This window comes from Thunnus thynnus, chromosome 19 (assembly GCF_963924715.1).
Source record: "Thunnus thynnus chromosome 19, fThuThy2.1, whole genome shotgun sequence".
In the NCBI taxonomy this organism is placed as follows: Eukaryota; Metazoa; Chordata; class Actinopteri; order Scombriformes; family Scombridae; genus Thunnus; species Thunnus thynnus.
Genome location: NC_089535.1, coordinates 8589175 through 8721747, shown reverse-complemented (window position 1 = coordinate 8721747; position 132573 = coordinate 8589175). Strand labels below are relative to the sequence as shown.

Below are 132573 nucleotides of genomic sequence, written 5' to 3'. Positions count from 1 at the left end.
TTAGCAGTATCCTTTGCCAGCCTAGAGCTATGTAGAATACTGCTTTGATACTTAGTAAGCACTCTGTTTCTGTGTGGGCAGTACAGTACTTATTCCATTGTGAATGTCAACAATAGGCTCCTAATTGGATGGCCATGTGGTTCTGAAACTGAGCCACACTATACACTAATAGCTCAGCGGCCTGTAGATAGACTCTCAGCTGAAATGAATTCTGTTCTGGTGGCAGTAGGATGCATAAATCACCTTGGTAATGGCATTGGGACAAGTTCATATCTGTATTCTCTAATGTGCGCTCCCATTTGTCTGTTTTCGACCGGTCTTTGCACCTGAAAGAAGTAACAGAAGGTCAGCCTGAGAAAAGGTTTAAGTCAGAAGCCAGATCAGATTCACATTGTAACAGCAGGATAATGTAAGGTAATGAGTTAAAGTGCACAACACTTGCCTCTTGTGCCTCTGATTGCATTTGTGAGTCTCCATGATGCTTTCAATTAGTTTCCTAAAGTTGAGTGTGCGCGGGCACGTGCGTGCAGGCATGAATGCATGTCTTTTTATGTGCTGCTAGCAGTACCAGTAACTGAGTTTCGGCTCACTCAATGAGGATTTGATTACGGGGCAGGGGAATGAGATCTGTGACTAATGAAAGTGGAATGCTCCAGACATAAAGAGGAACATTTGTTTGTCGGCAGGAGCCCTTCCCTGCGCGGTGGTACACAGCCCACACACTGGACAGCAGGAGAGACATCTCAGTGGCACTTAGACCAATATTAAACTTTGTCTTGAAAGTATGAAGACACAGTGGATGCCACTAAGCACAGAAGTCCCTTTAATCATATCTGATGAAATGTTCTGTTATTAAGAAGCACAGTTTCAAAGGGGAACAGGAGACACACTGTGCATGTGTGTTTGTTTGTCTTTGGATGTTTAGGGCTTGTGTATGAGAGAAGACACGCAGCTCCAATTAGTTTAATTAACACACAGCAGTTCCTGACATATTTTTACCTTGCAGTTTTTACAGCAATAAGAATCAAATTACGGTGACGGGTTTGATAATTCCGTGCACACCAGGTGTGAAGTGAGGACAGCAGAACGTGTCTCCTCACTTCCTCGTATGCTCATCCAAGTAGAAATAGTACTGTGGTGAACAAGCGATGAATAGAAAAACAATCAAAGATACTGAATGTCAACACCAGAAACAGGAGATGATGGAGCAACCTTGTGATTGGGAAGAATCCGATGAAAAAACTGTTCAAACAGAGCCGAGCCTAACAGGGACGTTGATTTAATGTGGCTGCTCATATGGATGTTCCTCCTCTAGATTTATTTCCTGGCCATTGAGCTCGAAATGCAAATTGCCGGATTGTCTTGTTTGCATGCAGATGTATGTAAAACGTCTTCATAGCAGGTGCATCAGCGGGGAGTGAAATGCATGTGCTGCGTTAACGCTCTGCGAAGTTGCATTGAATTTGTGAGGTGACTAAGACTGATTGTGCACCCACCCAACACTCTATTCCTCTCACTCTCTTTACTTCTTTTTGTGCTCGCAGAATTAATGAAAAAGCAGAGATTTGGCGTACTTATCCGAGTTTCACAGAAAAATGTACTAACCTTCCAAAATTTGTCCTCATTTGAGAAAGGCCTAGTTCTTTCATCAGTTGAGTTCTTTTCTTCTTTGCAGTTAGGTTTCGCAAGTGTGTATGTGTGTGTGAAAGAGAGAACGAGGGAGGGGGGGAGGGGGGGGAGAGGGCACAGGACAGAGAGAAACGGAGTAAAAGAGCTCCAGTTTAAATTTAGGTCCTAATAGAATTTGTGTCTTTCCTCTCAGGCACGCTGCCATTACTTCCCCCTTTCATCACTTTCTCTCCCTGTGCTCTCTCCAGGGTTGATGCTACAGATAGCTATTAAAGATATGGCTCACACTTCTATTATGTCTCAGTAATGCTCTGTTCATTTAGTGTGCTGCAGACCCAGTCTGGATGGGTCCAGGCCTTGATCAGTTCTGCATTAACAGGGAGATTACCATAAATGTATGACTTAGCAGCACCCTGTGTGTTGATCTTGAGTCCGTATTAATACATTGGATAATCAGTCTATCAGCGTTAGGCTTCTGACCTTGGGAGGATAAAAGAGGAGAAGTGCCCGAGTGCTGTACAGAGAATAAGAAATAAATGAGGAGAAGGAGAGGAAGGAGAAGTGAGAAAGGAAATAAAAGAAAGACAAGACAGTGTGAGAGAATAGAGGTAAAGCGGACTGAGATGACAAGATGTAAAAGTGGATAATAACTCATCTATCTATAAAATTGAAATGACAAGTGTTTGTCAGTTTTAGAAGAGATCTGACAATCATCACCTTGAAAAAATACCTTTGAAAAGAAACAACACTTCTGTGAAACAATAAATTGCACTTTTAAATTGCAGATTTATATACAGTTGGCATTTATTGCGCAGTGGCCATTCAGAAACTGCTGGTATCTAAGGCATTTGCACAAAGATGAATAATCTGGAGAAAGGAGAGAAAAAAAATTGGATTTCTGCAGTGGAAAAAAAGTGTGGTCTGCTGAGTTATTTTCACTTATTTATCTCTATCTGGACAGATTTATATTTCGAGGAATAAACAAATAAGGGCCTTTGTACTCTGAGTTAGTCGCCAGATGTTAAACATGGTTAAGCATGGAGCGACACAGACAGCCATCTACTGCGAGCCATTAGGTGTGATCATTGCTCTACCTTCTGAGGGATATTAGATCGTGTTTACAGCATCAGGTGCACCCAGTGAGGCAAATACCTCTCCCACATACTGCAGGATGGTAATGTCGCCAGATACTGTGCTGGAGCAATTCAGGAGCAGTTTTATTGATGTCATGATGAAGTCAAACACATTATACAGCCTCTCCAATCACCACATCCAAAAATCATTAAAGGTTTATGGGAAGTTCAGAATCACAAAGTATGAATTACATTAGATTAACATCTAACCTCCCTGACCTAACCTCATTCATCAAAGAATTGGAGGCTTTTCTTCTCAAATGATGGAATAATATCTCAGCAAACACTGAGGAACACTGAAACATTTTAGACATTTTTTGAAACCCCTCCCCTGAACAGTATTTGTCCAATTATAGCTTACATTTCTTCACATATCAAAGCAGTGTGCATGGCGCTCTATAAAACTGATACTCTTTATCCAAAGAGTTTAGAGGATGGTGTTTTTTTTTTGGCCTTTCCGAAACCAAAAACATGTCAGAATGGATTAAACAGTGTGTTATGTCTGCTCTAACTTAAGCTGCAAATGGTAGCATGCCCAGCTAACTAGCTTCAGTGTTGCCAACTATTTTCAGTTCAAAGTAGCTAAAGCCTGCTCAAAAAGTCACCAGATGTTGCCAGATGATGTCCGACGCCAATTTGCATATCTGTTACGTATGATATCACATACAGTATATACAACATTTTAAAATATGAAAGTAAAGAAAATGAAATCAAACTGGAAAAAACACTGGAATAAACTTACTATTGTGAAATCTGTAAACAAAAAAAAAAGACCTTAAAAATCAAGTTAAATTATTTAGAATAAAAACAAAGGAGAAGGTCTTCCCTGGACAAGCAATGCAGATTTGTGATTAGTCATAGGTATACACATTAACAGCTCATTCACCTCTCTGTCCTGCTGATGATTGAACACAGTCCAGAAAGCCACAGCCAGAATAGTGCACATTCACTGAGAAATATTGGCCACTCCCTCCAAAGAGAGAAAGTCACAATGTGTCGGTGGGCAGCTTTTTCTTAAAAGTCACCAAATCTAGTGATGGAATTGCTAAGTTGGCAACATTGACCAGTTACGACCTACAGCAGTAATGCTAACATAGGGTTGCATCCAAAACCGATAAGCTTATCATCAGCTAACTGCAATATTTTGTGGAGTTACAGATTACCCCTTCAGGACTGGGACATCCACTGTGTTCTATTTAGCCACTGCATGAAGCTATTTCTACCATATCACATTAGGCTATACACTGTATGTGTATCAGAGTTCAGTGTAAAATTAGAGACTCTGTCCTGATTTGGGGAGTTGTCACTGCTGCAATCTCACATCGGTTAATCCTCATCTCCAAAGCCTTTTGTCTTATAACGTCCAGTGAAATATACAACCAATAAAGCAAAAATAAATAAACAGCATTATGTCAGTATGAAATAACTGTCTCATCTTATTTTTTTCTATATCATACTAGGAATAACTAGCTTTAACTTGCAGTACAAAAACAATGCTGTTCCTTTATTTCCATGTCTAGCATGGATCCTTAGCTGGTGAGGATGCTGTCTCTCAGGGAATGTTACACTTTAACAACAGTCTCCTTTATGTCTCTAGCTATCAAGAGCATATTCAAGACCTCTTCACAGGTTTCCTATTTCAAAACCAATCAACTGCACACAGATAGGCTAAAACTGGACACTATAATTAGCTAGCGAGCTATATGATCATCTCAGCCAGCAAAATCAGCGGTTGCTAGCTAGAATTGAGAAGCTGGCTTTTGTTTATCTCTGTGTGAAATCAAGAATCCTTTGTTTCATAAATTACTAAGAATATGGAGTGGTAAATCTGCCACCTTTATATTTATAAACTGCATATATATGTCATGTGTGTGGGCAGAATGCTTGACACACATAGCAACAGTAACTAAGGGTGGCGAGACTTAGCAAACCGTCAGTTTCCTCCACCGCCTGTCCCAGAATCCATCTTTTTTACAGATGCAGGTTTTGAGGCAGGTGACGGAGGTGTTTAAATGCACTCTGATTGTTCTGTAAGTGGTGTAGCCTGCTGTGAATGTGCCTGAATCTCACACAGTTTGTTACGGTAAATACAGGAAGCTCCGGGCCTTGGGGTGGAGAAGCCTACAGGCCAGCCCCCGGGCCCTGCTTTTGATTCACTGACTAAGCACTGTGATTTGACTAATGCAGAAATTTACAGCAACAGCACAAAATCCTAAATTGACAATATTTCAATATTATGCATTCCACATGTACACCTTCTGCCGTAAACGCACCCATTCCAAAAAGATCCAGACACAGTCGCCGAGGGACACACTTACCATAGATGCTCTTTTATTTAGTGCTTCCAGTCTGATACACTGATGGTATGCACAGCTCACAACCACACTGTCAAACATCTTTACAGTTGAGTGACTGTATGGGTTTAGAAGGGTTGAATGTGTCTATATTAACCTATTTGTTTCTCAGCGTTTCCATTCAGTTTGCTGTCTAACCTACCCTTCTCCCTTCATGTCTTAATTATCTGTTCCATTTATTTCTTTATTCACCACATCCAGTATCTGTGCAGAGATATTATTGTCCCCGCTCAGACTGTGCAGCCTTTCTCCATGTTTCTGTGCCCCTGAATAGGCTGCAGTGCTGTTTGTGTGTGTTGTTGTTGCTGGGGGGGCTTATGTCAGCAAACGACTGTTATGGCCCTGATTTATGCGCGTGTGTGTGAATGTGTGTGTGTGTGTGTGTGTGCGTGCATGTGTGTGAGTGACATGGCACTGTACACAGGCCCTGGAGGGACCTCTCTGCCATACACGTCCATGCAATATACAAAATTGATGACCAGAGGTTATGTAGGTCAAGCCAGAATGATGCAGCAGACATACACAGAGGGACGTTAACAGACAATGGGAAACAGAGAAAGGCCGAAGGACATCGTGGATAAACAGAAAACCAAAAGAAATATCTAGGAGAAATGCAGCAGGAGACAGACTGACGGACAAGCAAAACAAGACAGCGGAGAGAATAGAGCAATAGGGAGAACGAAGGGGAGAGAGTAGATCTTGATGTTAGTATTTCTGTCATACGGTACCATCCTTTGTTTGCTCATCACACACAACGTCTCCGTGTGGTTCTTGTATTCATGTCAAAGCTAATTACAGGACGATGCCGCCAGTTGCCAGATCAGTAGTTAGAGGATGGAGCTACATCTCAGCAATGAGCTTTCCACCCTACTGGGTTGCCAGATTTGTGAATGTCTTAATTACGCTGTATTAGCTCGCAGCAATGCCTCACCTTCTGCATGTCCTCAAATAATGGCATCGCTAGGCTACACATCTCTTCACTAGTTTGCTTGAAGGTCAGTACAGTGTATTTTCGCATTCATATAAATCTTTTTTTCTTACTGTAGCTGTGTTGGATGTAGCCGTTGAAATGTGTGCGGTGTTGTTGCACTATTTGCCAAATGAAAATTGTGGATTTAAAGTGAAGAGAAATATCAAACTTCTTTTCTGTCATTGATTTTTCTTTACATTTTGATGAGGGGTAATAGATTGCTAACTATCAATCATTCATGGCTACCAGCATGTGTGTCTCTTTGCTGGAATCTCTATCGCAGGGATACTCAAATATAAAAGTCTTAGAGGTTAACTTAATACAGTTCCACAGCATCAAAGGTCCTTTAAGGGTGCAAAACGAGATGGTATTTCAGTACAAAAGCTCCAGAACTCAGAACATGAAGAACATTTCTTTATTAATGGGAAATGTGACACTTTCATTGTGTGACCAAGTCCTTAAACTTTAGTATAAAAAGATGCGATGGCCGGGCGGAGACACTGGTGGAAGTTTTCATTACTGCTTATTGTTGAAAATGTTTGATTCCTACAATTTTTCTGCTGGAGTCTTGATATCACGACTTCAACTGCTTCAGTTTTGTAGTTTGTGGGATAGTTTTGTTCAAAACAGATTGGTCTCGTACTTCGCTTGGGCATAATGAATGAATGCATGTATATTTCTCAGCTCAGCCATCCATTAATGCACGTTTTTCACTGTTTTTTCTATTGGCTAGTTTTGAACAAGCCATTTTACTTTATCAGCAAAAGCTCTTATATTCCACAACCTGGCCAACTGTAGCAATTAACAGGTGGCTGAATGACAACAGCTGAAGTGATGTGATAGCAGTGTGTCACACAAAAGCCGTCCGAGTTAGGTTTTGCTTAAATTTTGTTCCTGGTCCGCATCAAATTGTTATTCTGTCTGGATATGGACCAGAGTCCACCTATCAAGTATGCATGCTCTATCTTATACGCACATACACATGATTTAGTTGATCTCTCTCTGTGAATTATATCTCGCTAGTTATTATTGTCTGAAAATTGGATTTGCAAGTCTGACACTTTGTAACTTTTCATACATAAATTCTTCAATTATACATTACAAGTGAAATTGGTTGAACAGCACCCGCACACAAGAAAATGAACGTCAGGATGAGTAAACAAGAAAAAAAGTGACTTAGTATTCAAAGTTGGTCCAGGGAAACTTTGCCAAGCTGCTTGCGGTGATTTATGAGGGTGAATATGTGTGATTTGTTCTTGAGAGCAAAAACTGCCCTCTCAGTTTAACAGTGATTTGAATGCTGCTCAGGATTCCTACACGAACATTATGCGCTAGCACTGTAGAGTTCGGTTAAACACTATTTCAAAGCCCATCAAAGGGAGCATTCGGATTACAGTGATGTATTTGCTACTCTGAGACATCACAGTATGACTGTCACAACTTCAAAGTGGTGACTGCAACTTCCATCGGCTTGAACACTGGGGTGCCACAGAAACCAGATGAAGAAGAAATCCCTCTGTGTTGAAATAAAGACAGCCCATCTCCAGACAGCATTGAACATCCTCAGTGTGTTGTGTGAGGATAATCTTTCTTACATCCAAAAGAGGCCTGGTTTTTATCTGCATACTCAGGTTCCTATTTACTGGCTGTTCTTGACAGATGATGTCAGTGTACCTGCAGGCGATGGTTACAAACACATGAACACCTGTACAATCTTAATGCAACAGTGCCTTTGAGAAGCTTATAATGTCACATTTTTTTGAGGCATTTGATGAATGAATTTAATGAACTGAGCATTGTATTATTAGGTGCACTAAATATTTTTCCCATCTTTCATCAAGCTCAGACACTGCACAAACCCTGGAATTTCCTTTTTGTATCAATGTCTCCCTCTCTCTCTCTCTCTCTCTCTTTCTCTTTCTGTGACATAGTTTTCATCTTTTTGTGCTGTATCTGGAGGGTGCCCAGGCAGGGGAATTCATCATCCTAATACACCGTGTATAAGCACTTGTTAAAAACCTCACACTGCATTTTTTCGATATTCATTATGGTTGTAATATTTCTCCTTTGTGCGCCTAAGGCAACTTCTGCAGCCGGTCAAAGAGCATCATTGAAAAGCATGAAATCAAGGAGTGTCTGGTGGAACTCACAGATATGAAAGAGATGTCTGTTCAGGAATACTGTTTTGGCTGAAGGAGAGGTCCAGCACACACACGGTGTGCCTAACAGGAACTACTGACTGTATGAGGATTTTTTTTTTAAAGCATTTTGCAGCATTTAAAAAATTAATGCATGCATATTACAACAAAAATCAATCTGCAGTAAAATGGCAAATGCATTAGTATAGGCATGTATCCACTCACTCTCAGAAAACACATAATCTCAGTGTAAACAAATAATTTCTTCAGGGCAATATATCTTGTGAATTGTGCACATGCATTCAAATGTTCATGTTTCATGTCCGCATGCCAGTTAATTACTTCACCATTAATTTTGTACTACACCACATACATGTTCATTCACAGTCAGGGCACATATTCACACAAATTCAAAAGCATGTTACATTACACAGAAAGTTACACGGAAAGAGCGCAGTTTGCCTGTCTAAAAGCAATTTACTTTGACTTATTTATCGCCTTCATGCCACACACAGAAACGCACATACATGCATTAAAAATGAAATGAGTTTGCCTGCTCTGTGGATGATAATGATGCTGTTTAACTGTTTGCTTTGTCGATGCCCCAGGCAATGCAGTAATCTGGGTTTGCGCAAGTGCCATTAAAGCCAAGTAAATGTCATCCAGGGGGACAAAACACCCTTGGTTCCAAATAGCTACCTAACATTATATTTGATGTTTTATAAATGCAATAAAAATATAATCATGAAACTGATGTCAAGACATGCAAGGCTTCATATTTTCAATTCTTAGGCGTGACCTCATTTTCCTATATATTGTCTGCAGTGTGTATTATTTTGTTGCAACATTAGATTAATAAAAATACTACAGTATTTTCTGGACATGTATAGTGTGCCTGTCAAGTAATGCTTAGCTGAGTGCCTTTTCCCAGCATGCTGTTATTTTGAATGTGAGATGGTACAAGTGCGGAGCCACCACACAGTCAGCAGTCAGATAGCAGAAAGTGACATTTTAAATTAGTGGCACTGTAATGAATTCTGCATCTAATGTAATCCCTGCCAAGACCTTCTTTCGATAAGTCACCCCAGACAAAATTCTCTTCTTTCATTATAATTCAGACTAAAATTAGATTTCTGACACAAAAACACTTAATGATCCCAAGCCCTATTCTGTCCCCATTTAGTGTCGCATCTTAGTTCTTCAGCTCTGACTTGTAAATACATTGCTGCACTAGTGTAGCAAAATGTCAACGTGCAATTTAATCGATTTCATATGAGCAGCGGAGCAGCTTAACTGCAGTTAACGTCTCACTTAGGGTTGTACCTGCATTGAGTGAAGAGCTGTTGAAAGGAATAGCTGAACGCCTGCTAGCCAGTCCATCATGCAGAACCACAGATAAATGTTAATCGCATGTGTCCGAAGACTCATGATCAGTTTGAGGGTAAAATCAATAGGAGCCAACCTCTCCTTCCTTAAATATTGGGCCCTGCAGGGGAAGAGATCAATGGCCACACCAGAATCAGGTGCATGATCCAATTATACCTGTGTAGCAGCAAGCATCCATCTTGCTAGTTGGCATGCACATAGGAGCATTAACCCCCCTCACAAAATCAAACACCGTGATGGAGACCCAAGTGTTACAGTACACCTGAGACACCATCGGTCTCATCCACCCCAAACCAACCATAGGGGCTACTACAGTTAGGCAACTGTCTTCTCATTTACAAAGAGTTACTAAACAGGCAGCATTGTTGTATATTAACCTATTTATTTATTAGCACCAGTGTGCTTGTAACTAATTTATTTTTCACCAACAAATGTCATTGGTATTATTTCTGTATTGTGCAGGCAATTATGTGCAATTTTCAGTTATTGATTAAACGTTAACAAAGGAGGAAAAGAAAGTTAGATATTTGCTGAGCATTCATTGATTTGCTGGCACATTTTTATGCTTTTTGTGCAGGTCCTTCTAATATCATACGTATGGTTTTCACCAGGCACACTGTAATTATCTGAATCAGTTTATTGCACTACTTTTTCTCAACCCTCCATAGACTAGCATGGATTGTTAAACCTTTGTATAAAAAAAAAAATACAGGGATCTTAATTCAGCATTAATACAACATGCCAGAAGATATACTATCATCTAGCTTGAGGTGTCAGTTACGATTACTCTATAAAGTCACTGCCTCTCATTATTATTTCAGGAGGCTGCACAGTGAATAGAGTAAATCAACGTAACCCTGCAGAGCTGCTTTCTGACAAAACATATTTTTTCATTTTACAGGCGGAAGTGGTGGGTCTCTTTCTGACATCTTAATATAACAGCGCTGTCTGCGAACAGAGTGCCTGCCTGAGTCAGATTTGTGTTGACAGATCCACATCATGTAAGAGCGCGCTGATGTGCAGCTGGCAGGGAACAGATAGATGTTTTTAATATCTATTGCTTCAAGTGGACATCGAGTAAATGCTTTTTCATGTGGTCGTAAATTTGATGTTTACGAGAACAAGACGATTCAAAATTGATTTTGATTGTGCGTTTTTGATGTGCGTGTACAATCTAACTTGTTGCCCAAAGCATGTAATATTAAACCCGACCAACAGTTCTCTGAATGAATCTGACACCGTACACTCAGCTTCTACAGCTCCTTCAAACTGGCAGGGGGAGGTAAATTGTCAGTGTGATGATGAGCAGGCCCCGCACTGTAGGCTGCTCATTTGGAAATAGAATTTCAAATGTTATTTGAACAACCATCTGCAGGCTTCAATTGGATTCCTTTCTGTGTTTGATTTAGTTACAATTGTATAAGAAAAGATATTGTGTTTGCAAATGAATTTGAGCCCTAATGCAGAACAGAGATTCCATCCAAACATCATTAGGTCTTAGTTTTCCCCCATCTATTCTACAGAAAGCCAGCCAGGCTATGAATGAGTAATTTGCATCACATTGAGCATCATTAGCAGCCCTTACGAATCTTTAGACAGTGAAAATGTTGTTCCTTTTTTTTTGAGACAAAAAGTGTCTTTCCTTCAAACTCTGCGAGCAAGAGAAGATGCAATAACTTCTACGACGATTAAGATGGCTTTTCTTCTCTACTAAGGTCTAATTTCAGTCTGTGAATAATTCATTATAGTAAATACAATGCATATCAATGTAAAAGTGACAGTCATGTAATTGACCCTTCGCTAAGCCTTCTTGGTGACTTTTGCTAAGCCTGACAAGATTTACACAGTTTACAATAATGGGGGCAGATTTACCACCAGAATTCAGAGTAATTTTTGAAACATTGGGTCCCTAATTTCATACTGAGGTTGATAAAAAACAGGCCTCTCATTACTTACTCTGGTAACCTTCCATTTTGATGGCTAACATTACAACTATCAGGAGCAGATTTAGCCAGAAAGCTTATGTTCCATGAGTCAGATGAAAACTGAGCGTCTGGCTGACTTGTCTAAAAACAAATTCCTTCTAAAATGGTAATAAATATGCATGTAATGGCTACATGAATGATATAATTCTAAAAAATGTTCCAGGCAAAATGTCAACAACCTCAAAAACTATAGCTGTAGCCAGTTAGCCCTCATAATACAATTGTGAATCATAAGGAAAAATGTTATTTTGTTATTTTGCACCAACATAACCTCGTTTGGATTCTAAAAACTTTGATGAGCATCACAGAGGTTGAATTTATACTTTATTGTTCCTATTTTATAAAGGTATGTTTTACATTTACGATTAACCGCTGTGTTGGCTAACAAGTGTAGCTGCTATGACTCTGATAGCATCAATGAGCAATCCAGTTGGGGATACCATATTACACACAGTGGATATGCCAGTGCTGAACGGGGCTTAGTTGTCCTAACATAACATGTAACCACCCAAGTTAGCTCATGAAATGCTTCTTGGCGTTGGAAGTAATACTGCTGTGCGTAGCAAGTTAGCCAGGCATGCTGATGTTTGCAGGTTATGTTAGAGCAGACAGACATCCTGTTTAATTCATTCCTTACAAATGCGTAAGTGTATCTTTGGTTTTGGAAAATGTAAAACGAATGACGCCAGCTTCCAAACTCTTTAGATGCTGATACTTACAAGTGCCTCATCAATGCTTTTCCTAAGACAGACAATGGGGCGTGCGGTGAGGAGAGGCGAGACAGGACGAAGATTTGTCTGGAGTGAAAGTGGACAGGCTCCTCACTGCCTCGGGGTAACTTCTTATTTCCTATTTACTGTGCTGTAAATGATGTAGCTTTGACCCAAGTAGTCTGGGAAGCTGTTTCCCCATAAGGAGGATACATACGCTGCCTTCATTAAGCTCCTTGATGACTTAAAAGCTCCATCAACAGCAAAAATTATAAATAAATATATAAATAAATGATGATTTGTCTAGCTTAGTTTTGGGGGTTGGATGGGGTGATAGCCAGGATGGGAAAAGAGCTAAACAGTGATAATGCAAAAATACCGATTCAGGTTTATTGGATACAGGCCTCCACCTCTTTGCCAATCGCATTGCTACCTTTTGAAATATCTGATCTTTGTTTCCTGTTACTGTCCATAAGTTGTAAAAGTCTCTGGGAATGCTTTAACTGCAAAGCATGCTGAGCCAATTAGAGATCACTCACTTCATAGCTCTCTAAAACTTTTATAACTCTTGACGCTGGGCATCAGCTAGGGTTTTTAGAGGGATTTGTCATTTGTTCACAAGTGAATATGCTTCAGTTTGTCTTGTACAGAGAGAGGACACATGCTCAAAATGAGAGCAAGAGATGCTGAAGTAACACCCCAAAAAGCCTTCACTAGGCCATCTACTATCCCCAGTTTATTCTCTGGGCTCAGCAAAGTAGCTTCACAACATCAGCAGCTTGGGCAAGTTAACTCACAAGAAACTCACAGAAAAGCTCCTTTTTGAAATGTGGCTGCCATGCTTTTCCAGGTCACAAAAATGTAGTTTATTGTAACTCAGCTTGTTTTTCTTCTTATTTAGAACATTCACAATCTGTCCACTGTTTTTCATGTGGCACTTTGCATCCTAATTAGTTAAAGGTCCAGTGTGTAAGATTTAGTTGCATCTAATGGAACAGACTTGGCAGAAATGGAATATAATATTCATAAGTATGTTTTCATTAGTGCATAATCACTGGAAAATAAGGATCATCGTGTTTTCGCTACCTTAGAGTGAGCCCTTTATATCTATCTAAGAAGCGGGTCCCCTTCCTAGGAGGCCGCCATGTTGCACCACCATGTTTCTACAGTAGCCCAGAATGGACAAACCAAACACTGGCTCTAGAGAAGGCCTTTCGCATTTTTTGCGAGTTCTCCTACACGTTTCGAAGGTGAGGGTGAGGGGGAGGTGTATTTATTTGGTTGCAATCTGCAACCTCACCGCTAGATGCCACTAAATCCTACACTCTGGTCCTTTATATATCTCAAAAGTTCACATAAGGTGAAAACCAGATAATATAATGTATTTCTTTCTCCTCCATCTCCTTTACTATATCCTTATAAGGTAAGGACTTATTAAACCATCGTTAACATCTCAGCCTCCTGAGACATAAAAATAACTGCTTTGGCTCACTTTCCAATATAAAAGGAGAGGAAAGAACAACAATGACGTCCAAACAGAGAAGGAATGGGAGGCAGTGCAAAATCACAGCATATAAAAGAGGAACGAGAGAAAATTAGTGGTTGGTGTAAAAAACTACAGATAAGTAAAGTAAACAAGGAGTCAGAGGGGAGAGCAGAGTATGCAGTGCAAGAGAAGAGAGGTAGGATTTAAATTCAGCAGAGCAATAAATGTTCACTGAAAGACAAAATAGGGGATCCAGACAAAGTGGAGGAGAGGTGGGGTGGAGGGGGATAGAGTGCCTGCAGAAAGATAATGGGGAGGAGAGGTGTGTGACAGGAGTAGATGGTGTCACCGGGAGCATCTTTCTACCTTTACCCCGCTCTCTCAAAAAGTGACAGACATGCACACACATACACAAATGAAGCCACCTTCATGCCAAAGTCTATACAGACACAGTGGTGAAATCAAGAGGGAAATGGTGATGGTAAGAATAAAAACAGCCCTCTCCTCATTACCAGGTTTATACAATAGTAATAAAGTTGACAGATAAAGGTTTTCTGCCTGCATTTCTCACTGTCTCAACAAATTAGTTTTTCTTTCTCTGTCTCATTTTCATCTTTCCCCACAATGCCAGCAACTAAAAGGACCAGTGGTTTTGCTTTTTATAGCATATTGACTAAATCAACATCATATTCCAGGCAACAATTGTTTTCTGTTTAGTCAACTAAGAAAATCAGCTTGCAGAGAAGTCAAACTGAGATATTCCATCACTATGGACATCATGCTTATTTTTGTGTTTATTTTCATGGGGTAATACAGGAATACATGGTTATTTCTTTAAGGAAGTTCAGAGATCCAAACTTTTAGATTCAGGTACTATACTGCCAAATGTTCAAAAGAATGTCGATGTTGGAAGATTCTGCAAAAAACCCTGATTATGATCAAGTTTGTTTTTTGGTTGTTGTTGGGTTTTTTTTTTTTATACCTTTTGCTCTCTGCAGTATCATTGCATGGAAACTATGGTTTGGTTAAAGTTAGGGAAAGATCAAGTTTATGGCAACAAAATGGGATAATGAACGGTACAGGTTAGGCAACTAGAATCCTTTGGTTAAGAGCCAAACCATAATTGCATGGTTATGACAGGAGGTCTGCACACAGAATCATCTGATAGGATACAGTATGATAACTGGGCTGAATATTCAAACTAAGAAAACAAACTATGAAGGATGAATTATTGAATTATTCTGTATGTATATTTTGCTTATTTCCTGTATTAAAGCTGCATTCACTGATTCTTTTGTCACTGTGGAACATTGGGACAAGCTGAAAACAAATACAGTGTTTTCAGATTATATAGTATTATCACCCTATGAAGGTGTTATGGTAATGATGTAGCAGTAGCAAATATTTGCTTATTTACACATTCAGCAGATATAGAGCAGCATTAATTTGGAGTTGTGTTTTATGGCTGTCTGATGAAAGTATTAATTTTCTTTATAGCTCTGTTTTAATCTCAACCAACTCCTGCTATGTCCACCACCTAGTCACTAACTCTGTCTGTGTCTTTTTTTGTTTGTTTTTCTGGTGCTTTGTTGCTGGGTTTACCAGCTTTTTGGTCCTGCTACAATAAGAGTGGGGTTTGCATGCCAGAAAACCAAAAGAATGTGCAATAGAAGCTAAGAATTTGTAAAGCTTCAGAGTTTGGTGATAAATCTCTGTGGGTTCGTCACTAAGCAACACCTTGACCCTGGTCAAATGATTTACTGATATTGAAAAGTATAATTGTATGCAGCTTTAAAAGAACGTTTTTTGGTAAATGTTTGCAAATCTTGATTGTCAGAGTGACCATGAATGCTTTTCCAAACAGTCCTGACTGATAACATACAGCACATTTTTAACAAAAGAGATTAACATCACTGTGATGGATTACCTATTACGAGCAATTTCTAATTTTCTCTCTAAGTTAATGAAGTTTCTTGGAGTACTGAAATGAAACCAATAGCTGGAAACAAATGGCTGCCTGGAAGGAATGAAATCAACCTAAAAACTTCTTGTACGCTTTGGAAAATGGTCAGTAGTAATGTAAAGTGTGTGATGTGTAATTAATAGACTTAGACACACAAATCTGCCAGTATGGTCCTTTAATTGACTAGTTCATACAATAAACAAATCTAGTGGGTGTCTGGCACTCTCTTTTCATATTTCCTTGTTTTGTTGTTTTTCCTTGGTCTAAGTCAGCATCTCTAATTAGGAAAGGGATTAGATGGCGAGGATAATGTGTTATCACCAGCTTCTGTCTGCCCATGCTTTTATTAGCTCTGCTCATCATCTTGGATCATGGAAGAGTGGGGAGACAGATGTAAGTATTGATGGATTAAGGCTGCCCCTGAGAAACTAGGGAGCTTAAGCGGGGTACAGCTAATACCAGAGCACAAATTTGGGCATGATATGAAAGCCATGATGATCCTAAACATACAGTAACCAGTTCTGGGACATCAGCCACATGGATGCCATCATCACAGGAAGTGTACAACTCAGAGGTCTACTGTGATGCTTAGGTGGAGGAGGATTTGGAACTTGGTGGGCAAAGCGTGATGGTCGCTGAATTGAAAATCTCTTTCACATCCACATCATGATGAAATAAACAGCCTGTGGACAGGAACTGTGACTCACTGCCGGTACCGTGACTAGCCCCCGACAGCTGTTTTGGCAGTGTCTCATGATCCAATGTCTCATGTTCAGTCACAGGTTTCATATAGAGACTTTAATCCTTATGAAACATTGAGTTACTTGGCCACACGCCTAAGGGAACATTGAGACATGGCTGTGTGTGTGTGTGGTGTTCTGCCTCTCCCTCTTCCTTTCCGTCTTTGTGCATGTTTGTGCCACCGTGCTGCAATTCTGCCATCTGTCCTAGCTGAGAATCAGGTGCTGAATGCTTTGTGACTTGGCTTCCAGCTAATTCTGTGTTCCCCAGCCTCATTCTCTCTCTGAGGCCAGTTTATGCCTAAATGAGCCCAATTGAAATGACAAGGATACTGGCACTGAGCTGTACAGGTCTAATTTGTATGCTGGAACTAAGGACTGTGTCAGAATGATGATCCTGCAAACATGTACTGTTACTACTAAACCAAAACCACAGTCTTTTCCACTCTATTTGCTTCCAGTTTCTATTGTAAGGTATTTTTTTTCCTCCTAGAAACTAACTTGAAGCACTAGAAATTAATGCAAGGTGGTGCTCAGTAGGGACTCAAAACAGCTGTTCAGCTAATAAATAATTAACACAACAATATCAGTATCAAGCAGTGATCATAAAGCCTGGTTACAATATTAAAAAGATTATGAGCCCCTTGGTGCCAAAAACAGTGTTTTTTCTTTTTGTATCATAACCCATCCCGTACTGGACACTTGCAGTGTTATCACAGCACAACATCATTAATAATGCATCAACTGAGAGAGACCATGTGGGCCACAGTACAAAAGCTATTTGTGTGTTAAAGCAAATACACTGCCATGTCTTTTATTTACAGCAAAAATTGCAACAGCACAGCCGTTATCAGCCTTCAATGTTTTGTTTGCCTACTGCTGCTGCTCTCGCAGGGATACATGAGACGATAAATAACCTAAACTAAGAGGGCGAGGTCATACAGACAGATGCAAGGAGAATACAGATACTGACAACAATATGAAGACTGTTTTGCCTTTTTACAAGCTTATCTTCAACGCAGATTCATAGTTCTGTCAGTGAATCACGCCCACACTTTTCACTGCTCAGTTAGTTACTGCCACCTACATATAAGACCCTGTTAGAGTTTATGGCTCCTGCAGCCAGTTGTCGTGTTGCACAGCAGCTCAGCTGTGTTCACTGCTCTCTGTAATGAGTGATACTCCACCTCTCTGCATGATCTATCATAATAAATGACATCACATGGCCTACTCTCATTCCTTCTAGATCCAATTTCCTTCCTATGTAACCCCAGGGTATCTGACTGCTATGCAACTAATTCCCACAGTCCTGTGCAAATCATTTCACCCCCTTCGTATTCCCATTGACTTCGGTGTTAATGTGTGGATTCCAGCACATTGCATCAGGCACTGTGGACATCATCGAGAAGAAATAGCGAATTAGAGAAAGAGGAGGAAAGACAGAAGTGGATGTATGGGAGAAATGTAATGGGTCAACAAAGACAGATGGCTGATATACATGCCTATTTCCAGAGTCATGCATGAATTGCCCAACAGACTTTTTTTTCTGCTATTATTATTGCTATATACTCTAAGTGCAGTAGTGAATGAATCACCTCTGACCCTCCGCCTCTTTTTTCGCATTTGTTTTCTCATTGAGACAGATTGAGCACAAGCCATTTAAAACAGAGCCATGCACATGCACATTTTAATACTTCACAGTTTTATACATTGTAAAACAAAGATGTGACATAATGTGATCACAGATGTATGTTCTGTAGGCAATATTTAACCCAATCAGGGCACAAAAGGATATTCTACTCTATTTTATGCTCACACACATTGATTTTTTTTTCAGCACTTGTGAGCACATTGTTTTCAGATAGTTTGAAAGATTTATATCACTCATTTCTGCATGTGGAATTTAAAACTACAGCAAGGAGATGGTGAGGTTAGCTTACCATAAAGCCTGGAAGCAGGGGGACACAGCTAGCCTGGCTCTGTCCACCTACTTGAACTTCTAAAGCTCACTAATTAACAGGTAATGTCTAGTGTGTTTAATCTGTACAAAAACCAAAGTGTAAAAACAAAAAGTTGCAGTTTTATGGAAGGTTATGTGCAGGACTATTTTTTAGCTGGGTACAGTGGTCAGAGTCTTGTCATCAGTGTAAGCATGCCAGACAACCAACTGAGACTCAAAACACAAAATAAATGTATTTATAACTTAAATATATTACACTGAGACCAGTAAAAATACCCTTACAACCCATATGTCCTCACAAGACAGGCTGTCATATTAGTCCTCACATGTACTGCTAAACCTGTCCACACACAGGCAAAAAGGCTATACATATTCTTAATTACTGAGCACATTTTTTACACTAGATGTTCGTGAATTCTCCCCGCTTCTTGCAACCCTCATACTCCTTTGATACTTGATGCTATGTAGGACGCTTTGCTGAGGTCGGACCTCATGATAGACTGCTGTGATGTCTGAGAGCCTGCTGTAAAAATGTATCATGGTCACGGCCTTCACTCTCAGAGCTCAAACTGGGTTTAATTCCATCCTGTCAGCAGTTGCACCACAGCAAGGGCTGTAGCTACTAGCTACTGCAGGAGATGCGGCTCCCATAATGATCTCCCTGACTGCTGCAGGGTTTTGCTTTCATCAAAGCTAATACAGATTCCCGCCACTGAGCAGGGGCACAGGGGGTGTAGAGGAGGCCTGACAACTGTGACTGAACATGATGCTGAGTGACGTATCTAGATTGTTTGTTAACCTCAACCAGCAACTCTTAGACAGGTTGAATCCTGCAAACTGGGATTAGGAGTTTGTATAGTGAAGACTGAGAGTGTCATTCTCTTCCAGGTATTCTGTCCCCAAGTTTTCCTCCAAACTGGGCCACAATGTAATTAGTATTCACAGCGGACAACCTGTCTTGTTTTTTTTTGGTCCTCAGAGGCCATGCATCCCATTGCACTTGTTCTGGAAACGTCCAGAACACACCACATCCTCAATGAATCTGTCCGCCTCTATGTGGTTCACGTAATGGCCCTAACACTAAATACACGTTCTCCACTTCACCTTGCATTGCTATTAAAAATACAGTAGGATCATGTTTGTGTTTTGAAATTGGTTAGTGAGATATCACATTGAGTTTTCAGCTGTCAGAGTTGTTTCTGTGTGAGACTCTAGTTGCCAACTGCACACCTGTGCTGGCAGTCAGCAATATCTGGATGTCAGACAGGCATGGCTGCACCCTTTTCTGAAGTTTTCCTGAATTGAACAGTTAGTGACAAACACAAATGGTAAGGAGGGGTTTAGAGACACGGAGAAGCATCTGCATTTTGGTGACAGTCTGCCACTTCATGACAAATGAGTGGCCGACTTGTTTGCTAATTTAATGTTTAGCACTTTAATTAGGAAAAGCATATACTCATGAGACCCATTTCCCTTTATCTCATAAAGAAGTTACACTCTGAAAAGTGGAGGAAGTGGAGATTTTTGTGTGTGTATGTGACAGTGTGTGTTTGTGACAAAATCACACCCCCCCAAAAAAAATGAAAAGGGAAAGGAAGGGGGGGAAATCTATCTTCTTGATTTATCATTTATGAAATAAATTTATTCACTAAGACTGGAATTTGTGCCTGTGTGAGTGAGAGAGAGCCAGAGAGCGAAAAAGAAACGGAGAGAGGCAGTTATTTGTAAAAAATGACATACTTTAATTAATAAAGCAGGATTACGAGGGCGGACGACTCAGGTAGATTTACTGTATAAGCAGGAGATTGAACTGAAAGAGAAATAAAAATGGAACAACATCAGTTTAGTGCAAAGAAGTACATTAAAGAACCTGAATCTGACTGTGCTGTGGCGCTTTTATCTTATTTCCCTCTAAAGTCAGAAGATTGATATCTAAATTATCTGGGATCCGACACCTATATCAAGAGTTAACCAACCCCAGATTACTTCCAAGTATATCACAGATACAGTATACAGTATTTCCTTATTTACTATATAATACCTGTAAAATATCTAAATACATGATTTATTCACCACAGTCAAATGCACACAGTCGCTTCTGCAGGTGGGCCTTAGTATACCTGCTGGAAATCATAGACTCACATTGTTTTCAAAAATACATTAAACAGCTTGTCACATCATACTGTTGCCTTGATTAATGTCAAACATCATGTTGAACAGCATGTGTTCTTCTGCTTCCAACATATTGTCTTGGTTTTTTTTTTAAAAAAAGGTGCTGTTGACAGTGTGTTATGCATTTCTGGGCCCATGTTGATGTTTGACACCAGTATTGTCTTATTCCTGTGGATAACTGAGTATATTTAAACAACATGACATCACATCATGATACTGTACAAGCAGAATGGCCGGACAAACTTGCGTGAAGGCAGGAGGTAAAACTTAGTTGCTGATGGGCCCCTATTAACCCCTGTTCCTCCTCTCTGTGCAGTGTGTGTTTTTCTATGCTGGAATACTACTTGGCCCCAGATTTTCTGAATGCTAATTTGATTAAACACATCAATTCAGAAATATGCAACATATAAGGACAAAACTGAAACGAAGAGGGTCTTAAAACTAGATTTTGACACCTCAAGAAAGGGCCTCAATGCTCATGATTTTGCCCCATCAATAATCAGCAGTTGTGTCTGTATTCTCAGCAGGAAGTCAAGCAGGTTCTCAGTGGGTGTTAGGCTCTGCAAGGGTTGAGCTTTGTTACCGATTCTGATTGTGATTTTTATGGACAGAATCTCCCGGCACAGAGAGTGTGGAGAATGTCCAGTATTGGGACCAGAGGATTGCATGTCTGGCTTCATTGAGCTATGACCTCCAGCACACTGGTATGGTTCCTAAAGCATTGGGGATCAGACTCAGCACTTCCAGGTTCGCCATGGTACTGCTGGATCTGCTCAAAAGGAGTTCAAGTATCTCAGGGTCAGAAAGGGTAAGGTGAGGCGGATTGATGCCATGTCAGCACTAATTCAGGCATTGAACTGGACTGTGGTGTAAAGTGTGGGATGTAGTCTGTAGTCATCTATCTACTTTGCAACCCTCTCTTATGTTTATGAGCTTTGGTGACAGAAAGAATGAGATTGTGGATACAAGTGGCCAAAATGAGTTTTCTCTGCAGAATGGCTTGGCTCATGTTAGACATAGTGTAAGGAGCTCAGACATCCAAGGAGAATTCACACATTCAGACATCCGATAGGTATAACTCCTGGCATACTCCCACTGCTGGCAACTCCCTTTAGAGGTCTTTAAGGCATGTCCAACTGGGCCAATGCCACAGGGAAATCTGGCTTGGAAAAGTCTTGGCATCGCCCAGGAGTTGAAGGACATAGCTTGGGAGAAGGACATCTGGACCAGCCCTGCTTATCTTGCTCCCACCTGGATAAGTAGTTGGAATGGATGGACGAATGGAATAATCCACTACCATACAAGATGAATCAGGAAATACACAATTTCTTCACTTGCAGTAGCCACAATAAACAAGAATGCAATTGGTACCTGTGCAAGACACACTGTATTTTGAATGAGGCATGCACCAATGTGCATATACTAATTGGCAAGCTTGCTATATTTATATGCTTTTATTCCCACCTGTGAAAGAAAGCCTCTTCTTCTCTGGGGTTTGTTGAAAGTCTTTCAGAGGCACAGGAAATCAGGAACTGAAATAGAAGTCGAACGTGGGTGAGGTGAAGTGGGTGCACCATTGAAGCACCTTACAAACACTCATCACAGGAGTGTCACAGATTGATGATAACTAACAGTGTAAGAATACCTGAGGGTGGATTATTCCTTAAAAAGTTAATGCTTCCTGATGCCTGCCTGGGTGCCATTAAAGATGTATCACCCAAGTTTATTTGATCCAGCTGGTTTTTGATGATGAAACATCTTTGTAGTACTTCTAACGCCGTGTGCTTGGCATTTCCTAATCCAGCTGTCATTTTAGGTAACAGTTAATGACACCTTGTGCAGACAAAAATAATGTGAAGTCAGCCCTTAAACAGAATCAGTTTGACTGTAACAAGGGTGATCAGAGTTGTGCTGCCGAGACACAACAGGAAGAGACGTTTTCAGGACTTCAACACCCAGCTATGAGAGAGAAAAGTCACCTTTGCGTTGAGCGCCGTTCACTGCCAGTTCTTTATTTGCCACATAGTACGAACCAAATTAACAGCACAGACAAATGCGGTCGTGCAATGTCATTGTTTGAATAGTCTTTTATATATTCTTTTACAGACAGAAGGGTGGATACTGTGAGTCAGAGTGAAGATGAATGAGAGAGAGAAGGAAACCAACAGGGAGATGGAGGGTAGTTAAGGGGAGAGAGGTTGGTACAGTTTTCCTCCTGGACTTAAAAAAAAATATGTTCTTGTTCATGTGGATGTTGGAGTGTGTGTCAGTGTGGCACTGGAGAGCCAGTCTGGGCTGCTGCTGGTACCAAGGGAGAAGAGTGATGACAAGCAGAGAGAAGTGTCAACTCAATACCATTAAATGAATTACTCTTCCCATCAGTCAGTCTCACACTGGACAGCGAGTATCACAAGTTTGACAAGGAACAGTCAGCCTGCCCAGCCTCACCAAGCCTCTAAGTGATCCACTGATGATATTCCAGTGCATGGAGCACAAGAGCTTTCATATTGAAGATGTTTTGCACTTTAGAATAATATGGAGTTAAAATATTTAGTATGCGCATTATGATTTTTATAGTCAGTTTTAGGCCTTTTTTTACAGCAGACATTTTGACTTGTAGCTTTAGAAACACAAGTGTAACTTGTCACATAAATGATCTGAATAAATCTGAGTCGAAATGGGTGACAAAAGAGGAAACTATCGTAGCTTATTATCTGCCTTGCACAATCTGCTTTTTTTAACCTCCCGTCAGAGTATAATGCTCCACAAACAAGGATGACAGTTATGAGATGGGAAACGATGATACATCTTTTGAATAAACTGTGTGAAAGTTATTGTCCCGTTAATGACCGACTGAACAAGTTTCCTACCTGACGGTTCTCAAACTTGCAAGCAGAGCTTCTGTAACTCTTAATTGAATTAAATAATGTACAAAACAAAATGCCAAAGAGAAGTTAACGGCAAAGTGCAGAGAAAATAAGAAACTAATAAATAAACTCAACTAAGCTATTGTGAACTGGTTAGCATGTTAGCCTGCTGCAGTAGTTTACCAACTAGCCCTGTGAGTAATTCCCTACGTCACCAAGCTTCTAGGACCAAGTATTTTGCAAAGATGCACAATTGAATTTCACAGTGCTATTGTGACCATGCCAGTGAGCCAGAATGCACAATACCAGGGTCTTGGATCTGGTAAACCTGAATGTAGTGCAGCCATTATTAAGGTTTCTAACTACACCTGTGCTAATACAGTACAAGTAAGCTGGTCGGTATGTTGGTCAATTCTGTACAAACAACATCTATTGCATGTCTGTCAGTCCTGGATGAGGGATCCCTCCTCTGTTCCTTAAGTTTCCTCCATTTTTTCCCCATTAAAGATTTTTTGGGGGAGTTGTTTTTCTTACTCAAACTTGCTCAAACTCAAAATTGCTGTACAGACTGAAAGTTCACTTGACTTGACTATGACATGCCAAAATGTGTAACCACATACTTGGATGCTAATGGAAAATACATTTTGTGAGGACTGATAATTCTGAAAAATGACTTCTTATTATCAATGCACTAAAGTCAATTTGAATGTTATGGGAATAGGCATGTACTTGGGGTTGAATCATATTATAACAGTGGTTCTCAAAGTGGGCTGTGGGGACCCGCTGGGGTCCTTGAAAGGGTTCCAGGGGGTCTCAATGACAGAATGTGTGACTATTTTGGTCATGGGTTTCAAATACTTTTTGTAATAAAACATCTAAAAGCAAAAGTCTTATCAGATGGGGGACCCTGGAACAAAATCTTATCAAATAGCATTTGCTTTTATCATAAAGCAAAAACAAATAATTCACAACAATTGCAGACTTGTAAAAACTCCAGAAACACTCAGAAAAAATGGTGTTAAATGCTGTGAGCAATATAACCTCATTCTAATTAAATAATTCTCATAGGATTGGTTGGAGATGCATCTGTCTTGCCAAGCAGACTGCAAAAGGAGTCTCTTGCAGGCCAAAGATGCTTCACTACTTGGATTCTCCTTGGCATCACTGTCTCTCCACTTGATGTTTAATTCAGAGGGAGCTTTTTGACCTGCTGGAAAGGTGTTGATGTTGAGATGACAGTGATGAATTACCTCCATGTGCTGTGACCTCAGGTGGTACATTCGCACCTTCATAATTTAATCCTCCCCCTTTTTTAACTTATATCTTTTTTGACAGGATGCAGTGGATGATTCCAGGTGACTCTCATCAATACAAAATCAGTTTTGGACAAGACATTTTTCAAAATATAAACACTCCTGAAAAAATTGAAGTTGTCACACTCAATTCCCAGGAATAAAATACAAGAATTGGAGCAAAAATAACACCTTAGAGTAACTTCGAACACAGAAGAAGTCAGACTTCCATCCACTGCCAGATACACATGCACACACACATGCATTGTCAGACCCTGCACTGTAGAAACAGGATAAATCATTTAAATGACTGGTTGTATGACCCAGACTGAAGTATTATAGGCACTGAATGTGGTCAAGGCTAGTTCAAGGAGCCAACCAGTTGCTATTTTAGTGGCTAATAGGCTCAGAGTCTCTGTCTGCAGACAGCTACAGAAAAGGCCGTTGGGCTTATGTTTGTATTTTGATATATAGAACATATCAAAAAAATATCTGTCCATTGTGATATACTTTATAAAGCCAGTATTTGTAATCAATGTATACATGCATGCATGTATGCATGTGCAGGTCTTTTTATGCTAATGCATGCATATGTTTTAGTGGCTGAATTTCTATTATGTCATTTTGCAAATGATTTAACAACAAATAAAAGCACAGGAGAGGAATGTGCGATTGTGCTGCCGATAGATTTTGCCAGCATCATGAAATATTCAGTTGAGTGCACCGACACTGAAATGATTTTATCACCTGATTCATTCGAATCTGTTAGACATATACTGACGGAGAGCTGAGAGATGTGGTCTCCCACCCGAGAAAATAGGGATGAATTGATGACTGAAGCAGATATATCACAATGTGTTTCCTAACATTGTTGAAAACGTCTAATAAATTGCTTAAGAAACTAAGAAGAACACTTGCATATAAAATCTTGTAATAATAGCCACTGACTGATGCACAACCAAAAATCTTTCCTATAAAATCCAGATTAAGAAATATAATATATCACACAGCATTCTGGACAAACAGGAGAAAAAATAATGGACCCATAAAAGAAATGATGGCTCTCTCCATTACAGTGTCTAAAACCTATGGCTGAATCCTTGAGCTACTAATGCAACCACAGAGCAGAGTGCGCACTTGCATGTTAAACAACTCCACAATGTTAACACTGTCTACGTCTGCTTTTCACTGCTCCCAAATCCATTAACTACTCCCCATTTCTGTCCCACCTGTGCTTAACCAACATATTCATCAGCAAACATGTACACCATCTGTGAGGCGATGAGAGGTGAGGAGAGGGGAGGTGAAGTGAGGGGAGAGGAGGGGAGGGGGAGAGGAGGGGTCGGGAGGGAGGGAGGGAGAGAAAAGAACACAACAGTCGAAGAAATTTTATGAGAAATTGTTTGTTGACAGCTAACACAGCCATATATAAAAATCTCCTGATTGAATCTGAGAGCAAACAGTATTGGTTTCTGTGTTCATCGACCTAGTAAGCCCTCCTCTGTATTTGAAGGTTTTTTTGTCTGCAAAATGTCAAGCCATAAAAGATCTGCCACTCCAACACCAAACCTTTCTCTCTGCATGCTATAGAGTGAATCTAAGGAAAGAATAACATAATAAATCTGTAATAAATTCTTTAAATTCATTTCCTTTGGAGTTTTTCAGCATGTACATATTGTTTAACATAATATCTGCTGATTTAAAAGGTTAGTTTTTACTGGAAGGAGGCAACTTACAGTATATTTAAAGGTGGTGTATCATGCACATTTCCAGGTCTATATTTATATTATGGGGCTTTACTAGAATATCTTTGTATGATTTACAGTCAAAGAAAAACTCCTTATTTATCTTATACTGGCCTTTTATGGAGCCTCTCAGTTCAGCTTCTGTCCGAAACAGGCCGTTTTAGCTCCTGTCTCTTTAAGACCCCCCTCCAAATTTTCCAGTGGTTCTGGAGACTATGTAAACTAAGAGTAGAAGTTGGATTTCACTACTTTGTACACACTCAAGCCTGAATCCAATCCAAAATATGCGCACAGACAACGTGAGCAACCTTAGCAACAAAGACTACTGAACAGACATGTGGGCATGCACGAACAATCTGATGTCATCACAAGTGTTTCAGAGCAGGTTGACGCCCTGAATTTTGTCTTACAGGGAGCATTTTTACATACATTCACCTCATGTTTTCGAACTTTGACCATGTTTAATATAGACATCTGACATTATAACAGTATAAAAATAAGGGAAAATCGCAAAACGCATGATATGCCCCCTTTAAGCAAGAATCTGCTAATTATTAGCGTCATATTATTGGCAGTCAGAAATGCAGGCTTTTAGTTTTTGGCCACAATTTTATGGTACAAAGTTTTTATCCCATGAATTTTAATACATGGCTCACACAAATGAAACAAACTAACTAACTAAAACAGGGCAGGATTAAAAGAAGTGCATAACGCTGCAAACATATTTAAAGACACGAACCAACGGCAGAGCTGACAAGCGCATCCTATAAGTGATAATTAAGTGTAATTCACCCTGTCCTTGTTTGTCTCTTTTGAATGACATCAAGTAGGGGAAAAAGCCACACTCACACTGTGTCTAAGAGTAGTAATTAATGCTTTTAATTCAGACCCGTCCTTGGCTGCTGTTTGGGTCCTGTACCACACAGGTCTCTTTGACCCTGTCTCTCTACAGGGGACCACCAAAGTGTGGAGGAGAGGCCTGAAGCTTCAAAGCTGATACTCTGGGATCCTGAAAATAGAACAGAAGCTACTGTATGTGAGTGAAGGGGGGGAAAAAAGTGCAGGACCATATGCTCTTCCTTCTGGCCATAAAACAAGATGATCTAATTAAATCAAGTGCTAAGTTTTACATGAGTTTGACAAAGCTTCTCCTGCTGAGAGAAGGTTCAAAGTCGGTGGTTAGCCAGTCATTTCTGGCACCAAATTCTTCACATCAATTGAGCGCCAAGGATCATTGTTTTGAGCAATCTCATATTTTAAGATTTTATCTACCTACACAGTATAGAAAATGTACTATTTGTGTTAATGTGCCAAACTTTAATCCTTTTAATTTCTCAATTTAAACATTTTTAATTCTGAGCTTTTTTTTACCCATGAGAATCTCACATCTTCTGAAAAACTGAATTTAACGACATCCCAGATGTTTGAATCCCTCACCACAATAGCTGAGAGGAACAAAGGAGATCCACAGGACGACGGGGCTAATTTATTCTTCGTATGCTAATTGTATCTGCTGACACTTATTTGAATATTATTCTAAATATGAACCGAACTCATGTGTTATTTACCTGCATTTCTGCAGGGAAAACATCACCGGCTGTGCGTGGTGTATTTACACATCAAACATCTCCCTCGCTTCCCCATCACTGCTCTCCATTTTTGTCTTTTAGTTTTCCTCCGATCCGTTCCCATCTGCTCTTATCTCCTCTCTAATCCTTTTAGGCTGCATCTGTTCTTTTCTTAAATACTTGCCAAATTATAATAATAATCAGCTTAAAATCAAACCATTGTAATTCATTACATTTGTTAGTGCTCTGCTACTTAAAATTGAATGAATGCAAGGTTGCAGAGAGTCACAGTATAATACAGCTGCAGTTGATAAACCTGAAGATGTTTGAGTACTTTAGGTGAGCTAATGAGCTATAGCTGGTTACACCTGAATGGCTACAACAGTAAAAAAAAATGCATCACTGTTAACAATCTAATCTAGCGATCTAATATCTAATGATATAGCAGTCACGGGGCATTTTTCTGCAGAACAATTACTTTTACTATGTACATTTTGCTGATAATAATTCTGCATTTTTACTTTTGAATGCAGGATTTTGCATTGTAATATGAAATGGAGAACGATGGATGGAGAAGGAAGGCAGTCATGAAGTATCAAAACACCCAAAAACACATGTCAGTATCAATTTAATGGTCTACATGGTCATTTAATGAACTCCAGGCGTGAAACTACAAATATGGACGCTGAGGTCATGTCTTCAGTATTCTTTGGAGAGGTTTAACAAAAGGAGCAAAACAAATTCATACTCTACAAATAAATAGATTTCACTTGATTGATACTTTTTAGGCTGATTCCAGTATTTTTGTCATGCTAGCAGTGCAGCTCTAGCAGTTTTGGTTGGTCTGTCTCTGGTTGTTTGGTTTTATTTGTGTTGTTTTTTCTCTGTGCTGGTTGTTCTCAAGTCTCTTAAAAAAGAGAAGCTGATTAAATAACATTTAAATAAAATAAACTAAGATGATGAACCTGGTACCATGTTATTATCATCATTGCGAGTGTGTTAGCATGCTGACATTAGCATTTAGCTCTAAGCGCCATTGTGCCAGTATCGCCTCACAGAGCCATTAGCATGGCTGTAGACTCTTAGTCTTGTTCAGACTCAATTTATTCCAACAATAAATAGACAAATAAAAGATTCGGTATTCAGAGAAGACACTGAGACAGCATTTAGGTTTTCATCTTGGGAAATAGAAATTGATAGATGATACAATAACATAATTAAGCAATGACCTGAATAAATAAAACACCGTCCTCTCTTTGAGGCATTTGATCTTTCAATTTTCAATTTTCCTTTGTCTCTAGTGCAATACACATGCTTAACTTGCACAAAAGGTAATTGTTACCTTGCATCTACTGTATGCACTTTTCGCTCACACTTAGCACCATAGCACTTTATTTTAGCTAATCCTATACAAAATCCATCTTTTTACAGATTTTATTGTTGCACTGCTATGTGTGTGCTATCCTATACAAAACCCATCTTTTATTGACTTTATTGTCGTACTGTTTGTGTGTGTTGTCATTATTTATCTGTACTCTGCTGCAAGCCAAATTCCCCCCAGTGGGACAATAAAGTAGTGAACTGATCTGAACATGCTACATATTTAAAATATTCCTTGTAAAGTGTTGTCTGATGCCACAGGCACTTGTCCGTTTTAAGGTTGTTCTCTAGTTTAATGGTTTGTTTCACAGAATGAATTGTAAAGCAGACTGTCTCAAGTGCAACATTCACAATGACTTGCAATAAATTCTTTAAGAGTTTTACTGATCTTTATTCCTTATGTATCGTCTAATTGGATCTTCTAATGATTAAGAGCCTGCAGATGTGAGATGGGTGGTGGTGGTCAACCAAACAGACCTTCATTTAGACTTCTAAGATATTACCACACTTAATATGGCTTGAGGCTGAAATGTTCGTGCTGTTTTTTCCCCTTCACTAATGAAAATGTCAAAGGAACAAGTTTTATTAGTGATGGTTAATTTTATTAATCTCATATATTAAACTAGGATCTGTTTCAAAAGGTGCATCATCATTTCAAGTGCAGAAACCAGAGAAGATAGCTGCTTACCATACACTGCCATGTTTGTTTTGGTCAAAGAATGGAGACAAAGGCACACTGTGTTTTGTTGAATGTCTTTTTTTTAACATAATCGTATGTAAAAATGATGATTATGAGCACTAAACTAGCCTTAATACCACAACATGCAAACACAGCAGTGATATTGGAGAAATGTATGTGACGCTTGGGTGGCTGGCTCTAATCACATTAGAAAAGCAACATCTTGAACTATAGCCACTCCTCAATCTCAAAGTCTATTAGAGCGGAAAAGCCTGTTATTAATATCCAAATATGACAGTCTCCGTGTTGTAACATTATCTCATTCTCTCTCAGCTATCTGATTCGTATGTAAGTGGGTCAGTGGTGCAGGGGCCTGGCTATGAATGGGCTCTGTTAGCTGAAGATCCACAGGCTCAAAGCAATTACACATTAACACAGGGGCTCCGTCCCAAATTTCCCTTTTAACGTCTGGCACTTAACCCTTCAGCTCTTTCCTAACCAGCCCAGACCACACATTAAACACACACTTTAACATTAATTTGATTTTCACTTGGAAACACTGCATATCTAATGTAATTTTACATGAAGCAGTTTCTTACCAGCATGTACTGTGTTTTTTTTTTTACCATGGATGTTTGAAGACAGGATGAGGATATGTGTGCAAAAAATTGAAAATGTTTTAAAATCTTATTTTAAATGTCTTTTTTCAAGGTTCAATTTTCAGTTTTACAATACAGAATTGCACAATGGAAAGAAGTTGTAGCCCTGCCATGCTACACACACAGAAAATGTATTAACAGATATTAAAATGTTTCAAATGAAAATAGAATAAAACATTAAAATCAGCAATAAAATACAACAAAGTATATAAAAGCACCACTAAAAGAAGACACAATAAGGAAAAATCATATTTACAAGATCTATACAGTTACATATATACATAAAAATAATATATATACCCATACACACAGTTTTCATAGGATAACTTGACATTGTTCATCATCACTGCAGAAGACGCCACTCAACACTAATCAGAGCTACACTCATCCTCATTATACCTACTGCTGTGTGATACTTTGGTTTATAGAAAAACTCTAAAGGCAATCATAGAATGGAAAACAACCACTGAATGAAGTTGTCAAATAACAGCAGCTGGAAACAGTTGTTGCTGCCACAACAATGACATCCAGAAAGACATTAACAATGTTTTTAGACCTCAGACTGGCGTCAGACAAGTGTTTTTAGCTTCATCAGATATGGCCTCCAGTAATTCCAGACAGTCCCCGAATGAACCAGTAACATATGTCAATAAATCCATGACACCCTGGTTCCAGCAGTCTTAGATATTACTTTAGTTTATCCTAACTCCTTGTAATATTCTTTATTCATTTTTTTTTAAAGAGTCAAAGTTTACTGCTGACTGTTTGCACTCAAGAAATTGCAGTATATGCTGAAAATATCTCCGTTTGCTGCTCTGTCTGCATTTTCTAATGTTTAAGGCTCCCATATTCTGAGCCGGTCAAAGCTGCTGTTTGTGAAAGACGAAACTGCAAATTTATACAGCCACCTTTCAAGCCCACAGATGGTGAGTATTTGATACTCAAAGGACACATTTTGGGTTTTTAATTTAAACCAAAATGTCTGAATAACAATTATTTGGTCAGATGATTTGACATTTGTTTTTAGTGTCTAAAATACATATTGTAGCACTTCTAGACAGCGATGGAAAGCAATTAAGTGCAGCACTGAGGTACTTGAGTGTTACCATTTTATAAAACTTTATAAACTACATTTCAGCTGTAAATGCTGTGATATTTTTACTCCACTCCATTTATCTTACAGCTACGGTCTTGACCAAGGCCTCATTTACACTGCATGTCTTGATGCCCGGTCCCGATTTTCTGCCTATATCCGATTTTTCTGACCGCCTGTTTTACATCCACTTTTACAACTGCCCAATATCCGATAACTTTGAAACAACACCACATGCTTAAACAAGGGTTTGGTTACCAAAACGGAAGTAGACAATTTGTTTTTGTTCTTTTCAGCGGACAGTAGTTGTGCCAGCTGTGCACATGAAAATAACGTTATACGTCATTAAAATGCGAAAAAGAATAAGATCGTCGCATTTCCGATGACGTATGAATCGCAATGACGGAATATCTGATCTGTCCGTTTAGATGACAGTCGCATTGGTAGATATCTGATTACTATTAGATTTATTTCCACATATGATTGAGGCCCAAAACAGATCTGAGAATATCTGATTCCATGTGCTTTTTTCCTGTTTACACACATTCATAATACATATCCGATCTGTGACACATGTGAGCAAAAAAACGCAATTGGGTCACTTTTACCAGGCAGTGTGAATGTGGCCCAATTGAGATTTTATATTTAAAAAAATATGCTAAGCTTATAAAATACAATAAATTGTTAAAGATTAAACCAAAGGTTCCCAACATTTTTTGGTTTGTGACTCCTTACAAAGAAACACTGTCTACTTGGGACCATGTTTCGGATGTCATGCGTCCTCAATGTGTCTTGGGTGCGTTCACACCTCTACTTAGAGCTGACCACATTCAGAGGTGGTCTGGACCACATGTAGCCACATTCATTTAGCAGTGTAAACGCAATGAGTCCTGGGGGCCACATTGAAGGACCGCCTACTGGACTGAGTTCAACCTAAAAGAGATTTTCCTCTAAACTTCTCAGATTAGATAATTGTTTGAGGTCTGAAGAGGAAAAATGAATCAATATTTCACACAAAAAGCAAAGATCCAAAAAAATGAATAACAAATTTCTGTAGCAGAACCTTCGACACATAAAGCACATTTTGCTGATAATACTTCTTTTGAATGCAGGTCTTTAAACTGTGATATTTCTACTTTTACTCAAATACATACAGGTGATGTGTGAGGTCTTCAAACACAAACTCCAATAATACATTTCATCTCCTTCTTTCAAAGGTTTTTGTGTGCTTTCTCCTTGTTTAACCTTGAACGGTTTGACTTGAGCTCCTCAGTCTTACCTGGAACATTTTATTGTTTCCTGAAGCTTTGTATTATGCAGGTTTGTCTGTGTCCCCCCCCCCCCCCCCCCCCCCCCCCTCATACACCCTAAAGCTCACCACATCCTATTTTAACTCCTGAATCTGCTCCTCTGAAACATTTAACAAGCGTGTTGCACCTGGGTGTTGTTGCACTCTTTTTGACACATCACCTGTTGTCATAATTGGAGGGAGCTACTGTATCTGTATATCCCTATTCCCTACCTGCTGTTTCTTTTTTTCCCCCTCCCTCATCTTCAACCCACTTTGATGTCCCACTTATCACCACTGACACTGTAAATAGTTCTGCGCTTAGATGAGAAATTAACTTTTCCCTCCAGCTCATGCTTTACTCACCCAGGATGCTGCCTCAGTACAATCCATGGATACTGATCACCCCAAATCCATCCTGTAAACACTGCATTAAATATTGATCACGGTATCATGCACAACAACTTTTTATTTTTTATGTATTTTTTTTTATTTTTTTTTGCTGCGCTCGGCTTAATGCGCACTGTGCAAAGTTTTCTCTTAATGAGACTCCTGTAGTGCTGCGAGTCGTCATCTTCACCACCACCAATTTGATCAAAGCATGAAGATTACACATTATTGAAATTAGTGGTGCATGGGAGGGCTTAAAAGAACAATTTCATTTTAATGATCACTGAGGAAAGCTTGCATCCAATACATTCTGTGGAAGAGTTACCATACACATAATATTTTCTGGCTTATCTTAATGCTCTGCAGGAAAAAAAAAAAAAAAAAAGTGTTAGAGGCACATACATTAGCTGTCCTAAAACGCCCATAGCCAGGAAGATTCATTAAGCAGTCTTTTTTTTTTGGAGGCATCAGCAGGGAACAATCCATGGTTGACTGCATGTCTGATCACAAGATGCAGCCTGGGATCTTCTTTCTTGTCGAGTATCTGTGGAGCGAGACTTGTTTTTGATGTTATTAAAACATACATTGTAGTGCAATTAATGGTATCTTTACCTGTTAAAACATCATTCAGTCATTCATGAAGCATTAAAATGGTCTAAAAATCAGCTCCCAACACACATTCACTCAGACACACAGACACAGCTCAGAGGTATAAACATGAAGACAGGTCTATCTAGTTAACTGGATGTGGCCAAACACATTCTACAATGCTCCATCAAAAGGAGAAAATAGCATGAATATATTGTGTAAAAATAAATAGCATGTGGTGAATTAATAACCTCTTGACAATAAATTTTGTCTTCCCGTGTGCATGTAAAGAGGGGGCCTCTTACACTTACACTATGGTATCATTTAACATTTATTTTTTTATTTTAAATAATACAATAAATATACTACAAACGAACATTGGCTTTGGTAGAGTTACAAGTTCATCATTTTCTCTCCACTTCACAATTGTGGACATGACCTTTTTTTTTTTTTTTTTTCTTTTATTCATCTTTAGCATTGAAAAAAGGGATGTTTAACGATGAATAAAACGTGGACTGGAGATCATGTCACTCTACAAAATTATAACAACAAGAGAAAAAAACTTTACAATTTCATGCATACAGATAGGTTTTAATGCTTCAAAAGACATACAAGAGTGGATGGCCACAGTAAACTTGAATTTATTGACATAAAAACCAATATATCTTCTATCCTCTTATCCTTACACAGGTTTTTGACAAGACTGTGAAAACAAACAAACAGACAGACAAACGGAAAATCTACAAAAAAAATAAAATAAAATAAAACAAAACCAAAAAAAAAAAAAAACCAAAAAAAAAAAAAAACAATGGCAGCATCACTGCTGGTTCTGGAAATTTACAAAAATTTGTTCGTCCTTTTTTATTATTATTATTGAGAGCAAAGTATTAAATTTGGGTGTACTGCATCACAATGAAAAATAAAGCCAAAGATCTACAAGCATATTGAGTTATCTTAACAGAAAATGGTTCAAGTCACATATTTGAAGAAAGAAAACAAAAAAAACGGAAACAAAACGTATGAAGGGCTGTAAAAATTCTGTGGTAGATACTAGTGGTCATAAGCATAGAGAGTGCATAGTTTGAACAAAGAGCATAATTACAAATAAGGGCAAAAATAGTAGACTGACAAGCAATTTTTTTGATGCTGCATGTGCAGACTCTTTCATCTGTCTACCTTGGTGACCTTCCTCTACTCTGATTAAATCAAGAAAAAAGTACTTTTCAAGTTGTTTCCCATACAAAAAAAAATAGATTTTAAGCCACCATGGCACTTAAAGCTAAATATATACGTGAACACCTTTGGTGGAAGGGTTTAGGGTTTCATACACCAAACAATTTTTTGCCCTTTTTGGACCAATATCCCTTTGGACGTTTTGGCCCAATCACAACATGTCCGCTTCTCAACTTCCATCAGTTTGATGTGATGATCCAACAGCAAGAGCCAAAATGCAGCATCTTAGAGCAATGATATGCAAAGCCAACAGCACCACCTTAACTTTCCTCTTGTTATTCCAACTTTTGGTACAAGTGTGGGACTCTTATCTGCGTGGTCCGCTGAAGCAGAAGATAACATACGCTGACATGCTGCACCGATCGGTAAATGGATATGTAGAGAAATGGCATGCAAACACCACTGCTGAACATAAAAAAAAACAACAAAAAAAAACAAAACAAAAAATGGATGCAGCAAAGATCCACCTGCGTCAGACGTGGTGGACAAGAGAGTCAAGGGGCAGATGTTGATGGAATATTCTCACCACAAATTTCCTTTCATTCAAACAACACAAACTAGAAAAATACATAGCACCACAGAAGAGAGAAAATAGCACCTAGGTTTTGATTTCTTTGTGTTTTCATTAAAATGTGACATCATCTCCCAATGCATAGTCGGACAGATGAGTATTTGAGCAACAAAAAATATAAGCTGTTTATTAAGTTAATGAAATTTGCCACCAAAAAAGGCGATCTGTTCAGAGAGCACAAGAGGAGGAATGTATTTCTTTTTTTCTTTTTTTTCCTTGTTCGTTATGCAAATCAACTGTCACATAATATCACAGAGCTTGTTTTCGTCTTTTATTTCCATTCTGTTCTTAAATTACAACAAGGTGTGCTCCACAACTGCAACAAGACAGGACTTCCTGATTTTTTGTTTTGTTTTTCAATTTACAAGTCGAATTTCCTCACGTCCAAAATATTTCTACAATTTAGATGTTATCCCTGTATCCATCGTCTCCTACCTCACAATTAGTAAAGTCACATGCATGTTTTGAAGCCAGAAGCAATAAACATTACCAGGAAAAATATACAGAATGTACTTACAAACATAAAAATTATTTATATATATTTATATATAAGATCCATTCCAAGAGAATGGGGAGACAATTATGCACAAACAAAGCTCCCATAGTGAATGAGCAAACAAACCAAACAAAAAGACAAGTGGAAAAAGCCAGAGAGATGAGGGAAAACATGAGATCAGAACTAAAGAAAGAAAAGAGCCAAATCAGATGGAGTCCATGGCAAGCGCAGCGACCGTCTGGAACGGCTGCAGCTCTCAGGGTCGCCTTCATTGTTTGGGACATAAACCATCTAAATCATGTGTGATGACATGGGGCTAGAATCGTGTACGTGTGTGCGCGAGTGTGTTGTGTAAGAGGCAGGATCTGACATCCAGTTTCAAAACTTGCATGTGATGGAGAAGGCACACTGAGGTTTCAAGGTTGCTCTTATTTCATTTTCCTCTATTCCTATAGAATTTCACTGTATTCTCAACTTGATTTCATTTTGCTCATACTTGTTGCTTTATGGAAAATGTTACTTTTTTACAAATAGAATTGTCCTATTCTTTTTCAATTGTTTTTTTCTTTCTGAGAAAACAAAAAATATGCTTTTTTCTCCATTTGCTCAGTAAACAGTCTTAGCCGATGAAACAGACAGGGCCCACTTCGAATCCGAACTTCTGCGTGGAGCCACCAAAGTCGTTGAACATGATGTCCACAAATGGCACCTGCTCCACCTTTGGTGTGTTGATCTCAAGTACTGTCTTTTCATAGCCCTTTTTCAACTGTTGAAGAGAAAATAGCACAGTAGGAGGGAGAGTCATTGTGTGAAAAAAACACTCTTTACAAAATAAAAAACATCACACATATTTGCAGGGCTCTTATTGACACGACAGAAACACAATTTCCTGACAATGTTAATCAAAAGAAACCCCCGCCAACCACCCGCAGACACTCACACAAACACACTCACACATCTCCATGACTCACCGCACATCCATCCACGACGGCACGGATGTAGGGGTTGTTATCGTAAGACATCTCCTCATCGTTGGAGCCCAGGAAGCGGATGGCCTTGTCGTAGTTGTCCCGATCCAGGTCGTGCCAGGCCACCGACTGGTAGCAGTTGTATGTCATGTTCTGTCTGGCTGCAGCGCTCAGCAAACGCAAGAAGGTCATCTGGACCACGCCGATGGGGTTACCCTCTGCATCCACGTAGGAGAGCTAATAAAAGGAACACAGGCGGAGTTGAACATCAAAAGCTTCACGATGGGAGAAGGGACCAGTGTTGAGAGGAAGAATATTCTGAAGATCCTTAAAAACATTTACTGAAAACACTGTCATGTCTATACTACGCAGTGTTTTTTTGTCTCTTGGGAGTCATTTATGATTTAATTTATGACTAGTATTCCTGTATGTGTTCCTGTTTTACTGCTGTGTTGGGATTTCTCGGACGTGTTTTTTATTGTAAACAAATCCCATCAATACCTTCTGACATCCATATCCTGTCTGTTTCTCACAGTTCCAAAGCCATTAATTCCTATATAATTAAAAATTCTTTAAAAACATGTCAAACATATATAGTTTTCATAACTTTAAACAGCTGGTCACTGTAGTTTTTAGCAAATATTACTCAAGCTGGAGTAAAAAGCACATTAGCTGGGGACTATTTTCAGCTGTGGATTAATACACATTTTGTATTTAAAATAGACTCAAAATAAACTGTGGTTTAACTGCAACTTCACAGCATGTTCACCGTAATGAGGGAGCATGATGTGTTTTTATTAGTTTTTGGACAACAATGGAGCGCTCTATTAAGCTTTGGCTACAAACATAATACTTATTAGCAGTAGGATCTATTCATCGTTGGTTTTGGTCTATTCATCGGGTCCGTAGACAATAAAAATAGTGAATATTATCAGCCCTTAAGTAATGTGCTAATAAGTGTGAATGTCTCAAGGGAAAAGATGAGTGAGGAACAGTCAACATTTCTTAAGCACTGGATCAAGTGATGATACTATCCAGAAGGGGAGAAAGGGTGCAAAATATTTTCTAGGCTTGATGCCTGGAAGCTGCACTGATGTGCAAGGCTTAATGTGGGAAAATCTGCCTTCAAAGTACAAAAAATAAGCATAACTAAACACCTAATTTAAATCTTGATTATGCAATTATGTAAAATATATATCCAATATGAACAAATTATGGTAAAATCCTGAAAATGTAATTTATTTAATAAGAAATGTGTTGCAGTAATGATATGTTAATTGCCTGTTAATTTTCCAATGATTAACTTAGAATTTGGCTTTTCGAGCTCATGTTACAGAAAACAGAGCAATATCCCATTAAGATGATTAGAGCGCTTTTTAATCCTGACTGATAAGATAGCAGGTTTGGAACCAGTCACGGTTTAGTCTAATGTCCGTAAGTGACAATCTGCATACCAACCATCAGGAATCCATTAGATCCACATGGTCGCTTCGTCTTTCAGACAAACAGGACTTACTGAGAGTAGAGCGCATGCAGCATCCATGCTGTGCAGCCAGAGCAGCAAACCATCTGTGAATCTGGATGTGTTCTCTCTCTCTCGACTTGTTCTTGCAAATAAGCACGCTTTCACACGCACACCTCAGCACACATGCAAACCCACAATACCAACACTCACAGTTGACATTAACAGAGAGAGCTAATCATCTCCTCCATCTATTTTTGCAATGACTGATTTACTTAGCTAATTAATCACACCATATAAACAATGAAGACTCTGTTCTCTGCAAGTTACGTCTATGAGTGTTGGCACTGTGGCTGCCACCATTGTTTCATCCTCAGAGTGGCTGGGTAGCCCCATGCTTTTCTCATTTACCCCACCACTCTTCATCTCCCCAACCCCACCCCGAGCAGTGTGTGGATCCAGCCCGACATCACCAGAGAAACATTACCTCTTCATCATCACAGCCGCAAGTCAGCAGTGACTGAGTACCCGGAAGCCCCTGGGTGGTGACTGAGTGCCTGACCTGTTTGACTCAGAGCTACTCCGCCAGATCTAAGTAGTGTTTAAGGGAGACACTGGGAATGTGAGTGCAGCTGAACAGCTGCAGCAAAGAGGAAATTACATGTATTTTTTGCCCCTTGTGGAGGATAGATGACCCGCTGAGACAGGAACTTGTTGAGATCTATAACTAAAAAAAAAAATCTAATGTGTTAGGAGGAAAAATGTGAAGTGATTTATTCAGTCTCAGGGGTTTTTTGTCCATACTATTAAATCAGCTATCTATGGATATACCGATGCTTCTTGAGTCTGGAGTGAGTCAAGGCGCACAGTCACCCTTAGGCGATGCTCTCATAATGTAGCAGAGGTATGGCAGAGTGGATATACAGTCAGGAATTTCCACAGTGAAGCAGCAATATATTGTTTTCCTCCATTAGATGTCATATATGCTGCTTCATCACGGTTAAATCTCGTCTGTATGGTCCACAAACCTCTGCGCCATTTCCTCATAAGAGCATCTCCTATGTTGTTGGACTGAAGGTGAGTGCAGCTCATGCTAAATCATGCACCACAAAAGTGTAACACCCAACAAGCAAAGTGCCAAAGTACAGTATATACATACTTTGTGCAGTACCAGAACCATGCAGAGCCTGAGGCACACAGAGTCCCGGCCTCAGCCAGGACTCCGGCACCGCAGGCAGGGCCACTTACCAGGGAACCTCTCTTGTAGTGACTATACCATGTGCCTGGCGAGTCTTTGGGCCATTTTGCCATTTTGCTCTGTAAAATATAAGAGGCATTCAGGGAAGGGAAAGGGACTTGAGAAAGTCGGGAGTCTGGCTTACCAGTTTACCACGTTTGAATTCACTGAACCAGGAGCCGGGATTCTCCTTTACCCAGGATGTGAGCCTAGCCTGGGGGCATGGATCGACAGAGAGGCAGAGCAGGAGGAGGAGGAGGAAAAAACATCAGTGTTAAAGAAAAGAAACAGATCTGACAGAAACACATCCCCTCTCAGCTTTTTTTTTTTCTTTTTCTCCCCTCTTTATCCTTCTGTTTGTCCTCTGACGAGTCTTCCAGACCTGAAACAGTACTGAATGAGATCAACCAAACCAACTGGACCAAGGCAGAAGATTATAGTAAGCCATTATGCCATTTTGTACAGTACAAACTATAGCTGGCAGCTAATTGCTGCTGAAAAATTCATGAGTACACAGTGATTAATTAAGAAATGATCGCCTGCAATGAGCTCTTATACCTCGGTCGCTATCCCTGCTGTTCAGTGTTAGTGCTGTGTAGCCATGGCGCACTAACTTTGTTATGCCATTAAAAGCTGTGAATTGGCCAACAGGGCACAGCTCTAATAGGCTCAGCCATGACAATGATGAATGTCCCCATAATTAGATAGCAGGGTTTGATATGGAACTGTCATCAATAGCTTAATGCGTTAATGAATGATGGGCCGGAGATCACTTATCGCTGGGAGATGGCATACATTAGACCCATGCTGCCTTGAAGGTGACCTGCAGTTGTTTTCACCGCAGAGGGCTGAGCAGAGGAGGAAATATATCCTTGCTGTGACTTTCTCTTTTTCTAGAATCCATGACAGCAAAGCAGGGTTGGTGTCTGTGATTCTGTATAGTCTTTGGACAGTATGTCTACTGGATGTGCTCTTATAAAAAAAAAAACTGTGCCAATCTAACAGATGTGGGAGTGTTTCCATTCTCTGTGCAAAGACTGACAGCACAGGCTTTTCTTTTCACCCCCCGACACAAATGAGAGCAGCCCATCACCAGCACGCTATAAAAAGTCTGCTTCATTATTCTGAGCTTAAGCAAACTCCTTCTCCTCTGAGGCTTGGTGAGTGGGATCATTAAAGTGGCTGTAGCACTGTGCTATTACACAACCCTCCACTTGTCAAAAACAGTGTTCCCAATGTTTCACCACTCTCCTACTCTCCTCTCCACTACACGCTCACGCATAATGAACCAAAAACCTCCTCAGTGTGCCAGTCACCTGCCAAAGGCCTGTAAAAATGTGATAAAATCCTTAACGGCGTTCTATCTAAAAATGGCACTAAAACAATAAGTGTGTGGTGTAAATTTGTGTGTTTGAATGAAGGAGTCATTTCCCTGCTGTCGCCGGCTGTCAATACTAAACCATGAGATTTAGCATGTTTGTAAAATAACTTTTCCTCAGGCCTCATGGGAAATGCAGGCAGTGCTTGTGAGTCATCTCCTACATCTTCTTACAACAACACAACAACACAACAGGTAATCTCATGGAGGCTAATTATATGGATACATGAGTAGGAGCAATGGAGTTACTGTTGCAAACAGCACTGTCTTGAGATGTTTTGGTTATTTTTACAGTATACAAAGCGCTTAGTCTCAGACTTGAGGAAAAAAGACAATTGTTCACTTTTCTGGAGTATTCAGCTTATGTTACTTAACTGTAAATCATTAAATGGAAGCTAAAAAATAGTAATAATACAATTTCTTCCCCCTTTTCAAAAGTCCTTGCCTTTTTCTGCTCACTGTATCCCCAACCTGACTGTCCTTGTGCCTGTGTGTGTGTGTGTGTTTGTATGTGTATGTGTGTGTGTGCATACAATCAGCCAGACTTACCCCTTCAGACTTCTTATCTGGGAAGATGCAGCTCTCTCCACCTGCTGTGAAGTTGCAGTAAACCTTGAAGGAGTCCCGAGAGCAGCCCTGGTTTGGATCAATCCAGTACTCACCTGGAGATGTGAAGAGAGTGGAAAAAAAAACAGACAGAAGTATGTATGATTTGAAGCCTGCACTGCGCTCCTTCAGGTCAAGGCAATGTCTCACATTGTATAGCCTAGTGCTAGAGCGTCTCTGTGTTCACTCTAAATCTATTATGCCTCTATTGTATTTGGGGACTTTGTGCAGGGAGAAAAACACCAAACTCCCTTTAAAAACCAGGCTGTTTAATATTACCTTGCTTGAGGCAAACAGTGCACACATTCTGAAACACTGTCAGTCACCCATTCCTAATTAGTGTAATCTTTTGGTAAATTCTGCATACAAAAAATATGCATACAGGTAATACATTGTATTTCAACAAATATTGATCCTGCTGTTTGATAATATCAAATATTATCCATTGTCCATATGTCAAATTGTCATATTATGCAACTATAGTGGATTAGTGGCTGACACATTCAAAATTGAGCATGTAGTGATGATTACTTATGTGTTTACCATCTCTGTATAATGTAAGTGAAGGTGACCAAATTATAAAGGGAACAGACGCATTTTATCAATAAAACAGTCAATAATAAACACATCACGAACATTAGCCCTATAATGCATCTATCTGACATTCCCTCCAGTCTCTCTGACCTTTTAACCCCGTGTGTTCATGCTCAAATCCCCTCTATCCACCTGACCTTGGCTTTTCAGTAACATCTGTAAATTTCGGGGTGTACACTATTTGCAGTGCACGTGCGCTAGCAGCCTCACAACAGGCACATTTGCATAGCAAGCAGACAGAGCCCATTAAAAACATGAATGGTGGCACTGTCTTTTCTCCAACATTTCCAGCAAGCTGCTGTGGGATAACTGCCATTTCAGTGGAGAAATTAAAAACCTTGGCGAGGAAGGACTAGAGAATAGACCTCATTTTAGACAGAATGTGATACAAACCATCAGGGAAATCAGGGTGGCACAGCTGCAGGTCCTTGCAGGTACGAGCGGGGTTGCCCTGTGTGCCCAGCGGGTGCTTCATCTGCTCGATCTCCAGCTTAAGGGAGTTGAGTGAGCCAAAGATTTCCTCCATGCCATCGTCGTAGTCTTTGTAGTTGGCGTCTACGGCTTCGTCGTCCATCATCTGGCTGGCGTCGATGTTCCTACGCGTTCTGCCTTTCATGGAAGCCTGCATGGGGAGTGGGTGGATGACATCGCCAGGAGGACCCTGTTTATGGAGACATTAAAAGAGACAAATGCCAGTCAGGAATAAAGGATGGAGATGATGTAGGTGTCCGTTAAAATCAATGAGATAATGACTCAATGAGGAAAAGATTCAAAATAATGATACAATAAAAAAAAAAACTGGTGCATTGACTTACAGGAGGGCCAGGAGGTCCAGGTGTACCAGTCTCTCCCTTTGGTCCAGTTTGACCCTGAACAGGACAGATTAAAGTAATGTTTGATCTTAAATGATTAACACATGATATTTATTACTATTTCCTATTATTTGTATTGTTTCTGAAGGAATGCAGCTTTCAACAAAACACTTACCGATGACCCTTTAGCTCCTTTGGGACCAGGAGGACCCTGAAGATGCAAAGATGATTAAGTAATCAATATTAGCTCAAACATTACTTTACACGTTATTCAGTTGCACACATACTGTGGTATAACACATGCGATTAGCATAGTCTTACGGGTAATCCAGGAGGACCGATGGGACCGAGAGGACCAGATGGACCAGCGATACCCTAAAGGAAGAAAGAGAATCTGAGAATATGTAACTGTTGTTTATGGAAACTGCTGTTTCCCGATGCAACAGTATCGATTAGTGTGCAGCAGTGTGATTAGTGTGAAGATTATAAATAACTTAACAGGCTGATTATCGGCACAAATGGAAGTGCTTGCCTACAACACTTACAGTCTGTTTAGATATGTAGAATAAAATAAATACAACGTGTGAGCATGTTTAAGCTTTTTTCTGATGACTCTAGTGTAGTTTTGTTTACTCACATTGTCTCCTTTGGGACCAGATGATCCTGAAGGACCAGGAAGACCTCTGTCACCCTTTTCTCCCTGTTCACCTGGGGGTCCAATAAGACCAATAAGACCCGGATGGCCCTGAGGGCAGAGAACAACACACACACACACACACACACACACACACACACACACACACACACACACACACACACATCAATACAACAGTCAATAATACACCATCACAAACATTAGCCTTGTACTATATCTATCTGACACTCCCTCTAATCATTTGGGTAATGATTTGATGGCTGGAAGCAAACAACAGATCAAATCAATCTGTTAGTAAACAAGTCCATTAGTCTTCGTTACAGTATTTAGCCTATGCTCTGCATCAAAACATGTACATCAGTTGAACAGGTGCTGCAGTGACTCACCTTTTCTCCTTTGATACCAGAGTCTCCTTTCAAACCGGGTAAACCTGGAGGACCCTGTGAGAGGGATGTCACATTGGGGAGAAGATAACAGTTGGATGAGGATTCAGATCACATATTATGTGAGACAGTTTAAAGGCCAGGAGTCACTTCTACTCACCATAGGTCCGGGAGGTCCATCTGGGCCTGGAGGACCGGGTAGACCTTGCTCTCCCTGCGCAGAAATACCAATTACTCAGTGTTTTAGCCCCAGCTCACAAGAAGACACAAGTTTCTATAAATAGCACAGCTCCTTTACATCCAGCAGTTTATTAGAAACTGTTTATGTATGCTTGCACTACATGCTGTTATAACAATATTTCACAGCGCCAGCATATGATTGCGATAAACTGGTGTAAATGTACGAAACACTTTACTTACAACTGGGCCAGGGATACCCCTGAGGCCTTCAGAACCGGGCTTGCCAGGTGATCCTTGAGGACCAACAGGACCTGTCTTTCCTTGGGGACCTTCCATTCCAGGCTCTCCCTATCACACAGAAACAGTGTACACACAAACCACTTGATTCTTGCTCATTTGCCAGGTTACTTGACATTGTTGGTGTTGTCAGTGAAGAAAAAAGGCAGAAAATGTGTTTTGTTTGTTGATTAGTTACCTTGGCTCCCTTCTCTCCTTGTCTACCTTCAGGTCCTGCTGCTCCAGGGGGGCCCTATACAAAAAAATAGATGACAGAGATTAATATTGTGGAGTACAAAGCCAGAACATTTTAGCATTTTGACATTTTGCAAGGACGATGAGAAGAGAGCACAGGATGGTACTTACTCTCTTTCCTGGTGGTCCAGAGGGACCAGACTCTCCAGTGGGACCAGGGGAACCCTATTTTAAAAATTCATGAGGTGAAAATAAAACAATTTGCAATTTAAATGACAGTGTCCATTAGTGAATTAGGAATAACACACAGAGTAACAGTTTAAAAGTAACACGATTGGTATACAACACTCACAGCCTGACCAGCTTCTCCGTCATCTCCCTTGTCACCAGGTGGACCATCTAAACCCTGCATAAGAATTAAACAGGACCTCAGTTGTGCTGCATTGCATCAAAAACAAACTGTGAGGAATAGAGTTTGCACAAAGTTTAGCTGATGACTTGTGTAATACATACAGCTGGACCAGGCTCTCCAGGTGGACCAGGATCTCCAGGGAAACCACTTGGACCCTGAAAATCAATAAAAGCTGCTGTAATTTTTTTTTTTTTTTGACAAGACATTTAGTTTCAGGTTGCTATGATTGTAGTAGTAATAGAGACTCAGATGAAATAGGTTGAGAGACTGCATTGAATTATCAAATAGAATGTGTCTTCTGAAGCCAAATGTGGAGTAGAACTTACTGGGCTGCCTTTGGGACCATCATCTCCGGGGGGACCCTTGGGGCCGGGAGGTCCAGCTGCACCAGCGGGACCACTCTCTCCCTTCTCACCTCGCTCTCCTCTTGGACCCTGGAATTATACACAGTTTGTTAACAGAGATGCTACATGAGCATACAAGAAAAGAAAAAAAATAACCTTATCATAATGTCGCCAACAATTGACCAACAATGATTCATTTTCTTCTTGTTGGTAAAATTATTGCTGGTCAAATGACGATATCATGTCCTTATATTCTTTACTGGTTCTCATTCATGTAAAAATCAGATAACTTACTGGTGGTCCAAGTTCTCCCTGAAGACCTGGCTCTCCTGTTTCACCAGCATCTCCCTGGTGATGAGAGAGAGAGAAAGAGGGAGGGAGGGAAGAGGGGTATGAGAGGGTGAGAGAGAGACATACATTAACAGAAAGGTGATTTGTTGATCCAACATGGTTCTAAAAATCCCATCATTTACAGCATCCCTCACTGTGCTGGTGCCCTTGTCACCCAAGTGGGGATAGAAAGAGATGACACCAGAGATTTCAATCCATCAAATGCAGGCAGATTAGGTGGCTGAAGCAAAGAGGGCGCTGACCTCACTGTTCTCCCTGAACCCTGTCCATACATCTTCTCCTCTTCCTCCTGCCTTTTTGGATAGTTGCCCTGTTGACTCACCTATACTAACCGGGCACTATCGTTATTCACTGTCACATAAGCCTACCATCCTCCCTGATGTTGTTTTACTGCAGATGCAGTCTGCCACACCTGTTTCAGGAGAAAGTATTAGCCCATGTCATGTTTGGGAGACAGGGGGGTGGCAATGGAATAGAAAATTGATAGCAAAGCTCTGCAGGGCGAATGAAGAGGTGTGTGGTGATGTGTTATGATAAGCATATCCAGATTCTCTCTAGCATGAACAAAAGCTCTGATACTCTAAATAAGAAACTGGCTGTCTTCCAAAACCTCTCTTGTTGCTGTCAAGAAATCCACTTTAAGCAGTTGGTACGCCTGTTTAAAAGCATGACTGATCCTCCTGTATTAGGAGCTGATCTTTACGCAATGTTGCATCTGCACAGGCTCTTTCCTTATGTCAACCTGCTCATGTCCACCATAGGGCCACTGGTAAAATCTGCTGAGAACAGTGAAACTGAGAGCATGAAAGACAGCTGCTCATCACCATTATATGAGGGATGTGTTTACAGAGAAAACCTGAGCTCAGTTGCTTTTGCCAGCTCCCTGTGCTACCTAATAAAATGCCAGATCAGCTGAAGCGTGATTAACCAAAAGAGCGCTGTGTTTTTTCTTGCACAGGAGAAGGCCGGGCTATCCTCAGGGAGATTATGAAGGAGCAAAGGTGATTCTATTGACTGAACCTGATAAAACAAATCACACCATCACTACGGACTGAAAGTGATGAGAAAATGCACAGCGCTGCAGTCCAGCAGCTGCTGCCAGAGCAGGCCTGTGATAATGAAACAGCAGCAACAAATAAGAGCGGGAGCTGATTTTATGAGAGCCTCCTTTAATAATGCATTTATCATCTTAGAATTGCAAGTACGGTGCCTTTGAGTATTTATTCGTACTATCTCCTCCCAGCAACAGTACTGTTGGGGATGGCAGCCTGTCCATTAGATTTGCTGTGCATCTGTCACGCTGCGACAGAAAAAAAATGATCATGTCCCATTTAAAAGGGTATCATATAAATAGGCATGTGAAATATTAATGGCTGCAAAAGCCTTGTAAAGAGGTATCATTCTCAGTCTTTGCAACACAGAGTGCTAAAACAAACTGCTATCACAATGGATCCACCTCTTCCAAAGTGTTATAAAAACCAGTCAATCGCATAAAAACTGTATCACAAATATCTTATAGGCTGGTTACAATGAAAAATGCGGGTTGCTATAGTGGTCTGGGATACATGATGGGACTTTTGTTTTGTTGTCAACCTCTCTTTATCAGTTACTTTCCAGATCTAGAGAGACGCTGCGCTCTATTTTCTTTGAACTGAACAAAACCCCAAATGTAAGTGCAAAGTCAGGTCACAAGAGCATATTGGTGTCGCTAACAAATGTTTGAAATTTTCATGCCCAGAGGCGCCATCTGAACAAAAAAATGTCTGTAGTAAGATGAAGACATTGTCACTTGACAGAATACATTTCAGCAGGTTGACTGTGCCTCCATAACGGTCAATCACAACAGTTCCTCTCATAAACTTTAAAAGCCATAGACATTTTCCTAATGGGCAAGGAGGAGACACCAAGCCACATTCTCCTAAAAGAAAATTGTTCTTCTCTGGGAGGTGCAGAGTTCCAAAAAACAACAATGTACTGCTCTGCAAATATGATTATACAGCAGTCCAAAGAAAGTATTTACACGGATGGGCAATGTACCATTTTCAGCAGAAATAAGACTCCGGGAGATAATAAAATCATAATTTCTTTGTGTAATTAAGTACACAAAATTGTTATACTAGACAATGATATCTGTGCAGCTAGACTGCAGAATGACGGTTGATTAAAATGTGTATGCAGTTAGTAATTGTGTACAAAATAGATACAATTACTATGAAATGAAAAGAGATAAAAAACAACATAATTGAAAGGACAAAATGTGACTTTGGAGAGGTTTGTTTTTATACTCAAAGTTACACTTAATTTTAAAACTGTTGCCATTTCATGCCAAAAAGGGCCATTAAAAAGGAACTATGCTACCTGATCTGCTTAGACACAACTTCAGCTGCACCACTTCATATGGGTAAAGTTACCAAACAGTCACCAAAAAGAAGTGATCCAACCCAGAAATAGAAAAGACACTTACTTTTTCTCCAACAGCACCAGGGTTTCCAATACCACCAGGAGGTCCCTGAGGGCCATCGGCTCCTGGGGGTCCTGAAGGGCCTCTGGGACCAGGTGGGCCAGGTGGACCCTTCGGGGAAGAGAAAAGACAGTTTAATGAGGACAAATTTAATCTGCATATTGTTCATAATGTAATGCATTAGATAATGATATTGTAACAAATATAGTGTAGGAACTTGTAATAATCTTCCATCAAGCTCTTACCATTTGACCAACGTCTCCAGTTTCACCTTTTTCACCAGGTGGACCAGGCAAGCCCTGAGAAATATGGAACAGATTTAAATCATATTGTCTCAGTGTTTCTCAGTGATAACATTTGATCACTGTCATGGATTCTATTATTCATTATAGTCCACACCTGCAGCCCAACTGGGCCAGGAGGTCCGGGGAATCCTCTTGATCCTTCATCTCCCTTCTGGCCAAACAGACCCTGCTGACCTCTGGGTCCAGGCTCACCATCTGCTCCCTGCACAATGCAACAGATAAAGGGGTCACAATCAGTGGTACTGTTGGCTTAACAGATAGATTAGGTGTTAAATGATCTGGACACATAACCCAAACTGGACACTTACAGCAGGACCAGGTGCTCCAACAGGTCCTTGAGGTCCAGTAGGACCAGGTGGACCCTGCAGAGGAGAAGAGACACATCAAAAGGATAATCAATACCTGTATTTTTAAGTATCTATAAGTTTTTACTATTCAAAACTTTCAAAAACTGAATGTTGTAAATAAACAACAACTTACATGTTCTCCTTTGTCACCTTTGCTTCCTTTCTGGCCTGGCTCTCCAAGCTCTCCCTAAGGAATGAAATGATCACAGTGTTAAATGAAAACTGTGAAAGATAAAACTCTCAAGCCAAACTAAACACAAGTGAGAAGGTGATCAAGTTTGATACTAAATAATGTTAAAATTATTATCAAAAAATCCCCAGAACAGAAGATGACACATCACAGCACAATAGAACCTACACTCAACTATATCCTACATTTGAAAAGACATTTTTAGAGATCTGAATGTGGAAATTTCTATTATGTTCATCCTTCTGTGCCATGGTCATAAATATAGTTCCCATGTGAGAAGGGCTTATCATGATGGTTGAGTCACTGGTGCTACTAGCAGCCAAAACAGAACAATAAGTCCCATCTCAACCTGTTTGCACCAAAATTCCCTGAATTGGAGAACTTTGCACCATTCTCTCAAAACCTCCACATGCTGTGGGCGTTTAGAAAAATAATGTTAATAACTTTTAAAGCCAAAGGCATTTATTTTTGAGTTTGAGTCTGACAATGCTCTTTGTGAGGCAAATAAAGGCCTTGGAGTTGTCCGTTCCCCATGGACAGGACTTATAATGAGAAAGTGTCTGAATGTGAGTAAACATTAGCTTGTGAGATCCTTTTCATCTGCATGGCAAATGCCCTCTGTATTCTCTGTGTCCGTCTGCACCGCAGGGACTATTGTAAGGCCAGTTAAGAACTGAGGCATTCTTCAAAGGATAAGAGATAATCCTCTGAGTATCTCCGTAGCTGATCTTCCTGCAAATGTTTTTAGAGGGGATGAGGAGTTGTTCTTGCCTCTGAATACTAAAGGGTCACTTTCACACTTTCCGTCACTGCCACAAAATCCCTCCCTCTCCTCTGTCTGTTTGTACAGAAGGGTACAAAGCAGCAACAAGGCAGATTTGCCTTTTAAAGATCTGTTAATCGATGCGAACTCTGTCAGACAGATTCCCCTTAGAGCGTTTAAGGTCACAGTGAAAGAGACGAGAGGATATCTAGCTTAGATCTCAACTGTAAAGTTTAGTGCCTTTGTAAGGCAGTTCGTGTGCATATACTATATATTAGCGTGTGTGTGTTGCAGAATGAATTCAAAAATTGAAAGCTTCATTGCAGCTTTATAGGATTTCATCATATATTTGTTTACTTGAATAGGAAAACAAGCCATGAAAAGTAACTCACCTTGTCTCCATCCTCTCCAGGTGGTCCAGGAGGTCCACCAGGTCCTGGCAGACCCACAGGTCCCTGAATACCGTCTCTTCCAGCTGGGCCTTGAGGTCCTTTCTCTCCCTATTTTCAACAACATGTTTTCAGCCATGTTAAATTTGTGATTTTTTTCTTCCTGTATGTCACTGGAATCCTTATAATGTGATGTTCTTACCGGTCCGCCTTTCTCTCCAGCAGGGCCTGGAGGTCCCTGGGGGCCAGGACGTCCAGGTAGACCTGTAGGTCCGGCTGGGCCAGCTGGACCACGCTCACCAGGAGAACCCTACAGCACCAACCAACACATAGCAATATTAATTATCAGAGTGACTGAACGAAAATATCAGACTTCCAAAGTTTTAATACTGAAACAAAATTACAATATCAGGCACATCTACCTTACCAAATAGGTCAGACATCTCTTATGTAAGTACCAAACTGTGCATATCATTATATTATATAAGAGAACAACTGAGGGTCTGAACTCTGCTATGGAGGCAATTCCCAGACATGGAGAGAATATAGAGGGTGAGAGTATGAGTGAGAGAATGAGAGTGACAAACTGAGGATGCAGATGCAGTAAATTGTACTCACAGCAGGGCCAGGTGGGCCGTGAGGACCCTCATTCCCTTTCAGACCATGAGCCCCCTGCAGAACAAAATAAAATGAAGGCTTCAGAAAACCAACAATCTGTTGGGGAAACACACATCCTTCCTTACGTTGGACTCCCTATTTTCAAATAGGCTCAGCATGAGCTGGAAAACCTCATATAGCCACCAAAGTGGAGACTGACAGCAGACGAGGAAAAGAGATATTTACCAAAACAACATCCTTTACATTACAAATAAATGGGAGTATCTCACTAATTCTGCATTCGAAAAGCTGTTTCTGCCATTGATTTCTGGCTAGCAAGTCTGCAGTTACAAAATAAGTGTAGATTGCATAATTAACGGAAAATAACTTTGTTTAGTATGAATGCTAAATAAATAAACAGCTTAGAGCACACTGTTCCTCTTCTGAAGCCCACACAAGAATCCAATATTAAGTCTGACTATTGAGGCTCACCACATCCTTAAAGTGATTTAATAGCCCAGAACTATTATGCAATAACAAAGCTGTGAGAGATATTGGATTTGTGAGAAGCTATTGTACTCAATCATATTAAGAAGCAATATTTACCACAGGGCCAGGCAGACCTCTCTCTCCAGGGAAACCTCTTGGCCCGGGAGGACCATCCTTACCTGCTGGGCCAGCAGGGCCGGGGTCACCCTGTAGATGAAAGCACATTGTTATTAAATCATACAGATATGTATTATGCTGATAGTATTTAAAAATATATGTAAATTAGAGCTTCAAAGTTCACCTTAGCGCCTTCTTTTCCTGCAGCTCCAGGTAGACCCTGTTCACCAGGTGGACCTGGGGGTCCAGGGTGGCCCCGGTCTCCCATTGGTCCAGTCTCACCTGTTGGTCCCTACAATTAGAAAAACAAAAACAAAATCATGGCCACTGCAGCATAACCCTCAACTGCAGAGGAGGGAGGTGTGAAAAATAGAGACTACAGAACATTGTGAACAAAATCAGCATTTTAATTCCAGAAGAGATGTTAAAATTTCTCGATCTATTGCTAAATGTGGCCAGAAGCTGAGCATTTGCTGTGTGGGAGGCCTACTAGTCATTAAGGCCATATACAGCTCCGTTATCATCAATGTTCTCAGCTGGCATTAGCAGAGCGGATGGGAGGGAAAGTCTGCTAAACGTTTATGCATAATGGATGAGGAGCCCATATGAAAGAGGATAAACAACACAAGTCATGGCTCGTGAGGTACAGGTATGAGGATAAATCAATTATTTTGTCAGAAAAACAAAATGCTGAGAAAGTGTTCTGGTAACTTTATTGGCGCACATCTTAATGATTGACCTCAGGTTTCAATTTTGAACAATACCTCTACAACATAGTGTAACTTTTGAAACACTTTGCGGTTAAAACAAATACTGATTTGTTATTTTTTCAGCATTTACTGAGATTTGTTTCTGCACAAAGGATTTGGTATTGCAACCATATCAATACAATACTCAAGCCATCACTGGTAATACATGTAAGCGAGCAACACTGCAAGACAGGGTGATGGTTAATGACTGTGACTCACCTGAGGTCCAACCACACCTGGAGGACCAGGAGGGCCAGTCTTGCCTTGGAATCCCTGCACATGACAGAAGAAAAAGCAGAATTGGTATACAATTTACTTGGTGGAATACAGATGAAGAGACGAGTAATCAGTGTTCAGTAAAGACCAGTTTACTCACAGTCTCTCCTCTCTGTCCGGGATGTCCAGGCAGTCCGTCTTTCCCTGCAGGTCCCTGAGAAATAGACACAAATGCATACATGAGGATGTACAGAATTAAGAAGTATAAAGAAAGGGGATGGGTTTGTACAGAGAGCTTTGTGTGGAGGTGTTTGAACTTACAGGAGGGCCCTTTGGTCCTGGGAAACCTGTTGGTCCCTGAGGTCCTGGCAGACCCTGAAACAACAAATGGCAGTTGGTCAATAATCATTTGTCTCTGATTGAAAGTGATGAATTTGATCAGACTGTATGGTACGTACCCTCTCACCGGGAGGTCCTGGTGGGCCATCATTTCCTGAGTTACCCTGAAGAGACAAAAAGAAGAGTAAATGGTGCACATGTACTGTACCACAGAATAAACAGTTGGTTGTCAGTGAAATATTTTACACACTTTTGGTCCAGCTTTTCCTGTTGGTCCTCTTGGTCCTCTCTCTCCCCGAGGCCCCTTGAGAAAAGAAAAGCAGACACAAAGTGATTAAAATCATAGCATGGTTCCTAAGAGATATGTGTGATATGAAAATGTTACACTTAATTATTGTCACAGTTTGGATTTCCCTGGAAATCTCCGCCATATCCAGGTTGAATCTCCATTTTCACTCAGATGCCAAGCTCGCCATCTGTATCTAAGCACGAGTCTGCTGAGTAAGACTTACTGTTGGTCCTCTTTGTCCGCGTGGGCCAGGCTTTCCTGCTGTTCCCTATGGTCACAAAGAACACACACAATGATCAAAGGAGTGGCACTCAGATCATTAAGAGGCTGCATCCTCCGGAAGAATGACTCTAATGCCGGAAGACAGTAATACTTGCAAGCAGATTTCAACACAATTGGACCATTTAGGAGCTCAGAGATATCATTAATTAGGAAAGACTTGTTTTCAAATAACCATCAATATTCATCATCACTTACATTAGATTCATTATTACCTTAGAATAGTGCATTATGATAAAAAAATAATGTAGTTTCAATGCAATGTTACAATTACAGTGGCTGCATACAACTTTAAAGAGAAAAACAATTACATCTTTTGTGTGGCTCTTAAGTTCCAAGCAAGTGCTGTGAAACTATGTTAATTATCCCTTTTTGTGCAGGATTTTAGTCTCATAAACCTCATAAATGTTTTGTGAAGATGAAAAGCTTTATGTGCCTCGCTCCACTCGTGGTGACAAACCATTACTTTTGCAGGCAAGCTAATGGCCCATCCCTTAAACAAAGAAAATGAAACATTGCTCAAGTATCACAGAGTGATAAACATTGCTTTTGGTGGTTTAGAAATGAGTTGTGTAAGCAGTAATGAAGAGGGAATGCAATTGTCTTTCCGTCCTTAGTAAAAATCTTTATTTTAGGGCCATTCACCTTCTTCTTGGTTGATAAATCTACAGCTGGGACAGGAGCCTGTCTCCAGCACTATGCCTGTATTGATCCAACCCTTGTAAGACTGAGAAGAATAACAAGAGGTCTATTTGACATACCCGAGTTCCTTTCTCTCCGTTGGCACCAGGGAAACCTTGGAAACCCTGAGATCCCTGTGAGTGAGAAAGAGAGTAATTAATCATTTGAGAGACAAACCTTTAATATTACATCCTGTGTTTACTCGCTGAGATATCCCCCACTCAATAAATGCGACAGGAGACTGGGCGCTCCATGAATAAAAGCAGTGTTTTGCTGTTGTTGTGTCAGGAGCTGAAGGCTGACACCAATAGGCATATTCAAATCCCAAGCTCTTTGATCATGGAGCTTCAAGCATGTCCAGTTGTCAGGCTGTGGCTTTGCCTCAGACAGGCTAAAGGATAAGCCATCAAAATTTCAGCAAAGCAGCCTTTCAAACACACATGTATGCATGTTTCATTCTCTTTCAAACACACATATAGCAACACTGTGGCCAACTACATTGTGTCTCTTATCAAAAGGATTTTAAAGTCTCAAATCAGTGAACTAATGACAATATTGTTTAGCAATATATGCTTATCGTGCAATTACCTTTGGTCCTTGTCTTCCTGGGTATCCTGGCAACCCGGGAACTCCAAGTTTACCCTGTAAAGAGAAGAAATTTACTTAAAAAGGTGTTCCAGCGACTGATAATTGCACTTTCATAAAGTCGGGGCACTCATTAGAGACAGATGATTAAAATTGATCCAGCAAAGGCAGATATCCTGACTTTTAGTTTCTAGTATGAGTCATACTCCAAAAAACATGCAACTCAACAGCGTACTTCATTAGATCCTTTCTGCTTCCTAAATGTCCACTTCTCTCAAACCTCACATCTCCAATTTGAAATGCTCGCCTGCTTGAAGTCGAGATTGCCCAGATGACATCACTATTACATCATCAGGGTTATTCTCTCAGATTTTACAAAGCTCCTCCAGAGCCGCAGAAAATATTATACCGTAAATTAAACTGTCTTTACAGTGGTGAGATTCATGTGTAAAATCGTTATGTTTTTGTCAATTCCTGTTATTTAATTCAATATTGCATGATGATTGTGATGCATACATTAAATAGATGTATATAACTACTGTTCATGTGACTTGTAATTAAATATCTAGTATATTTATGGGTTATAAATGATAGATAAAAAAATCCTGAAAATAATCTGTAGAATATTTGTACAATTGATCGATCTCATAATGAGTACCTTTCCAACCTAAATGCAAGACAAGCAGCCTTTGTTAGGTCAGTATTACACTATATTTGTACAGCAGTAAATGCTAACGAACAGTGGTGTTATTCTTGAAGAAAAACTATATTAAAACGTGCACAAGCACCTGCTTAACACAGCAGCATTTATTAGAACCATCTCAGTTCTTGGCATTTCAGCTTAACGATGAAATGTTGGCTGCTGTGTGGTCTCTAATTAAATATGAAAATGACTCAGCTGTTACTTCTTGTGCTATCCAGATACAGTACAAACCAGGTCCTACATCTACAATGCTGAAAAACTGCCAAAATCTAAATATATGTGCAATTTAGATTCAGTATAAGCACTTTAGTATAAGGAAAAAAGCTTTAAAGGATAACAAGCAAAAGTATTGTGGTTACTGCGGAACGAGGGCACAGCACACTCATGTAGTGCAGGTTGGCTGATGACTTGCCAAATCAGAGTTTGTGCAAGAGTTTGTTAACACAGTCTCAATGATACTAAACATCTGTTCAAGGCGATTTTTAAGCCTTCAATGAAAGATCATTAAGACTTTGAGGATGCATCCACTATAAGAATGAATTAACTTTTTTTACTACAAAAAAACGGCTGATGTATCTCACCTAACAGCCTACCCAGCGTTCAATTTAATAGACAATGTTAGGAACTGAATCCATTTTGTGCTCCCAGCTGGTTTTAGAGCAGCAGCAGTGAAAATCGGTTGCTGTTCAGAACAAAATGATCGGAAAAACTATTTTCCTTGTTAATCCTTGCAGAGCCATCATCCTAGATCAAACATGACTGATGATACAAAATAACAACTTGGTTTTTTTATTCTGTATTATCAGTCAATATAGAATTTAGGCAGTTTCTTTGGGAATGTATCAGCATACATTGGTTGGTTACAAAAGAACTTACCTTGTCACCAGTTGGACCAAGAGGACCAGCATCTCCTGGGAGACCTGAACGACCCTTTGGCCCCTCAGGACCATCTTCTCCTCTGGGTCCAGCTGATCCAAGCTCACCCTGGAAAGCACAGGAAGCAGTAATGTCACATGCCTGTATACTTAAACATAACGGACTGGATCCGCTGTAATCATCACAGTAGGTTCTATCATATGTGTACTTGTCTTTTATTGGTACCATGTGGAGTTTTCTTGCAAACATACAGGGTTATGTTTACGTTCAGTGTCTCTCACCGAAATACATTGTGCAAATCCTTGAAAACTAACAGACATGTTGAATATATTTCAGTCCTCAAACAACTTTTCAAAAACATTTTCATTTAAAACCTCAGTTGTTTACTTGTGTTAGCACTCTCCTTCTTCCCTGCTGTTTGCTGGTGAATTGCTACATTTCTAGGTGTGTTGCTGTCACCTGTTATTGATTGGTTGAATAGTGTGAAACCCTCTACAGTTGTCATGAATGGGCACGCTGCAGGATACATATGTATGTTCATGTATGTCCACATGCTAGTAGAACATGAAATACATACAAAACATGTCCGCTAATCAAAACATTGCTCCATAGCGCCACTTGTGCTAAAAAAAACTCCACAGGTGTACCTTTAAAGGCCCAGAGACCTATTTTCTCAATCAGTTTCTTACTATGAGTGATGGGGTCCTGCACAAACACACAATATTCTGCCAGAGTTAGAACAGTTTTTACTATTTCACATGAGTGATTACTGTGGTTGTGTTTTTGCCTGTTCTCTTCTTACTGGTTTGTGTCACAAGAGCAACTAGACCACAGATTTTTCTTGTTGAACAAATAAACAACCCTGTCCATTCAGGAAAATTCAGATCATCCTTTTAAAACTGCTGAGAGTAAAGTTGCTTAAAGAATCAAGTATGGCTATGTTCCCTCACTGTCTGCCCCTCAAAGCAGTTAGTGATCCTATTATTGCTTCTCTCTGTGCGTGTGCGCCCCTTCTAGCAGGACACACACTAAATGACAGAGTACAAACTCGCTCTGACAACCATTCGCTGCTGCAGAGACTCAGTGGTGTGTGAAAGGTATCTAGTTAAAGGCTTGTGCAGAGTTGCACAAGCTAGCGTGTGCGTGCACACACCCACACTCTAGAGCACATAAAAAGGCATCAGGCAAACTGTTCTTGACTCACACTTGCAAGCTCATCAAATAGAACGTTTTAAATTGAGCACTAACACACACGCACACACACACACACACACACACACACACACACACACACACACACACACACACACACACTTTTCTTAGGCATGCTTAAAAATGAGTCATTTAGATTCTAGTCCATGTGTGTCTTCTCCAGAGCAGAGGAGCTCCTCAAATCTTTGCTTTCATCTGGATCGGCTACATCTCCAGAGGAAAACAGGCTGGAGCCCCATGTCTCTCTCAAGGGTTTGAAGGGGTTTAAAGTGCCATTGATTTTTCCTTCCTTTCTGCAGTCAGCTATAGACAGCCCAGTTAGGGATCGGGAGTTTGATGTTTGAAGGGTTGAGGCGAATTATGTTTCTCACTGTAAAAGGCAGTTTTCCTAAGACTTGACAGTGTAAATCCCTAATACAGTTTGGAGGAGGAAGCTGCTGCTGCTGGGTGCACCTGTCAAACCCGCGCTTCTATACTAAACTTATCGAGGTGAGGACTGACTGGAAAGTGGCAGAGGGGATAGAAAAGGAATTGGAAACTACTCACGTAAACTCATACACACGCACACACACCAACAGCTGGCGATAGGAACAACACCTTATGTTTGCTCGTTACCCACAATTCCTCAGTAGTCACAGAGGCTTAGGCCATAAGGGGCTAACGTGACAGGAGTGGTTGGTATTTTCACTTTCCTCAGTTAAAGGTCACCCCCAAAACAATTTTGTGTGCAGGAGTTGTCTAACTGGTTTCATTCATTTTGATTTCATTCATGCTTCCAGCATTCAAAAAATGATTGACACATAACGTAAAGTAAAATATAAATAAAAAGCCTTACCCTGTCACCCTTGATACCCATATCTCCCTTGAAGCCGGGGAAGCCGTCTTCTCCCTAGCAAGTGAAGATAGCAGATAGTGAGGTGAGGATGTAATGAAGGAGAGAGAAGTGGATTGTACAGATGTTGAAACCAGCCAGATGTCAAAAATCCCTTGTTGTCATAGAAACTCTTGATCACCTTCTTTCTTTTGTACCAGTAATTCAGAAGGGGTTTTACAGGATCCATGTTAATACTACACTTTCTCTGAAGTTCAAAGTCTCCTCCTTTGACACAGTCACTTTCTTTGACTTTCTTAGCCAACAATCTGCATTCTCTTACCTTTTCACCCTTGTTTCCTTTAAGACCGCGCACCCCATCGGCTCCCTGTGATGCAAGAACAGACAGGAGTTACAGGCCGAGAAGGGTGCATATTGGACAAAAGAGAACATTCAGTCCTACCAGCAAGATATTCACCATTAATGTGAAGATTAAAGTTTTTATGAAGCTGTAAGGTCAGAAAAGTTATCTAACATAGCATTTTTTTAATGTGTAGTGTACTCTAGAGGCTATACTCTGTGTTGCATATAGATATGTTTTATCTGTAAATTGCAATGTAACTGTAAAAGCAAATTAAATCCTCACAACTACATTTCTTGACCATTCTTCTCATCTTCCCAGACAGAGCAAACACTTCAGACGTGAGCCGTGCACCAAGGACACTGTTAGCTAGACGTTAAGCCACTTGTGTGATCCCCCCCCCTCTCAGTGGAAGCTTTCATGATGGGATCAGTCACACCCTCTTACCAAGAATTATTTGATAGGATTTCTTTTGTCTTGGTTTTATCAGCTAGTAATGACACCAAACAAGAGGAGGGTTGTGCGCCTTGAGCTGTTATCAGCTCCAATGACAAACTCAGTATCACCTTGTGTAAGCAAAGTGATGTATGTAAGATCTGAAAAGATGAGTTTCCTCTCTTAATCTTTGCACCACCAAGATCATTTTTTTCTGTCTCAGCAACAAATATAGAAGCCATTGAACTATTCAAGGTAGTTCTTATTTTAAGAAAACATGAGTAAGCAGGAAACTAGGGCTTTTAATTTATTACACAACAGTTTTTTTTACAAAATCATACTTTGTGGGTTGGACAAACCTTGGAAATAATAACAGGTTTTTTCAGAAGCATTTTAATAAGATAATGGGCAACTATTAGTCCATTACACTTGTTAATTGCAAGCTACCACTAGCTGATAATATCGCAAATTAATTTCTTAGTGGCTGATAATCAACTCACCTTCACGCCTCGGGGACCAGGATAACCAATGGGTCCTTGAGGGCCAGCAGGGCCCTGGAGAGAAAAAGATATTTGGTGAGAGATTGTAACACACAGAACAGTTACAGTGCACACATGCACCACAGTGCTTATGTTATCTGCATTAATGCAAAATGTTATATGCAAATGTGTCTAAACTAGGACAAAGGGAGGGAAAAGAAACTTAAAAAGGCGTAAATAAATTAAGGAAAGAGTAAAATGCAAGCTCCAAAATTAGGAGATATGGAGGCAGAAATAAAACATACCTGGTGTCCTTTGTCTCCAGAAGGCCCTTCCTTTCCAGGGTGACCCTGTGAATTATTAAGAAAAATATTATTTAATCTCATTTCACTATAATTACCACCATTAATACTACAACACCCCCTATAACTGACAGATTAAGTTGTAAAATATTGGAGGATGTATCAAAGTGGAAAATTGAAAAAAGAGTCTTCAGAGCTCAACCTCATTTGGGATTTTATCCTTAATGCACAGAATTATAGATTCACTACCGGCCATTACTGGGCTCTCAAAGCTAATACTGCCGTTTTGGGACTTCACAATACATTACACATATACTACACATGTATGTGCACATACACAATCACAGTGCAGAAGCCCAAGGCACAAAACCACACATCTAATACACACATGGATATAGAAAGAAAAAAAAAAAAGATGGGAAGGAAATTGATTGCTTTCTCGTGAGACAAAGAAGCTCTGCAAAGCCTCTGATGGGTTTTCAGTGATGAGAGCAAGAATGGAGAAGGAAATAGATACAAGTGAGAACAGAAATAAGGGGCATGGGGAGAGGCTGTTGATAGGAGATGCAACAAATGAATGAATAAAAAAAAAGCTGAGTGTGTATATGGCGGAGAGCTATTTCTATTCTAAAAAGACTTTGAAAGCCATTAAAGGACCAGGGGGACAATGTATCTATCTTTCTTTCTCTTTCACCAAGCCCCTGCATTTTTTTTACTGCATCTCCCTGTCTTTTTCTAGCCCTGCTGTTATTCATATTTCACAGCCTCTCTTGTCTCTTTCTCTCTTAGGTGCCACCTGGTGCCTTCCAAGACACATCTGCCATTAGTGCAGGTGTCTTCTGTCTGCACAGGGATGGGAAAGAGAGTGTTTGCATATATATATTTCTGTGTGTGGGCGGTTAGTTGCACAGTTACACAGCTGTGGTAATGTGTTGTATCATACATATGTTTCAGCCAAATAATTATCTCAGTATTTCTCGAATGTAATAGGTGGTTTTTAAACATTAAAATTTGATATACTGTTTTGAAAATGTTATTTCTCACATTAGACATAGAGAGGAAGGGAGAAAAAGAGACAGTACAGTAAACCCACCGGTGGACCATCAGCTCCTGGCATTCCTGGCAAACCTGGCTTTCCAGTAGGGCCCTAGACCAAAGACAAGACAAGACGTTAGGGCAAATAAGACATCACAAAGTATGACAACACAAATGTCTATAAGAGTCTACAGCCATTTTAACGGCGGTTCTTTGAACTAAATGCTAACATCAGCATGATAGCTGATATAATGTCTACCAAGTTCACCATCTTAGTTTAGCATGTTAGCATGCTAACATTTGCTTATTAGCACTACACGACAAAAAGTACAGTTGAGTTGATGGGATAATTTGTTTTGCAGGTATTTGGTCATAAACCAAAATATTGGACAAATCAAAATTTTGACCAATTGATGGCACTGGACAAAACGTTAAGGGATCACAGGATGACTACAATTCATTGTGAAGGGGAGATGAACGTCCGTACCACATTTCATGGTATTCCATCCAATAGTTGCCGAGACATTTCTCTAAAACCTAATCTCGTACTGCTGCTAGAGGGATTGCCAAAGTCATTGGGATTCGTCCACTGGGGAGCATGAATATTAGCCGTTAGCATGGCTACTAAAAAGAACAATCAATATGGCTTCATAATGTAAATTTCTTGTTCTCACTAGCTCTCTATTTTTCATAAATCTTGGCCCAGTTTCACTAAAACATGGGGAGAAAAAACAAAATGTCTACATTCTACATCAGTTACATTTAGCAGTTGGCTTCGCGTCACTGGTTTAGTGATATATCGACTCCAAGAATTACAAGATTTTTTACAAAGACTTTAAATTATATCTTTTAAATCATCCAGATCATTCAATAAGTCTGTGTTTTTATGATTTATGATCATCCTGGGCTTCTAATTACTTCCTCAAATAAATGATCTTGAATCAGTTCTTTATTTCTTTCTATGTTACTTCATCAAGTACCACAGCCTTCTCGTATGTCATCTATAATCGGGGGGGAAACATAATACCTGCATTATCCATTCTCAAATTCCAACAGTTCAATAATAAACTGAATACCCACAACATAAGCTGGCAAATGTGATTTAGCTGAAATTGGATTAAAATGTATCAGGATTAAAATCTGTCTGTACTGTCTCGTAGGCACTATTCTGTCCTGCATTGGGGATGGGGACGTGTTTGCATAATAGTGTGATAAGCATTTGGAACTGAATAAGATAGCAACTTGGCTTTCAGCTCATGCAACAGAATGAGACAATTTCCTGCAATTTTATAGATTTAGGGTCTTTGATTATTAACATTTTATCGAGCTGGCAGTTTTTTTTACTGTGGCATTGCAGGAATAGCATTTTTCACAATATATTATAGTTACTTAGTGATAATGTGATATCTTACCTTCTCTCCTGGAGGTCCGATGGCTCCTTGGGGCCCAGGGAGTCCCTGTAGAGGGAATACACAATGCTCAGAACATTTTCCTCGATGGATGAGGGAAATATCTAATTTCAGACAACCTGTTCATCACTCACCTGGGCACCTGGGTTGCCTTGCTGTCCAGGAGGTCCTGGCTCACCTTGAGGTCCCTGAGGAAAAATGAAGCATTGTTTTATATCTTTTTTTAATAAATCTCAAGAGTATGAGAAATACAAAGAGTAATTCATTATTGTACTTGAGTAAAGCATCACATGGGAAGCTAAGAGTGATTTGTTGCTCCATATGGTCCATTAAAAGTGAAGTGCTCTGAACAGATATAAATTAGAAGCTGTCAAAGAGCGCATCACTGCATTATTACCTTCTTACACCTGAACAGGCCATAATTTTTGAACAAACAGAGCAATATTTTACGCTGGCTTACAGCAGAAGACACACACACAAACATACAGTACACATTCCCACACCCTCTTTCCTAATGAACGAAACTGCCAAAGCTCAAACACATAAGTCCTTGCCTCTCAGATAACTGGCAATCAATTATGTTGCCCCGGTCCAAAAGCCTGGGAAAGCTAATGATCTTCCATCTCTACCTAGTTGGAAACTTCCCAAAAGAACAGACAAGCTGCACCAGCCAGGTATTCTCTCATTATTGCCGTGCACTATCAGAAATTGACCTGGAATGATACAACTAGCCATAGTGGACTGTTCAAATGGATCTAAACACAGCCAGTCTATTCTTGATTACCTGCTAAGTATCCTCTGATTGTAGAGGTGTGACTGTGTATGTGTGTAACGGAGAAAGATAGAGGGCTCATGAGCCAATATGGTGGATTTAAGGGTGATAAAGGGAGTCAGAGATTAAAATGGTGCACTTTTAGATTCTGTGACAGTTGTGTGTGTGTTGTTCTTTTGTTTTTCTTCTCTGGAAATGAATAATGCCTGACACTGTATTAGTAATTAAATCAATTCTTGCTTCACTTACTATGTTTCCTTTGGGTCCAGAGTGGCCGTCCATTCCAGTAACGCCCTACAACAGATGAGAGGAAAACAACATTCAGCGCTCAGAAAATCTGTAAAACACTGAAAAGGTTAGTAATTTGGTTTCACATTAACTTTTAATTGTCAATCTTAGCTCTGAAATGTGAAAAAAAGTGTTTGTAAAATTAAAAGAAAACCACATAGTTGTATCCTTATTAGGCTTTTGCTTCTGCACTGTATGAGTTTTAGAGTATAGTTTATTGTTTTGGGAATCTCTACATCCTGTACAGGGACAGCAGACAGCAAAGTAAGGTACTTGATTGATGCGCACTGTCCATGTTAAATTAAATCTGTTGAAACAATATAAATATTAGGTTTAAGCTTTGCTCTGCTGTAGATATTTGTCTGAAATGCTGAAGTTAAACTCAATAACATATGCTTCTTTTTGTGTATTCTGTCTGAAATATATTGAGTTTTTGTATTTCCCTGTGGGTGTTGTCTGCAGTGTCTTGTGTTCTTGTTGCCTATGGAGGTGGTAAAAAAAAATGAATTCTGCTCTCTATAAACAGTAAATCTATGGTAACAGCGTGGATATGAAAAGGTGAGAGGAGGGTATGGGGACTCACAGGGGGTCCAGGAGGTCCCTGAGGTCCTTTTGGTCCAAGCAAACCACGGGGCCCCTAGGAAAAGTAGAAAAATGAGATTTAGAATGATATCACACCTGTGAAAGGATGGATGAATTATTAACCATGTTCAACTAAATCAAGTTTCAAAATTATACTTTAGGAAACAACCTAACTTCCTAAATGTCCTTGAGGATACTCTACAGAGTCAGATTGTGAGGGAAAGCTGAAACCCCGTCTTTTTATTATTTTTTTTACTACACATTGATTCCCCACAGCTATGCCTATCAAACATTGCTTTGAATTTCAGTGCTTTGCCTCACAGCTACAGTTACCTAACAAGACGTATTGTCCTAGAAGTAAGAATTCAAACCAATGTAGCACACCCTGGTGGACAAAATAAATCATAACAGCAGATATCAAGGGCTTTCTGATGGTTTCTCCTTCCCCATCTTTTTTTTCCCATCCATCAGGGAATATCCTGCCCTGAGAGAGTGGAAGGCTATTATAATAAGCTTGATGTGAGCTGTCTGCATTTCTCACCTCCAAAGATTCTCTTGTACAGATGAGGCACTAGTCAAGCCTGATCAACACACTCTTTCCAGCAGTGTACTGCTATAAAAATCTACATTGATATGAATATGAACAGTGGCTGAGGTCTGCAGATGATATATGATATCATCAGACTATATAATTGTTCTCTAACACAATGACATGATGAGCACAGGTCCTCAGCTCTCGGCTCTATCATACCGTACAATCTCTCAGTGTGAGACTGAATAGTAATATGTGTGATCACTCACTGGTTCACCAGGAAGTCCCCTGGGTCCGATCTCTCCATCATCTCCCTAGGAAAGAGAGAGAACGGGTCAGAATGTGGAACAGACAGTGAATGATAATGGAGGAGAAAGCGAGGATGCGTGTAAGAGATAATGGGAAGGCACAAAGAAAAATCAGGGAACGAGGGGATCAGGTTGCGTCAGCCATGGGTAATGAGGATGGAGAGGGGAGATTAGAAGCACATAAAGGTGTGCAGAGATCAAAAAAATATTAAGGAGAAAAATTGAGTGAGAAAGACGAGACTGGGAGAGCAAGTGGAAGCAAAATTCGGACGCTGATAAAAAGATAAGTAAAGTAAGAGGAAGAAGTTCATCTCAGATGTAGCTTCTGTCTTCCTGTGAGCATAACATTGATGGTTAAGGGGATAAGATACATCCATTACTATTATACACCATTTTTTTATTTCCCTTTCAGGCTACAAAAGATGACTATAATTATATGTAATTTTTTTTCATTACCCTCTCTCCATCCTCTCCAGGGCCACCAGGAGGTCCAGTAGGGCCAGATTCACCCTGTAACAGCAAAACATTAACATTTAACAGTAGTTCACATAAACCCAAATATACAGTTGAGCAACATATGAATACACACTTTTCATAGAACCATAAATTGACTTACTCTATGTCCTTTTTCACCAGGAAGTCCAGCAAGACCATCAAACCCTCGGTCTCCCTGAAGAGCAGAAAAATAAAGGTTGAAGTACAACTTGTCCAGGCTTCAAAAACTCATTTTTAAGTTAACATGATGAAATATGGTGCATTAAGGTCATAAAAGTGGCAAAGTTATGATGTAATGACTATGATGGACAAGGTACCTTGGGTCCAGGCTGTCCTGGCATGCCCCTAGCACCATCAGACCCAGAACGACCCTGTAAAAGAAATAGAATATTCCTGGCTTTTTATTCAGTGCTCTGAAATGTATATAAACAATTCATATAGCATGAATAAGTATGATTATGTATGTTTTGGATCACACCTACCCTTCTGCCAGGCTTTCCAGAGGGTCCAGTGGATCCCATAGGCCCACGTGGTCCCTGAAACAAAAACACTTCTGTTAAACTTACAGGCGGTTCTTTATTTTTGCTGCACTTGTAATCTCTGAGACCATCCTGGAAGTATGATATTAAAACAAGGAACGATGTATATTAGTCTACTTTTAAGTGTTTTGTTAGGACTAATGCAATACTATAACAGATTCTAAGAAAATATGCATTAGTTTCGGTTAAAAATATAAAGTTTCAGTTAGTTTTCAGACAAGGTTTACTTAAATTTAGTTGTTCAGAAATAAATTTTAAAAACACAATTTGCCATTTGATATCTCATACCTGAGGACCAGCTTCTCCAGACTCTCCCTTCAGTCCAGCTACACCAGGAGGACCCTGAGAAGAAAAAAAATAATAATAGAAGATTTAATGGACACTAAACCAATACAAGTTTTCAACGATGCTGCAAACAGTTTTATACATTCATTTTATGTATTGCGTAGTACAATAAACTGGACAAATCTTTGATATTAAATTTCTATTGATTCTGACTTTGTGTTTGTCGTGAGATGATTTGCAATACATACCAGAGGGCCGGGTCTGCCAGTCAAACCCATTGGACCTGTAGGGCCGCGCATGGCCAGCTGAACACAGATAGGAAACAAATTAGCAATAAAATAAAAGACAAAATAAAATATAATTGTTAAAAGATATATATAAAGAAGCTGTACATTGAACCAATGTGTGGTTAAATATTGTATATAATGTACTGTATGTATGCATGTGTTTGTGTATGTGTGTACGGTACATGTATTTGCATCTCTTCATGTGTTCTGTGTGTGCATGTGTACTTGAAGTTATCTTTTCTACAGCTCACAGGGAAACCCATAAAATGCAATAATGATAATAAGAAAATAATAAAGGAATCAGAATGGTTTATGGAAAGTGCTATACATGTAAATACAAAGAAGCATGTGTAAAATCCGGTTAAAGACAAATATTGCAAAAATACAACAAATATATTAAATATAAAACTTTAGAGAAGACTGCAGCAAGGATGGGAAAAATAAATGTATAGGGTCGATACTGACTGCTGCTGTCTGATGATGTATTTCTGTGTGAACAGTTACCCTAGCCTGCTGCATGATGGCTTGCATCTGGGCCTCCTGTGCTGATACAGCAGGTCCCTTTTGTCCAGAGTCACCTCCGGCGCTGAATCTGAACTATGGAGGGAAACAGAGACTGGTGAGACTTCACTCCAGTAAAAATGATTCCAGCACATAGCAGGCGCTGGCAAAACACAGGAATAAAAACCAGATAAACACGAGGAATGACTAAAATGCTAGCTTATCGTCCAGCAAAATAAATATTTAGCATAAACATGACAACAAGCACTGACATCTATTCTGAGTAAAATGTTCAATATTTCTTTAATACAGTGTTCTCAGCTTGAAACTATGCAACAGATGTTGAACTAAGCATCAGCCTCCAGCTGCCAAACCAGCACCATCAAAGGCTGCTTCCGCAGGCCATGAGCTTCGAATTCTACTGGCATCTGGTGGTGATAAGGCAGCATTGCACCATAGGTGAATATCCAGGCTTGTTGTGCAACACAGGTTTGTTTGGATAAGACATCTTGGGTTGGGTTACATTGCACAGGCCTCAGGAGGCTGATAGTTAGTTTACGGATGCACAGCAACACAGTGAAATATGGTGCAGGGTTTTGCCATCACATAAACATTTTTACCAAGAAGCAAATACAAACAGCTGATACAGAACATCACAGCTGAGTCAGATCAACTGCAGCTCACTCACCATGAACCAAAACTTGCCAGAGAACAAATTCTTTATAACTATTGAGCAAATCCCACAATTACTTCTCACTGAATTTCTGCTGAATTTGAAGTGTTGGCCCCTCCCTTTGCTATCACAGTAGCAATCAAATATATGCAGCTATTTCTTTCTTCTCTCTGCCAGTCTGTGAGCCTGTCTTTGATTCTTTCTCTCATATTTTTCATGATTTTTTTGTCAATCCAATATTTGGTACTTAACTGAGATTCCTCAGCATCATCAAACCTTAAACAAAATGTTCTGTAACATCTAAATGTTGACTAGCAAGGTCCTAGAAACAGAAAAATACTATCATGGAAACTACATACAGAAAATAAGACTTCACTATTTAAAGGCATACTATGGAGGATTTAATGGTTGGTGTTTGTAAACACGGCATTCAAAGTTGGCCCCTCCTCCCCGACTCGACCAGAGCAAGCTAAGAGCAGAGTGAGACAGAGAGAGAGAGAGAGAGAGAGAAAGAGAGAGAGAGAGAGAGAGCAGCGGTGGTCAAGCGAGCTAGAGTGAATGAACAGAGCGAGCAGCGCTGGTGAGAACAAAGCTGTGAATCAGATAAATAAAACATTATTTTCTGATTGTTTCACAGCGGTTAGTTCTAAAGCACAAATAAACACGCCCACACCTCCACACAACCCCACGGGAAGTTGCTTCACTGCCGGATTTTGTGTGAATGCATAGCTTCATCCTGTCCGCTGTGGGCTCTTTGCTCTGCAAATATGTAGCTCAGACCGCTGTAGCATTGTTATTGGCTGAGGTCTACACACCCACTTCCCAAACAATGATGCCCTGAAACGTCCCGAATACAGCAAAATAATAAGAAAACAAGAAAATACAGGCAGAGGGTAGGATCTCTGTAGATACATACACCACCACACACTTCTAGTGGGTCATAAGTGATGATTGAGATGGATTATTTTTGTATGAGTCTATACATTGTTTTTTTAAGAAAAATTCTGCATAGTATATCTTTAACGAATGTAAGTGGTAAAGTGCTAAAAATCTGCCATTTAACCCTGTCATGTTGACTCCACTATTTCAATACTACGAGCCAAGAAGTCCTCTGGTGAAACAAGGGTGAAACAACAATGCATGTTTCTCATTAGACTTGGAGCTCAAGGATCAGATTTCAAGTTTTGCTTTCTGCCAGTGGATACACCAGAACGACTCTAGTTCCTGTCCAGACAGAGCTTGCCACATGGCTCACCCAGACAGTTCTGTGGACCCCTGAAACCACAACTTAACATCTGTACAACTAATCAGGTCCAACAGCAGCAGTGTCAGACATCTTCCAAGTACAAGGAAGAGAGAGTAAAAAAGGTAGACAGCATAGGAAGTCGTTAGGATGGTTGTGTAACTGTTGCAGTCGAGTCACTGCATACAGCTGAAGCTACAGAGAGAACTGACAGCATTGCTTTGCTTCCTGTCTAAAGCTAGAAGACGACTTCCTGGAAGGACACCTGATAACTTTAAATTTGGCGAAAGAATGTGGGATAAGTTAAAAACTGTGTAGGTAGAGAAAGTCCTATATTATGTAGCTATGACTTTATGGAGTCAAAACAACTGTAGAGTAAGGGGCTATCTCAGTTACTACACATACCACAAGGGGTTGCTAAAGCACAGATTTGCATCACAACATATTTATAATAGATAGATCCATCAAAAAATTGCTTCATCGGAAATTCCCTACATTCCACTAGAACGTGTAAACCACATGTCAGAGTAACTGATAAAACAGAAAAAGAAAAAAAAACCCTTGAGTTCCACTATGAATGAAAAGTGCAGTCCAAATTAAATGTATTGTTATTATTATTATTTCATTACATCATACTTGGCCTTAATCGAGGCTAAACAAGGATATAAAGTCACATGGGAAATGTTTTATTGCTTTAAGTGGGGTAAACATGAAAACAGGCAACATTTTCTATTTTGCTATTTTAACTCTTTTTTCAACAACTGCAATTTACTTACAGGCAGCATCAGGACAGTTCCAGGGGGTCCTGGCAGACCATCAGCACCAGGAAGACCAGGACGACCAGGAGGACCCTTAAACAGAAAATAATAACATGATGTACACAGGCAGAAGCGTGGTCATTTTCTGTATTTCCATAGCTCAGAAAATTTGTGTGGCTATTTTTCTTTTCTACTCACCCTCTCTCCAGTATCTCCAGGGCCACCTGGTGGGCCAGAAGAACCTGGTGGTCCAGGGAGACCCTATTTTAAAGCAGAAGATCTCATTTGACTCCCATACATACATAATGCAACACAAAGGAACAGTCATATTTGCTCCACTAAAGGTTTTTCGCCTTTATCTCACAAAGTGGTCACACATGGGGGAAAGGAATGCATGAGGCAATATGGGACAGCTTGTTCAGTTGTAAATCCTTTGTGGGGCGCTCTTTATTTGTCTATAGCTCAACGCTTGAATGGCTGGCTTCTATGGGACTCCATCTGCAGGGTGTCTGAAAAAAATCTCCCTTGATAAATAATTAAGTTCTTCAACATCTGGGCAAGTCCATATCTCTTCAGGGGGACTGTTATGGCCACTCCCTTTGAATCAGGAATAAGGCAGCCAGGGATTTTCACAGGAAAGCACTAAACCTCACATTTTCCTATCCAAAGGACAAAGCATAAACAAACTAGAAAAATGGGTGATATAAACTATTATCAGCTTTTATTTATCAACAGAGATTGCATAGAAAAATGTCAATGATCAAGAGGCACAGATACAGAAAGAAAACAAGGAAAAGGCAAAAAAACAAAAGAAAGTTAAGAGGAAGTCTCAAGGAGAGACAGATTGACTTACTGTTGGCCCTTCAGGCCCAGGCGGACCCTCCACCAACATTCCCTGAAACACACAAGCACACAAATCATTAGATACCACACAACTATCTCATATGCACTCACAAGCTTTTTTTTTGTGTCCATTGATACAGAGCTTTGATTGAAGGACATTCATATGTGTCCCAACACAACTGCCAATCAACTTTCTACCTGAAAGTCTTTGCTATCTTAATGTACATTCCTGCCTGTCATTTCAGTTTAGCTTGCAATTAATCCTCGGAGATTAGGAGACACAAAGAAAAGGACGCCCTGAGGTGCTCTCCTACCTGGACGAGCTAAGGGAAGCACTAATCAAACTCAAGACATCATTAATTGGTTCATACTGACAGACCAGATGTCTGATCATACATGCAACATAAAGCCAGTTTATGCATGTGCCTGTGCAGCTAATAACAGATGATGTGGGTGTGGACTCACAAGCATCTGCCTTACAGATGCACTGTTGCAGCTCTGCGGCTACAGAGGTATTGCTTTGTTTGTTTGCCCTTGCGGTAGCATTTTGTCTTCCCGTTAGGTAAGAAACCTACACATTATCCAAACTTATTTGAATTCAGTGATCTCAGCATTTTTCCATAAACCCCCAAGCTACCTTCTACGTATTTTCATCACAAAATTACTGCCATTGATCTTTCGCACTCCCCAGGTAATGCCTATGTTTCGCCTGCAGTGTGTAACGCTGGGAATGGGGCTACATGATGGGAAAGACCTAGAAAGGTGCGTCCGTGACTTCATCTGTCTTAGCAGACAGGACACACTGGGTGGGTGGTAATGTGTACTCAAACTAATGTGTGATGTGTCCATGAACATGCTTACACACACACACACATACACAGTCATCTAGGAAGTGAACTTAAAACACACACACATGCTCTCATATATAAACATGAGGACACACAGTTACACAGGCATGTATACTCGGTGGAGCTCAGTGACATTTGTTAAAAGTGAAACAGCTGTACTTGTATTAGAGATATAAATTCCTTGTGTCTGATGCAATTTGCAAACATACATACGCTGTAAAAAGGAGTTATGCTTATTTTCAATTAATGTTACCAGTAAATGAAGAGTATATGTATCATGGTTGGATGTATTCCACCTGTTTTTTTTTTACACAAAGCTTAGGTTTTTAACAGGAAGGCAGAAAAAGTCTGAGAGAATTCTTACTCCCTTCTGCTCTTCTTGTATTCCTGTGTTTACACACTAACCACACTGTGTTTAAAGATTATTGACAATCCTTGCATGGCTATTCTCCAAATGTTTATGCTGTAGTCCTGATGACCAACCAGGAGTGAAGCCTTGCCCGAGGATACTATAAGAAAGGTCTGGTAAGCCTTTGTGTGTTTGGTTTTAGAGATCTCATTCAGAAGTGAAGGGTGGGTTGTGTTTAGATGTGGATCATACATATGTACTCGCAGATATAAACATCCACGCATACGCCCATGTGCACACAAGCACACGCAGCCTACATCTGTTGCTCAAATATGTTGTTCAAATAGAAATACTCACAGGCTCAATAACAGCAGGCTCTCCCTTCTGTCCCTTCTCGCCACGAGTTCCGTCGACCTACACACCAAACACATAGACAAAAATATAATCAGCCCCCCTCCTCTTCAACACTCTTATCATACTATCCTCCTCATCTTCAAGATCATGTCTTTGCCAGTATGTCCTTCACCTGTCCATAGTACTCATCGGTCTCGGCAGGCAGCACTTTGCCCCCTTTGTCATCATAATCGTCGTAGCCATACATGTCTAAATCGCCATAGTCTGTGATGTGCTCCTCGTTGAACCCTTCAGTGTAGTCCACTTCGCCTTCCACGCCCAGGTCTGCTCCGGTGGCAATGGACCCTCCGGCTCCGGCGCCAGCACTTGCTGATCCTCCTCCAGCGGAGGAAGATCCTCCCGCAGAGGCAGAACCACTACCACCACCACCGACAGATGCAGAACCTCCAGCAGATCCGCCCCCAATGGTGATGGTAGAACTGCTGCTGCCGCCGCCTCCACCACCACCAAGATGAACTGTACTGCTGCTGCTGCTGCCGCCGCCACCTCCACCAGCGGTGTAATGTGTGCTGTCCACACCATAATCATATCCATCATCGTAGTTATCGTAGGAACTTCCAACCTAGAAAAGTTATAAATGGGAAGATGAGAATCAGTCAGTCTAAGGATTGTTGCATACGCTATGTAAGGAACACAAGGGGCAATGTAAGCAGTGTTCCTGTATCGTCTGAAATTTGCCACGTTGAACGTTTCGGTTAGAGGTTATTGCCAATGAAGAAGTCCCTTCCTGTGCAAACAAATAACCCAGCAAAGAAAGAACATAACCTTGCAGTTGTGACCTGTTAGAAAATACATGTAGCTTAAAAGTACCATTTTTTCCCCAAAGCTGCAGTTATGGAGAATTCTATAAAGCATTTATTTGTCCACGGTGGTATTTTTAAAATACATTCAGTATCATATTGGCTTTGCTTGCCCCATGTGGATTGGTGGATTATAACATTGGGAAGGGGCCAAAGAAGCCCTGGTTTTATGTATCCCACACATTGGCGTAAGTGCAGGTAGGCCTTGCAGAGAGTACATAATGCAGTAAAGAGTAAATTATTTTTAACAGCTTGCCAATATATCTATTAAACTTACAGGTCACACCAACAGCAATTAGGTAAGGATGTCAGTGTGATTCATGTCAACCTACTGATGTTTTATTGCCGATGATGGTTATTGAACTTCCTTCTCCACCGGTGACGACCCTGCTTTCGACTCCAGTTCCCGTACCCAAGTCAATCTTCCCCACTGCTCCCATGTCAAGCCTACCCCCGGTGCCAACGTTGGTGATGGTGACCCGTCGAGAGGAGTCACCATCAGGTGCAGCTGTAGACTCGTCGTAGTAGGTCTCGTAGTTACCATAGGTGTCGTAGCTGTCGTAAGGGGAGGTGTCCTCTCCGTAGGCATCCCCTCCGCCGGTGGCAGTACCTGAAGAGCTCGCTGAAGAGCTGCTGGATGAGCTGGAAGATGCACCAGAGGAGGATGAGCTGGAGGTGGACACTTTGCCGCCGGTACCACTACCCCTCAACGCCTCCTCCACTGTGGTCACCACACTGTCTCCATCTGTCACCTGTAAGGCATAAAGAGTGTTGTCATTGGTGCAGCCTATTTTGGAAAGCGCTGATCAGCAAAAATTCTAGCATAGCCCTTAGGTTTATCACTTGAAATTATGATAATGTATTTGGGAAGATTAATGGAGAGTCCATTTGAAAGCAAGATTTAGACTAGTATGCATCAGATTTGTATATCAATAGACTACCTTTTCTTTCCTGGTTGTTTCCTCAGCATCAGGGGATGCGTCATAAGGCTTGCCATCCGAGTCCTCATAGTAAGGGTATTCATAATAGTAGCTGTCCTCCTCTGTGTTCTAATGGAGAGAAACATCACATTGACATTGAGTGAGATTGTGATTGAGAGAGAAAGAATAACTATCAATTATTAAAAACATGATTCTTAAATATGATCCACTACGCTGTTGCTGCTGAGTCTGGCAGATGTACAGTATGTGTGAAAGACTGGCCATCGATCAGAAGCACACAGAAATGCCTTCTATTGGCGGAAACCTCCTGCTGGATCTCCCTGTTGCAACTTGTTACCACTGAATGACAAATTACTCTTCCACTGCTTTCTAAATTAATCTGTCACATGTCTTTTTTTTGTAAAAATAAGGTCAAGTTTTTTTAATGCACCTTGTAGGCATACCCAGGGCAAAGGAAAATGTCAAGAGGAAGAGCTTCCTGTTCATCTTGTAACAATTAGACTCACTGTTAATTAGCATGCACACAGTATTGGTATTCAGTGCGGAAAAACAGCATGGTGCAGGGATGCAGGCTTAGGCAGGCACCACTTCATTCCTGGACATTATTAACTAACTGCATAGCCTGATAACCCTGTTCTTCCTAGTCAGCACTTCCCTCTGGCAGAGTGCAGCTCTCCTGTATAAGCCAAGATGCTCTTTTCAGCACAGGATCCAACCAAGATCTGATTTGAGTATTAGGGACATTTATGGATTAAGGGAAATTAACTTCCTTGAGTAAGGTCAGCCATTAGGTAACTTTGAGCTTTCTTAATGGTTTCTACAATGTGATAAAATGTCCAGAATAGTGTGCAAACATACACCAAACATGTAGAGAGTACCTCTAGTAATTAGTTGATCGTGAGCGTGAGTCAACAGGAACATGTAAGAGAGAACGGTTAAAAAAATAAAAGTTGAAGATAAAATGATACTCACATATTCGTCTGTGTTGGGGTCCTGGTTCTGAGGCTGATCCGGCATTGGCACTTCACAATCAGGGCTGTAGTGCTCACAGTAGTCATAGGCAGCACGATGGTCTGCTACAATCATTAGCTGCTGGATGTCTCCCTGGAAACCACAAGAAACAGGAAGTCATGAGACCCACTTGACACAGCTACAAGTCGCGCATGTACAGTAAATAAACAAGCAAACAATTGACAGCGACGGAAAAGGCGGTCTCACGCTCGGTGACCCATGAGGAAAAATTAAAGCATATAAACAAATATAGATGAGAGAGAACATCTGTGCGCCGCATTATCAAATGCAGAACAGGCAGTCCTAAAACTAGGTCAAGGCAGGGGAGTCTAAGGGTGACTAAGTGATGAAGAACTTTGTCTGGGGTCCAAGGATGTCATTTCACATCAGCGTTGAGCACCGGAGTGTGAGACAAAAAAGCTTAACAGGAAACAGTCTGGTACAAGCGAACATGGAACAACTGACTTCATGTGTCTATGGACAATAATACTGTACAAACAAACAGACACAACCACAGGCTCTCTCTCTCTCTCTCTCTATCTCTCTCTCTCTCTCACACACACACACAAACACACACAAAAGTGCATCTTTAACAAGATGAATGATTTTCAACAGCAGACATACTGTAAGTAATTGCCCCAGATCTGAATGAGACAAGAGTGACTTTGCTTTTGAGCTGATGATTGTGTAAGACATATGAATCTACTTAGCATGGAGGACATGAGCAGACCTGCAGTTACAGATCGGACCTGAGCCTTAAAGGAGTGTATGTATGTAGCTGAGTCGTGGTGTGGTGGGGGTTGGGGGGGGGAGGTGGGAGCTGGAGTGGGGGTGGGGGGGTGTTGGTGTTAGTGGAACAGTAGCAGAAGTGGGATATTTAAAGACAGAGAAAAAACTCACAAAGGAGAGACAACAGATGAGATTGATGAAAAAGAAAAAGAGCAAGAGAGAACAAGAACAAGAGAATGGCTCTGAAGGATCCCCAGGCTAGATCGGGAGCTGGGTGTGTGTGTGTGTGTGTTTGCCACATGTTTCTGAGTAGAATGCATATGGCACTAAAACGCTTTACTGTCTATCCAAACATGTCCCGATTACACTTCCAAATCTAGTGATGTCATTGCGCATCAATCAAATACAGTGTCAACCTAGCTGAAACAAATATATTTTCTGGGGGTATGAGAATCATGAGGCGAACTATGGGAACAGACTGTCACAGAGGATGAAGTGTTTTTAATTATGTCCTATTGCCAAAAGTCTGAAATCCCTCAACATGTCTTTCCAGCTGAAATTCTTCACGGATAGCTCTCTATTCTGACAAACATAAATGGATTGTATTTGTGGTCTAACCAGTGACAGTTCACTGAGGAGCACCAATCCCACTGCAACAGTGGAACATACCACACACAACTCCCGTTCTCGAATCCTTTAATAATCCTTGCAAAACTCTCCACAAGATGATGTTTCCTGCTCTGTCCTTGGCTTATGTTATCACTGGGGTTTATGGTGGATGCAGAAAAACAAATCCCAATACTTCCTCCAAGACAGAAGGACTGGAGTAGCCATTACACAGCTCCCCCAGCTATGAACTCTGAGCTCCCAGGAAACTTTCAAATGGCTACCCCTGAGCCATTTGTCTAAAGTTGGGATCCTTTAGGAGCCTTGCTATCGTTTTGACAGTCTGTCTCTCCCTTATTCTGGCAAGGCCGTGTGTCACAGCTGCGCTGAAAGGGGATGATGGGAATTCAGTGTTTGAAATGAGGTCACATTCAATGAGGAATAAGCCCTCTGTACAACAAAACAGCCGTGCTGTCTGGAGCGTTGCAACTGCCTTCCTATTCACATGCCATTCTTCTGCTTTCCTTTTTCTTTTTCTCTACACTCTTTTTCTCCAGCTCAGCAAAAGGAATGTCAGAGTGGATCCTGACCACTAGTGGTGTGATCCTAATTTTACCAAGATGAGATAATTAATCATACACCTAAGTGGAAATGAGAGCCTCCTCGCAGCACTGAGAACACCGTGGCAGAATGTGTTTAATGATGTGTGGCATGTACACAGAGAAAGAAAGAAGCATGTGCATGCCTGGAAAAGAAATTGTGCTGTTATTAGGGTCTTATTGAGGCTGGAAAACTGATGGATGCATTTGATTATAGTAACTATATAGCCAAAGGCGTGTAGAAGAGGAAAAAGAGTGAGGAGAAGCTGGATAGGGAATATGGACCTGAGTTGAGCTGTGCTCAGTCGTGTTGGACCATTCAGCAATACCCGTTCCAGCCGTCTGAAGTTTTGTTCTGTGTTTAAAGTTCTGGACTTAAAAAAGGGAAGCCAGACACTGAGCACTGCATAAAACCAACTGCAGATGGACCAGCAAAGAAAATAGAGCTTTTTTTTTTTTCTTAGAGGTGCACTTTGGCAATTTAAAGTGCACTTCCATCTGCCCCCAAATCTAGGGAATAAAGAAAGGTTGAAATCCATGCAGCAGACAGAGGCTGAAATATCCTCACTTCTAGTTTCTGGTAATGGGGCCAAGCTCCAAAAACACTGGATCCTCCCATAATGCAACTTCATAGCATATCTTAATGGGACCCTCCCTGCCTGGTGAATGCTGACATCTATCAACCTGCACACTACTGTGTAACACATACTTTTTGTTCTAAATATGAAGACTCCACACCCAATCCGAGATAACATCAATGACATCACTATGACATCATTAAGAAATGTTTTCACAGACTTGACAGATCCTACAGAGCTACAGAAGTCATTATATATACACCTGTTTTCAGAGAATGTGTAGCCACAATTTTATACAAATAATAATATATAATAACAGTAATTATTTATAATTATTTGGACATGCACACTTTTGTCCCTTTCTGACTCTGATCAGATATAAACCACACAGCAAATACATGCAAAACATTCAGTATTTGAAAAGCTACATCCAGATGCTTGCTTTCATTAATTATTTTCTTTTCATCCTCCATCATATTCTTGTTTCTGTGTTGATATCAAAGGCATGCGTTTCCACAAAAGCTGCACACCTTCACAGTCAAACTATTGTCAAAGTCTTGATCCACCGTGACAACCACTAAAGCTGGTTCTGATTTCCTTTCTTTGAGCCAGAGCTGCTCTTTTCACCACACGTCACTCGACAGATTGCGGTGCCAAATGTTATATAAGCTGCTGTTTTACAGATGTAGGGAAGCAGTAAATATTCCTATACTGTGCCCCAGCTGTATGCTAATGCCAAGTTTCTCATTTAGTATTCTGGCTCTGAATGGTCAACTCAGTCCAGCAGCCCATTAAAGCATGAGATATTTACTCCATTCCTGTGTATGGGGGCTATTTCTTATATTTTGATGACAGGAGGCTGCACTGCAACTACTATATATGCAGAGTCAGGGATTCAGCATATAACAGTGTACAGCAACACATGCGAACGCAGTCACACAAGCACCACCAGTCCCACACCCAAACACAGCACACAGGAGGGGGGGAAAAAAAAACCTTGGTATCATAGAATCACACCCAAATCCCTGAGGGAACCACATAAAACATGCAATCAGCTTTCCTATTTGAGAGGGAATAGTGACATTTTTCACTCTGGAGCATCATGTGGCACATCAGAGTGGTGCTTAAGGCAGAATTTTCAGACAATAACAGGCCTGCCGCTGTCAGCTTCTCCCTAGACTCTGCTGAAATATGACTCTGCTCCTGGCCGGTGCTCTCCTCATGTCAAGCTCTGGTGGAAAAGCCATTGCCTGTGGCTGTGAGCAATGGCCAGCCTCACTTCACATACTTCGTGTTAAAGATACTGTTGAAGACGTACGCACACACAAACATAAACCCATGATTTAACAGGGCTGCAGCTTACAACTTGATTACGGAATCAGCACAAAGCCACGCTGATCTATAACACTTAAAAACGTACATATTCATCTATTTGCTCTTCTGTCTTTTTGCATTTTAATAAGAAAATCCACTTTTTGGCTCTCATTCCTTAACCTCACCCTGTTTGGCCCCCACTCATTAATCCTCGCTGGATGTTCTTGTTATGTCCAGGTGGTGGCAGGAGAGTGCTCCAGTGAGCACAAAGTCAAACATCTGTCTCCATCTGAACCTGACCCACAATCATACCGGGTGGACCGAGTTCATTGTACTCCCCCACTCTGTATTATGATGCATGGGATGGATATTGGACAAATAATTCTTGCTAAACGAGCCACTAAAAATTAACAAAATGAACTGCAGGCGTACATGCTCCCCTCCTATTCTTTTTTCTTCTCTCTCATAAGCACACATACTTCAAGCATGTGGTGAAAGGTGCCCGAAAAAAAGGCTTATTTTGATTAGAGTAAGGTCTTGAGGTGATGTCAGGGGACCCCCTGCTGATTAGTTCAAGGGGGTAAAGCTCAGCATCTCATGAAAAGAGCAGCTTACCATGAAATAAACAATACAAACCAATCCTCATTATTTCTCTATAACCCCAGGGACACCTGATAATGGATCTGTTTACCTTTTATGCCTCACACAACTCTAAGACAGCAGCTTAAAGAAGAAAAACTGTAGTTTTTTTATAATTTTTCTTGTCATATGTCAGTAAGGGAAAAAATGGGTGGGAGGGCTCCCACAGAGCAGGATAAGACTCTGGGAGGTCTGGCTGCATTTTAAGGCAAGTTACTTTAACAACATATTTACACAGTCACCCCTGAGCTGAGAGCCAGGCCTTGGTCCCAGTGCCAGCCCACACCGGCACACCGGCACACTCACAGTCCCAGCGCCTGGACATTCTCCAACGTGACCACAAAAACCAAACAACACACTACAGAGGACAGCTTGCTGCACAGGGGCCATAAATCAGCACAGACACACACACACAACAGCACCAGGACGCAGAAACGAATAGACCCACAAAGACAACATACTGTGTAGTGTATAGCTGTACATTAGGGGTGCAACTAAAGATTATTTTCATTATTGATTAATTTACGAAGCTGGAACCAGAGAATTTTAGCATTTCTTCTTAAAAGAAGGCCTCAAAACGATGAATGAATTATCAAAATAGCTGATTAATTTTCTGTCGATCAACTAATCGATTAATCAACATGTAGATGTGGAAAAAAACCACATATAGACATACTGTACCAACAGAAAAATTCCACTCAGCAAATTTAGAGAATTAAACTTCTACCAGACATCAAGTACTTTTTCACCCACATACGCTTTCCCCTCCAGACTGTAGCCAGATCCCAGCACTCAGAGCAGCTGCCAAGAGCAACAGGCCTGTCTGCCACCCCACTTATCCACTACACATCACCTTAACCATTCCCTCTCCTCTTTGCCACTGTCCTGTTTTTACCTTCTAGGTCTTCCTCCCATTATCTTCCCAGCCCCCATCACACTCCATTCTGTATAAGATTTTAATCGTATGTCTCTAAGGACTACGGGCAGCCATATTCCCATTTCCTGTTCTTTTGGGGTAGTGGAAACCAGAGTGGCTAGCCTCACCTAACAGACGTAGATTCTGAGTGTTTGGCTTGGCCCATTTGCTGAAATCTACATAAAAAAGTGCTGAAGGCACACTTTAGGGGTTGCTGACACAGTAAAGGAATAACAGAAGGAATAAAGAGGCGAAAGGCAAACATCTGACATGAGTTAGGGAAATTCTCTTAATCATCCATGGTGGAAACTCCATCTTCACTGGGGCTACCGAAATCTACGTCTCTTTCCACAAGCCTAACATGTATGGAAGTAGTGTGCTCTGACAGTGAAGCATGACATGTATTTTAGACAAGATAATGCAGATGTGCATAGAAAAGGTGACCAAATCACGACCAAAGATGGCGGTAGGAGGCAACAATCGTCTGTTTGGGAGGCCGGTGAGTTGCTGACCAGACACCGGTGTCACGTGGACGCAGGGGAGGGGGAGTGATAACGTAGTGATAACAATATTCAGTGTTTAATGTAAAGCCATGTTGGTTCTGTTGAATGTTTGTCTCCTATTTGTTCTGATAATAAATAATTGTATACTATAAATCTGGTCTCTTGAGGGTTCTGTCATAAGGAGAATACCCTTAAAACTGTAAATTGAGCATTATATCATTATTAAATATACATCATATATACATATATAAAAAAAAACATCCAACGTCCAGTCCTAGTCCTAAGTGGTTGGATAATGGTGGTCAAAGACTAATTTACAGTCACACCTCAGAGTGTAGGCTTCAGTGATCTAATCTCAATGCATCCTCAATGCATTTGCATGTTTATTTGGAACTTGAGATCCCAGACTAGTCATCAATGCCTGAGGAAGGAATCATATTTCCAAGTCTCATGTAATGGGGCTCTATCAGAGAAGCCAGTATCCATCCATCAACCATCCATGTTAGACCTGAGGGGCTTTTACAACAAAAAAAATATCAAAGAGTCCAGGTACATTTGTGCAAAGTGTTAAAATGTGGAGCCACAAAAGCTCTGCTCGAGCTGCTGAGTGTAGCTCTAGCTCTGTAATAACAGATAAATAAGAAAATAGAGGCACAGTGAAGGCCTCCTGACATCAGCCAAACCAATTTTACTATGACCATGGAAATTAAGCCAAAATGGCCTTAAATCAGATTATGAATTTGGAAAATGTAGATATGGAAACTGGTCACAACTTTGTTCAAAATCTAAATCAGGAGTATGTCTACAGCTTAATACTTTTCACAAATCTTTACCTTAGATGACTGAAACATGTGAATAATAAATATGGAGGGGGTGGGGGCTGAGTTAATGACAGGATAAGTGAAGAAAACTCTTGAGGTAAAGAAGAGGACACAGGATGTGTAAAACTAATCATGCCATCATAATATTAAAGCTCTTAATGGGCATAAAGCTCATGTGTTGCATATTTTTACTACTTTTTCCTGGCTCTCGTTGCACCACGGGGGCAATGCAACTCACTTCATCCCAGCACTATTAAAGGCCTCCAAACTCTTTGCACTGCTTCCCTTACTCTTATCATATATTGCCTTGAGCTCCCCCACTCATTCCATCTGTAATCCTCTATTCAATATATCTTAAACTCAATCCTCTTCTTCTTAAGCTCCTCACGCTTTCTTACCTTTTCTCCCTATAACTTATCAACCCCCACCCACGCACATGCACCACATCCATCCCCGTTATTCAGACCACTAGTCTGAGACAGCCTATCAGCGGATACCAAGGAAACCTCTGGATGATGTCATGTGGTATGGCTGCTGTCCCAAGACTGACATCAGTGGGGGGAGAGAGCTCCTCATTCTTTCCAGAGTGTGACCCAAAGTTTTGGCTCCTATTCCCGAACCTGCTGCTCCCGGCTCCTCCACACCCTCTCTATCCTGAACATTGTATCTTGTTTTCTCGACACAGAAACCTCCTTCTGAATTACTCTCTACAAAATATGCCAAATTGATGTTTTTCTGACAAAAACGACACTACACAATCACCCACGTTCAAACCGGACGATGACACTTAAGCTCCGCTCTGGCTGGGACAATGGAGGCCAGACAAGAACTGCTGTGTTTGCACAGCTCCACCTCGGCCGCTTCAATTCACTCGAGGTCCCCTGCGGGTTACTTCGGAGTGAGGCCAAGTGGTCCATCTGTCCTGTTTGTGATCCCTCAGACCAACCACAGCCATTTATTTCACCGAATTCTACATAGAACCAAGGGATGGGCATTAAATTATCCATGGTTTTTCTTGGCACACTCCTTTGGAAATAACAGTGAACAGGGAAATCAGGGGACATGTTCAACAGATGGACTCTGTCAAACAGGGCCTACCTTCTGAACAACAGAGATAAAAATACACACATGCTCTACAGTCAAGAAGAAAAACAACATCCCTAAAAGTCATTAGCTGGACTTTGATAAAGAAAATGGCGCTTAATAATTGATTTTTATATGTGCATTACAGCCATTATAAAGGAGTAATTACTGTTTCATTTGTGATAAAATACCTGTCTTCTTACATAATCACCACTCTAATTACCTCCACAGTCTTTACTGGCACAGCTGCAGTACACTTATGCAAGCTGCTAAGAAAAAAAATAACATTATGGTACTTATAGAGGGGTAGACACTCTCTGTGACCACAATAACCATGTCAGAAACCAAACCACAAACCACTTCAGCATACAGTAAGTACTACTTGCCTCCTGACTGCTGTATGTAAAGAAAAAGCCCAGGCTAAGCTGGAGAACCTCACTGGCTGATGAAACATATAATTCAGTGTAATTCAGAGGAATCATAAATCAGATTATCTGTCCTTCCTCACTTCTGTATTTAAGTATGTGTTTGATTTATTAAAACAATGATTACCTCTTTTCTACAGCACAATCAAATCAATGTTCAAATCAAAAATAGCTCTCTTAAATTGATGTCTCCAAACTGGATTTGTTCTTTCTCTTCATTTATTCTTTCACGTGTGGCTTTTCTAAATGGATTGACTGGCAATTGTAAGCTCTGTCTTGAGTCAACTGAAATAATTGGCCTGCCGGTGAAATCCAGTAAGTTTTTTTGTGTTTTCATGCTCACCAACTCTTGGTGGTAACTGACTCTGGCAAAAGTCAACACAGGATCAGACTAAACTACACAGAGGGGAGAAGGGAGTAAGGGGAGAAAAGAGCGCAGCCTGAGCATAATTTGGAAACTATGTGGCATATTTTCCATTTTCTGCACGCACTGGAGCCTGTCCTGTCTCCCAACTGGCAGACACACAGCAGGAGGGCTTTAAACATCTCTCACAAAATATCTGTCTGTTCCCACGGTAACTAGTGGACTGTTACTGCGGCTTTGATAGCCGGGTAGGGTTTAAATTGTTCCACTATCACCTCAATCTCATGATGAGTATGCTACAGGCAACGATAAAACAACTGTGCCGGATAAATGCAGTCATCTTGTTGGCAACTGGAGGAATTTACCACTGGCTATTAGGCTTAGAAGAAATAATAGCTATGACATACACATACCAAAACCATCTGTATTTATGCCTCATTAAATAGTTCACGTCAACAATTTCTCTATAAATGTGAATATAATTTGTGCAAAACATAACAGTGTTGTACTTCCCAGCTTCACCTATGAACCATATCTTGCACTCATATGGGGAAATATATATATATACATATATATATATATACACTACAGTGGATATTACATATAGAAAAAAATCTGGATTTGGTTACAAGGCTATAATTAATGGTTTTGGATGAGGGCAAAAAGTGAAGTTTTATGCTCCATCATATATCTATCTCCCCTATAGCTTGGCAGACCAAATTTAGGAATTGTGGAAGGGGGTGGGGGGGGGTGATGTCATATTTTTGTCTTATTGTCTGTTGAGCAGCAGTGAGGTTAAAGGTCAGCTGGCTCAGCATCAGTCACATCAGTCAGCCTCTGTTACTAATTATTATTGAGGGCCTCAGCCTCACAGACTAATCCCCCTTTAAACAAGCACAACTCTGACGGGACAAAGACAACACTATTCCTTGTGCCTTGTGCCTCTGTGTGTGTGCTTCTGTGTATGTGTGTGTGTGTCTCTGTGTCCCTCACAGGGGTCATGTTTAAGCAAATATCCACACAAAAGCTTGTTTTAGGCAATATCCAAACTAATTCTAATTCTTCACACTAGGTAAGAGCAAAAAGTATTTTATGTTGATGCGTATCAGGTGTCTCTGGGTATTATAAAACCCAAAGGGCTTCCTGTCACTAGTCAGATTAACATTAATCTTTCATCTCCTGCCACAAAGCTTTCATACACATAAAAAAAGGAGAAAGGAAGAAGAAGTAAAACCCTCTGTCTACTAATGAAAATGTGTCACCGCTTGTTAAGAACCTCTGTAAACAAAACCGTTTCAACCAATCCAGACAAAGACTCCAGACATGGAACCGCATACGGAAATACAACGGTATGACAAATAGGTTTTAACTGCTTATTGGCCGCAATGAGGCAACATTTTACGACACCAGCAACAGATGCAATGATGAAAGTTGGACGGACATTATGTTTTCTGTGTGGAAAACGTGGAATATCTGGCACCTTAAATTAAATTAAACTTGCAATTGTGTGCGTGTGTATGAGCGGGTGGCAGAGGTTGGGGGATCAGATCGTGGGGGCCCGCACATGCTAAATCCTCCCGTCTATGGAGGATGTGGCTGCCACCGCAATCCATGCTCTATATGCTGTGGCACGCAGAATGGGGATTGGGGATGACCGTCATCTTCACCACAACCACATGTGTCTATACTGTAGTTAGAATGAAAATTCTCATTTGGTTGAGGACTTTAAATCAAAGTCAAGTTGGTCAAGTATCATACGCAAAAAAGGAATGGTATGCAGACCTTGAAAATAGCATGTAACAGGAGATGCAAAAGCGCATCAATCCTCAAATCTATAAAGCAGTTCAGTCATCTTTGTCGCAATCAAGTTCATACAGAGTCACAAAAGAACCAAAATGGGCACAAGGGTGCATCTGGCAAAAAATGTCACTTGGCAGTCACTGAGCCGACACACAAATCGCATTAAATGGTCCAATAATTACATAAATAACGGAACAATACAATTAAAAACATGCAGATTAGGATTTACAACATAATGCCTACCTCAAAGACTTCTTCATCAAGTATTCTAGTTCCAAACACTATAATTCCTTTGGTATCGATGATGGGGTGGGGGCTTCGGAGCAACTTCTGGGTGGTCTTCTTTTTACAGTCCAGAATGAGGGTGATGGTCTGCTTGTGCACACTGATGGCTACTCGATGCCACCTGGAAGGGGAGGTAGGGTTGGGGGGGGGTTGGTGTTAATTCACACACTTACTGGGTTACATGAAGCATACATACAAACTGCAAACAGGTTAAGGACCCCTTTTGTGTTTGGCCTCTCATTCAAATTCAAATACATCCCATTCTGTTTTCTAGAGTGAAACAGAATCTCATTTTATTCTTTTCTTAAATCTCACTTTTTTTTGGTGATAAAAATAGACTTCTAAAATATGACTGCAGGCAGAAACAGACACTGTGAACCACATGAAATGAAAGGGATTAAATGTACAACATCACAAATTAACACTATCAAGGTTCTGACAAATCTAATGCACAAGGGACACCTGGCTCAGGTGCTGCTTATGTGCCAACACACTAAACCAACTGGAGATGCAACAATCATTTCATCAAAGCCTAACACATCCGCCTGGACTTTGATTAGAGAGTCTGATACTTGTTTATTTAACTGTACTGTACAATTGCCGTGAGATTGATAGATGTCCCGTTGAGCCGACAACTAATGCACCTACTTTCCGTCAGCTAGATTGACTCCTCTGAAGAGGGGGTAGTCCTCTGGGCTGGGTTTGCCTGTGTGGTCCTCGTACAGGAACATGGGAGATCGACCCACTTCCAGTCCAAGCTGCTGGATGCCCTGTTCGTTGTACACAGACAACAGGAAGGAGTGGTTGCCCTTCCGAGGCTTCACTGTGGTCAAGATGGAAAAGTCCTCAGGGAACGTATCACCTGGCGGGACGGATGGTGGGAAGGACACAGAGAGAAAAGTTTTGGGAGTGTTATAAGTAGAAGCAACAAATCACCATCACAAGAGTAATGAGATACTGCGCTTGTGTTCAGGATGTTGTAAAATTATTATTATTTCAGGAGACAGATAGCGCTCTTCGGTGTCAAGAGGCAGCGTAAAAGTTATTATTGTTACTTCTAGTGGAAAGAAATGTTACAACAACAGGCAAAGATCATTTATATTGGAAGAATTGGGAAGATGGGCTTTTGAGCAAGGAAACACCAGAGATTTGTGGAGCGCCCAAAATGTAACAAGATAGGATTAATCTGAAAGGGATGGCTGGCAGACTGGAGGCCGGTCAGAGGGAAAAAGAAAAGTCAGAAGCAGAAGTGCAAAGTGGAGCTTTTCCAACGCAGCACAGGATGAGAAGCATAATGACAAAAGCATGTGATCCTGAGAGAGTTTGTCAAACTATACTTCAAACCCCCTCCTCTCTACTTCTTCTCTCTTGTCTCACAGCTGATCGATCTAACAGACGAGATGAGATGCTCCAGCGGGAGGGTTGGAAAAGAGGAAATAGGAGCGAAAATTTTTACAAGAGAAATAATTAGAGCTACATATGTATGGAGGTGGAAATACCAACAATAAATTTGCTATTTCAACATAAAATAAAAGGTTATTTAAACATAACATGAAAGGTGCAGAGACGGAAATTAAAAGGAGATGTTTGCCTCCATCTGCATGGTTCCAATGTGCAGTCTCAACTATTTCCTCCATTTTGCTAGAGAGTGGGGCACATCTGCCAGACAGATTCCCTTAGTGGGGTATTCTCAGGACCCCAGAAAAAAAGGGCGGGCTTTCCAAACCATCTGAGGAGACTGCTGTTTTCTAATGTGGAGGTCACACTACATTTGAGGCACACAAAGCTTCCTAATCTTTTATTTTCGAAAATGGCAGAAAAAGGCAAATCTGAATTTTATTGAAACCACTATTGTTATGACAAACCAACTATCTGGATTATGTTTAACATAAGCAAAGTAACCACTTGGATTCCAGTAGCAGTTCCAAGCTTCTCAGTATGCGCAGACTATGTGCAGAGATTTCCAGAAGACCGGAAAAGAGAGGCAGGGCTTGTGGTCGCAGCGGTTTTGTAGCACCTTGTGCAGCCATCAAACCCCCTTATTCTGCCACCATTTTCAGAATAATAGGAGACAGGCTGGAAAACGCTAAATTGGAGTGGCTACGGTTTAGATAGCCAATCAAAACCTTTGGAGAAAAAGATGCCTTAGAAGGAATGTGGTGTGGAAGCCTGAGGTTAAGAGGAGATAGTGGAAAAAAAAAAGAGAAAAGAATCTCCAGTACCAAATTTTGCCATAATCAGCTTTTCATCTTCTCCTTTCTTCTTTTGATTTTTTTTTTTTTTTCATCCAGTCAGCATCTGGGTGTCTGTTTGCCTTCCTGCCTTTTTCTATCATTCCTACATTAATGCCAGGCATCAAATCACATCATGCGGAGAGCACATGCCTTGGCAGAGCGCTCCGTCAGGAATTTGCTTTAATTGACAGATGCTTAGACAGGACGGTGTAAGGCAGAGAGCAGGCGAGACAGAACATAAGAAGGAGACGGGACATGATGTGGAGGAGTTTGGTGAGGAATACAGATAGATGAAAACTGTGGTCAGGAGGATGAAACTGTTGATGATTAAACAAAGGAGGTCGGAGTTAAGAGATTGAAAAATATGAGAGAAAAGGAACCAGATGAGAATTTGTCACCACATCCGGCTGCATAAAAGCCACGTCTATTGTAGAGACAATGACTCAGCGCTGTTTAAGGACAGGCTGTCTGTGTGGAGGTCAAGGGTCAGGTGAGGAGTGAAAGGGACACTATGGCACAGAGGAAGAGGGAGTGGGGGGAAGTAAAGGAATGAGAATAACCAATTTTTCAAATTTAAAGTAGCATTTTTGGAGAGCGAATTTGAATTTTAAGTAGCATTTACACAGCAAAGTTTCTGTCCCCCAAGCCGTTACTATGAGGACTGAGATGCCGTGAGAGAGTCTCAATCATAACTCTGAGAGGAGGAGGAGGAGGAGGAGGAGGGCGAAGGAAGGAGGTTAACAAAATTACAAAATTGAGGACGAGATGTGGAAAAAAAATTATGTGCACTCTCTCGTGTCAGTGTCCCTTTCCCCTCGCTCTTTCCACAGGACCTCATAGCGAAGTGGGAAAGAAGAGAGGTGGTGGTGGTGGTGGTGGTGGGGGAGCGTGGGGGGGGGGGGGGGGGGGTCGTTCAGAAAAGCTCGGGTTTCTCTGGAATGTGTCTCAATTTGCGGGCCACCAGATGAGAGATACCTCATTCCTCATTTAGTGTGTGCGGTCGTGTGTATGTGTGTGTGTATGTGTGTGTGTGTGTGTGTGTTTGTGAGCGTCTTGTGTGTGTGCGGACATGGTGGGAATGGAAAGGCTGTGGTGCCAGAGGTCCTGGAGTTTACACTGGCAGCACCATCACCAGCGTCAGACTAGAAAAGGTCTGGGAAAGTCAGAGACTCAAAGAAAAGACCCAGACATCTCAACCAGCCAATCAGGCGCAACCTATCATTTTCCTTCCTCTTAAATTACCAATTAAAGAAGCCCTTTATTTTTTCATAAATGTGTCTCAAGTATGATATATCTAATTATAGAGAAATTATTCTATTTTTCCTTGGACAGGCCCATGGGGGAACTATTCAGACTTGATAGTGAGAGGTCTTATTTACAAGTCAAAGCAGACTTTGTCTCCAATTTCACACTGCCGGCATTTGACATCTATACCTCACTTATTCTCCTTTACCTACCAAATTCACAGAATCCGTCAAAAGTCAGGGAGGGGCGAGAGTTATGCCAGCACTTTGACGGATCCTCCCTACCTCTCGTACCATCTGTCAGTGCGCATACAAGCAGGTAAATGGGGTAGAAAGTCTTGTGTCCTATAATTGGTCATTCAGTCATCACTGTGTCGAGATCCTTCATTCTCTATGAGACAAGCGGCATTCCAGTGGGATTGCACATACGCAGACAAAAGAGATACACATAGCAATAGATAGGAAGATGGATGTGTATTGCATGCAGGTGAGTGACCCTGAATGTAAGTGGCTCTAATGGGGAAGGGTAGGATTCAGGATAGGAGTGAGTCAAGTTCAACATGGTGCAAGAAAAACTCTGTAGTTTAAGAGCAGTCGGAGATATAAATATGATGTTTTTGTCTGAACATAGGGAGATAATGCTACATGGGATTATATGCTTTTTTTTTTTGTTTGGGAACAGCTCACTTGGATTATGTATGAAATACACAAAAAAAAGTTTAGGAAATATCAAGAGGAGAAGCAAGTTATTCTCTCTAATCCTCCTGTGAAATGTTATTACTTCTGCTTCCAGTGTTGTCATTAAACTTGTCCTCACCTTGCTTTGCCGGAGGCCAACAGAATTATGATTCAAGGATGATAACTTGCATATCCAGTAGAAATAAAAATAGGAATAGAAGTAAAAAAAAAAAAAAAAACCCTCAAAAGTGGAGACTCTGATCTTATAATTGATACCACAGAGACATCTGAGGCAAATCACTATCATTATTTGTATCAGCTGTAATGACCATAGAAATGAATGGGTATTGGATATTGGCTAAACTTTCCATATTGCATATCCCTATTTACTAACTGCCATGTTGAATCCCATAATTTCAATCATTTTGTTTTTGTTTTTGGCATCTGTGCAGTCTCGGTTGACTAGTAATAAGCCACAATTAGAGGGGAGGTATGGATAAAATTGAATTATGCATGTGGGATATCGTTATTTTCTGATAATAAATACAGGCAAAGTGCTGTAGTAAGTGCAGCAGTCAATTTAGCCCAAGGCTTTATTATGAATTCAATATAATATTTCACTCCTGAGAAATATGTGCAAACAAAGGCACCATTATTGCTTTTAAAGCTTGTGATCTTAGCTCAGTCATTTGAATTTCATTGTATTCTGCAGTATTTGGCCCCTCACTGAATGGCTAGTGCCATCTAGCCACAGCAATCCAGACCACAAATACAAACGCCAAGTCACAGCTAACCCCATTTAGAAGAAAGGTATGAGCCGCTGTATCATTATTCCTCGCAGTTTACGCAGTTTTAGCTGTTGTCCATTAGGGCAAACAACAAAAAACTCTTCTTTAGTTTTCCCAAATTGTCAAAGCAACAGTCAGAGCATTTATGACAATTTTAATTTGTCTGGATGAGGAGATTTAGGAGACATGTCAGACTACTGAGACATGGGAAATGTGTGGTATAAAAGTCAAAGGGGGCCAACTGGTCCATTGGCCTATTTCTTCTCATTCATATAATAAAGGTAAGAAAGGACTCTTCTGTTTTTAGTGCCTCTGTAGTTTCAAATGAATCATCCCTTCCACATGTTTGCGTAATGATTGCATGTCTACACTTGCTCTTTTCCAACACTTCATCACAGACTGTCTGTGGTTATGGGGTCACAGGCCAGGGTGTTCTCATCAGAGCAACAGAAGTTTATTACCATTCATTATAGTCATAACATTAGTCATAACAAAACAAAAAAATGTTTGCCTGCCTTTGTTTCCTATAGGTGTCACTTTTTTTTTTTCTTTTAGGAGGCAAGATGCTGTGTTGATAATTTAAGTAAATTGTACCTCCAGGCTTCAGGCCAGAGTCATAACTCAGTAGCAAACTTCGTTAAAGAGGGGAAAAAAAAGAAACAGATAAAATGATCTCACAAGTTCAGCTGCCTTCTGGAATATATTAGCTGTACATTCTCTTAATGTTGAAGCAAAAGAGGGACCACATCATAGACTCATCCACTAGATTTTTAAGGCCTTCCAGCCACAGACAGCTAGATATTCTGCTTGCACCTTAAGACTATGTGGTGCCTGTTATGAAGTCCTCCACGTTGGTTTGTTTTATGTAGACTGTTATTTCGGATGATCCAGAGTAGCATGTGTGTAATTATAGCATGTGTATCTAAACAGAGACTCGTATGGGCTTCTTCTGTCATAAAGCTTCAAAGTGAGCAGTATTTGTTTGATTGGAGAGCATGATAGGACAGGCAGGCCACAGGAGCCCTGTGGCTCTACTCTAAGCCCCAAAGAAGAGCCATGACATGGATCAAAGGTCCACTAAGGCCACTGCAACATCTGAGACGACCATGAATGGGGCTGTCATCCAATCTAAACTTTGTGGAAGCTTAGCTTACAGGAAGGGTTATTATGTCTCCCTTTTTTTCTGCATCTAGACCGCATCACTGCTCCTTTTTTTGCTTTTTGCATCATTAAGCTACAGGGCAGCCGATCACTACTACTTCAGGAGAGGCTTGTCATAGAATTATGGTTTTTGTTTTTCTGAAAAGAAAATATACAGAAAAAGGGGGTTAGCACTTCTCACCAGACAGAAGTTAGATGAAACACAAAGGGAGAAAACACTGCAAGGCAGAAGCAGTCTAGGGAGAAATGATAGAGGGAAAAATTATGGCGCTTGAGGGAAAATAAAGAGAGAAGGAGGGAGGAAAGTGAGGAAAGATTGCCGGAAAGGGAGGAGAGAAAGGAAAGTACTACTGCAGCGCAGCATAGAGCAGTAAACCAAAGCCACGTCAGCACAATAGAACAAGGCAAAAGTGGAACCCCAGACTTCCCTCCCCTCTACCACCCCCTATTTTCACTGCTTTTCCATCGTCCAGCTCCTCCTACAGCATCAGATATTACAGGGTAGCTGTGTGTTTTCAAGAAAGGAATTAGCATGCATTATATGTACTTCTTGCTGAATTTCCTTCGGTATTTGAATATCTGTCAATCTCTTGTTTACAAGTAGCCTACATGGATTAGGGTGGAAGATAAACAGTGGGATATTTTAGCACGGCTCTCACAATACTGTACATGTAAGTGGTAAATATTACATGACAGGGGAGTGAAAAAGGAAAACAGCAGGCATATCCCGCCAGAAATACCAAGTTGATGTAAATAGTCATAAGTCATAGGAGCCTATAAAACTGCACCCTGGAGGGAAAGGGAAGGAAGAGCTTAGCATGAAATCAAGGCATTAAAATGTGTCTTAAATGGCTTTGAATTGGTTTGAAATAAAAAAAACAGATTAGAGAGTGTAGTGAGATGTACAGTGTGTTCACAACTGGTTGATACTCACCTCCATACAGCTGTTTGGTGGGGGCACTGAGTTGGGCGAGTTTGGATACTCTGTAAGCCACATCGGGTCCTTGTGTTGACCTTCTATGTGAGCAGAAACCCGTTGTTCTTGTAACACCCTCAGGTAAACTGTGAAAATCTAAAATCTTCAAGAGGTCTGCTGGTTCCGCTGCAGAGAAGGAAAAGAAACAGACAAAAAAAAAAAAAAAGGATGTTAGATTTTTATTCTTAAAAAATGAGTCGAATCAGCACTCCGGCTCCAGCTTTTGCAAGCTCTCCAGTACAGATTTATAACTTTATAGCCCGTAAATCACATTTTTACACAGCACGTTTATAGATAGAGCCTTTAAACAATGAATTGACGGTGCAGGATTTCTACAAATGATGCAAGCCTTCATTATGGCCAATTTTTAGACCTTTTACACTATTCTCTGCCTTCTGCTGACTCAGAAGCAATAGTTACTCAGCAGGAGATTTCACTGTTGTGGTTCAGAGAAGATTTCTGTTATCCATTTAGGCGCTAAACAGAGATGTGCCCATTTATAGATCACCATGATAATGGGTTACAGCTGAAGCAAAATCCATCCTTCCATCCATTTCCCTGCAATGCTAAATCTACCGCTGCCTCCCTTTAGCCACAACCGTACAATTAGCACACTTTCAGGCCGGTCATCCCGGCTACAACCAGGCCACCGCAGAAGTATACTGCGTTAGAACAATGTGACATGGGGTTTGACCCTGAACCGCACCCTCACATGCCAAAACCACCCAGGACAAACAGCTGTTCCTGCAGCCAGATGCACACAACGAGCTGCACAATGACACACATTAACATCCAGGCTTGTCCCAGCAAAGATCTTGACAGAAAAGGACATCGGGTCATGTCTATAGGGACAGACGCATAAGGACGGGGGCTGTCAGGATGTTTTAGAGGAGGGCAAATACTGAAACGAGGACGGGAGCAAAACTAAACAACAGAAGGATTTTACGGCACAACGCTGTTTTTGTCTGTTGGATGCATTTTTGTGTTGTTATGTAAAGGTGGAGCGTCAAAGGCAACCCCTTGGACAAGTATAAAAGCACACACCCACACACACACACACACACACACACACAGGTACAGCAGTCCTGGTGTCAGGCTACAGAGACCACACACACCGTTTGGAAAGAAAAAAATTTTCAATAGCCCCATCCATCTGAGAGTGAAAGGGCTGCTGGTAAAGGGGGAAGAGGCAAACGGGTAGAGCGAAAGGGTGTTTGTACATTCTGCGTCGCCCTGCAACAACCTCCAGCTGGATGTCATTACATATGGCTCACGTGCAGCGCAGATCAATTAAGAAAAAAACCTCAACCTTCTCGAACAGAGGTCTCCATTTAAGAGCATTTTGGCTGCACGTGTTCCTCCACAGCTCTACAGTGTCTACAGTCTTATTTGATGTTACCTTATTATCACCAAGACAAAGACTAAACTGCAGAATGCTTACAGAGAGTATTTATGACCAACAATTGGACTATCTGCCTGACAACATATACAAATACATCTGTTGGCAGTGCAGATATTATTGTCTTGTCGGTTACTCAACAAATGAAATGAAAGACATAAACACACCACATAACAGTTTATATCTGTTTATATGCACATCAGTCTCAAACAAGTGTGTGTATATCATTTTCAGAACTAAACGCAGGATTTGAGTCCGATAAATATGGTGAGGGGTGATTTCCTATCTCATCTCACTCTTTCTATCTCTCTCTCCTGAGCCAGCCCACACTTCCTGTCTTGCAGGAAGTCTATTATCCAAACCCTGACTCTGTAATCATTCTTCTTCTAGACATGCGATTGTGGAACCCTGCAGGAGGAAACATCGCTTTAGGGGACGTATTAAACTAAGGGGCACAAGGATCTTTAATAGCAGAGAGAGATATACATTAATCCGAGCACCACACCCTCATGATCAAACCCCACCTATTCCTGACTTAAAGCATGTCAAAAAGATAACATGAGTACATTCATATTCCTGGAAGTGCATACCACAGCATGACAGAGCCTCTAAGCAGGTGAAGGGTCTAAACAAAAAGACAGCTTCGTCTGTCATCGGCTCATAATGAAGAGAAAGAGAGAAACTCACCCACCGGCCAGAAAGTGTCTATCAGTCACCATGATGACAGAGTCTTGTTTAATGAGTTTGTCTCTGAGCGCTCTGCAGCATCGTAATAATATGTCAGACTGTCAGAGTGATGGGAAATGTAGTTACAAATACATTAATCAGAATCTATGTTCTACATCCTCATCGCTTATTGGTGTATAATTGAGAGCTGATCAGATGATATGGAAAAAAAAATGCACATATCTCCACATTAGGAGTCTTTTGCACTGCTTGCTTAACAACTTCAGAGGCCTAAATGCAATGAACTTCTGAAAAGTTGAGTGAAGGTCAGTATTTCAGCGTGGTGTCAAAGGATGCAGCATTAAAGCACCAGATTCAGGGGAGAGAGAGAGGGTGATGTGTTCAAATGATTATTCACCATCAATCCAACAAAAAAAATGAAGGTTTTGAGACATTTAGAGGGTATAGAAGTGATAAGCATGATGATTTTTACAGCTGCATCATTACAGTGTCTGCAGTGTAGCACTAAACGTGTTTTATTACTCACCAAAAATGCAAAAAAAGTGGAAAAGTGTCATAATAAACATGATATATAATAAATATACTAACCTTTAAAAAACATTCAGGTCAGTTTTTTGGGTTTTTCTTTTAAGTGTTTATAAAATTTGGTCTAGTTGGCTGCTGCTGGCTGAGATATCCTACAATTACAAGAGAATGATCTGTATTAGAATAGCACAGCTCTGCATTTTTCATCAATGTCTGTGTAACTCGACAGAAAGATGATGCAAGAAATCGTTTAGAGAAAAAACTGAAAAAAATCTTTTCTTTTCACTACATTGTTGCCGTCTGGAACTTGCATAAATTTATCATTTGTCAGACACTTCTTACAGAATTTCCACTATGAAAAAACACAGCTGAAGCTTTATTAAATAAAAAAAAAATGGTTTCAGTGAGACGGTTCTGCTTCTCAGCCATTAATATCAGAGCAATAAGACAATGACACATGAACTGGCACAGACAGCATTTTCATTTAATGCCATTTTTAATGAGGAAAATTGGTGACCGAAGGCAAAACTCAAGTTTCTCAGCTACAAATGTTCCCAGTAAGAGCCACAACAGTCAACTTTGACACCACAGCAATTCTCTCTAACCTGCCAACATGCACAACAACACATTATCCCTTGGGAGATGGATCCATTGATAATACTGATGGTTAGAAAGAAGGAGCCCATAAAAGGCACGGAAATAACTTAACTGTCCTTCGGTTCAACTCGGTGACCGCTTTCTAAATGATGAAATGTACGTGTGGTCGGATTAACCCCGAGCTTGCGTGTTACGATTTAAAAGTAACGGTCGATAACGTTCGTGTGGTCTTAGTCTGTGATTCTCAGACTGTTTTATAACCATCCAGCCATAGCCTCCATTTTCCATCTCACCCCCTTGATTCAACTTTATGTAGCCTCTTCCTACCAGACAGTCTCCTCATTTCCTTATATGGTTACATCCTTGCATACGTCTTACTGCTAAGACACTCCGGTGGTGACAGGTACAAACACTGACTTCATACGTCACCCATAATAAAACTGGAAAAAACATTTCCTATCCTGTAATACTCAATTTACTGTCAATGTCACTTTGTTTGGAAAGGTGCTGGTAATGCTTTTAAACTCACTTATGCGGTCTCTCCTCACATCAGAGTGTCTAAACACACACATATAAACACCAACAGTGGCTTGTGGCGAAACTACCTCCATTTATCATATAATTCCAACAAGCCACAGCCATTTTATTAGGTCACAGATGAGAACAACACACAAACATTGATAAATGATTCAAAGAAGTTCCTCTGGGCTACAAGCGGGCCCACGCTCATAGTGCATCATAACAATATGGCTGTCATAAAAACAATAACAGCATCATAATAACAGCCAGCTCAGCAGCTCAGGGGCAGATAAAAGGGAGGGGAGGGAGGGTCTGTAAGGAGCATCCAGTCGATGCTAACTGTGTCATGACCCCTGCTGAGGAGTGTTGCTTTTGCTAATCCATACTGACACAAACTAATCCCGTGAAGATCAGCAGCTTTTCAGGAAGGAAAGGATTGTCATCAGGATGCCCCTCATACCGTACCAGCCTTTCCTTCCATCCTTATATCAATCAGTCTTGTTATATTATCAGACTATTACACTTTCTCATTTCCACTTTCCAATTTCCTTTTTCCTCATGCAAAATCTGTTATATTACTTTTTTTTTTTTTCCATCTGAGGTTAAAGATCCACTGATGGATCTGCAGGGTCACCTGGAGGTGAGCCAGGTGGAGAGGGCCAATTAGCAGCTTACAAGGAAGGAGAGGGAAGGTGAAAGGATAGCATAATATATCTTTGTCCACAGACGCACCGCAAAATAATAGATCGAAAACCCCCATCTGAGAAACAACAAATGTATTTTCCGATAATGATCTACCTGAGGCGAAGAACAGAAATAAAAAATCAATGGGCCACTTTCTCAGTGGTAAAAAACCTGTGAGTGTTACAAACAAAAACATTATAAACTCCATTTTCATATCCTCAGACAACTTCATTCGTGCATTTCTGTCACCGGCGCTTGACCTTCTAGCGGAAGCTGTCCCGACCACATCCTAACCCACAGGTATGGGTCTCAGTCCCACCTTGTTAAGCTGAGATGTTTACCCACTTACCAGTTCCCTCAAGAGACCAACACCTCTGGCACTTGATGCTAAAAATACTTCCCCCTGTGACCACAGCCCTTCACATCCAAGGGGGCAGGTTCCCCACATATACACAGACACTGTTTATATGACACAGTCTTGTGTACATTTGCACACCGCCAGACTGCCATCCCTCATCTGCTGCTGCTTTCATGCAACTGAGCGTGACACAGAAAGCAATACTAGAAATATTAGTGCATCCTGAGGCTCTGGTGCTCTCTGGAAGCTTTTTAATGTGTATATAGAAAGGTCTATCCATGCATTTCATCCATCGAGCAAAGCTCTGATCAGACAGAGCCTCTGTGATTCACCAGTACATGCAATTACAACACAGAGACAGTGCAACCAAGGGTATAAAAGTTTTGAATTTCACTGAAAATAACACTGTGACTGCGGTCAATAAATCAAAAGATTCCCACAGCATTATTTTATCTGACTTCAGCTGAAAACAATAAACTGCCAAAAAGTAATTAGAGACAAATTCCTTAAACTGTACACAAGTCAATCCCTCATGTTCAACTTTTTCAAGCCCTTTTTTTTTTTCCTGAAAGATAAACTCTTGGCGATGAATGAGGTATAAAGTATGCAAATGTTATCACTTTCCCCGAGCCGTGCGTTAAGTGTTTTGTACATATTAGTGGGAGAAAGTGTTGTGTCTTGTGTGTGATTCTGCTAAAAGAGGAGCAGTTAACTTTGTTTTTGGCCTTTTATGGGTTTGTTTTGCAGACATGGGATGAACGAGGTTGCAGCAAAGTGAAGGATAATGAATTCATAAAAGTATATAGTTTATATGTCAGTTTTTTTTAAATGTGTAGTAAAATGTACTACATTAGAAAGAGACGTGGGCATGATGTGGTTTTGCAAATATCTTCCCCTCCCTACCTCACAATGCTTTCTTTCTGCCCCTTTTTTTTTTCCTCTCTCTCTCTTTCTTTGAACAGTAGCTCGAGTGCGAGATTCATAATCCTGCTTTCGGCACCGTGCCAAGACTGTGGTGGATCCCGTTCCCCTAACCTATCCATCTACCCTCAATTTCCACATATGCACACATACAGTATATACACACACACTATCTGTAACAACGCTTAGTGGCTCTCCAGACGGCACCATTTCATTTGACAGGAGGAGGGGTGCCGGACCAGTGAATTAGGACTTTTTCATGGGGGGGGGGGGATTAACATTCTTCCCTCTTTCACTGCCCCCTATCCTCCTCGTACTCCAGCCGCCCTGAAGTGAGGCCTGACTCTCCAGGCACATGCTTGACCTGGCGCTGAGGACAAGGAGTAATTAGCAGCCATAAAGAGGACCCTGCCTCTCTTGGAAACCAGCACAGCCGAAAACAAGAATGCCCAATGAGAGACTTCCCCCTCCTAGAGTGCATCACAGACAGGGAGGGTTTTTTTTTTTTTTCATTATTTCCCCCCTATTCTGTTATAAAACTTTTAACCAAAGCCAACTGTTCTGAGGCTGGAGCCTGACTGTGAATACAGCAGGTTACAATTAAGACCCTGGTTTTAATTACTTAAAGCAAGACTATGTAACTTGTAAAATGTAAAAGAAGTGACACAATCCTCCCGTATAAATTAAAGTTGAATTCATGAGCAATATAACACTCTCTCGCTCAATTCGATACACTCAGGAGTTTTGATGCTACAGCCTTACTATGCTCAGTAACTTGGTGGCTTCTGTAGATAATGTCAGCATAATTTGTATACATATTGCTGTATAACTGACATTATTGACATCAATATGATTCTTGATTGTCCACACTGTGCCTCAGTAGCTGCTGTTGAACATAAATCACAAAGGATTGCTTTATAGTCTAAAATATGAGAACATAACTCCTGCAGAATATCAAGGTATCAAGGAATCACTTATGAATACTTCAGCTTCCTTCAGCATTGACCTTAAGTTGTTGCGGGGGGGGTGGGAGGGGGGTTCACGTGACCAAACGTGGGAATCATACTGCAGGCATTACCCTTGCTAGATTGAACCCATTACATTCACTGCAGGGACATCCTGAGAGTGAACACACACACTACTGTAGACGTGCAACACATGAGTAAACTGATGCCAGTAGCACAAAACTGAATGGGGATGTCAGTCAGCAAGACGGCAAGCAATCACACACACCTTCCGCACCTCTGCTTAATTAAACCCACGAAACCACTGGCGGAGAGAGTTTTTTGGCACTCACTCAGTGTTCCTCTACACCTAAAGTAAGGTTCAATGGACACCAACGTGCATGCATACACATACCGTACACACGCACATTCACAATCCCGAAGACGAGATCACACCTACATGGGGCGTACAAATGCTAACGTGCTAAAGTGGTTGTTTTTGCTATATTTCAGTAAACAGGCACAGTAAAATCCAATCAAAGGCTGGGTGATGTGACCAAACATCTATCATAATAATAATTGAAAAAAATGTTTGTGTGTTAATAGTATTAAACTGACAATGAGTCATAAAAAGGTTCAAAAACCATTACACACCATTAGGGCTCCCCGACAATATGATTTAATGAGATATGACTGTTTAAAGTGAGATTATGCAACTTTTGAAAGAAGAGCACGTTTATTGAGCTCATTCTGCCTCTTAAAAATGAAATGTTGAATTCATAAGCAATAAAATGCACCCTTGCTAGATTTGATACATTCAGGGGTTTCACCGGTATGACCATATATCTAATGTTAGCTACCGTTAGTAAATGATTGTGTTCAGCAACAGCTGCTAAACTATTAGCATTACATGTAGCAATCATCATGATGTAAGCTGCTTTGTTTGAATAAAGACGAAGTATAAAGGTGAAAAGGGTAGAATCACATGACTAGATGATGACTTGGTGTTTTTTTTTAACTGTGAGAGGAGAATGTTTATACCAACATTAGCAAAATTAGGTCTGAAATAGAGTTGGGTGATGTTCTCCATAGTCAGATTGACCTATCATCACCCTGTGGGATGATTGCCAATAACCAACTCTATCGCCCAGGGTGGGGGGGTGAGGAGGGTGGGGGGGGGGGGGGGCACTCAGCAGCCAGACATTTCTCCATTCTCTGTTTTGAAATTGTCACTAAAATAAGAATAGCTGGTGCACCTTAAAGGTCAGTCCACCTTAAGTGAGCCTGGTCAGGTTCCAACGGGCACCAGGGCCGAAGTTGTCGCTAACTTGGGGGCTAACCCCCTTAGCCTCGAAGACAAGGGAACTTGGCTTAGGTCTTGAGGAGCTGTAGCATTTAATCACTAACAAATAGCCTTAACTGTACACACACACTGCACTGCTACGTTCACAGCTATACTGCTAATTTTATACTCTCTGCTCAACCTCTCTGTCACACACACGCTCTTTCTCTCTTGACCTACGCACTGAGCAATTCCTCAAAGGAGCTACACTACTTGTATAGCACCTTTAGTAAGTTAATTAATTAAAATTGCTTTAATATCGGCATAGGAAAAACCAATCGTCGGTCATCCATTCAATCTTCAATATACGATCTGATCACCAATCGGCACAAGATTAGTCTGTAAATGACCTCAAATGCCAGTATCAGTACGGTTTCACTTTATAAGTCAGCTCTAATCCAAAGTTTTCAGGACGTTGACCCAGTGACCTGGGCTCCGAGCTGCACGTGAAAGCAGCAGCAGGGAGGAAGAGAGCGAGGAGGAAATGAGAGGAGTGAGAGCCTTTTGTTTATACACCTAATGCCCTCATTTCCCCGCTCATGATCGACTCGTTCTGATGCTCATCATGAGATACTCAAAACACGAACTCCAGCCTCTAATCGCAAAAATTACAGGAAAGATAAATTTAGAACACCAAAAAAATGACAAGCAGTCAGACAAAAACACACAGACAGACAAATTCATCCAGAATCTGCAGACGTACTGGCTCGCACACACACAAAAACATAAGCACACAGACCTGAAAGATGATCCAGAGAACAGAGAGGTTTTTTAGTTTTTTTTTTTGACCAGAGCTTCTCTTGTGTACTCTGGGGCTCAGTGTTTTAGCCGGACTCTCTGTTATTGCTTTAACAGGGGGAATACCAGATGGTTTACTTCACTGTCTCCATGCTGCAGCTCACAGCAGTGAGGATAAATCACTGTCTGCCGTCCACCACAGACTAAGATGGAAAAACTGAGTCAAGATTCCACGGTGCACCTCTGAACGCTCATTTTACAGCAAGAAAGTGCAGGGATGGTACTTTTGCGGCACACGTGTGTTCGCAGTTATGTCTGTCTCTGTGCCTCTTTTGCATCATTCAGTTTTTTATTTTCGAACCTCCGCGAGCAGCTTTATTTCCCTCGGCCTATTTTTCTTCTTCTCCTGCATCGCAGCCTCTTCCTCATTCTGTCTCTCCCACAGCTGATACGGTTTTGATGGCTGACTGTTGAGAACTGTATGATAAAAAGAGGGCCCTGAAGCACTGACATTACAGAGCCATTTCCTCTCAAACAGCCTCACAGATTACTATTATTCCAGCACCAACACACTGACACAGAACATTGAATCTTTTAAATGGAATCTATTAAATATAAAAATCCTGCATGATGATGAAGCTTTTCTCTTTATTAAGAACAATCCAGCGCTGACACACAAGTAAAGCCTATCAAATCTCTAAGAGGCACATTTTTACAGTACTCAACTGGGATGCTGCGCCTCTTAGCTAATGATGGGGATCAATCCGAATATGCAATGTTTTCTTTTAAAGGGAGTGTGTCATCAATGAACTCAATGACCCACAAATACTTCACCCAGTCCTAATATGAGTGTGATTTACAATATGACTGTCAAACTACAGGCATCCCAAAGCCTAATTAAAATCCAGTAACGCTTCTAGACTGATAGTGTTTTCAATGGATGAATGCATCACTGAACACAGACAACTTGAGACAAGAAAGGAGGTAAGTGATACATCAAGAGCAGCATCGTTTTAAGATGCATAAAGGATGGGCGGTGTTAGAAAATGTAATGACACAGCTACAAAAAGGTGCAGAAAGAGTGACCATACAAGATAAATGGAAAAAAAACAAAAGGAAAATGTAGGTTATCAATCATTTCTCTTGTAATAGTTATAACACACACTGTAACTGCAACCTGAGGTAAGGAAACCTTGCCATTGTGCCAAATAATCTGCACCATTTACAGCGACAGCCAAGCCAAACATCAATCCATCTCGTATTGACACTTTAAACGGTGCTTGAGCAACATCAATCCTGTGGGTGAACAGAAGTTACCGTGCCAGTAAACGCCTGACTGACAACAGGCTGCTTTACCTGAGTCATCAACAATGAAGCATCATTTTGTAAAATTTTCAAGACAGGATTTCTCAAACACATTTCCTCAAGCTTGCTTCAGTTCATACAATAGTGTTGAACTCTTGTATGGTCCCTTGTTTCAACAAAACCAAATTAATTAAGTCTAAGGCTTAATGACCAAATACTGCCGAATAAGCAGAAACCTGTCTTGTTTTAATGCCCAACCTTTTTTACTTTCCAGTTCTCACTAATTTCATCACCTAATAAAGTAAAAATAGAATACATCTGACTCCAGTGAAGTTTCTAGAGTGACCAGAATCCATTGTATTTCTCCCAGTAGGAAAAAAAAAAAATGCTTACACTCAGTATTTCTTCTGCCCAGGCTGTGGCTGAGCTAGGGCTGAGGAAGGGGGAATGGGGTTGGAAAGGATGAGTCATACATTGCTTTCCATGCTCAATGATTATAATACCCCATTACAGAGAAAAGCACTGTTTCCCAGCTGAAGTGAATACTGGGTTTGTGAGCCTGGACCAGACTTAACTTTTCACTCCCCCATGCACTACAGGCTGCAACAAAGCATACGATTAAAAATCAAATACAGGAGTGGGAGTTGCATCACGAGGTACCACTTCCAACTTTTACATCACTTATGTGTTCGTGTTGACATTTCAATCACTACTGCCTCCATTTTGTTCCCTTTTGTGTCTTGGGGAGTAAAGAACACGTTGTACCTTTCGGTTGTAATTTGGAACTGACAAAGTCAATGTTTGTCTGTGTTTTTTAGCAGATACTAGCTTTGGGTAAGCAACACCTTTAGAGGAAACCATCTGCAACTGGCTTCAAACCAAACGCACTGTGTCATGAGTACAGAGCACCATTGAGCAGCTCAAAACAATTATTTGCCCCTTAATTAGTCTGGAAAGGAATAGACGATATACTGTCCAGGATATGGCAAATAATGCACCGTTTGTGCTGCACAAAGGATCTCCTTAACTCTAACACGGGGTCAAAAACTTGTCCCGCATATTTTGTTTTATCTCCCATGTTGTTATCAGGCATTAGAGCTGATTTACAGAGTCCTTTCCACAAAGCCTGCATTTACAGGCTGAAGTGGCACATGCAATTGCAGGGTCACTGCTTCTCTCCACCGTCCAGCTAACTCAGATTCCTTCCTCAGCGCCATGGCAATAGGCACAAACAAGAACCCACTTTTTCTCACCCCCACTTATCTGATTAGGTTGGACATGACCTCAGGATTGCCACATAAAGGTGAGTGAGAAACAACCCACTGAAATTACAGTTTTATGTCTGACTGAAAGATGGGAGTGAGTGATGTCAGTCTCTCCTGACAGATCAATGACATATAAAGGAATTAAATTAACAAAATGGAATTTTAGCTCTGTAAAATTCACAAATAAAGTACACAGGGAGTCATGGAATTTGTCCCATTCTGTATGGATTCAATCACTTCTATGAGCTTTTTTAATTGGCCTCATTAAGAACTTTACACATGATGACAAAAAGGCAAAATTGACTAACGCATATAAATTCCTTTTGAAGAGGAGTTGTCCCAATATAAAGGGACTGTAAATGAAAAACACCTGCGGACCAGCTGTATCCGACCTTTAACCCTGTCATAAAGTTGGCTCGCTTAAACAAAAAGAACCTTTTAATGACCCTGGATGCTTATGTGCAAATCTGGCTGAGACACAAAGGCACACTGCTATTATTTTTACAAACTCAGCTTTGCTAGAAGGCTGCAGACGTTATTCGATTAGGAATTTTCTCTAAAACCGGCACAGAATGGTGTATTTTCTTTTCAAAAATGCAACAGTATTTTTTTCACGATCCCCTGTTCCACCAAGAATGGGAAGAAAACATCTGGAAGACATTTTTTCTGGCGTTTTGGAGGGCTTAGCAGACAGCACAATGGAACTTATCGAATCCAGATGTGAGGGCGCTTAGCGAAACAGCGAGGCCTTCTTCTGTTTATCCCTTTAAAAAGTACAGGATGAAACAAATATCAGCTCCTAATATATAGCATAATTCTTGAATCATGACCATATTTCCTGATTCCTTTGACATATCCTCCGGTCCTTTCAATACTGTCATCTACTATCAACAGTGGCATTGGCCCAAACCCATCCATGTTTTCATTTGCACGAGGTATTCAAAGAATGTTATTTCAGTATTTTTGATGACTTAAGTAGTCTGCACAACTAGGTCCTGGTCCTGCATGAATGTTTGTTACAGCTGTGAAATGTACAAAAACGTTTGGTTAATTAATGATAATAAACCACAGTGAAAAGAGTCAAAATAGATTTTCTAAGACTTGTGAAAAGAGTCCGTTGATTGAGGAAACATCATAGAAAGAGCAACTCAGCAGAAATACAATGGAGACCTTTTTGGAGAAGAAGCCAGATTTAGTCTACAGCAGGTATGCTGATCTTAAAACTAAAAAAATAAACTGAGGTCCCACAAGGAAGCCAGGACATTGTGTCGCGTTTAAATAGGTTATTAGCTGTAAAAGAACACATGAATATTTGGAAACTAGAAAGACATAACACCTTCATTGTCAGTGTCAGTTTCAATTCAAATCCTGGATCTCAGGCTAAAGTTGTCAGTTGTCAGATTCAGCATAAAGTCCAAGACATGGAACACTTGACCTAAAATAAGGCTGTGATGCTTTATCTTTTTTCTTTGACCTCCAAGAGTCAGAGGAGAATTAAGTGAAACATGGAGCTCCAACATATGTGTTCCTACAGCAAGAATTCCTTTCTTTAGGCAATGAAACCTATTGAGGCCTATACCTCTGAAAGTCCCAACCTTCACTTTTGAACTCCGACCCCTCTTCTCATTCTTGACCTTTATGTCTTACAGGCCTTCTGTTATTACCACTTTTCACATGAGTTTAAAGGAAGGTCTCCTCATTAATGCCAAAACAAGATGACCTCCTTGAAGAACAGTGGACTGTGACTTCACTCACTCTCTCTAATAAAGCTTGACTTGCAGCACATTCAGTGTGCTGATCCTCTCTGACCTCAGGTTGCTGTTGACTTAAGACACTTTGATGGTGTGCAAAATAAAATCGTACATATCTCAATATTTTCTCTCTTTATTATTAGCTGTGAGTGTAGTTAAAATGCTATGTCATGATATCATTTAATGCTATTCTATGATAACATTTTAGGCTAACCGGCTAACGAGCTAAGCTACATTTGACTGCAGACTTATCTTTTTGGACATTAATTCTACCAGCACAACCTTAAAGCTGCTCTAATCAACATTTTTTTATATTAACAAATGACTGTGTGTAAAGTCTCTGCAATTCGCCTCAGCTCCACTAAGTACTTCAGTATATTTCAGCTCATTGAGTTGGTTTTACGGCCCACTAACATTACTTCATTGTTTTTGTTAATTGTTACCATTCATCAACCTCATTTCAAGCAGCAACCAGCAGCTGTTTTCAGCAAAAAAAGCTCTGATAAACCTACTGTAAACTATCTGTCCAGCACCAAATAGCAAGTTAAGTTAGCAACTATGCTAGCTTCTGAGAATAATGGAGCATTTAGCCACTAAAGAGCTGGACATTTCCCTCAGGAGTTGGTGGAGACCAAAACCAGAGCTAAAAGGAGAATGATTATTGAACTTACATTCACCAGATGGACAGAAACTCCTACTGAATCCTATTGTTGTCTGCCGGATGTGTAAATATGCTGTTAAACTGAATAATGTTTTACTTAAACATTATTTACTTATCGATAATGGAACCAATTATTGGACCTCAGTCATACATATGTATCATAAAATAATTTGCCTACATTTCTTAGTTCTAAACTTGTAATTCTAACTAAATCTATACAATGATTCAATACGACTCTTATGATGTCCACAGTCACTTGTGTGTTATACTTGTGCTGCATTCAATTTCAATAGAATGTAAAAACCATCCAATTTAAGGACATCTACTTTATTTAGGCTATAATCACTTATTATTATACTAAATATAAAATTCTATATGAATAGGTGATCAGGACAAAATAGACTATGAACATTTGTTGATTCTATAATTTCCCCCTATAGGCTATAAATATTTCTTCAATGACCTGCATTTTTATGCAAGCGCAGTGTGTATAGAGTTGACTAGTTCCAGATAAACCTGTGATGGTGTGTCGTTGCAGGCCTCTGCAAGCCCTCAGATGAATGAATATCCAGGTCCTCCCTGAGGCTAAAGGGTCAGCTGGTTTGGGTCAAGATGAATCTTTTACTGCTGACAAACTGGCTAATTGTCTGTAATTATCATTTGTCTACTCAGATGAGACAATATATGGATGAAATGTAAGATTTTTTTTCACCATAACTTGGCATTAGTGTGAACATTAACAGATTAAATGAATTAACATTATACCTGATGCTTAACTGAATTTAAATGAGCAAAAAAATGGATGAAAGTCAAAATCTTTAACTTGAAGAACAAGATAATTAGTTTACATAAAACTTGCATGCAGTCAGCATGTTGCTAGCACTCAGTCATCAAGTATTTCCCATTCAGCATGTGTCAAGTGTCAAGTTTCAGGAAGTGTAACAGTACCCTTGAGGATCATATACAAGACTCTGGTTGCTCTCTGTGCTCTGGTTTTTAAGAGCTGATCAAATCCAGACTGCAGCATAAAAGTGGATTCAGTCCCATGCTGTCTACCGTCCCACCAAAACTTGAGTCCAATTCCTCTTTTGTCATCAAAAATGACCCAGATCTAGATCCAACCGTTACACTATGACCTAAGTTGTGTTCGGTTAACAACGAGACACTTATTGGCAACATCAAAATAAACAGGCTGCAGTAATTCCTTTATATGTTTAACAGTATAGCCCATATGAGCCTGTAAAACCACTTCAGTTGCATGCATCTGTTTTTCATCATCATAATTTCTACTTCTCTGCTGTGGCCTTAGCTTTTAATTGAGCATTTGGCTCTCTGTCAAGCAGCCACAACACATAATATTCTCACCATCAGCACAATTTCAGACACTTTCTCACTGTCATTTAAGGTAGGATAAGCAGATAGAAGAATCCACCTGTTCGACTCAAAGGCCTGTGTCAGAGACTCACGGCAGACAGCAGACCACCAACCATGCCAGGCGGTCTCAAGGTGCTAATAATACATGTAGGCCAGATCCCAGCCCCTCTGCCACAGCGCTGCATGACTTCTGAACACCCCATGGGACACAACAGTCCTACACAAGAGTGTCTAAAGATGATTTTAAAAAGTCACTTCTTCAATCAAGCCCGTATAAGGAATGGGGTTTTTTTATCTGATTGAAGATACAACCAAACTTTTACACTCATATTTTTGAGTCTCTGGGTTATATAACTGTTTCTGAAAGGCATGAGGAGAATTTGTAGAACTCAATTAGTGAAATATGTGGTTGTCGGAGCCTTAGCATAGGGCCCAGTGCTTTAGAAACTGTGTGTCCTGATGTGGAGTCCTTAAGGCGGCTCCACCCTGCCACTTCAGACGAGCAGCAACCCCTCCCTCTTATGAAAATTATGCTCATCCTTCTCATCAGTTTAAAAAAGAAGTAAAAGAAAAAAAACGTATAGGAAATGCCTCTAAACTTTCTCGAACTGCACTTCAGCAAAGTTACTTTTACTACATAATAATAAGTCTGGATATCTTTTTAAAGTGACGTGGAAAATAATAATTTCATGGTTGATTAAGGGAGATGCAGCATATGCTATGACTATCTATTATAAACTTTGCAACAACAAGCTTTTAAGATTATCTTTCAGTATCAAAAGCTATTGGATGTTTGTGCAGGGGCAGCCTTTTGCACAACTGCACTTCAAAGCAACTCCACCACATCCAGATAGAGAATAAGTTGCCATCATATCAGTCTTTCTGAAAATAAAAAAAAACGCTTTCTCTCAAAAACTTGCACTCTTTTAACCCCTTTGATTAGTCCCATACTTTCGGGCAGACAAAGCTGAAAACATCAAGGCACCAATAAAGATGAGTTTAGGAGGAGGGGCGGACATCACGGTGATCCACAATAACCAAAGGGGGAAAAAACTTTTGAGCGCAGCGCTGCTCCAAAAAAAAAAAAACTGTATCCAACAAAATCTCACAGCTGCATCTTACCTGAACTTGCTTGCGATGTGACAAAAAGCAGAATCACTGCTAAAGTGATTTGGGCGTCCCTTATCCTCCGTTTAACTTTCCATCTTATATGGGTATCCATGACCGCCAGTCAGAGAGGTCCACAGCAAGTGGATTCACTTTTCAACTTGGAGAAACTAATTAGACTTGCAACAACTTCTGGTCAGGACAATACTAAAAGCCAAAAGTCCCAGAGAAAGAGAAAAAAGGGGGAGGGGGGGTGTATCGTTATTTCTCAAGCAGCCATAAGGGTTTGTTAGTGTGGGTTCCTCCAGCTAGTTGACGGATGGGCACCGTCTCTCCCGCACTGCTCCTCTCCTCTCTGCTCTTCTGAACTGTCCTGCACCGCTGCTCCTCCGATCAGAAGTGTTGCCCCCTCTTTCCTGTCGTCACGTAGAGCCCCCTTCAAGTCCAACGGGGCAACGCTCAAAAAAAGTCTTTCCCCCAGGCTGTCAGTCACTCCGCGGACAGGAGGCTCAGGCAAATCAGAGGAGTCCATATATTAGAGCCAGCCCTGTTATTGGCCGGGGGAGGGAGGAAAAAGTTGAGGGGAAAGTTTCACGCCTACAATTCTTGCGCTCTGGATTCTTCTGCAAAGAGTCCGCTATTTCCAGAGGAGTGGGTCAAAGCGGGAAAAGCAAACTGCGTCTGAGATAAATCGTTAACAAAGGCAAAGGAATTATTAAAGTTGGTCTGGGAGTTATGATACGATTGTGTTTTATAATCGTAGGCACAGTCCACACCCCCCACATACTAGTGAGTATCATGTTGCTTTGATGATCTGTACTAAAAAAGTTTCACACAAGTTCCACACAAGACTGGATTATCATCTGGGTAAAGTGGACAATTGCCCCGGGACCCCCAGACCCCAAAGCCCCCAGGTCGCCTACTGTGTTGGTTTTTGTTTGTTTGTTTTGGATTAATTACAAACTGGCTTTGAGAAACTGCACAATAGCCTATTAAAGCCTGTTTAAAAGGTATATTATCTAATCCTCTAGCACAAATCAGGTTTTAACTCCTTTTTATATTAGTTGATATTGTGCTCACATGGTTGTTTTTAATAAAATGATCACAAATTCAGTGTACACAATACCTGGGGCCAGGTGTCTTCCAGCATAACTGGTGTCTTGGTCTCTGGACCTGGGTGGCATTACAGGTCAACTGGGGCCCAACAGCAAATTTTTGCTTCAGGGCAAAAAAAAGTTTTTTAACTCTGTCTGTTTGACAGTTAAAAGTACTGACACCTTTACTGTACCTGTCACATATTCAGATGTTTCCTATTAAAATGCAATTAACATGACATACAACGAGAAATAAATATAAATGCAAGAAAAATTTCACTTTTTTTATTGAACCTGAACAACAGAACAATGTGGTGATGACAATTTCCCTTTACAGCAGAAAAAACTGAGTGAGGTGCACATATAGCATTATGTTATACATAGTATAACAATAATAACAATATTTATATACAAACAGACAAATGCACACTAATCAGAGCCACTTCCATAAATTAATCAGTTTGATCTCAGAGGGTTTTAGTAAAAACGTCTCCCCTGTAAGAGATTTCTTCAGAATTCCTTGTCATACATTTATTACAATTTTGCACTTTAGAATCCCATTTAATGTAATATGTAATCTTATTACAATGAAAATGTTATAACAAAACACTAAGTTGTTGCTTTATTGACTCTGACAGATACACAATAATCTGAGTAACATCCAGTGGAAAACTGGAGTGCACCAGTAATATCAGCAATGATAGATTCAGTAGTGATGATCAGCCTCTTGCAAGTTGGTCCAACTTTTTTTTTTTATAGAGGCACTCAATTTAAAAGAGTATCAATAACAGGAAACTCAATAGAAACAGCTGACCAATCAGTTTGCATGTTTGGTTTTGTGTTCTCTCTGGCACAGAAGAAAACCAAACAATCAGCCTGCAAAACACACTCATATTTTTCTTGCCTATTTTTCATCTTGTTCAGTCGATGAGTCCAAAAAACTGTAACTGTGATTTCTGATCAGCTATGTCATGTTTGTGTAATTCTACTGTGTGTGACAAAGAGACCATTTCAGCTCAAAACATTGTACTTTTTCTAAACTTTAAAGGGAACTTTTAACAGTTTATCAACTAATCAACTGACATTTTCAAAGACACACTGGAAGTTGCAATCAAGCAAAATGTGAGATGACATTGTAATGCAATGAGAACAGTCATGATTGAGAAAAAGCAGCTCCTATGTGAAAATGAATTACTACAAATTAGTAAACAATAATTGCAACAGTTGCACATCTCAAGGTAAGCTTCAGACACTAAATTTTGTCACTGCTGTCTCAAGAGTGGCCAAAAATGGCAGCTGTCTTTTATAAGCTGTCGTATGGCTGGTCCAGTGGGGGGCAGACTTCCATTAACGGCCCAGTAAAAGTTTGTTTTAAACACAGTAAACAGACGGCACAGTGTGTGAAAGATGAGTTTGAACGTGGATGCCTGGTGGTCACAATAATCTCAAATATGTAAAACATGCAAGTGATCTTTTATGCTACAGACTGGACACTTGTTAAGAGACACTGTTGTATAGCTTTTAAAAAAAGAGTGTTGTGAATATAGTTAAAAAGTAATGGAATACAAGACAAAATTGGCTGTTCAACATTAAGAAAGAAACCAATCTGTTACATGACAAGTTTTAAAAGACCCCTATGTAAAACTCAAACTGACAGACAGGGAGGCATTGAGCAAAAAGAAAAGTGCACACCTGGAATCCCCTTTCAGATGTCTAATTATATCCACCTTTCCTTTTCAGATTTGACCTTCACATGTGAGGTCTTACCTGAGGTCACTCAAACCTTTACATGTGTAAAACCTCTTTGGGTTTAAAGGCGGTAATCCAAACTATAAAGCATCTCATACTGATTCAAATGTATAGCCTCTTCTTAAAAAGACAGGATATTTACAACAAGAGTAAACCAGCCTTTCAAAAAACTGACCACTAAAGCCATATAATGGTTAAGTACTTAGACGTATGGGTCAAATTATGGCCTGAGCCCTGTATTTAGGGTGGCTTTATACCTACACCACACTAATCTCAGAACTCTCAACTACTCTTTCTCAAGGCCTTTACATGCTCCCTTGAATTGTCACCTAACCAAAAACATGATGACTTATCTGAAGTTGGACAACTGACAAATAGGTGTCATTAAAAGACTTTCAGACAGAGTAATCTTTCACCAAATTAGTCCCGGTGAGACAAAAGAAAGGATATACAATGTGAAACAGAGATGGAAATTGTGATTTAGTGCTCAAGTGTTTCTGTTCAGAGCCGTTTCTGCAGCCCCCTTCTCTCTGTCCTATTTTCCACATCCACTTTCAATGGGTGTCAGGCTGGATATGAAAGCCAGAGAAAACCTAATTCAATCCATCTTTTTTTTTATTGTCCTCCACTGTTAAAGAAACACCTAAATGATGAGGCCATTACTGATGCCAGCTCAGAAATTCCAAACTCTTGCTTGACAGTTGACTCAGTATACACGCCAGGAGCCAGTTGCTCCAGCTGTTTGTAAGTTCAAACTTAGCCTAGTTATAACGTAAGTGGAAACTTACATATTAAAATGGGTTGAACCACAGTCTGACACAGAGATTAATACTTACTAAATATATACACCCAGTAGCTGCCAGGTGTGACTAACGGCTAACTTAACCAACTGACCAAGCTAACTGTACATTGTTATATGACCCCTTCAAAGTGAAGAGTAAAAGAGGTAGGGGTAAGGTTGACATGACCTAACACTTGATTAAAATGCTGTATAGTTACACAAACTAGGTCTTACTTAGAGATAAGTTGTTACTAAATATATACACTCAGTAACTGCAGGATGGGACTGTTGCATAGCTAACTGAACCAACTGACAAACTTTAATTTGCTAATATACTCTTTAAAGTGAAGAGTAATGGTTACATTTGACCTGACACTTGATTAAAATGCGGCATAATTATACAAACTAAGTCTTATAGGTAGAGATTAGTGCTACTATATATTTATACAAATTAGCTGCCAGGTGGGACTGTTGCATTGCTAAGTGAACCAACTGACAAAGCTAATATTAGCTTCCTAATACAGCATATGACCTGTTTGAAGTGAAGAGTAATGGTTACATTCAATGTGATCTCATGGGATGGTGTGAAAATAGTCACTTTTAAGCACATTTCACATGTCATGTCTGCGCATTTGTGACATTTAACAACGCATTTTTAGCTTTTCGAGTGTCATATAACGCCATTGGTTAGGTTTGGGCACAAAAATCGCTTGGTCAGGGTTGGGAAAAGATCATGGTTTGGGTGAAAAATGATAATTAAAATGTGATAAAAATGCCTGACGTGACGGTAAAAATGTCTAGTTAGTGGTCTCGAACAATGCAACTTTTGCAACTTTTTGCGTAACTATCTAGCCAACTACCAACCCACCACCTGTTAATAAGCCAAAATCACCTTATAAAGGTAAAGAAAGTCACATTATATTGACGTCATCTGAAATGCGCCACTTCCCCTGTCACTCAAATGTAAATATAGGTCATTTTTGGCAACTGAATTTAAGACCTAAATAGGGTGACCAGATGAGAATGGGTGAAATTCGGGACAAGGGAGTTGGGGGTGGGCGTGGCCTCCAGCACATTACATTCAGTGTCAATGAACAGTAAAACGTGAAAGTCAAATTCAAAGTTAAAATTAATTATTTTTGTACATGTTGTCAACTGTCTGTCATTAGGAAAAAGGAACACAATGACTGTGTTGTTTGTAACATTGTGTAAATCATTATCTGCTACATAAAATTCATTTTATTTCATTCATTTCATCAATGCGGTGCCAATCATTTCTGTCTACGTGACATGCATGTCAGATCTCTCCTTCTCCGTGCTGCACATTCCCTGTCGTTGCAACTGCGACTTCTGCTATCTTCATCCTGGGACACCAGGCTCCATTTCAGGTTTAGTCTAATTTTGGACAAACGGGACGGGGCAGGATTCGGGATTCGGGACAACTGCTCGTAATTGGGACATCTGATCACCCTAGACCTAAATGATGTGAAATTACACGTGAAAAGCAAAAAATGCGTAGTCATAACACGTGAAATGACTTAAGAAATTAGCATGTTATTCATACGTCATTTGGTGATACCAGGCTGTTACATTTGACCCAACACTTGATTAAAATATGATATAATTAAACAAACTAGGTCTTATAGGTAGATAGAGTAGAAGAGATAATGGGATATGGTTAAATATATCTGACCTGATACTTGATTAAAATGCATAATTAACACAAACTAGATCTTACATGGAGATTAGTTGTTGCTTAATATATACATCCAGTTGTCAGATGGGACTGTTGCATAGCTAACTGTACCAACTGACAAAGCTAACATTAGCTTGCTAATACAGTATATGATCTGTTTAAAGTGAAGAGTAAAAGAGCTAATGGGATATGGCTTACATATCTGACCTGACATTTGATTAAAACACTGTACAGGTAACACAAACTAGGTGTTACATAGAGAATAGTTACAAAATATTTACAACCAGTAACTGCCAGGTGGGACTAACTGCTGACTGAACCAGCTGACAAAGCTAATGTTACATTGCGACATCCCTTTAAAGTGATATGAATAAAACACAATCATACCCAGCTACATTTACAAAGGACTGGCAGTTAAGTTTGATATATCGTTTGGCCTCCTTGTCATTTTACTTATGTTACAGCAGTGAACAGTGGACACTTTCCTACTAACCGTTACTAAAGTCTTCTCTCGTGAAGACATTCCTTAATAGTGCAGCTTTCACTCGTTTGAAACAAGCTAGTAGTTACTAAGACAGACAGGCTTTACACACAAACTGGTGAAAAAACTGGTGCAACCCAATCCAGATCACGGCCACCATGGGAGGGCAGACACGATGCGACAATTTCTTCGAATGCTTTAAACTTCTGATGTCATATCTGTTTTCTGTTAGAAGTGTTGAAAAACTTTTGCAAAATGTTGCAACACTTTGAATGGATGTCTTTGTGTTTTCACAAACGCACAAGGTTCTAATCTGGCAGTAACATCATAAAATGCATGGAGGATTTTCGAACATCTTTACAGGCGAAACTGTGAAGAAGAGAATCCACAGACAGGAGCTTGCATCTGCACGTCTTCTTCCTCCACAGGTCCCTTGTAAACCAAACCATTTCATTTGTCGAGAACTCATAAACTTTGTACAAGCTGAATTACACATATTTAAACCTGCCTTTTAGATCTTTCCACCCAAACACCCAATCATTTTTCACAGACCCTATGTCAAAACATCACTCTCCGGTCTAGCAATGGAGAGGAATTACAGAATAGAGCTGATTCTGAGGTTTCACTTTAATGATAGTTTTATAATTAGACAGAAGGGGAAATTCAAACACTGCACACCAAAAGACCAGATAAATCATGGATCCTGGCACTGGGCAGGTCCTGGCAGCTCCAAAAACAGATTAGATTTTTAAGCAATGTAGAATGTTGCAGTGCAGAGAATCAAGAATCTGGGAGTAACAAAACGAGTATGCATTCGAAATACTTTCTCTTCAAGAAAGGAAAAAAAAAAAGATAAAGAGAGTGTGAGTCAGACACCAGTTTTTTATTTTCAAATCACAATCCAAGGAGAATTAATTTAGACAGCCATCTGAAAGACAAATGTGCAATGTCTCCAGGTCAAATGGCAGATGGTTTTTCAGTTTGCAGTGTTGCATGCTTTATTAGATTACCGAGACTTTGCAGAACAAGCTGTTGAAAAACTAGAACAATTAGAAAAGTATGAGTGATTATAATCTTGAAGTAATCAATAGAATCTTTTGTCAAAAACTGAACCCACTGCCTTCTTTGCTAGATGCACACTGGTGTTGTTATGGATTGTTAAATCCTATTTGGCACGATACACCATGGCAGGACACTATATTTTCCATTTCACAATGTGTGACTTCATCCCATGCCAGATTTTATCTTTTTTTTTTTTAGCATTAAGGGACTTCACTGTTAAGTCTAGAGAGAAAGAAGAATCCTAAGAGTACATATGGGATGACGACAAAACAGTGTCTGTCATCAGAGAAGAAAAACACACTGGTGTTTAATGAGTCAGTCTCACCTGTCTGCTCATGCTCCCAGCTGCAGCTCATCTCTTCTTTGACATGTTGTATTGGAAAAGATTTGCAAGCACAGATTTCCTCTTGTGCAGAGAAGCAGGCCAAAGATATGGATGCCAAGCATAAATCAATCAATGAGCATTAACTAAATTAAACACAAGACAGTCATGCATGTATGGCCTTGTGTGTCCTGCATAGATATGCAAAAAAAAAAAAAAAGTGAAACTGGCAGGATCAGAGAGCATTATATACTAACATGATTTTGTTAGAGAGCAACAAGGAGTTAAGTTTATAGCCCATGTGGCAAACTCTTGTGTTCTCCACGATCCTTGAGTTAAGTAAAGCTGCAGCCTTCTTCATGTAAACTGTACTGAGCCTGATCCAGCTTGTGCTGTTCAAGAAACGCAGAACATCTGCTTAAACTCTTCGAAAGTGTTAACCGATGCTATCATCAGTTATGTAAAATTAAAATTTTGGCTCATTTTAATGGCATACTTAAAGGCTAACTTTGTGATGTTCTATTATGGACTAAAAGGTATAATTCAACAAACAAGTGTAGCCTGTGCAGCCAAAACCTGATACAGCTTATTCCTCTGTGCCATCCAACTCCACTGTTGTCCAACAACTATTAAAAACGCATTGATGAGCCACATTTTACTGTTAACTTCGACGTGTTCTTTCATTGCAATGAAAATGGGCGCTGTAGTTTATTTTGAGTCAATCACATACATTGCTCTATTGCCCTAAATAGTCACTAGCACGCCAAAAAATGAAAATAACCCCTAACAAAAACACAATTAACTCCTATTAGAGAAATGTTTGATAAACATTGCAAATTGTCGCTGAGAGAGTGAAAAAGGCAAAGGCGCAGCTCCAAGACTGCTGAGGTGTTTAAGCCCCAACGGTTTTTTTTTCGCCCTACCGATAAGAAATGATTGAGACTTTTTAAAAACAGGAAACTAAATGTATATTTGCACAGCACTTTTAAATATTTACATCTTTTGTAGGAACAAATGGGCTTGGGGCTGAGAGTAGAGGGGTTGGAAATTAATGATTTTCCTTTCAAGGAGAGTCTTGCACTTCTTGTTTAATTCAATTGTTACTTTATACAGTATATATTCTATGAATCTATATATGACCTAGGCGGTTTTGTGAGATGTAAGCTGCGCAAATCTCCACTGGATGTATCAGTCTTCCCTTCACTGAAAACATTACCTCTATTGTCTGAACTGGAAAACAGCTTCTGCACTATATTCTATTAGGGGCTGCATTTGTAGAATGGTTTCGGAGGGCTATTGTTTGTATTAATGACTTAAATAGGAATTGAAATTAACACTATTGAATATACTTTGCTCATGGATGGCTTCACATCATACCAATGAAAAAATGGTGCCTTTCACCACTGTATGAGAGGTACTGATCTTGTAGATTGTATATATGTTATATATCATAAAATGAATAAAATGTAATGTACATGACATAATATTATTTTCTATAATAAATATGCTTCATAAGTTTCTAAATCTACAAATCAAGTGTTTCAAATCAAGATCATGTGTCATCTATACACAAATTAATTAATCTTTGTGTCATACCATGGAAATGAACGATCCGACATGGGATAACCCATAATAATACCACATGTACTGCAAATAAAGATACAAAACAGGTGTAAATTGCAACTTGCAAAGCCACAAAGTCACTGTAAAATCTTACAGATGCCAAATCAAATCTTTTTGCTAGTTCATGTTACAGTTTTCCTCATGTTTATGTCAAACACATACCCTGAAAATTTTAGGTGAATTGCTACTTGGTTGGGCTGCACCAGGTTTTGTCTAATGTTTATATAGCAATACTAAAAAGAACACTAATACTGTTAAACTACACCGATAAAGCCTCAAGCGCTGGCACATAGAGAGCATAAAGAATGATGAACAAGAAAGGAGTTGCCAAAACAATCAAGGAGAAGATGAGAAAAAAGCAAGCCTCTACATGTTTTCTTTTTAAGGGTGAGGGGAACACTTCGACAAATTACAGTGCGAGTCATTACACTTACTTTGATGAAGATGTTAATTAGTTAAGGGTTGCCTACAATCATGACTGTACTGCTGTGACGTGCATACTTTCTTGGCTGATTTACTGTTATAATGATATAAAGACAGCAATGTATCACATGTAAATGGTAAAGGTTTCCCCAAATTACAAAACATCACTGTAAACCTGTCACTGTGTATTAGATATACAGATATCATAGATGAAAATCAAATCACAGAGACCAAACACTCCCTCAAATTAAATCTGTCGACCCGAGCAGCATGAATAAAAGTGCCAAGCTTGTCGCCTGTCGTCTAAGGCATTTACTAACCATGTCTCCTTCCCCACCCCTGTGAGCCCAGCTCCGCCTTGTCGGCTGTTTGTAGTGGTGACTGTAATTAAGGAAGGCAGTTCATACCCAAGACAAATTCGTTATGTTCTTCTCTCAGTGGTGAAGGCGGCTCGTCACATAATTACAAAGGTCTGAGGAGTGACAGTTCGCAAACAAGTTAGTCGTCTATGTCCATGTAATGAGAAATTTCTTGAGGATTGAACTAAAGTTGACTTTATTACAGGTGAATGAAAGAAAGAACAGTGACGTGCTGTTTTTTAAGAATTAATTTTTGTTTATATTGCCAAACATGGCACCATCTACAGTATATGTGAGGATATTTTGCAGCCTTTAAAGGCATTGAAGAATTCAAAAACACATATTTGTCTGGAATAGCCTTTAATTTGTCTGCAGTCAGACATCAGGAATTCTTCAAGCTGAAATTTTAATCTTGTGCCTACTTTTTAAAAATAAGCGCATTTCTGTTAGAAGACGCCAAAGTCAACCCTGAAGAATCTGAAAAACGTAGACCAGTTTGTATTCCACCCATTTCTTCAGACCATTTTCCATCTTATTCCACTCAAAATGTTGAGGCCTGGCCACTCTCCTACAGTCTTTCTAATATCTGTGACAGCCTGTAACCTTGAATCAGAGCTCAGGTCTGAACTGAAACAGCTCAAATCAAAGTAACAATGGACTTGATATCAGTATGAATGAGGGCTGTAATAGTTGGTCAGAAACGTATCATCAATAATGGCTCTAAAATGATGGACTGCATTTATATGGCGCCTTTCTAGTCTTCTGACCATTCAAAGCGCTTTACACTACATGTCACATTCACTCATTTCACACTGATAGCAGAGGCTGCCATGCAAGGTACCAACCTGTTCATTAGGAGTTCTAATCATTCACACACACACACTCACACACCAATGGCACAGCTTTCAGGAGCAATTTGGGGTTCAGTATCTGGCCCGACGACACCTCGACATGTGGACTGGAGGAGCCACCAATCTTCCGATTACTGGACAACCTGCTGAGATGTTTTCTGGGTTTTTTTTTGGCCTATTATTTTCTATTGGCCTGTGTCCACATGACGGTCAAGTTTCTGTCCACGAAAGCAAAATAAAAGAAAAATGCTATATTTTAAGATAGTTTCAACATCAAAATGCGTTTTGATAACATTTCTAGCAAGAAAAGTGCATTTTATTTTCATAATCTTCATTCAGTTAATGTATATGATGTTTAGTTTGTCAGTTATTACAAAGATTTTTTCAGGCGTTTTATTGTTGCTATGGTGGTTGCTATGGACGCTGCTATTGCTGAAACCACATAGTTGCATGTTGTTTGAATAATTGTCTTTGTGTGATCTGAGCTGTTATGTTTTTTTTCATTTTTATGATGGTCTTTCAATAAAAAACATAGATTTTAGAGCGCCTCAGGGATTAACTGAATTTGAAATCCAGAATTTGAAGCTTTGTGATTGGCTGACCAGGGGACCCACCGCCTGGAAGTATTTTCCTCACTCTCACTGTGTTAAGGTTTTTTTTTTAATGATATGTTTGACATTTCTCAACACAAAAACATAAAAGTGTCCTTGATAACTCAACAGTACAATAGGAAAGAAAGAATAGGAAAATCTGTTTTTAAGCCACAGTAAAATGTGAAAAAAATTTAATTTAATTGTCCACAACGTTATACAGCATATACTGAGTATTTCCTTCTTTTTGCAGACTGTTGCAGAACTATTTTGTTTGTGAAAGAAGGCCAACCTATTACAATGTGCTGGATCCATTGCTGTGCTGTTTGTGGGTATGTTTGGACCCACCCCCTGTCAATCACAATCAAGTCACAGCAACATGTTTTCTCTTTAAAATGAAATAGAAAAAAAAGCACAGTTTCACAGATTTAGGGCTTAAAATGGGAAGCTCCGTCTTTATGTTAGACAACACAAACTTTGTTTCAAAATATTTACTTTGTAAAACAAATAAAGGAATGGGGAGAATTAGCATGCATCAGTGCAGGAAAAGAGTTCTTTTTTGTTTTCATGATCGACATTTGCGATGGCTGCTTATGCATTGAATGTGTATGAAAGCACCTACACAAACAAAAATAAACACACACACTACACCCCCTTCTTTTGGTGTTTGTTTTGATGATGATGATGATGATATGAGACAGAGAGAGAGAGAGAGAGAGTTTCCATTGGCCTTTGGTTGGAACTGAGCTCATATAAATATTATCATCAGTGCCTAATACTTGTGCACATGCGAAAGCATTCAGCAGCTGCTCGCAAGAGAGTAATACATCAGATTAGACTATAAAAGCATGAATACGCACAAACTCACACACTCAGACCCACTTTCACACACGTTAATGAACACAAACACACACACATTTCCATTCCACACATATACACTACACATTTGACACATTGTCATGAACTCACCAGCTGCCAGTTATCAATTGAGTGCAAATCCCCCATTGGCAGGGGTCCCGTGGCCAGCCTGTTTGTGCTCTGGAGGAATACCTCTCTCTTGAGTCTTCAGTGTAATCCCCTTGGACATAAATTTCAGTAAATAAAACTTGTTATGGACCTTTTCAGAGGATCAGTAGGATAAAATGTTACCTTTTTATTAGGTTCTTGATTCGTTGTGTGTCTTACCAATACGGCATGCCAGAGACACACACTGAAGACATATCAACATTCAGTGGGTTTTACATGTCTTTTTTTTACCTGCAAATCAAGTAGACTTTCCATTTCCAATGATAATTTTCCAAAGCATGATACAGGGCAGGAATAATACCACGGCCAAACTCATTAACTAATTAACATGGCCAGTTTGGCATGCCCTGTTTTGAACTGGCCGATGTGCCCTTAAAAGAAAGTTGCAGATTTCTTCATTTAAAACTACATGCGACACAACAAATAAACGGACTCAATGTTTCCCAGTGTCTCCATCATCACGCTGGACTTCAACAGTAGCCTGAGATTTCTCACACTCCTGCAAATATATGTGTAACGTTAATGTAAACATTAGCTAACCTGCTAGCTGACATTAGCTAACAATTAGCGTTATGTGATAAGCACAAGCAGTAGTATTAGTAGTATTAATACACATTGTGTTTTAAATTTTACTAATCACACACTCTCCTACCAGGCTCATGGAAGCGGTCAAAATTATTTTCTCCAGCTGTTAGAATTTATAAGACTGCCTGTTTGTGTTTTTAAGGTCTTTATCATCTGTGACAGTGATATTTGGCAGCTTGACATATTCCATTTCTGCAGCAGAGACATCGGAAGAAGCTTTGGACTCATTTTTACCCATCATGAATTTATTTTCTCTGTTGCAGAAAAACATGTTAAATGAGCCTTCAGAAACTCCTGCAGGTTAGACTGGATTAATGAAACACTTTATATGCTGATTGACCCTAACACACTCACTATAATCAGACTTTTAAACACTAGCTAGCCTAGCAACATTAATGCTATAAAAAAAAAGTTGCTAATGCTAATAGTTGCATGGGTGTTGAAACTTGTTCAGATTAATTTGTATCACCCTCATCCAATTCATAGGCTTTATTTCATTATTTAAATACAGCAATAACAATTAATATAATGAATTGTTTTAAAAAATCAATCAGTCAGCATTTTGTGGAAAAGTCAGACATTCAGTGTACAGTTTTAATAAACTCAGTGCAACTCAATACACTGACTCCCAATTGTTAATTGTATAGTGTTTTGTCTTCATAGAATGTAATTATCATTTATTGTTATTGCACCATTGGTTTTGGCCTTGGTGCCCTACATTTTGGCCCCAATGCCCCAATAAATTTATATTTGTTAAAGGCCAAAGTGGCCATGCCCTAGAAATGACGTAATTACAGGCCTGCTGATATAACTTTGTTTTAGTTATATTATGCTTTAGGTAGTAATTTTCTACTTTTAGGACAGCCATTAAATTACTGGCAGGGACTAAAACTTGCTGAGGTACTGTAAAGTAGGTAATTTGTTTAAATGAACATTTTGTCACCTTTGTTTGAATATTTATTATTTTTGTACATCTTACATTATCATTTTGTGGGAGGGTAGTTGCAAGCTGAGAATGTTTTAAAATTCTTCCTAATTGTTGTGTTCAAGGACACTCAGTTTTTGCATTAAAAGAGAGCTGCCTGGCAGCTACCTCTTGGATGCACCAGTGTAAGTTGTAACTGCAGTCACTACAAAATGCACTACCTAATTCATTACCTATCTTAAACAAGTTTTATGTCGCTGCAAGTCTTGGTAAGGCTCCATGTTGATTTTGACCAATTTTCACACAAAAAAAGATTTTTTAATACGCACATCAGGATTTTATAGTTGCACATCCATAAAATGTTGTTTTCTCCTGCAAAAACATGTTGTTAACTGTTTATAGTTCACAGTTTACAGTGAACAAGGCACTCTTGTGAAGAGAAGTCAGAAAATGCTTCCAATCACAGAAAGTGAAGAATACAAAAATAAGCTGCTGATTGTGCATTTTAAGTAAGTACAATGGAGCGCAAATGGTTAAACTACATGTGTGCCCTGCAAATTTCATTTTTTTCATACTGATTTTTACCCATTTTATGTTCAAAACAAGCACATGCATTTTCAGATGTAAATATAATACATAAATAATGAGGAAAAAATAATGTATAAGTTATTAGATTAATAAATCGGTTCAAGAAAGGCTACTGACCAGGAAACAAAAGCCATGCTTGCACTATTACCAATAGTGTAGAACCTGAGTCAAACATTTCTATGATAAGGTACACATTAGCTGCTGTAATAAATAGGTTTAATGCTTTATTTTGTGATTTAGGTGAAACTGAAGATGTGAACTGAAAAAGTCAATTTTACTGTATGTTTTATTGTCTATTATGTGATTTACAGCATTGCTGCTATACTTGTATAGTATGTCCTTCATATCTGCTGACTTCTTTTGGTTGGATGATTATACAAGACTTGAGTTGTGTTTTATGAAGGTCTTTTAGGGGTAGAATATATTTGTAGAGCTTGGGGGAGAAGACAAAGTTTGCAGTATAATATTTGATGTAAAAAGTTATGCCCTTGTCTGACAAGTGTTGTTTCACCATTGACACTGTATTTTTGGTGTCTTATATGCCTATACAAGCTGCATGACACAAAAATAAACAATGACCACTATAAAAAATAATGTTCTCATGACATGATGGGTATCAAACCAATAGAAATTAATGTGTTTTGTGACCACCTGTAACCAGTTTCTGTGCCTTGAAGGTAAGTGTTACTTTTGCATCACCTGTATGTAATTGAATGACCCCAGTGACTCTGTCAGCAGCTGTAAAACAGCTTGGATTGCTGCCCCTGGGCTGACTGTACACACTCGGCACTGCAGGCAACCAACCAGTCAACTACACTACCTTGGTCTCACATGTGGCATGCAGCCCCTGTTCTTGGCTCACGTTGGCCCTGCTGTTCTCTGTCCCACACTATTTTTTTTTTGTACTCTTTGGATAGCTGATGTCATAAATTAAACATCACATACAGGCTGTAATAATTAAGTGCCAGAAGGATATGATAATCAGAGACTCCAGGATAGAAGTGGATTAACAGTGGAGATAGAGCTCTGGCCAGCTGGAGTCTGGGTAGGTGTGGCTCAGTTCAGATCAAAATGCCCACATTACATGTATGAAATGGTGGAGTTGAAACATTAGTGATGTCACTGGAGGTAGGACAGGGTTGTCCCAAAATCTGGATTAAATCTTTTTTATCATGTCACAGTCTGTTGGGATTTTTTTTTTTTCTTTGTAGCTTTGATGATTTTTGGATGTTCTGAGACATCCACTGGCCTGCCAGACAATAAAGCAGATGATAGAGTTAGAATCCCTCATAAATACAAAATTGACGGGGAAAAACTTAGCAGTAAAAGCATCTTTTTGAAAACTTTTTTAAAGTACGGAAACATTTAGCCCCTCTATCAGTGTGGCTCTAGGGATGGCAATGTCAGTTGCTGGTCCCCCACTTTGTTCAAACTGAAATATCTCAACAACTATTAGATTGATTGTTATGATTGTGGTACAGACATTCATGTCCCCCTAAGGATGAATTATAATTACTTTGGTGATCCCTTAACTTTTCATTTTGTGCCATCAAATTAGCATGTTGACATAATAAACTAAGATGGTGAACATGGTAAACAGTATACCTGTGAAACATCAGCATGTTAGCATTGCCATCATGAGCATGTTAAAAGATATGGCTGGCAATTTTTTTATATTTTTCTTATTATCAACAAATCTCATGTGCAGAGCCAAGCCAACAATCAAAGCCTGATATATCTTATTCTTCTGTGCAATAGACCTCCATTGTTGTCCAAAACCTATTAAAAACACATCAGTGAGCCACAATGTTGCACTTGGTAACATGTTCTTTGGCCACAAGGATTGTGGTCATGGTAGTTTGTTTAGAAATTACCCCAAAGACTAATAACTGCGATTATCAGTTTCCGGTGAGTAGTTCAGTGTAAGGCGGACACCACTGAGCATGTGCAGGAATGTGGTTCTGTTTACAGTGTTGCACTAAGTTGTACTACATATCATCACCTCTTCACTTTGTAAATTTCTCAGAGAATGTCATAGTCAAGAGGTGGTGGTATGTAGCACAACAAGCTAGCGAAGCAGTGTAAACAGAACCACTATGGCAGAGAGGAATAAGATATATCAGGCTTTGGATAGACACACAATGCTTAAGTAGAATAAGTAGAATCATTTCTTTTTTGGTTTGGCTCTGCACATGAGATTTGTTAACAATAAGTAAAATATGGAAAATAGCCAGCAATATCCCATAACATGCTGACTTTATCATTCAGCAAGTACAACCTCAGAGAGCGGCTAACATGGCTGTAGACTCTTAGTCATGTTATTCATTCCAAACCTCTCCTAGAGTTGAATCTTTTTTCTTAGAGATTCATCAGACCTTCTATGTATGAAGCATTGTGAGATATTCAGGAAATGCTGGAAACAGTGAGATGTGCTGAGTCAAGCAGCCTGTGGTCATCTTTTTTTCCCTAACTGGTCATGATGCCATTGGCTCAGTTATGTCTCTGACTAAGAGGGCCAAACTGAGGGTTTGGAGTCAGACTCTGAAGATACAAAACAATCCCCTCTGAGAAAAAATTTACTTAGAGACATTTTGTCTCTTTCTCATCTCCCCCGCCAGCAGAAATGGTTGCCTATGAAACTGAGTCCGGTATGTGGGACTTCTATCAAAAGATTTAACTTCAGAAACAAATCATCCTATAAATGTCACAGAGATCAAGGACTGATGAACCCTAGTCTCCCTCTCATCTTAATCCCATCTGAGATCTCCCCAACAGATGTTCTTGCATGCACTCACATATGGTACACACAAAAAACTCCACCCTATGTAATATGCTTATGTCCTACTCCGGTTACGTAATGGGCCTTTCTCTCCTGAATTCCAGCAGCACCCGTCTCAGACATTCAAACTATTTCCCTGGGGTGTTTTAAGCCTCAGGGATGAATCCTTCTCACCTCAGTCCTCCTTTCTGCTGGCTAAGAAAATCCCATGTTTATTATATGCATGGGTGAGCGTATTAAAGAGGAGCATTAACAGCCAGGTGGAGCTTCAAGCAGACAAGAGGACCTGAACTACAAAGTCTTGATTTAAATCTACTAGTTGTCCCCTCCCCCTGCTTTACTTCAAGGCTTTACATAGAAAAAGTCATGTATTTCTGGGGATAACGCATGTTTATACAAGCATCCCTGCTCCCCTGTGAATTGTAGCACATCACACACATAACAACCACACACTAATACTTATACAATATGTACATGCACACTTCTGTTCCATCACTCATCATTTTACTGGCAATCTCTGTGCTCAGCCCTGTTTAATACACTTTCCGTCTAACGCAATTCATCACAAACATCTCATCGAGGTTTGGCAGCACTCCTGTGGAAAATCTTAACACTGCGACGCATGCCAGAGTGCTCATTGGTCTTGATAAACACAATGTCTGGAAAGGGGACTTGCAGCACAGTGGTGACTTCTTGTTGTGGATTTATTATGATGGTACACTTGAAAATCCACATTTTTATCAAATCGCAGATGAAAGGAACATAAGGGCATGATTTTTACATTCATCACACGCCCGTTACAGTAATGCCACTCCTTGGATGTCTGTCATTTTATGGTTGCTACTTGCCACTTCTCTCTGTAAGATCATAAAAGCTGGAGCTGTTACTATGTAATGGTCTGCAGTTGAAATCCAGATGTCTGCTGGTGAATGCATAGCTGGAAAAAGAGAACAAGAGGAGGGTCTTTTTCAGCGGAAAGAAGAGGGAGGGAATAGGAGACAAAGAAGGAGGTATAGAGTTTGGGGGGGGGGTCATAAGGGGATAAACTTGGTGAAGATGGACAATTTTCGGTGGGAAACCCATATGGTATAAAACTGTTATGACGTCCTTGCTAAAACACAGATGGGCACAGGTCTATGCCCATCGTCTACAATGTTGAAACTATGCAGACGGCTGCAAGTCATGACGGTCTGAAGAATGAGTGGTACCAGCGGGCAAAGTACATCAGAAATCCCAGTATGATGAATGTTTCATGTGGTTGATGACACACTCACACACCTAAACCACAAAAAACTGAATGGACAAATAAAAGTCTGTGAAGATTTTGCTCCAGACAACAATAAATTGCCTCTGAATTAAGTAATTTACTCCATAAACTAGACATAAACTGTAGATTTTGGAATACTGATGGGCACATAATGGAGACAAAACTATCTTTGATCATGCCTGTGGTGTTCAGCGAAAGATTCTGCCAACTGTCTGCTCCATGTCTAACCTTGATTCAGTCCAGTGCTCCCATTCAGACCCGGTGCCTGGGGACAGGAACTGCTGGTGAGGGAGGGGAGAGTGTAGGAGAAGATGTAGGGAGGGGGTGGGGGGTGGGGGGAGACTTTCCTACTACTCACTGAGAGCTACTCATCCGCTCTGTGCATATTTCATTCTCTTTTCACTATTTCTCTCATTTCTTTGCAAAGTCTAACACCCTCTGTCTAAATTTTATTCTTCATTTTACTGCTTTAATCTAGTTTTTTTTAGACATGCTGGCGATGTATCTCTAGGGACAGTGATGGCCGGCTGTTGGCCCACCACTTTGCTCCAGACTGAAATATCTCAACAACTATTAGATGGATTGCTGTGAAATTCAAAACAAACATTCATGTTCCCCTCTGGATGAATTGCAATTACTCTGTTGAACTTCTGACTTTTCCTCTAGTGCCATCACTGGGACAAAATCTTAATTTGTCCAATACATTGATTTATGACCAAATACGCACAAAACTAATTGCATTCCTTTGAGTCTCAGCTGTGCTTTGTGTTAAGGGATAATTAGCACATGTTAGCATGCTAAGATGCTAAACTAAGACGTGGAAAACATTATAAGTGCTTAAAATCATCATGCTAGCATTGTCAATGTGAGTATGTTGGCTTCATAGACTCTATAAAATGATCCAAAAGGCCAATCTTTATATACATAAGCCCAGAGTTGCAGCTTATAGTCAGCACCATCTTTTCCGTTTGGAGCCAGGACCTTTCAAATACAGAATGCCTTAGACCAAAGCGAACACCAGTTTACTGCAAACACTGAGTGGTGCACACTTGTGCTAACGTTAGCTACTTTAGCTAAATTGTGCTAACAGGGTTGGTATCCTAATCAAGTAACATTAAACTTATTGAATATTGCAACAATTTGACTCAGTGCCAGTGCCAGAGCTGTGGAGAGCAACAGGTGAGCAAACTGTCAATCACAGCTGTCAATCAGCACCCATATGGCAGACATCAAAGCTACTATAAGTCTTCAAATCTTATTAACAGAGCGATAATTTCCAAAAAGACCACCAGCACACTTATTAGAGGGCCTGAATTTAGCGAATGAGACCATAATGACTTGTTGAAAATAATGATTGACTCAGTGTTTCTAGAGAGAAGTTGACACGTTTTGAATGGGAGTCAATTAGAGCCTGGGATTTTTTGGAGTTAGCATCTAGTGGCCGTCAGTAGCATTTCACTATAAGGTACTTCCATACTGGCTTCAGCCTCAGGCCATAGTAGTTGCTGCTTGGTTGGCATGGTGTTGTTAGCATTTAGCTCAAAGTGTGGCTATGCAGTCTGTAAGTACAACCTCACAGAGCAGCTAGCATGGCTGTAGATGCTTAATCTAAGTTTAGTCACCAGTTCCAGCATCTGAGTGCAAAGAGAGCACATAAATAAAATCAGTCACTCTTGTTTAAAAGTAGTTACACAGTCCAAAGGGGACATAGATGGAAAAAAAAAAAAAAAAAACTGAAGAGACGTGGCGAGAGGCCAAAATGAACAAAGTGGGAGTGAATGGTGTGATGGGAAGAGCGTGTCTAGACTGGCCTGCCTGAGCTCTGCTCTTTGAAGTGTGCGTTAGTGATGCGTGCTGCACTCTCAGGGCATGTGTGCAGGGCTCTGATGAGGCTTACTCCAGATCTTCTGTTTTTAGACCATCATCTCCGGGTTTATAGTCTCCTCCGTGCCCCATCGTGCCCATTCATATTCCGTCAACTGATCTCTTTCCCCTCCATGTCCCCCTCTCTCTTCTCCCTCACTCGCCTTCCCTCACGCCATTTTCCGTCCCCTTCACAGCGCTGGCCCCCACCACATTCCAAGCAGATGTTAAATGTGTGTGTGAAAGAGAGACAGAGAAAGATTCACAGATTGTACTTTTCATCAGATGCAAAAACGAGACTCATACCTGGATGCTCTAATTGTTTTTCCTGTCTGATCTCTCTTGAGTCCAGTAACTCTAAAGTCAGCCACTTCCTAAAATAAAACATGACAGTGGTAATGACTCTACCAAAAGCACAGAAAAAGGAAAAGAAAATTGAACGTTCAACATTCAGTGCATCGTACTGTAGCTGAACAAATGAACAGGGTCTTCAACAATCCAGTTTTTGCAGTTGTGGAAACATTTCAGCGAGTCACACATTAAGCATTGCACAGTTTAAAAGGGGGGTTTATAGAAGGGGTGAGGTAGCACTTTCCAGAATCTTCAGAAAATTACAAGAAGGGTGGGAGGCCAGAGGAAAGGGAGCACGGAGGTTTGTCTTCTCGACTGTGAGCTGCTGGCAGTTCTTAAACTATACAACCCACTGAGAAAAATGCACACCCAGAAACTCATTAAAAAAGCCCACTATGGCAGGCAAAGTGTGTGTCTGTAATGTGCACTTTCAGAAAGAAAGGGGCAGAAATAATGAGCTAAGTGAATTAAACAAGATGACTTAACATATTCTGCGGTCAGTCTTGTTGAAGTTTGGCGTCTGCGCCTTTCAGCATTTAGTCCCACATCTGAGGGGATTTCATGTGATGTCAGACCACACTGGAGACATGGTTTTTGGAAGATAAGAGACTTAATACCCAACCAGTGGTGTAAGGTAACATTTACTCAAGTACTGTACTTAAGTACAATTTTGAGGTACTTGTACTTTACTTGAGTATTTCCATTTTATGCTACTTAATTCTTTCACTCCATTACATTTCAAAACAAAATGTTGTACTTTCTACTCCACTGTATTTTTTGACAACTTTATAGTTACTTTTCAGATGATGATTTGTCACAATGGATAATTTAACAAGCTTTTAAAATATAACACATTGTTAAAGATTAAACCAGTAGTTTCCAACCTTTTTGGCTTTTAATGTCTATAAAAAACAGTGTGTAGTCGGGGTCACGTTTCAGATGTCTATGAGTTGTTAACAGCTCCACTAAATAATGATTTTTCCCTCTAAACTTCTCACATGGTTTCATTTCAATAAATGTTCAAATGATCCAATGTTTCACCAAAAATCTGAGATTAGAGAAAAAAATCCAAAAACTGAAAACAGATTTGTGTATCAGAACTTTTTTCTTCTTTCTCTCCCATTAATCATCTCACGACCCCTCAGATTTATCTGGTGACCCTTTGGAGGGGCCCAACCCCTAAGTTGGGAACCACTGGACTAAACAAGCTAACTGTGTATAAAGTAGCTGAAACTAGCTCCACCTCCAGCAGCTACAACAGTAACATGCTTCTTACACACTGATAGTTCAGCATTAATAACCTAATGATGTCATATATACTTGAAGCACATTTTGCTGCTAATACGTTGTACTTTTACTTAAGTAGGGTTTTTCATGCAGGACCTTTACTTGTATTGGAGTATTTTTACATTGCTGTATTGGTACTTTTACTTGAGTAAAGGATCTGAATAGTACTTCCACCACTGTACCCAGTAGAATATTATCTAAATGAATGACAGATGACTGAACAGAAGTATAAAACATCTGTAGTGTCTGAGAATTAAAGAGGAATGTGACTGATTCAATTAAATGAGACAACAAATAGTAGTCCTTTATAAGGCATCCAATAGAATAGCACTCAGATTTAGGAAGTTGGTATATACTTATACACAGATAGACAGTTAAATTGTCCTTCCTGGCACAAAATCTGTGCCTGAAGCACTCCCTGGCACACCTCAGTGGAATTAGCTAGTAAATTTCATTACATTGACAGCATGGCATGAAGCATGGAGGTCATTGAGTCTAATATACGTAGTTTTGCTGACATCCTTTTCCCCACCACTACCTCTGACGGGTCCAGGCTCAACCCAACAAGAGAACCTTCCTCATCAACAGTTTCATCAGCATGTTAGACATCCAGATTAGAGCAGTATAAATAAACAGGCTTACAAGTAGATTGAGTGCATGGAAAGATCAAAGAGTCTTCAAAAGGAAGATGCTGATCTGTCATTTCATGTAAAAATCATCTGTATTTATAATTTAAAGCACCAGTTCAGTGAAATCACAGAAAGCCCAGTGTCCTAGAAATTACATCCGTCAAGTGCCAATGATTCAGTACAAAGTAGTGTTTCTTTTACAGTATGTAGTAAGGAAAAAACTGCAGTACGGGTGTGGAGAGGATTGGTGTGTATTGAGTTGGTCTTTCATCCAGGAGACGGGTGTTCACATCCCATCACAGATCTTTAATTTCAGGTTGTTTTCCTTATAACCACAACCTTTTCCTAACAGCACAAGTTTTTTTATTTGCCTATCCCTAATCACACATTAACCATAGTTTATTAGCCATAACCAAGACTCTTCCCTAACCTTATATACCATAGCTGCCATGAACAGATATTGCAATAAGTGATTGGAGGGAAGAAAAACATTTTCATTTAAAGTAATTAGGGATTTTTCTGAATTCTCCACTATCAAAATTCTTCTTTGGCAATAGGGTTGAAGTTTTATATATTAACAATTATAGTTATAGTTGCATCTGCCATGTCGACAGCTGTATTTGCTGAGATTCTGAGATATTCTTCTTTGAAACTTCTGTACGAGATGAATCGAAGTTCATTTACAGATATTATTTCAATGAAAGAAAGCAGTGGTAATGAAAACTGTCCACAGCAGGGTCTGTTTATTATCTTTAGTAACCACAACATTGTTTCTGGAAAAATGGCTGCTGTTAAACTTTCAAAACACTAGTGGTAAGTGAGAATTATAGTTTTTTCGTGATTTAATTGGTCTTGGCCTTGAACCTTATTCATTGTCCAGTTTTGGACCTGTGTGCTAGTGGGATTGGTCCACCTTAGCATCTTCTCTTTGGATGATGAATCTGTTCCTATAATCTTCTGGCATCAGACATCAACTGCCAATTTGCTGTGTTGTTACAAAGTACAACAAAGGTCTGCGCCTGACCGCCCAGGAGTCATTGAAAAAATGAAAGTCATGACCCAAAAATAAACTATGAACAATAGTGAAGTGGTCTGGGCATTCTTCT

The 132573-nt window shown here is 40.2% G+C and overlaps 1 protein-coding gene across 2 annotated transcripts; it reads right to left on the bottom strand.

Annotated features, from left to right (window-relative positions):
- Nucleotides 1-34493: 34493 nt before the first annotated feature.
- Nucleotides 34494-109623, bottom strand: col5a1 (procollagen, type V, alpha 1). Of its 2 annotated transcripts, none has more exons than XM_067574877.1 (66): nucleotides 109152-109623; nucleotides 92918-93085; nucleotides 86527-86740; nucleotides 85837-85999; nucleotides 75178-75309; nucleotides 74206-74313; nucleotides 73597-74016; nucleotides 72577-73026; nucleotides 72408-72464; nucleotides 70864-70905; nucleotides 70209-70271; nucleotides 70029-70103; nucleotides 67340-67432; nucleotides 66797-66853; nucleotides 66552-66605; nucleotides 66207-66260; nucleotides 66042-66095; nucleotides 65846-65899; nucleotides 65686-65739; nucleotides 65191-65235; nucleotides 64391-64444; nucleotides 63769-63813; nucleotides 62882-62935; nucleotides 62751-62795; nucleotides 61397-61450; nucleotides 60307-60351; nucleotides 60023-60076; nucleotides 59070-59114; nucleotides 58751-58804; nucleotides 56704-56811; nucleotides 55128-55181; nucleotides 54620-54673; nucleotides 53803-53847; nucleotides 53541-53594; nucleotides 53410-53454; nucleotides 53273-53326; nucleotides 53112-53165; nucleotides 52955-53008; nucleotides 52171-52278; nucleotides 51987-52076; nucleotides 51402-51455; nucleotides 50986-51093; nucleotides 50787-50894; nucleotides 49575-49628; nucleotides 49403-49456; nucleotides 49189-49296; nucleotides 49035-49088; nucleotides 48793-48900; nucleotides 46272-46325; nucleotides 45960-46067; nucleotides 45735-45788; nucleotides 45574-45627; nucleotides 45393-45446; nucleotides 45226-45279; nucleotides 44991-45098; nucleotides 44731-44784; nucleotides 44574-44627; nucleotides 44170-44277; nucleotides 43854-43907; nucleotides 43708-43743; nucleotides 43536-43589; nucleotides 43114-43381; nucleotides 42070-42182; nucleotides 40288-40356; nucleotides 37447-37680; nucleotides 34494-37241 (listed from the first exon to the last, which is right to left on the bottom strand). In XM_067574877.1, exons 1-66 carry the CDS (start codon nucleotides 109249-109251, stop codon nucleotides 37095-37097), a joined length of 5952 nt encoding a protein of 1983 aa, XP_067430978.1. In that variant the 5' UTR covers nucleotides 109252-109623; the 3' UTR covers nucleotides 34494-37094. The 2 variants fall into 2 exon arrangements, with proteins under 2 accessions (XP_067430978.1, XP_067430979.1); XM_067574878.1 differs by lacking the exon at nucleotides 40288-40356 and adding an exon at nucleotides 40154-40222.
- Between the last annotated feature and the right edge of the window lie 22950 nt (nucleotides 109624-132573).

What these genes read in the sequence shown, in the direction of transcription:
- col5a1 (XM_067574877.1), bottom strand. Translation starts at nt 109,251, where the DNA reads ATGGATACCCATATAAGATGGAAAGTTAAACGGAGGATAAGGGACGCC. An exon ending in TCGGACCTCCAGGAGAGAAG is followed by an intron (nt 61,451 to 62,750) that starts GTAAGATATCAC and finishes TCTTTGGTCTAG; the next exon opens with GGCCCTACTGGAAAGCCAGG. An exon ending in GGGGTATCCCTGGCCCAGTT is followed by an intron (nt 44,785 to 44,990) that starts GTAAGTAAAGTG and finishes ATTTCTGCGCAG; the next exon opens with GGAGAGCAAGGTCTACCCGG.